The sequence below is a fragment of the Haliotis asinina genome, chromosome 2, assembly GCF_037392515.1.
Source record: "Haliotis asinina isolate JCU_RB_2024 chromosome 2, JCU_Hal_asi_v2, whole genome shotgun sequence".
NCBI lineage: Eukaryota > Metazoa > Mollusca > Gastropoda > Lepetellida > Haliotidae > Haliotis > Haliotis asinina.
Window position 1 is genome coordinate 8752501 of NC_090281.1, and position 121896 is coordinate 8874396.

General features: G+C 41.5%; 6 protein-coding genes and 1 pseudogene across 7 annotated transcripts in view; 1 reads left to right on the forward strand and 6 right to left on the reverse strand.

Annotated features, from left to right (window-relative positions):
• Positions 1-18252, reverse strand: part of LOC137273212 (E3 ubiquitin-protein ligase LRSAM1-like) — a 26363-nt gene extending 8111 nt beyond the window's left edge. The window contains exons 1-15 of one of the 2 annotated variants that reach the window (XM_067805713.1): positions 18119-18252; positions 16730-16758; positions 14967-15070; positions 14188-14241; positions 13587-13631; positions 12739-12810; positions 11978-12046; positions 10977-11061; positions 9717-9881; positions 9139-9186; positions 8712-8836; positions 8206-8235; positions 6548-6670; positions 5614-5701; positions 2718-2814 (exon numbers count right to left, since the gene is read on the reverse strand). In XM_067805713.1, coding sequence (XP_067661814.1) covers positions 2718-2814; positions 5614-5701; positions 6548-6670; positions 8206-8235; positions 8712-8836; positions 9139-9186; positions 9717-9881; positions 10977-11061; positions 11978-12046; positions 12739-12810; positions 13587-13631; positions 14188-14241; positions 14967-15047 — 1082 coding nt within the window. In that variant the 5' untranslated portion in view covers positions 15048-15070; positions 16730-16758; positions 18119-18252. The remainder of the gene's footprint in view (positions 1-2717; positions 2815-5613; positions 5702-6547; positions 6671-8205; positions 8236-8711; positions 8837-9138; positions 9187-9716; positions 9882-10976; positions 11062-11977; positions 12047-12738; positions 12811-13586; positions 13632-14187; positions 14242-14966; positions 15071-16729; positions 16759-18118) is intronic. The other variant, XM_067805714.1, reaches the window with a different exon arrangement.
• Positions 18253-23675: 5423 nt separating this feature from the next.
• Positions 23676-39482, reverse strand: LOC137273198 (sodium/mannose cotransporter SLC5A10-like). Its single transcript, XM_067805696.1, has 15 exons — positions 38567-39482; positions 36634-36705; positions 35533-35637; positions 34650-34709; positions 34245-34349; positions 33290-33395; positions 32995-33075; positions 31057-31265; positions 30560-30695; positions 30276-30383; positions 28949-29099; positions 28173-28341; positions 27140-27355; positions 26092-26221; positions 23676-24731 (listed from the first exon to the last, which is right to left on the reverse strand). Exons 1-15 carry the CDS (start codon positions 38642-38644, stop codon positions 24523-24525), a joined length of 1935 nt encoding a protein of 644 aa, XP_067661797.1. The 5' UTR covers positions 38645-39482; the 3' UTR covers positions 23676-24522.
• Positions 39483-43761: 4279 nt separating this feature from the next.
• On the reverse strand, positions 43762-48915 carry LOC137273199 (uncharacterized). Its single transcript, XM_067805697.1, has one exon. The coding sequence runs from the start codon at positions 48790-48792 to the stop codon at positions 47479-47481; it is 1314 nt and encodes a 437-aa protein (XP_067661798.1). The 5' UTR covers positions 48793-48915; the 3' UTR covers positions 43762-47478.
• A 939-nt stretch (positions 48916-49854) lies between these two features.
• Positions 49855-50403, forward strand: LOC137274798 (uncharacterized). The gene has a single exon (XM_067808131.1). The coding sequence runs from the start codon at positions 49855-49857 to the stop codon at positions 50401-50403; it is 549 nt and encodes a 182-aa protein (XP_067664232.1).
• Positions 50404-57934: 7531 nt separating this feature from the next.
• Positions 57935-86137, reverse strand: LOC137272246 (gem-associated protein 4-like). Its single transcript, XM_067804605.1, has 16 exons — positions 85973-86137; positions 85327-85674; positions 82900-83570; positions 81557-81714; positions 79801-79855; positions 79419-79548; positions 64674-64838; positions 63546-63653; positions 63192-63350; positions 62648-63014; positions 61906-62021; positions 60905-60944; positions 60349-60476; positions 59708-59840; positions 59450-59574; positions 57935-58569 (listed from the first exon to the last, which is right to left on the reverse strand). The coding sequence occupies exons 1-16, from the start codon at positions 86030-86032 to the stop codon at positions 58249-58251; spliced, it is 3084 nt and encodes a 1027-aa protein (XP_067660706.1). The 5' UTR covers positions 86033-86137; the 3' UTR covers positions 57935-58248.
• A 3021-nt stretch (positions 86138-89158) lies between these two features.
• On the reverse strand, positions 89159-121531 carry LOC137273211 (coiled-coil alpha-helical rod protein 1-like). The gene is made up of 20 exons (XM_067805712.1): positions 121450-121531; positions 120519-120666; positions 120118-120151; positions 119046-119300; positions 118446-118633; positions 117538-117673; positions 116949-117056; positions 113219-113271; positions 112888-112975; positions 112078-112188; positions 109297-109403; positions 108142-108254; positions 102901-102991; positions 102539-102663; positions 102120-102190; positions 101399-101516; positions 100646-100747; positions 92241-92392; positions 91487-91595; positions 89159-91239 (listed from the first exon to the last, which is right to left on the reverse strand). Exons 1-20 carry the CDS (start codon positions 121499-121501, stop codon positions 91142-91144), a joined length of 2259 nt encoding a protein of 752 aa, XP_067661813.1. The 5' UTR covers positions 121502-121531; the 3' UTR covers positions 89159-91141.
• LOC137273699 (uncharacterized) lies at positions 103937-105913 on the reverse strand (annotated as a pseudogene).
• Positions 121532-121896: the final 365 nt, after the last annotated feature.

Sequence of the window (121896 nt, forward strand, 5' to 3'; positions counted from 1 at the left end):
GCAATGGCTAGAACATCTGGGACTGGAGAAACAAACGTTTTTATATGATTTGTTGAACCGAGTTGCGAAAAGATCGGTAAGTGGAGATCCTGTCATCCGAGTGATGAGCTGAAACATTTCTTGGTGCAGCATCCACTCTGTTGGAGATGGTTGGCTCAAATGAGAGAGGGTGTCTGCAAGAATGTCTGCTCCTGGAATATAATATGGTTTTATGTAAATGTTCAACTCATCGACTATAGTCGAATAGTTAAAAAGTCAGTTGAAGCAGGGTTAACAATCTCGTTGATCCTTGTTTGTTTATGTAATATGCCTGCGTGTCATGTTCTTGGCTGAGGTTAGCAGTCCTAGAAGGTATTGCCAGCCTTATAGTTTCAATAGAGTGAGGGAGCAGTGCCTGCGATATTCCAGTTTGAATCTTGATCCTCCAATCATTCGGCAACAGTATACGGTTGACGGTTGTGATGAACCATATTCTTAGAAACAGCAGATCCTGTTTCAGTTCTAATGCCGACATTAGTAGACTGACTATCCTTCCTAGCTGAACTAGTAGTCTGATGGTGAAGTTGAGTTGTTGTCTGAGTTGACGGACTTCTTCTTGCACTTGAATCCCATCATCCAGACAGAAGTCACTGCGAAGCCCTCAACAATGTAGAGTTATTATAGCCATTGCTACCCTCGTAAACAACCAGGTGGCCAACAATATTCCAAATGGTAGGACCTTCCATTGAAAATAATGGCCTCTGACCAGGAATCTTGGGTACTTGCTTGAATGTAGATGTATCAGAATATGCAACTATGCATCCCGAAGGTCTATGCTGGCTATGTAATCGTGTGGATGAGCAAGGTGGCATAGTTGTTGACGGTGAATCATATGAAAATGTTCCGGTGTGAGTAGATAATCCTGATTGAATTTCCTCAAGTTGTAAATGAGTCGGAGCTCTGGAGCTCTTCTTCGGTACCTGGAAAAATGGGGAATAGAACCCTAGAATGAGATGATCCAGCTTTATTTCTTTGACTGCGTTCTTGTCTAGTTGAGACATAATGGCTTCTTCCCATTTCTGAATCTTATTTGCAGCATAGCTGAACATCAGTGGTGTGCTGGTAAGCAGCAGAATGGCCTTTAGATGTATCTTGTATCCTGCCTAAATTATCTGAGATACGAACCTGATCTTCTCTGAACTTGAATTCTTGAATCTAGATATCAATGCTTCATTAAAAGCTCTAGATCTAGCCAGACCATAACAGGTACGATAAGTAGGGATGTCTGGTTGAGCTAACTTCTTGTCATCCACTTTATAACATGCAATCCATTGATAAGCTTATAGTCTTTTAGTCTTTGTCAATCTCCAGAGACTTCAAGAAGGGTTCCATGTGGTGTAAAGGAAACCTTTTCAGGTTAGAGAGTGGTACATGTTGGCTTTGATACCTTTGTTGAAGGCTGTGTTGAGACTGTCCGGTAAAATGGAGATATGATCGATGGGAGGTGCTGTGAGTGTATCACATTCCTCATTAACCATCCTGTAAGTGAAAGCTTTGTTAGATTCCTTCAACAGAGGATCTGAATCCAATCCATTGGCTATCCACAAAGTTACTTCTGCATCAGAGAAAATAACCTCTGCTGCTTCATCCAAGAATTCATCTAAGGATTCATGACGAGTAACCCTACATGATTCCTTGCACAGTGGTGTATAATTGTAACTTATGTTGCATCGCGCAACCTTCAAGCATTAATCTTCAGAACATAATTCCTTGCGTGCATCTTCAAAATGTAAATCCATCCTTTGTTGAAGATGTCTGCATCGAAGGTAAATCATCCGATGATTTATGTTGCACAGATGTTGAAGATGAGGCCCTTGCCTTAGAGGCAGGTTGTGATCTGTTGGTGAGAGGTACCTCTGGAAGAAGTATGGGTGGTTCATCAAATATCTCCACTTTGCCCAGAGTCACAATATCTTGTGTGAAGGAACAAGCCTTTGATGTAGTAGATGATGACGTCTTTTTCTTCAATGCTGAAGATGATTTAGATCGATTACACGGATGATTACCTTGACATAGATCTCTTCTTAGTCAGAACAGCGTCCGTCAGCAAATCAGAGTTATGCACCTGAGTCACGTGCATCAAATTGCTGGATTTACAAACATAAGATGTAGTAATCTGTACAAAGGTCTTTGGCAATCATTAGCCTTACCAAACATGACTGATGGATACCGTCTTACCTTGTGACCAATACTGGCGCCAAAACATAGAGGAAACAGAGGCTACATGTGGGTGAGTGTGATTATACATCCTCTTTCAAAGAAAGGGAACACTAAGGAATTTTAGGTGTTCCACTGACTTTTGAATGGAGGAGGGAGACAAGCAATTAAGCATGAGTCAGGACCTGGAAAAATAAATATTTTCCTTCAGCTTAACATAACAACTGCTGCATTGATTAAAGACATTGCCTTTCACTTCACACACCAACAGCAGACATTCAAGAATCAGGCAGAACTTCATGCTTCATGCTAAATTAATCAAACAGATATCAGCACCCCTGTAACAAACATTCAGCTAATCAAACAAACCTAGATCTGCATTCCTGAAATATTATCAAACAGACCCTCTTTCACTCTCCTCGAAGGATTCCAGATAGTCTCATTTTCCTAAATTGTGAAAAAAGTACAAATGAATGGTTCTGAAAGGCTTTTGTATTGTAAGAGATGTTAAGAAACTGCACCTCTCCTGCTCCAGTTCATCCAGGAGTTCCTCCGTCTTCTTGGCCTTCTCAGTCATGTCCAGTAGGTGAACCAGCAGCTCATCAGCACTCTTCTCCACTACAACACAAGGAAGTGGCACAGAGTCAATATGATTTTACCTCGCTTTTACAAATATACCAGCAATATCATGGTTGATTGTGAATTTCCGGCTGTCTCATCGATAACTGTTATTATGACTAAGGTCAACCAAGTTACGAAGTAAAAAGACTATTAAATGGAAAGGTGAAAACTGTCAGGAACCCAACACAAATACAGTTAGGGAAACAAGACAACAGGAAAACAAGACAACAGTCGGGGAAACGGGACAACCGTCAGGAAAACAGGACAACAGTCAGGGAAACAAGACAACAGTCAGGGAAACAAGACAACAGTCAGGGAAACAAGACAACAGTCAGGGAACCAGGACAACAGGAAAACAAGACAACAGTCAGGGAAACAGGACAACAGGAAAACAAGACAACAGCCAGGGAAACAAGACAACAGTCAGGAAAACAGGACAATAGTCAGGGAAACAAGTTAACAGCCAGGAAAACAGGACAACAGTCAGGGAAATAAGCCAACAGCCAGGAAAACAGGACAACAGTCAGGGAAACAAGCTAACAGCCAGGAAAACAGGACAACAGTAAGGGAAATAAGCCAACAGCCAGGAAAACAGGACAACGGTCAGGGAAACGAAACAGGACAACAGTCAGGGAAACAAGCCAAAAGTCAGGGAAACAACACAAGACAACAGTCAGGGAAACAAGACAACAGCCAGGAAAACAGGACAACAGTCAGGAAAACAAGACAACAGTCAGGAAAACCGGACAACAATCAGGAAAATGGGACAAGACAACAGTCAGGGAAACAAGACAACAGTCAGGGAAACAAGACAAGACAACAGTCAGGGAAACAGGACAACAGTCAGGAGGGAAACAAGACAGCAGCCAGGAAAACAGGACAACAATCAGAACAACAGGGCAACAGTCAGGGAAACAAGACAACAGTCAGGGAAACAAGACAAGACAACAGCCAGGAAAACAGGACAACAGTCAGGAGGGAAACAAGACAGCAGCCAGGAAAACAGGACAACAATCAGAACAACAGGGCAACAGTCAGGGAAACAAGACAACAGTCAGGAAAACAGGACAGCAGTCAGGGAAACAAGACAACAACCAGGAAAACAGGACAAGACAACAGTCTGGGAAACAAGACAACAGTCAGGAAAACAGGACAACAGTCAGGGAAACAGGACAAGACTACAGTCAGGGAAACAAGACAACAGTCAGGAAAACAGGGCGACAGTCAGGGAAATAGGACAAGATAACAGTCAGGGAAACAAGACAACAGCCAGGAAAACAGGACAACAGTCAGGGAAACAGGACGACAGTCAGGGAAACAAGACAACAGTCAGGGAAACGGGACACGACAATAGTCAGTGAAACAAGAAAACAGTCAGGAAAACAAGACAACATAGTCAGGGAAACAAGACAACACTGTCAAGGGAAACAGGACAACATAGTCAGGGAAACAGGACAACAATGTCAAGGGAAACTTGACAATATAGTCAGGGAAACAGGGCAACATGGTCAGGGAAACAGAACAACATAGTCAGGGAAACAGGACAACAGTCAAGGGAAACAGGACAACACAGTCAGGGAAACAGGACAACATAGTCAGGGAAACAGGACAACAATGTCAAGGAAACAGGACATCATAGTCAGGGAAACAGGACAACAATGTCAAGGAAACAGGACAACAATGTCAAGGGAAACAGGACAACGTAGTCAGGGAAAGAGGACAACAATGTCAAGGGAAACAGGACAACAATGTCAAGGAAACAGGACAACAATGTCAAGGAAACAGGACAACATAGTCAGGGAAACAGGACATCATAGTCAGGGAAACAGGACAACACAGTCAGGGAAACAGGACAACAATGTCAAGGGAAACAGGACAACATAGTCAGGGAAACAGGACATCATAGTCAGGGAAACAGGACAACACAGTCAGGGAAACAGGACAACAATGTCAAGGGAAACAGGACAACACAGTCAGGGAAACAGGACAACAATGTCAAGGGAAACAGGACAACATAGTCATGGAAACAGGACAACATAGTCAGGGAAACAGGACAACATAGTCAGGGAAACAGGACAACATAGTCACGGAATCAGGACAACAGTCAAGCGAAACAGGACAACACAGTCAGGGAAACAGGACATCATAGTCAGGGAAACAGGACAACAATGTCAAGGGAAACAGGACAACACAGTCAGGGAAACAGGACAACAATGTCAAGGGAAACAGGACAACACAGTCAGGGAAACAGGACAACAATGTCAAGGGAAACAGGACAACATAGTCATGGAAACAGGACAACATAGTCATGGAAACAGGACAACAATGTCAAGGAAACAGGACAACATAGTCAGGGAAACAGGACATCATAGTCAGGGAAACAGGACAACAATGTCAAGGAAACAGGACAACATAGTCAGGGAAACAGGACATCATAGTCAGGGAAACAGGACAACAATGTCAAGGGAAACAGGACAACACAGTCAGGGAAACAGGACAACAATGTCAAGGGAAACAGGACAACACAGTCAGGGAAACAGGACAACAATGTCAAGGGAAACAGGACAACATAGTCATGGAAACAGGACAACATAGTCATGGAAACAGGACAACATAGTCAGGGAAACAGGACAACATAGTCACGGAATCAGGACAACAGTCAAGCGAAACAGGACAACACAGTCAGGGAAACTGGACAACAGTCAAGGGAAACCAGACAACAGTACAGGACACAATCAGGGAAACAGAGAAACGCTGTCATGGATATTGGAAATACACAAATACACAGCACTGTACCTTCCTTCAGTTCCCCAAACATCATTTCTCTTTCCATCACCTTCTTCTCACTGAGTTGAGTCAAGCCATCTAAGATTCGCTCTTGGTCCTGTCACACACAAGACATTGAAAGTAGCACAAGTGATACTGAACAAGGACAATGTGCATCACCAAGATCACCACAGTTCCATCACTGAATTCTCAGGACCAATCAGGACCAAGTCATTTTCTGTATCACCACGGTCTCATCACTAACTTACTGAACAGCTGATCACATTCACAACTTCAACCTTAACTGAGTGAGTGAGTGAGTGAGTGAGTGAGTGAGTGAGTGAGTGAGTGAGTGAGTGAGTGAGCGAGTGAGTGGCATGAACAATATTCCAGCTACATAACAAACACCGGCAACGTGTATACCAGTGGTCAATGTTATGAACAATGATTTCCAGCTACAAATGCAGAGATTAGAATATCTGGGTTCTACATATGAATACAGTGCAGGTGACCCTGTGGTCTGGACAACTTCAGCACATACTGTAATGGCATGCATCGTGAGTGAGTGAGTCAGTCAGGAGTTCTAGTCAGCCATATGGTAACTAAAACATGATCACTGAAGTCATCAGATACATAAATCCACAGAGTCCCATGGGTGAGGTGAGGTGACATGGCATTCAATATCGTATATTAGAATATTTTGCTTATAGGACGACGTGCAGAATACTATAGCACATTTTCAGCCCTGCAGTTCCACCTGACTATTATTTTTCTAGGTTTGTGAGCATAAACTCATGAGTTTGGAGCTGCAAACGTCTTAGACTTGTATCACGTGAAACTTGGCTCCCACATGAGTCATGATAGAACTGACATTGTTCAAAGAGACATAAAGCCTCACTAACTCTGTCCATGTTACAAGACATTAAACATTCTGACAGGCAAGCAGTCACCACACTACACTGACCTTGGCAATGGCATCTACAAGGTTCTGTTTCTGTGACATGACCTTGGCGGCCATTATGGCTTGAACTTCCTGTTCCTCTCGCAGCATCTTCTCCAGGTACGTCCTGTCTTCTCGCTTCTTGTCCTGCACAGTCACAGATATGTCTGAATTACATCCACCCTTGATTATAGAGTATCATATCTCAGCTGTTTCAGGATAAACTGAGGGGGACTATTGAAGGGGAGACAACTATTTCAATAGTTTTCTTGAAATCCAGATAAAGTTTAAGAGGTGACGGGGCATATAACTGTTAATATAAAAGTGAACCAATCTGGTACTTCCTGTATTTTGCACTGTGCATTTATCAATGGAGGTCAATTACTACAACTACCGATAGTCAGATTATCATATATATTATCATACATATTATCAATACATCAATAGTTTTTCATATCTACATTGACTAATTGCTCTTGGAGACTCAACAATTGCAATCCATTGTTAAAGCCTTTGGATATAGCCTCCAGACATCACAATCACATTTCGTTGTTTTTTTTGCATCATTCTAATAAAATCAATCTAACCAAATTGAAGAACTGAGTGGCAGCATTATCCATACTTTCAGTGCCAGTTTAAATATACTTGTTGACTTCCCTTCCTCATAACAGTTGTCCAGTTCATTTACCATATATTTTTTAAGGGTGCAATCTATTGACTTAAGTGGTACAAATTCTGTGCAATGTTAGTGATAAAATTGATGGATGAAATAATACCATTTCCCATATGAAGTAGTGATTACGAATGTGCCCAAAGTATATATTCTCACAGACAATACACAGATTATAGATATTAATAGCCTGGGGAATACATATGTTTACTTCCTGTATTTGTAGTATGCTATATTTGTAGCATGCTATATTTGTAGCATTAAGAGCTTGAAGAATACATTTGTTAACTTCCTGTATGTGTAGCATGCTATATTTGTAGCATGCTATACTTGTAACATGCTATATTTGTAACATGCTATATTTGTAGCATGCTATATTTGTAGCATGCTATATTTGTAACATGCTATATTCGTAGCATGCTATATTTGTAACATGCTATATTTGTAACATGCTATATTCGTAGCATGCTATATTTGTAGCATGCTATATTTGTAACATGCTATATTTGTAACATGCTATATTTGTAGCATGCTATATTTGTAACATGCTATATTCGTAGCATGCTATACTTGTAACATGCTATATTTGTAACATGCTATATTCGTAGCATGCTATATTTGTAACATGCTATATTTGTAACATGCTATATTTGTAACATGCTATATTCGTAGCATGCTATATTTGTAGCATGCTATATTTGTAACATGCTATATTTGTAACATGCTATATTTGTAGGCTGTTCCTTGGTAAAGCAAAGAGACAAAGACTCAGTAGTAACACAAATACTAAAGCACAAACTGTTGGTTAGTCTAGGGGTCAGCTGCATGCTTTTTGGGGACTGCTGTCCTAGGTGTGGGGTTTGGGCAAGTTGTGCAGGAGAAAGGGGGAAATTCGGTTGCAGTCTGTCTCCAAATTATAGTTTAAGTTTTAATTTTACCTCAAGAATCTCATTCCATTCAATGTTATCCTGCTGTGATTCAGAATGTGTGTTGACAGCAGGCAAATACTTACCACCACATCTTGATACTGTTCCAATGATTTCTGAAATATGGGTAAAAATGGCATCACAAAATGAGCTTCGTTTGTAAAGTATTTCACACAACAGTCAGACATATTCCAGCTGAATGACAATTGTGTGTAACTGTAAACAACCAGCTACTAATATTATCTCTTTCTACCAAAGAGAAATCCTGATATTCGACCCTAATAAGAAATAAGCAAATAAGAAACCCCTAAAATTCCTAACTTGAAGTAAGACTTTCCCGATACATGATAATCACAGTATAACAGCTGAACTAATATCACGGCTCTGTGGAGGTAAATTTTTTCCACTCGCAACAGGACTAAAAAAGAAGCTGTATTGCATTTGGCACAATCTGGAAATACCTTTGAACATAAGAAAATGAGGGTTTAAACAATTCCCAATTTTGCAGAAATATTCATTTGGTTATTTTTCCTGATTTGCCTGGCAAAGGCACTTAGTCTCTAAGCCAAGATAAATCTATGAAGTAGGGTACCATCATCTTGGCCTCCTCCTGATAGGCCTTGAGTGAGTTGCTGCTCCAGGACGAGGCAACTGGTTTTGGGGGCTCAAGGATGTTCAGCAGGAAGTTGGAGGGGGGCTGGTAATCAAGTCCATTCTCTGGAAGTCACACAACAGTAATAGTCAAAACAAGCTACATATCAACGAGCATGACATTAGGTCAATAAATGAGTGGTCTGAAGTGTTTGGATTATCTCCCTTGTCACAACAACAATCATGATCGTTCCCAGCATGACATCTTTGATGCCACAACGAAAGTATAATGCACACAATAAACAGGGTCATCTGACAGTCTGATTGATTTTAATTGACACCTCAACCAGCCGTGGACACTGGGGATGAATTTAACCTTCCCGACAGACAAAGCACTGAAAAAGAAAAACTGGAAGAGAACAACATACCGCTGCATAGAAACTTCATGGTGTCCTCTGTCCCCTTCTTACAGATCTCTGCGAAAAACAATAAAATCAGTCACTTCATACTCATGGTGTCTTTTCAGTCAGTCATGTATCATACTGGTAAACCAAACAATTACAAAACACACACACAATGAATGATGGTTAAACATCCTTTACAAACAGCTTCACATTTAGTAACAGTGTATAAAAATATAGCAAAAGTGTAACATACATGACTGACAAAAACTGCAAAATCAATGAAATATGTCATAAATAATCTTGTTGTTATTATCAAACTGGGCCTGGATTTTCAAAGCTCTATCAGCACTAAGATAGTCATAAATTAATGTTAATGTATGGCACCTACGACTATCTTAACGCTAAGAGAACTTTGAAAATCTAGGCCCTGGTTATCAGTGATGTTACTATGGTTATGACAACTTCATACATTCTGCAAACACAATTATTTCCTTATGATTAAAACCAGATGCAAAAATATTTGCCTGAAATATTCAATTTAGAATATTATAAAATATCCAGCGAAAGAATATGAAATGATCTATCCTCGTAAAAATCCTCACCTTTATCTGGGTATTTCATACGGGATGCATCGAGTACAAGTGTCTCTAGGGTGCGGATGTAACACAGCCTCTTAGGAAGGGAGGTAACTTCATTATCCGAGATGTCCAGCAGCCGTAAACAAGGCAGTTCACATATTGTGTCAGGCAAATGGCTGATTTTGTTCTCTGCAAGAAATATTTTGATAGATCAATAATAATTATGTTCTTGTGACTTGATATTAAGATACTGAGATATTAAGATACTAAGATACAAACGTGACAGAATCTCATCTCCCAGGAACATAATTTAAGCATGTCATTAGCAACATAAATGTATACTGAACAATAAAAACAGAAATTTCACTTTTGGAGAAATTAATTATATTGAGAAGTGGTAGCACAAGCTATACACATAACCCAATTCCAACACATGTGAAGTTTGTTCAGCATACCATAAGAGACCTTTCATAATATAGTGCTAGAGGAGGGTGATGATGATTTTTATGGAGAAGCATGTATACTACCCATCAAAGGTTCAAAATCACAAGTGTAAATGTAGCCACTTACTTCCGTCAACTGTTCTAAGTGGTTAAAGGCACGGTTTACACATGAATTGATGTATGGTAGAATCAATTCGTAGCATGGAAATGATGGAACTGGTGGTGAAGTCCTAACGAAAGCTTTCCACCCAGATGCAGATATTATGTGCGCAATATTTGCAAATGCTTTTCAGCAATTTGATGCAAATTCCTTGTGCAATTCATCTGCACAAAGTTTGCAGTTTATTTCCTCAAGTTAGCGGTGCAATTAATCTTTGCTGTAACCATTTATTTATTAAGTGAGTCTAAACTTTTGACGGGTAGTATACAATGAGTGACCCACCCTAAAATTTATGTACAAAGTAGGCGATCTCCCTGCATGTCACAAACAAAATCAAATGCCTCCATTCCCACCCCTTACTTTCTAAGCATTATTTTTTAATATTATATGTATAAAATTGATGACCCCAAGTACATGTGTACAAAACTGATCAACCAACCTACCTCCCCAGGACAAAATGGGTAACCCCTCTTAAAATCACCATCACCCCATATTCCTCTCCCCACCCTATCCCATTGCCCACCCCTCATAAATTAAGAATAGTGTCTCAGCTAAAACAAGTAATTTTGAAACCTAGAAAAGTAACTAGAAATTACTGAACTATGAACTCATACTTAATGTAAAGACTTGAATTGAATACAATAATTAATATACATGTAATTATGATTAAAATACTCATACTTTTAACGTTCAGAGTCTGAAGTGAACGGAGGTCGCCTATTGTATCTGGGATCTTCTTCAACTTGTTGCCCTCCAAATTCAATACCTGTGAAATGATAACAACATATACAGAGGATGAACATGACAGAAAGATGGTGTAACCAATCAATGGTTGTAACATGATAAAGGCAGGTCTAAAGTGGGTTGCAGCAAGGGTCTGAACTCGTAATCGAACTTTTTTGCATTATGTCACAATGTAACCGACGTCACAATGGATGTCAGTTTGTTAACGCCTCATACAGTCTCCCACAGTAAACTGCTTCGTCGCATCCCGTTTCTTGGTTTGCAGTTGCATCACACAGCTAACATCACTGGTGGAAACATTACATTTATGTTTTCAGAAGGATAAAATGTCTCATAGTTCGACTCAAAATTTTACAGAGACACAGTCATGTTTGCAATGTTTACATTCCCACAATGCAATCGTGGAATGTCGCATGACTAGTCAGCTTCAGCTGAATGTACTGATCTAAACTTTTGTTGGTAGTAGAAATGAGACAGTAATATTACGTGTATGGTTTAAGTGAATCACAGATGTAATTAAATTGATCTAGAGAAGATATTTAACCCCAACATAAACTGTCACCAAACTGTCCATCGTTTGTTTCTCTAGTAACATTTGCCTTAACGTAGGGGGCTGACACGTCACAAGAACAGAGCGTCAGTTAGCCCTGTGCGGGGATTCCTAATTTAGGTCACAGACACCGTCGTTTGTTTTCTGCCATAGATTAATCGAAATTAGGCATGGAAATTATTAAATACGGCTTTGTAGAAAAGAAATATAGTTCGTTCTATCACCATGTATTGCGTAATACAGCACACTTTTGCCCTGAACTATTATATAGACGCAAGCCTCCTCATGCTTTAACTATAATAGTTCAGGGCGAAAGTGAGCTTTATTATACTATACATGGTGGTAGAACGAACTCTATTTCTTAAATACATGTAGCAAGCTGACATACCTGTAAGTTTACAAGTGTTCCTATGTCATCAGGTATAACCTTAATCTCATTGTTGTGAACGTCCAACACCTGAAACATACAGTATTAACAAGAGTTTTATTTAATGCCATTGTGTCAAAACTGAATCATGTCTCTGTCAGATGACCAAGTATCCATAGCAAACTGCAATTCATCAAAAATGACAGATACTCCCAGCTCATAGCTATCAGTTTGCTTTATTACCAACGATCATTTTGACTCCGTTTTGAATGTGGTTGCAAAGTCAAATTCACAATAGACAACAGAGGGGTGCAAATTTTGCAAAAAGGCATCTTCACCCTGTGTTTCTATATGACCGGTGTTTGAGGGTAAAAAGCCATAAAATGTCACACCAGATTTCTTTAATCAAGGCCACAGAGTAACTAATCACTCTCCTTGGTTGTAAGTCATTGCTACCTGCACAAAAGGCAAAATGTAACTTTTAAAGTAAAACTGATATTTTATACACGTCCCGACTCATGCTTGTTATGTTTATCTCCTTCATCTATGCGAATGATAGTGGAACACGTGAATCCCTTGTCGTTCCCTTGAAGATGGGCATTGAGGGCTTCACCATCATTCGCATTGAAGAAGGAGATCAGCATAATGAGCACGAGTCAGGATAAGGAAAAACAATCAAACTTTCGATTGGATCTTTCCAAACAAAACTCAGTTCTTCAGTAGTCATTTTATGAAACAGTCAGAAGGTCAATATTGACAGACAAACTATATGGTGTATATACCCTGAGTGTGATCAGATCCGAGAATTTTCCCCCTGAGATGGAACCCAGCCAGTTGTCATGCAGCAGCAGAGCCTGTGAAGAACAGGGAAACCATTCATCTTACCAGGGCCAGTAACTGAGACGAGTCTGAACTGTCTGCACCACATGTCAGCATTCTGGCAGCATTGTGGAATAACGGTGAAATAAAACTAGAAGTGATGCAGGTGTTGTTGTTGTTTTTCACTGTTGTGAAATCCAAGCATATAGGACAATATGAGCAAAGGATCACAACGGTGATGAAGTTTGTCTACCCCTGAATGGCATATCCTGACATGGCAAAGGGAGGTTACTTATGTCTTCAGACACAGGGCCACCTGAGACACCTTGTTGTGAATTGAGACATCATAAAACAGTTTATTATTTAAGTGTTGAATACTGTACACATAGTAGAGTGAATTCAGTCCTTATTATAACATATATAAAGTCTTCACACTTAAAATACTTAAGGAAACAAGGCAGTGCAAAGTTAAAGTCCTATTCCTATAAGTGATATTCTTGCAAGCTGGTGAATCAGTTCATCTTCCAGCAGTATGTTTAAACTAAAGCTATGAATGAGTGAGTTAGTTTAGTGTTACACCGCACTCAGCAATATTCCAGCTAAATAGCCATGGTCTGTAAATAATCATGTCTGGACCAGACAATCCAGTGACCAACAACTGCTTCGATCTATGCAATTGGGACATGAGGATAGCTATGAATGAACAATAGGCAGATAAAAGTTAACAGTAGAGACTGGCGTGCTGTGTGATCTGTAACCCGTCCATGATGGTCTCATTGATGTTTACAACAAACACTGGTCTGTGACTTACTTCTTTCTGCAGAATCTTGCATCTTGCAAACACTCCTGAAGGAATCTACAATGGAACAACACAAGATTTAACTCTAAATAAAAATGACCTGCCATGATGTTCCATCATAGAGGTAATATACTACTACAACCAGCAACTTGAACTGTAATTAACACTATCTAATCCAGCATGGGTATGAGCACTCCAATCAATCAGTCCAACCCATAATAAAATACACTGACTAATCCTCTTGGCACACTAGATAATGAGGAAGTAGTGATTGCACTGTGAATCAAATGCTTGTAGGATTACTGCTTTATACACACTGGGGGATTGTAGTAACTGTTTTAAAGTGAGCGATGTGTCAGATATAAAGATAGAGGTTGATGAGTGTAAATGGCAGCCATGTCGGAAAATGATTGTCACTGTCTGGCACCCTGTCTTAACTGGCATTTTATTTCTGGGGTGCCACTGTATATTGTTATTCCTCAAAAAATTGTACGTAGTAATATTTAACAGCAACAGTGCATGTGTGCCATGCAGGAAAATGGAACAAAGTGTTGGGCGTGGTATAAAACATAATTGTAAGTAAGGGTAGGAGGAGGAGGAGGACAAAACTTACCTGACTTATCTCACATGCTGACAGATCAAACGTTGGCTCTGGATTATCCTGGGCCTAAAAGTAAACGTATGTCCTCAAACAACAGCACACTAAGCACAGTGAATCACTCTTAAAAACACTGATGTCATGCCATGGCACATATTCTGAAGTCTAAGCCAGTGGAAAAAGGGATTCCAAAGATAGATTTAAAAAATATCACAAACTTCTAGTTGTTAAATGTCGCTGACCAGTTGGGATACCATGATACAAAACGATACGATATTTAGTTTTGAATGTGTCAGTTCAAATATGTTGATGTGTCATTTAGATTCTGCAATTGTTTTTTGACGTTATTAGAGTTATAAATGATTATTTTTCATACACAAAGATGGGAAATTAAAATGTTTTGATCTCTGAGAATAAAAATGTTGATCATATCATGGACAATTACAAAATATGAAATATTAATGTTCAAAATGTAACTAAATTTATGCAATAATGCCACAAAAACAGGTATCATAATATGTCTCAAATCGTGACATGGGTATCTAGATATGTATCGATTCATAAAACTGATATATCATGACATCCCTAGTGACCCTGGTCATATGAGACACACTATCTATAAAATAAGATTAATACATGCTGTGACTAGACTTGAATTCCTACAGGTATAATCCCCAAAACATTATACATGAACATTTTCTATGTGTGATTTGCTATGATGAGTTGGATTGAATTTCTAGATCACCTAAAAATGATAAGTACAGCTTCTACAGCCATCAGGCTACTAGTCTCACCAAATACTCCTGTCTCTCCTGTCGCTTCTTCCCTTTTTCACTTTGCTTCCTGAAGAGTGGCATTTTCACCTCAATCGACATGGATACTTCAGTCCATCATTCACCTGAAGTCACAAGTCATTGTTCTCACCTTCGACACTATGACAAATATCATGGATTTAGCAGCTCTGTCTATCGAGGATACATAGTTATAAGCATTACCCTATGAATCTGAGTCTGAAATACTGTTAAGTCAATTAATTACAAGGGAAAATATCATAGCTGAATGAAATTCTGAGTATATTTTAACTTAAACCATTGAAATTATGAAAGAAACTTTATATTTTTTCCCAATGTACCTGTTTTCAGGAACATATAACAATATCTTTTGTTCGTAAAACATAGTGCGGTGTTACCATGCATTCCTAGGTAAAATGCATGACAGTTTTCCACTATAGCTTTAAAGGGGCACTGATACCGAGTCCATAAGCATGATAAATGTTCCCAGGCTGCATGCAATACAGTGATTATGTCTCCCTTGCTGTAACCCGTGTTTGGTGGTATAAGCCTACACATGTCATGTGTCATCATTCACTTGATGGTCAGTAAATGAATTTATGACAGGTATGATTAGTGGTAACACCACTCAGATTACTCAACAAAGGTTCCTTTCTACCATTATAAGGTCTGATGTGCCAAACGAAATACATGTTATGTGATATGTGCATGTAAGTGATGCAAGGTTTATCAGCTGAGTTACAAAAACAAACATCAATCAAAGGATTTACCAATAACACACTGACTGATTAATTACTTCTATCTTTGTCAAAAGGCAGTGTTTATGTGTGTAGATTTACAAATCTATACTGACTACACCATGTCGTGAAGTGCAAATGTAAAAACAACATCCTTCCTTCAAAGAATAAACTACCAGTACATGACTGATTGTTCATTATTGGCTGGAATGGTAGACATAATTAGTTTCCAGGTGTGCAAGGTCATTGGTTTCTTAGGTGACCAATGAGATTATAGACTATATACACAATAGTGAGAAACCTGAAACGATGTATCACTTTTTGCATATTAGAGTGTTGACAGACGCATGGCATACAGCAGCATTAATATTACCAGCTGCATATGAAAGGCATATTGTTCTTTTATGATGGGTACATTCCTGAAAAAGGTAACAGTCTGACATTGTTGCTATAACTTCAGAATTCATATGTTGTAGCATTCAGCTGAATCTGTATTACAGACAACATACACTAGGTCGCACATAGGGTGTGTGAAATGATTCACATGGGCAGTCTATACAATGTTTAGATGGTACAATCATGTTATAAATGAAAAATAAGTATAAGCAGAATGTGTGCTGTTTTATGAACTTTCAAAATGCACACAGATGTGATGACAAACTTGAAAAAAATATAAATTTTGACTTCATTAATTTTCCTAACAGTTTGTGACCACTGGCGGATGATTTAATTCCAAATTGTTTCATTTGTTTTCATAATAATGAAATAATGTGGCACAGCAGAGGTCTAAAACCAGTCATGCATTCTGAGACATCATATGGGTAACAAAAAGAGCAACCAGTCCACAGATATTGCTCTGCATCAGTGCCCCTTTAACTTTACATAAAATGACTTGCATAAAAAGGAGACAATTTCTGTTAAGCCACTTCTGAAGAGCCAACAGGAATGTCCAGACAAGTACATGATTATGTGATGGCTTTTTGCATATTACAGTGACCAATCACAGACCAATAACACAGTTCCACTTACCTGTATGACATTGTTGTCATGAGTACTCACTGTTCATGCAAAAACAAAGAAAATTATTATACAACAACCACAACAGATTCTACACTATATAAATAACTAAACTAAATAACTAAAAATGACTACAGTATTACATAACTGATACACCAAGCAGTAGAGTGCTGCACTGTTTCTTTTCATTCATGTTCCTATGACTGAAACTACCACAGACATGTAGGAAGAATAAGTAGACTAAATGGACCAGATATAGACCTATTAATGTTTTGTGCTTGTGCTTTTGTGGATTAGCCAATAACACAATGATTGATTAATTACTTTTATCGTTCACAACAGATGTGTCAAAAGGTAGAGTTTATGTATGCAGATATACTAACGAACACTAAATACACCCACAGTCTGTTGTAAAGTGCCTGTGTAAAAACAACTGCTCACTGCTGTCTAACTAAATAACATTTTAAGAGAATGCAAATATGGAAAACCTGATTTTGCCCTTTTTCAGTCTTAGCATTTTGTACCACTGGCAGATGAAGTTAAACTTCAAATTGTGTTCATTTCTTATCAGTCATCTTTGTTTATCAATGTAGAAATATACGAGTTATACTTATTGTAATAGCATTTGTGGGTGGCTCCACAGAGATTGCAAACCTCTCAAGAATTCTTTGATAGTTACGGGGGAAAAAGCAGTCCCCTGGAATTGTCCTGGCTCAGTATCCCTTCAGCAGTCACCTTGCAATTTTTTCTAACAGGTACATTATATCTGACAGTAAAAAGTAGATGGGCTAGCGTTTTACGGTTGGTGAAATAATCATGCTAATGACCAATTTAGCATGAGTAACAAAACCCACACTTTTTAGTGATATGTTTCTTTTGTCAGCGAATATGTCTGCTTGTGGATATGTCACATTTTTAGTAGCTGTATACAACACTTTATTCCATATTCAGGTGCACCTTTAGCATACAACACCACGACTTCTATGGACGTTAGGGCTAGGTGTACCTAACCTAACCCACCTTAATCCTAACCCTAACCTAACCCTAATCACCTACAATTATGCAAAAGAGCATCTATTTAAATTTTGCGGTTCTGTATTCTAAAGGTAGGCCCAAACTGAACAAGGAGTGAAGGAGTTTTTGAAAAACGTGTGGGTGTTTTCAACTATAACACACTGTAGTGACAGAGTATTTGGAAGATCGTATTTCTGCTTTAAATATATTTCTGAAAACATTTTTAACAATGACGTAGGTTCACTTATTCTCTTATGGTCTACTGTTAAAAATAAAACCATCGAAGTGAGTCGTTGCTTGCCAATATAATAAATCTGACATGTTTAATGATTCAAACAAATCGCAACAAGGATCCATACATAATCAAAACAAAGTAGGTTTACTCACATTTAAGGAGTCATGAACAACAATACGCACTAAATACACCCAGAAAAATACAAAACACACCGTAATGCGTTATAAACAGATGTCGCAGATTACGACATTTACAAATATTGTTACCGGAAGTAGCGCACTAAGATAGTAAGGGAGGTAATCCAAAAGCAAGCCATTTAAATCAGAGTTACCTACCCTTTACATACATAGTTAACGAGCGGGATGTTACATCCTTAGCCCTTGGGCACCCCTCTTCTAGATCCTTAACCCTTGGCCTTTGGGTACCCCCCCCCCAGTATAGTACAGTACAGTATATAGAGTTACGATAGGTTACGATAGGCTTTCACAAACTTAGCGCTACTCTGTTGTAAGTCTGTTCAAGTATGGGAGTTACGATCCCCTTAGATCGCCCACGACCGCTTTGTGAACTTGGGCCCAGGTTGACAGGTATCATCGAATTCCAGGTTCGTATAGATCGATGGTCACGTTCTCAGTCACTGGATTGTCTGGTACTGTATTTGCAGGCCGATGCCTGTACTGGAAGAGGATGAGGCGTCATACAACTATCAAATCATCCATGGATTCGGTTGGAAGATCAGCAAATGTCACAGATATAATTCCAGCTAGGAACCATTACCTGTGCTCCCCATGGTCGGAATTTGTGCCAGGATTAATTATTGTTGTCATATTTTGCCGGTTTAGGACAATGTATAAACTGAGAAACATCTTCTGCACAGTGATGTTAGTAATAACGAGGCAAACGTTCATATATTTGACGTGCCTTTATGTTCGCATTCTTTAAACAACAGGACACCCTTGAGATTGGGCCATTAAGAACGTGGCGAGCAATTTTACTTCTCTTTAATAAGCCATGTAATCGGAGAACTGAAACAGAGTACAGTGTACCATTTTGGTACAAATTATGGATTCACAGTTTAACGAAATATGTGACATCCCCTCTGTTATAAGGAAAAGAAATTAACTGTCCCTTGTTAGCACTAACTGCAAAGTCAGCACTGAATCAAAACATTAGAACTTTCTCATAAAAATGTAGAGATCTTAATGATGAAAGTATATTCACATCATCATTAATTAATCATAACGATTTGAAGATCAGACGACCCTTCAATGTGACAATGTGATTGAAGTCAGTGTTGTGGTTGTTGGATGCAATGATGTCTCCATCTTGGAGCAGCTGGACTAGTAGAGGTGCTTGTATGGGGACTAGGAGCCTCCTGTCGTGAATTCTGTTGATCAGGTATCATGTCTCTATTGTTCCGCCACACTCTGCAACTTCTGCTGTCTTCATATAGTATGATCTTGGAGTTTCAGCTTGTCCTGTGACTGTTGCCGGAATCCACTGTCTCCCTTGTCTCATCCTGATGTTATCGTTGTTCAGGAAGTCAACTCTGCTGTGTGCAGGTCGATTATAGTAACACTTCTGATTGTCCTTGGAATCTGACAGCGCTGTCAAGACTTTGTTACAGTTTTGTGCCTCAGGTATCAACAAGCTGGTTTTGCACGGAAGACTATCTCACAGTCTCCTTAATTCCATTTCTGTAATATTTCATTTGCTGTCTTTATTCCAAAGGGCAGCCTCAGAAATCTAAACGGTGTATTGAAAGTAGACAGCAGTGATGACTTATTATCCAATGGAACCTGCCAAAATGATGATTTGGCATCAAGTACAGTGAACTAATTTTGTCCAACAAGTTTATCCTTTGCTGCTGACGGTGAAGATGAAATGTGTTGTGTTCTCTGCCTCGACCATGCTGGTGGGGTGTCCCTCTTCCTCTGTGAAAGGTAGCTCTGCACATAAAAACATAGTAATTCAGTCTATTGCATTTGTGGCACACTTTCCCCATAGCAGGACATGTATCTTGGCGAGAATGATATTTCCCACAATTTTGGCACAAAGTAGCATTTATGTTTCAGTTACCGTAGGGACCATAAGTACCATGCCCACGTGGTTTGTTTGATTTTCTCAATGAATGTACATCCTTCACTTGCGCCCTACTCAATTTATAACTCCTTGCTAGTTTTCTTGCTTTAGCAAGTGTAAAGTCAGGTTCTTGTAACAAAGGTTCTTGTACACGTGTATCTTTTGTTCCACACACAATTCTATCCCTCATCATCTCTCATCATCTCATGGGCAGCCTCAGAAATCTAATTTTATAAAATTTGATGGGCAGCCTCAGAAATCTAAACGGTGTATTGAAAGTAGACAGCAGTGATGACTTATTATCCAATGGAACCTGCCAAAATGATGATTTGGCATCAAGTACAGTGAAATATTTTTGTCCAACAAGTTTATCAGTAACATCTTATAGTGTTGGTATTTTGTAATGCTCTCTCTTTACAACCTTGTTCAGGTCTGTCCGGTCCAAACAGAACCTGATCTCAGCATTTGGTTTTGGTCCCACGACCATTGAGTTTCCCCAGCTTGTAGGTCCACTTTGCACACTATTCCCATGTTTTCCATCCTCTGTAACTCTTCCTGAATCTTTGGTTCCAAAGCTACTGGACCTCTCCTAACTGGTACAGGTACCGCACCTCTTTCCAAATGTATTCTTTATTCCTCCTCTATACATTCCACGTCCTTGAATAAATCATCATATTGCTCCAAGATGTTCTTTGATGTTGTTTTTTGTGACTGACTGATATCAAGAACAACTTGAATGAGACCCATCTGTCTGCATACGTTGAGACCTGATGCTGGAGGGGAATGACAGTTATTATTGGTCTATCGCCACAAATTCAAAATATCAAATGCACAGTGTTTTGATAAACTCTTCAGTTCAGTCACATATTGATCGATGCTTTCACCAGGTAGTTGAATCCTCGAGTAGAAACGAAATCTCATCACAGTGGTATGTTGTTGTGGTACGCAATGTTGGGAAAACTTATCAAATAGTGTCTTGATTTTGCCACCTTCTTCCTCCTTTAATTTCCAAGTATTATAAATGTCTCTACCTGCCTGACCGATGTGCAAAAGGAAATATAATATGAGAACTTCTATTTCCCCTCCTTCCCTAATATGGGGCCCGACAATGATAGTTCCATAGTTTGCTGCCATCGCCGCCATGTTTCACCTACGTTCGCTGACTCGAAGTCCATTGGCGGAATTCCAATTTTATTAGCCATTCCGTTGCCTAACTTCTGTTTCGATGAAAATCTAGATGTCTTTTTCCCGTGAAAGACATCTCGACTTTTTTTCTTATACACGATGTCACTTCTGACACCATGTTTTATGTTTGCATTCTTTAAACAACAGGACACTCTTGAGATCGGGCCATTAAGAACGTGGCGAGCAATTTTACTTCTCTTTAATAAACCATGTAATCGGAGAACTGAAACAGAATACAGTGTTCCATTTTGGTACAAATTAAGGATTCACAATTAAACGAAATATGTGACAATGTAGTGAGGAAATGGGTATCGCACGGTCCCTGCTGATTCGGCGCCCTGAACGTGGGTCCCTCCTCAAAGCGAACGTAACTCTATACTTTATATTTGGTTTACGAATGACGTAGTGCTACGAACGCTTTGCACATCGGGGCCCTGATAGAGTAGCCTGATCGTTGGAGAGATCAGCATTCCTTTCGTAGCTTTATGACATTCATGAGCCTGTGATAAACTTTAAGAGGTAAGACAAACGTAACTTTACGAACGTTTTGTGGATCAGTACCCAGACTCGGATATTTTACATAGTGTAGCTTGGATGTTGATTTTTAAAATTACGAATTATCTACCACTTTCAAACGGATGCTCGATATATGAAATATTATTCAGTTGTATAAGTTAGTAAGACATCTGACTTTATTTCCCTTGAATGGACCTATGTGTGATAGCCCATTAGTCCACTATCTCTGACACTGAAGCTTTGTCTGTCAGCACTGTGAACGTGCCCGTTGGCGCCGAAAGCATCGCTGAGAGCTTGAGACTTAATGTAATATACTAACACTCCGTTCAAGGAGTGTTAAACCAAGAATGTCCTCTACAAATCCATTAGACTGCTATGTATTATGTAATTACCGACTCAATTGAAAACATGAGACCCATGAAGATCCAGGTTAAAACTGGTCTTCCCCAACCCATGCTTGTAAGAGGCGACTAACGGATCGAGTGATGAGACTCGCTGACTTAGCTGACACGTCATCGTGTCCAAACGGCGCAGATTCTCATGCTGTTGATCACTTGATTGTCTGGTCCAGACTCTATTACCCTCGTATAGCAGGGATGTTACGCTCTAAAGCAAAACGTGAAATTGATTCATTGTTTCGGTGCAGATACATGAACATCAGATAAGGTCGGAGGATTACTGTATGGAAGACGTATCTTCGAATGCACAGATGCCAACTTCTGCGATTTGAAGAAATTCATTAAAATTCGGATATATACACCAAAACATGTATATTTTCGTCGAAATTGTAACACCCTTGGGGTTCACGTGTGAAGACAGATAACACACGGAGATGATGAAGTAGAGAAAGAAAGTTTGCAATGGTGCATGCAAACCTCATGATTAATTTTGTTCTAATCGCAGTAACTTATTAACAATGTGATACAATACATGATGCCAATATCGCCAGTACTGATCAAACACTTGTCTGCCTATAGATACATTTAATGACAGGGCTCAGTCTCCAAGGAAACACTAGGTAATATCTTGCAGAAACGATACAGTGTAAATAAGTGATCATGAATTTGAAAAACCAGGAAATTTTTGCGTCGATAAAATTTTGCGATTGAACAGTCAATACCATATATGCGACGATAAAATTTTGCGAGTTGTAAGACTGATCAGTATTCTTTGATCAGACTTTGATCACTTTGCTATTATATGTTATGGAAGCAACAACACCGAAACGTCACTGCACATACTTCCTGTTGTTCTGTAATGCCACGCTAGCGATACACAAGTACTGTTAATAGTGGGCCCCACTGCTATTGTTTTGTTGTTTGTTTGTGGGCGATTATTGGAGTAGGGGCATTCATTTGTAACATGTCATTATATCCCCCAGCAGGTTTACAGTTTATACCTAGTAGTAGATAGGATGACAGGTCGGTAGAGGAGCCAGGTAAAAGTACCTGAATGAATGTCAGTTTAAATGACTTATACATTCACAGAAACTGCGGCGAAAGTGTGAGGACTTTCAGTGGGTCAAGCAAGGTTTAGTAAAGTTGCGACAGCGACATTAGCATTGCTTGTCCTCCTACCCTGACAGTATGGCTAGTATTGGGTGAGTGAGTGTGGTTGTAGGCCATTTTAGCAATATTCCAACACTATTCATCACTTACCTGTGGTTCTGACTGGATCACTTACAGAATTACAGCCGCCATCATATTGCTGAATGGGGCCAGGTACTTGCTCATACCCACAAGGCGCTTGTATCTCTTAGAAACGATATAAGATAGGCACAGGTGTATAGACCCTACCCTAGTACTATATAAAACTTCTTTATAGTACTATAAACACTATGTCTTTCTAACACTGTTTCTAAGCGATACAAGCCCCGGTGCCCATACCTAATCCTGAGAGTTGAATTATCAACACATACACCGCTGATGGGAGTATACATGTATGTACTGCATGAAGATACGACTCAAACACGACACAACACTTGCATAGTTTTCCTACCAACATGTTTCTGTGTACCAATTTTTACAATAGTATTATAGCATCATCAAGTCTGAAGAGTACATTATTATCTGAATTCACATCAAACAGTGAGATATTACTATCAACAGACTATTATCTGTTTATCGGAGAAAAAATTAATTCTAGAGAGTGTGTATGCTTTACGCTTATGCTCATTTCATACATAGATATATTTGTCACAATAAATGCGCTCGTAAATCAGCAAAACAGGAATAGCAGCAGAATACTGATACAAATTCTGATTAATGACCAAATGTAGCAGCATTGCAGGGGATACCATGTCTACTTATGACAGATAAGACCACTGATCTTACACCATAAGTCTGGATGACAGATTGTACAAGCAGCTAAACCCATAATTCGCTAAGCAGATTTATCCATAACGGTGAGACTTTTATGAACATAAATTGGGAAATACAGAACGTGGAAGTACTAAGTGGTCCGTGGGCATGTTGAGTTTCAACCAAAGTACATTCGTTTGTTTGAGATTTTGGCTGCGAAACGAATCCTAGACTAGTGTGGAGACTAAGGGGCCACTGTCACAATGCCTTTTTCAGGCGTGATGTAGACAAAACACTACAGACATTAATATAATCACTTTTGTTTTTCAAACCCGAATCCTATAAATACTACAAATAATGAGACAATGCTATAAAAACGACCAAAATGTTCTTACTAAATCGGTGCTAAATTGTTAAAAGAACCGTCGATTGTACCATTCCACGTATATCATGATCATGTGATTCAATAATTTCTAAGCGAACACGCCCAGAAGAAACACTGTTACGGCCATCACAAGAATGGCGTTGAAGTCCAGGAACTTGCTGATCCAGGGAGCCTCGCCCTCGCCTCTGTAGCGTCTGGCGTCCGCCTCCTCCATCGCCTTGGTTACTGGTTTGGGTTTGAAGCTGGAGTAGCAGCACAGAATGTTGTATACTTTCTCCTTCAGAGAAAACTTTCCATCTGGAATAGAATTAAACATCACCAATTAACATGCAGGTCATGTAGGTGCGTGTGTCGGGCGTGCCCTTTGACTTGTGCCAGGCCTGACAAACGCCTCTTTGACAAGGTTGCTTCACAACTATACTATGGCAGTGAGGCATTTGTAACTACTAGTGTCATTCCGACATCGTAGGTCATTCTATGTGGGGTAGCATAGTGGTTAAAGCGTTAGCTAGTAACGCCGAAGACCCAGGTTCGAATTCCCACAGGGGCACAGCATGTGATGCCCATATCCGGTGTCCAGCCGTCGGGATATGCCTGGAATATTGCTAAAACTTTACCAAAATACTAACATTCCAAGCTGATATATTCTTCACAAGATGCCGAATTCAAGCGGTGTAACAAGTACCCACCTAGGATACGTCCAAAGTGTCAGGGTCAGAAGTTCTATTTAAAAGACCACGTACATGACTGACTATTTGCGGACCATCGTGATGTTCTTGGACAGATATAGTGAAGTCTACCGTCGCTATGTAATCAAATTTAACAGTGTACGGCCCAGTAACGGAGAATACAAGTAAGGATGTAACACCACCTGTTCATACAGAGTTTCAGTTCAGTCTCTTTTTCCATACCGAACATATTGAAGATGTGTGGGTTGTTATCCAATCAGATCGTGTGTGTTTTGTTACTTGCGCTCTAATATAGCAATCTTAAATAAACAAACACACAAACAAAAATGCCCCAATATCAACCCTTTCGGTTGTGTGCTATGGAACTTACAAAGTTTATCCAACCCATAGATAGATCGGACTTTATTATTAACCATTTGGAACTGCCTGGCTACGTTCGTTTTCAAGACCGGGGAATTGGTTATGCTATAGACCAATTCTTGGTTCAACCCACAGTTTGGAAGCAGTTGCACTAATTATCTGACTGAATGGCCTTGCAATTGACGCTTTGTAAGATTTTAAGGACAAGGGAAATGCCTAACCTGAGGGAAAGATGTGGAAGCCAAGACAGAAACAGCAAGTCAGGAATTCGCACATTGTCAAGCATGTACACGTCACTCTTTCCCAAAGTAATGAGTCGGAGATAATGAGGCTTAAGATGAACTGGGTGTTCGCTCCCAAAAACTAAGTGTTTCACATAGATTTCAGTCCGAAATGGACTAATGGTTTCTATCACTTGTGTAGAAATATTCAATTTCGTTTTTTGCTTTGATATGCATTTTGGATATCCCATTACGTGGTCACTAACGACAAAGTAATTATTCATTGATGTATTTCTCATGAAGTAAACAATAGAGGTGAGCACACAGGTATGTGACAACATAAAGCTAAGTGACCTTCACATGCTCTCTGATCTTTCGCAAACATACCTGATTTCTCGTCGCGGTCGTTGTTAGGGTGCACGGTAGCGTTCCTGGCAGCCTCGTTGTCGTAGTCTTCTTCTTCGTCTGTGTCCTCGCGTGGCTCGGAGTAGCGAGTGCTCCACGTGCAGCGTCGCAGCTATAGGAAGATCAAATGATCGTTAAATACACCTTTTCACATCCATAATTATGATATTGTGTGTTTCAAAGTTAACCAATTAAATGACGCTAGATATGTGCATTGTGTTCAGATCATTTTCGATTACCACCATAGCTAGCCTCCCCTAAAACAAATTACTGAATTCATAGAAAATGTATGCAGTGAAAACAATACATATATATCAATAGGTAAAGAATTTATAGATGACCTGGATGCAATTCCCAACACAAGTTTAACGTGTGAAATTCTCTCTGGTGCTCCCTGTCATGCTATTGTTGAAACTATAACCTCACTCACTCAAGAGTTGAGCTAGTTGGGGTGTGGGGCAGTCTAGTAGACCAAGCGTTCGCACGTCACGCCGAAGACCCGAGTTCGAGTCCCCTGGTGTTCCCAGTCGCGTTATCTCGTTAATCCGGGTATTGTATCTACCCTTCTACGATCACTACCCTGGATGGAGGCACCTTCAAAGCCTCGTGTTGGCAGATGTATCACCAGACACATCTTTCGTATCACTTCTTGACTGTGAATCAAAATTCGTTTCATCCCACCGCTCCTAACAATAACTTTGCACAGGGTTTATCGTACTCTTGGCATGCATTCAATGACATATCCAAACATCTCCACTGGAGGCACTGACTGGCACAACTTCAAACCTGGTATATCACATTAGTATCAGTTTGGGAAGATATTGAGTATAATACGTTCGGAGGATAGTCATTATTCCCCCTTGACGTTCAGGTTGTATTTGCAATGGCAGGAAAGAACCGTGTAATTTGAAGGGGCATCTATTTTTAAGCTACTGAACAAAGAGCTGGGTTGTTTTATGCAGATGATTAACGTTAATCAACATACCTCCAAATGTCCATTATTCGCATAAGTGCGAAATGCTTAATTTACCTTAACTTCCGGTCTCTTCTCGGTCATGAGACTGACAACGATGCAGACGACAAACACTATGACAGACAGCATAAATGCGAAGTACAGAAAGTCCACTTTGTAAAGGACTTCAGGTCTCGTCTCCTTCTCGCCGCACGCAGGTTTAGGGTAGGCCAGATCCATGATCATCCGGCTCAATCCTACAGCGAGGCCAGCCATCAAGCTCCAGAACGCCCCCTGGTGACAGAACGATTGTCGAGAACACAATGAAATCCACTGATTCTGGTAATAGCACATTTTACTTCAGTCGTAATAAAAATGTCACACTTATTTCACGAAAGTCAAGTATCAGACCCGTTTTCTCAACCACATTGCATATTAACGCAAGAGCTGCACTCAGCAAAATTACAATTAGATTATGGCGGCTAGCAATAAAAGACCCTGATATAAGCAACGCCCGATTCCAATGAACAAAGTCATCTAGCCTGACCACTCAATCCTCTTAAATACATAGGTTGTTGGGCGTCAATTCTTAATCGAACACTTTGTACATAGCCACAGGGGCTTGTAACACAACTGGCAGGCACACACGCTCACACTTGTACAGATCCCACTTTATATTGTCAATGGCGGAGTGATTCCACTATGTAAAAGGTTTGATTTGGATTGGTTCTGTTTGCTTGATGTTTAACGCTGCGTTAAACACTATCCCAGCTATATGACTGCGTACTGTAAATAATTGAATCTGGACCAGACGATTCAGTAATCAACTTTACCAGGAGCGATCTACGCAACTGGGATACAATAACAACTGAGTCAGCGAGCCTGACCACCCGATCCCGTTAGTCGCCCCTTACGACAAGGATGGGTTACTGAAGACATATACCAACACGGTTCTTCACTAGTGTCTTACATACAAGGATGTTTTGATTTCATCAATGGTACTTCATTCCTTGATGCCAGAGTTCTTCGTTATAAGCCCTTGTACTTGAATATTGATACAATCGTCGTGAATCAATTAGCAATTAGTTGATAAGCCAGCTGTGAAGCTCACTTTCTCTGTAGTCCTCTTCCATGCTATACCCATGATGAACACCACGACCCAGGGCGGGGACAGGTACGCCTGCATGGCCTGCACGTATGACCAGAGTTGTCCCCCCTGGGCGACGTTCAGGATGGGGATCCACGCAATGCTGATACCTACCAGCACTAAGATGAACAACCTGGGAGGAAGAGAGCGATATAGTTCAATCTTTCAGTATTTTTGCAAATATAGGAAGAATTTAAACGAACGTTTGATTGTAAAGCGTTATCGCCATGTGAACAGGTGAGTGAGTATGGTTTTACACCACTTTAGCCACATTCTAACCATATCACCAGAAATGGGCTTCACACATTTTACCCATGTGGGGAATCAAACCCGGGTTTTCGACGTGACGAACGAACGCTTTAACCACTCGGCTAAAAACCCCATCGGTTTATCAAATTTTGTCACACGCCATGATAATGCTGGAATATTGCTAAAAGCGACGTAAAGTCAATCTCCCTTACTCCTCTCCAGTACTTTAATAACGGAGACTGCCGAAGGTAGTGGCACTTTGATATGAGAAAAGCGATATGACTCGTGCGCCCATTTCTAAGTTACGATCACCTTAGTGGTAAAGCCTCTTTGTGAAACCGGACCCTAGACATATTGTTAACGGAAGCTTAAACACATATCGTGTAAAAGTTCTAAAGTATTTACTATCACAGTTTTCCGCACTAACTGCATGTTTTAAGCTAAATAAATCGTACTTTGGTTAATATATCGGGGTCTTTTGAAAATGTTACCTTCCCACAATCATAAGCTCCCTCTCAGATGATTTTGGGCGACATCTTGTCCACAGGTCAAGTGTGAAGAGGCTACTCGCGCTGTTGAACACGGAGGTCAATGTGCTCATCAGTGCCGACAGCATGCACGCCAACATCAAGCCACGAACGCCTGTAGGTAATATTATAGTCTTACAGAAACAACAGGCAGCCATAAAGGTTAATAAACAGTTTTGAAGGGAAACTCTTGGTAAACTGACAACCTCGAAGGGGGAATTCTTGGTCAACTGACAACCTTAAAGGGGAACAATTGATTAACTGACAACATTAAAGGGGAACTCTTGGTTAACTGACAGCCTTAAAAGGGAACTCTTGGTTAAGTGACAGCCTTAAAGGGGAGCTCTTGGTTAATTGACAGCCTTAAAGGGGAGCTCGTGGTTAACTGATGACCATATAGGGGAGGTCTTGGTTAACTGAGAGCCTTATAGGGGAGCTCTTGGTTAACTGACAGTCTTAAACGGGAACTGATGTTTCACTGACAGCTCTTGGTTAACTGATGATCATATACGGGAATTCTAGTTTATCTGACAGCTCTATTAAACGTGATTCACGTCTATAAGCCTCTGAGCACGTCGAATAACAACCGCATCCTGTAAGAGGGGTACTGTGAAAATAATAGAAAGTGAGTGTGTGCGTGTGTGTGTTACCCCTGACATAAATGTCGCTTGCTTTCTCATTAGCTAAGCGTTCTTCTATTATATACACAGTTCCCCTCTTACGAGCCACTAAAATTTTCTATGTACCACGCCGGCAATGCCGAACTCATTTGGTACTTCGTGGTAGTCATATTCTTTATCTCGAATAACACCGAATCAGGCATGATGTACGGAAATTACCGATGTTTTGAGAATCTGTTTTTCTTGTATGTTAAACCTAGCGATGGCTACAAAACGTAACCGTGCTTCAAACAATTCAAAAGTAACTTTGAGGTTTTCGGTAAGGTAAATACGTTGTTCGCTGGTCTCTCGGGCCCCATGAACAACTTATAATGTATTCCTGAACAAAAACACGGAGCAACATGGTGCACATCAAAAGAGGAGATTGCATCGGTCACTTGAGGCCAACTTTTAAAATATACTACATACACATAGCGCTGGGCATATTTACCCGTCACAGCACAAATACCCACATATGAGATTAAAATACTGCTTGTATGTGGAAAACAGTGTACTTTTCTCCAACATTCAACAGTTGAATTTGTGAATATGTGAAACATTGTTTCTGGTTTTGTATAGTTTGCATTCATGGTATGGGTTGACTGTATGTCTCGATTCTCGTTGGTTTTTACCTGTTGGCAAAATGTTGACGACTAGTTTTGCATATGCGATGTTAGAGCAGCCATTGCGGTTCTCACAGACGCTCTCGCAGATGTCAGGGTCCACGCAGCCAACCTCATCTGAGGGCGATATTACAACATAAGTAAACAAAACCACCACAAACGCTTGTAAATATTTTAAAATATTATAAAAGTATGTGTTTTCAGTCTGCTGGTTCCAAGTCTATTACACGCCTGTGACGGGCATGACCAATAGGGCGATTTGAGACTGGTAGGTGTGTTCCGATTGTACCTACCCGGAAACAGAACACGTCCCATCATTCCCGGCAGGATGACGATGAAGAAACTCAGAAGTTTGAGCCAGCCGGCTAGAAGCACCCCGCCCTTGGCGTGAGAGTGGGTCTTGGCCGATAGCACTCGCTGTACCATCACCTGAGGAAGGAATAGACAAGGTGAAATAGACGATAGAGGCCTAGAGGCACCCCCGATTATCCAGTATCTTAGATGTCGGATCTTCTCCGAAAACTAGCCTGGATCCATTGGTTAAAACAACTTCGGTTGGAACAGTGTTCGAAAGTGAGATCGAAATGGAACACACGAAAGCAAACATGTTCCTATATTTTTTCAGGTTTCTTCACAAGCTCTGTATCGCAGTGTGGGTGGGTATCTGAGAATAAATAGAGGAAACTGCGATGAAGCAGTGTCGCCTTATTTGTCTCCATCAGTATATAACTGAAGTACAGTTCAAAGCGACGTAAATCTAATACTCTCGCTATAGATTGGGTTACTGCACCTGGTCCGTGCACCACGCTAGGATGGCCATAGGGGTGAGTCCAAGGATAGTCCCGGGCCACGGGATGTCTCCGTCGATGGGGTCGCGAAACATGTGAAGGGAGTCTGCACGGGGGAGGCCGCTGGTAGTATTACCGCACGTGGTGACGTTGGGGACGGAGTGCATGTACTTCTCGAACAACGAGTCCATGCCGCCCACGTTGAGGAAGCCTGGAACACATGTATACACATCAAATACACGTACAGGTAGGAGCAACGTGGCGCACTGGGGATTCAGGGATCAGAGTAGCCCCAAGGAACAGGCGATGTACTGGATCAGCTGATATGACTCAGTGGATGGTATCACTGTACCCAGACGAATACATCATTGCTCAATTGCTCATAATATCAGTCACTGGATTTTCTGGTCGACTACTTGTTCAATATTGTAATTACTATAAAGTGATACCATCTAGATGGCAATGTTGTTTGTTCTTGCACGCCTGTATTACACACAAAGAATACACAGACACGTTTGTACATGACATATCATGTTGTATAAAGATGTCTCTTTATGAAATAAAAAAAGAATTATAAAGATATAAATAAAATCCAAATGGATACTTGGATTCACTTTTTCATAATTTACGTTCAAAGGTTCTGGGAGACAGACTTTTCTTATAAACCATCTACCTCACATACTGCGCAGACACATCACGTGACATACTGTATACCTGAATTTGCTCGAGCAACAATGGCGTTAACACCGCTAATACACAAATACACTTCAAAACTCGATCGATTGAACTGTCCTCTATCTCGCGATTTTTCAGTAATTGTGTGAATGGGTGATATTGATGTGGTCTTTTTTGGTTAAGACCTGCCCATTATGTTAAAACATCCTCATATGACGGTCTGGGTTCGAACTAGCGTTCATCGGGCTATGACTGTGGTGAATGAGTGAGTTTAGTTTTGCGCCGCATTATTTCAGCTATATAGCGGCAGCCTGTAAATAATGGAGAATGGACCACACAATCCAGTGACCAACAATGTGAACATCGATCTGCTCAATTGGGGACCGATGGTACGTCAGCCAAATTAATGAGCCTCGCGATCCTGTTTGTCGCCTTTCAGCATGGGTTGCGGAAGGCCAATACTCTAACCCGGATCTCACTGGTGGCTATGATTGTAAGAGGCAACTAATGGTATCGGGTGATACAGTTCGTGACGTATTTGGTGCGTGTCACCAGAACGGTCACTAGATTGTCTTGTTCGTAGTCGATATTGTACAGACAGCTGGGTTTTTGTTTGAACGGCACAACGACACCACCAACAACGTCCCCATTCAAAATAATAAGGTGCAGGGATGTTTCTACTCAGAAGCTGCAGACGTTCATACAACAAACACACAGTTAAAAGCACGTGGCGGTTTTTTACAGGAACGTGATTTACAAGCGGTAATCAGTATACAAAATGCATAGTCTCCCTGATGGAGGGGATATTTACACAAGTTTTAGGTTGCTTCGATTTGCCGTGTCATCGTGGATAAACATTTACCTTCTCGAAAGATAACACCTCCCTTTGTAGTGCCCGGCCATATTGTGTTCGTTATGTGTCAACATATACAGTACATGTGTCCTACGTGAACACTTCGTGTCGGTACACGAGTTCTTTGTTTGGATTACCTAAATAACGTACTTTATTTGGGCCACTAAACCTTGAATCTCGTTCAGAACATTTACACGTTCACGTGACTTGCACATTGTCACTATTGACACATTTACATTTTGCTGACATAATATCGGGTATGCCGAAATGGAAACAATGCATAATCTACACCTGGTGCAAGAGGCACATTCTTGCTATGAACAGCCATACCGACAGTCTTTACTCGGACGCACCTGCTACGACCAACCTTAAAGAACCAAATACCATGATAACAGTCTTTACTGGGACGTACCTGCTACGACCAACCATAGAGAACCAAACACCATGATAACAGTCTGTAAAGCATCCGTCCATATGACCGCCGAAAGACCGCCTGTGAAGAAAAAATATTATTTTAAACAGAAATATATACATCGTGGTATTTACATGTTATTCACCCTCCTTATGGTCTATACATGCACTGTATCAAATCATTTACTTTTGCACTTCTTGGTTTCTATATAACGTGTGATTGAAAGAATCCGGTCATATATAAATTCCCGACTATTCTAATTTGTATTTACCGCCCAGCGAACTTGTGTACGTACCTATGATGGTATAGACAGCGGTTACCAAGGTAACGCTGACGATTGACGAGTACATGTCCCAGCCAACCGACTGCTGAATGAACACGGCCCCGGCATACATGGCCACCTGACAGGTAGAGCTAGCACTAGTTAATTTGTAGAATCAAATTCGAACCAAGTCTTTGGCCGAAAATCCACCAATGATGTCACACAAAATTCATCCAGATTGGATTTACAAAATTTGCCATTTTCCATTTAAACTAAGTTTATACAGCTTGGAGAACAAGCGTGTATGTCGCTTCTGACAAGACCACTCTTGTGTATATCACTCAAGTGTATAATATTTCATTCATTGTGTAATACAATGTCAAAAGACCTATGCATTCATGGTATAATGTCGAAAATCGCAATCGTGATTTAAATACTGTTTTCACCCCTAAACTGCATGTGTTGGGAACTTATTATAGAACCACTGATACTTCCTGGAGCACTAAGGAACCCTCCTCGGTGCCGTTGTAGAAAACAGTCTCAGTGCTGAAGCTGTCTGAGGTATATGTTTGGGTATGGACATTGTCATCATCATTGTGCCAAGATCCTCGTGACAAAAAGTGCCAGACAGACCATCAGCTGAGACAAGAACAACGACCGACCCATGCAGTCTGGGAACGATGACATTTAATCACTGAGTCTGACCATCCAATCCACCGAATGATCTATTACGACACCATAGGCTAACAGAATCCGAACAAGGTGTTGGTCCTGCGAAGCCACGGTTTTGGTGTGAGGACAACCTCCGCGCTAAGAATGCCGGAAGTTATGGTGTAGTAGTTACAGCCACCTTTACGCGAAAATCGCTTTGTGAGGCGGCACCCAGGTTCAATTACAGAGGTTAAAAAACGTACAGCGTTCAGCAACAAGCTCATTCTGAGGGAAAGCACGACACTCAATTTGTGGTAGAGGGATTTAAGTTTCCTACTGATATTTTTTGTACGATGAGTAGGAAGATGGCGAGGCAGGAAAGATAGATCCGTAGTCGACGTCCCCCAAACCGTTTCTTCAGGTACTGCGGCATTGTGTACGCCTGTAAAGGGGTATAACTGCAATCTAAGTATTCTGTAAGAAACATTTCTTAAATAAATATTCTCACTTTTATTTTAAGATAATCAAGATTCAAATACTTTCTAAAAGTAAAATTTAGGATTAACATTAACATCAAAGTTACCAAAACAAACTGAACACTTTTCATGGTTCTCTGACCGTTGTATGTAACGTCAACGTTTTAGGCAAACAGGATTCCTGCACATGATACATAGGAAGGATCACGGCTGAATAGGACCATCATCCTATTGCCCTGATTAAAGCTTCCTTGTTCAGGCCTTACCCCCGAGGCGACATACACCGGAACGAAGAGCCACCCCAGGAGACACAGCATGAACACAGCCTGAAGGTGGAAAAAGTAGTCATAAAACCTCGTTTAATCGGGGGTTATCACACATCTATACAGACAACATTTACCAGTTTCAGTATTACTGAGTTGTGAGTGTGGAATGATGTCCCTTAGTATATACAGGTATGCGTTGGCGATATACTTCCTGTCTTGACCGGAAATGCAATAGCATCGCCGACTATCGTTTTGACTGAAGGGATCGTCGTAGTCACGGGTACTACCGATATGTGAACTCTTGGTCGGAGTATTGTTTATCAGATACATTTGATAGCGTTATGTTAAAAATGCTATTATACACAATAACGAATGTTTTGCGATGCACAAGACCACTTGCGATCAGTGGAACGGGAGCAACTATATGCAGTTTGGGGTAGCGGAATATGGACTTGTTCCCCGTCTAGGGCACCGGGTATTTCTGTATTTTGACTTTGGCTGGGGTACATTTCGGTTCACAGACATTGCTGAGTAAGCTGAATACAGAAACGTACCTGGGGTGTCAGTGTGATACGGGGAAACCAAAATGCCGTGTTTGAGTGCTATGTGACTATTGGGGTCAACATGGGGTTTATTGGGTGGGTCGACCAGAGCAGGGGTCATTTTATTTTAAAAGTGGCACTCAAATCATTTCACACAATTTGTGGCCTAAGAATTCATGTAACTTCTTGTCCAACTTTTCGGTATTGTTACAGGATATTTGTATAGCCCACATATCGATGTAACCAGTATATATGCTCAAGGCGTTGGCTTGCTAGCTTTTCTCCCTTCGATCACTGGCACATCGTATTATTGCGTGTTGTAACGGATTTCTCATACTTACGTGCCACTCGTATATGGTAACAGCGATTCCCCCAGCGGCCGCCGATCCCGCCATTCCCACGAAGAAGTGACTACCAAAGTTGGTGGCATAGATGGAGGCGCCGACCTGAAGATCAGTTGAACAAAATTTAGAATGTGGGTTGGTGCAGGGCATATCAAAGTCTGGTAAGGTTCATCATCAGCTCAGGACCCTTGGCCCCTCTACACGCAGCCCAGACAGCGAATGGGACTTTTCCCTGGAAACGTTGCCAAGTCGAACCAACCAAGACCTTTCCGGAGAACATTTACAACCTTCAGCACTGCAGCCTTTAGCATTACCTACAGCGTCCAAATGGACGTACTCCCAGAGGAAAATCCTGATCTGCGCCATGAGATCAGGAGGTACCAAACCAAGGGCTCTGAGAACAAAGGAGAGCCAGACTACTTTGGAAGTAAGCGAGACATGTCAAGGCGAGTTCCGCACATTTAACATGCTTTTCCTGAATCTTGCCAATCTCATTGCAAAAGGGACAGAAAATTCAATAACATAGATAAATTCATTGGCTTTATGAAAAAGGACAAGATGAGGTTTGTTGGCTGGAATTCTTCTGAGGATGTGCCTGTTCCAAAGACGTTTAAAAAGCATCATTTCGCATGATACCCTGGGCATGTTTCACGGTCGTCGTATCATGGATGGACCTCAGTGTGTGTGTGTGTGTGTGTGTGTGTGTGTGTGTGTGTGTGTGTGTGTGTGTGTGTGTGTGTGTGTGTGTGTGTGTGTGTGTGTGTGTGTGTCCGATTTCCAGATAGGAAATCACAGGTGCTATATTTTTCCGTCGTCCATAGTATGTCTATTATCTCAACGGCATTTCGTATTATGCATCACATCTCCCTGTTTATCATACGACTCTTGCAACCACTTGAATTTATCAAATTATGTCATGAGTAAATCCACCCTGAACAACTATAAAACCCGTTTTTTGTGTTCTTTATCTGCAATGTCACTGTGGCATTGTGGTGTAATCAACATTATCCTTCTATCTATAAAAATACGTCTTCGACAGACAAGACACTGAGGTAGGAAATAACAACGTGTATTTCTCTACTTAAGATACAAACTTACGGGAAGCCATATCATGTCTCTTCCCGCCATGAAGTAACCTTTGACACTTCCGGTGTTGGTCGTGCATGATGACTGAAACCAAACATGTATATATCAGAATATGCAAGTATATGTATTCAGTTTGTATTGTTCGGTTTCATTTCAATTTTCAAGAAGGAAAAACGAAGTTTTAAACTTACAGTCATCTGGCTGTATTTCTTGTTAAACCTTTAACTATGCTCTTTAGGTTCTGCTAAGGATATAGGCAAGAGAATGAGTTGGATTCATCAACAGTAACCGAATCAACCCATTCACTGGCAGAGGAAGTATATATAGTCAAGTCAAGATTATCGTCCATAATACTTGGGAGCCATCATCCTCGACTTCATCCATGTTAGACCCGTGAAGATACGTGTTAGAGGTAGACAGTGACCTATGCTGTCATAGGTCATGCTGTCAAGAGACGAATATAACGGGTTGTCAGGCTTGCTGATTTGGCTGACACATGTCATAGTATTCCAACTGCTTAGGTCGATGTTCATGCTGTTGATCACTGGATTGTTAGGTCCAGACTCGAATATGGAATATTGCTGAATTCTGCGTTAAACAACAAACCAGCATGCTACCCAGACAGAATCTTCACTATGTCACACTGGGTAATGCTCTTTGAGTACTGAATATGTTGTTTCTAACCAGTGATTATATATTTTAGTGTTTAAACCAAATGAGCTATAGTGAATGTACAATTACAACTTGTATAAGGTACATTTTACTTTCTTCGCAAACACGGTACATGTATAAATTACTGATCAATAGCCTTGTCATGTTAGTTCATTGAATATCATATCATATGATAACTCGTATAACTACTCCCTCATCCATGTTATTATATCCCCAATCTACCACGAGTAATACAATGGATCAGTTCGTAGCAGAGAATATAAGCTCCGATGAAAATGGTCTTGAAAATGACGTCGTTCCCTATACGAAGCTACGATAGCGATTGGATCCAGGGTATTTATTATAATGAAATATAATGCCCTGTTTAATCGAAGATGGAGACTCATTTAACATGCGAATTCCATGTTGAGGTCGTAGGAAACTCTGATGTTGTGAATTTGACGGGGGAACGTGTTCTTCACGCGGCTGCGACCTAGCAACACCATAGACCTATCTCTCCATGGTGACTACGATGAACGTGCAATCCAGAGACGTAGCTACCCTAACGATAAAGGCCCGGACTTATACGCACTTGTTGCTAAAACGTAGTATATAAATATATAACTGTACGACCTATCGGGCTCGGACGAAAAGGGTGTCTTGCGACGAGCCATAATCATGGATAAGGTTGGTCGCCGTATTTACCTACGATTTACCTACGGTTGCTCAATCTCGGTGACTCGTTTGACTGTGTGTCATCGGTCCTCGACGATTTAAGACATTCAAAACGTCGGTGGTTCGTCTATTTTAGATTCGATAGTTTACATGCCATAGTCCAAGGGCTAGAGCGATTGAGTGAGTTTAGTTTTACGCTGCACTCAGCAATATTACAGCTATATGGCGGCGGTCTGTAAATACTCGAGTCTGGAGCAGACAATCCAGTGATCAACAACATGAGCATCGATCTGCGTAATTGGGAACCGATGACATTTGCCAACCAAGTCGGTAAGCCTGACCATCCGATCCCGTTAGTCGCCTCTTACGACAAGCATAGTCACCTTTTATGACAAGCATGGGTTGCTGAAGGCTCAAAGGGCTACAATATTTCTATATAGCGCCGTTAAACAATAAACAAAATCACGCCAAGAATAGAGAATTTGAAGATAAGTTATTACATATTCCATCAACCTTTCGTTGATATTACAGAAACCAGTGACAAATTATCATCGTGGTCAATAAGCACGTTTATACCCCAAGAGAAATAGTAATGATTTTATGGCAGTCCAGTTCTTACCCAAAATCCAACAGCCATGACCAGGATGAAATACACAATGATGACGGCCAGATCCTCCAAGTGAAGTTCCTGCGCCATGCTTGGTACTTCCAAGATTCACTTTCCACGATTTATCAAAATGTATATAACCTTTTCTATCATGCAGTGATTACAAAATGCAATCAATAAGATACAGGTTTTAAGCTCAGTGACTGCAAACAGATAGTACAGACAAGAACTTGTGAACGACGAGCAAAGGTGTCCGTTATTACAAGGGTTTCTGCAAAGAGATCCAGCTGTAGTGTCGCTTGTGGAACTGCTTTATTGTCTGGGCAATGTACCTACTGCGCCATCTCTGTATTCAGAGATACATTGATTCTCAACCACAACAGTCTTCCACCCGATGTTGTCGGACAATCACCGCGTCTGCAGCATGGCAAGGGCTGACTGGAAATGTTCAACCCAGGCGGTGGTTCACAATACTAAGGCTCCTTCACCTTGACATTTGCATTAATGGTGACACCGAGCAGACGACACAGATAACAACAGTGCAGCGCTGGAGCTCGTCAGCAAACAACCTTGTTTGAATATCTTTCGGGAAAAACTTTACATGGCAGATGACCCTTTAGGGTTTGTCAGCAATATACACAACGTAAAAACTGTCTTGCATATAGTGTCGGTTTTCAACAGCAGTTTCCTCCCCTGTGTTGTCCACGGGGTCATATTGTTCGTGTCTGGAATATAAATGGGCACTGTCGAGCTTGTCATTGTTTGTACATGCTGCATATATTACATCCTCTTGTTACCTACACACCAATGTCATTCAGGTGAAACTGTCAACAACAAAGTCTCCCAGGTGTATATATACATACATCAGGTGAAAACAGTATGACTTTTCTTCACTAGCTATCGCCATGTGAAACGGGTCCAAGCATGTACTTTCATTCACCTCTCTCTCAGGTGATATAGGAGACAGCAGCTACGCTCAGCTAATGTGTGCAAACATGCATGTGCTTCTGACGGAGAAAACTATTATCTCAAGAGCCGACCTCGGGCTTAACCTGGATCTAAAGTTTGATTATTCTCTCCAGAAATAAACAATTTGTTAAACAAACTTCTTGACATCGGCCGTGGGTCTCAGCGTACATCTTAAGCCTGTAACATGTGGATCTGACGGAAATGAAATATCCTCTCGAGGACCGACCTCGGGTTTAACTTGTCACTAAAATCTAATTATTTTTGTCAACATGCACAACACAACCCAAGGCACAATTTGTGTATTTCTTGCAGTCATCTGTGCGTCTTTCTGTGGACAGCTTGTACGTGTATTTAAAAAAATAGGGAAAATTGTATTAAGTGGTGACCTCATTCTTTAAGCCTGATCATACTTTGAAGAAGCTCCAGTTTGTGAACTGCTTGAATACCAACCGAGCAGTGACAGATAAAAGTAGTAACAATTTCGAACACGTAAGTTGAGTCAATTTTTAATTGTAAAACTACGGAATAAAAATATGTGAAAGTATGGTTCGTGATTGAGATCCAGATAGAGTCTGGATATTATGTTCAAACATGCTTCGAAAATATGTTTTGTTTATTGTTTAACGTCAAACTCCGTAACATTCTATACAGGTGTATAACGGAGATATGTCAGTAACCGTGTCTGTACCAGAAAATCTAGTGATTGACATACAGAGAGCCCAGTCACTGAGTCCGACCACACACTTGGTCGCACTTCACTTCGTCGCACCGGTAACCTACTTCATTTCCCTGAAGCCACAGGGCACTAATTTGATTTCCCGCGTTTGTACCTTGTCTACAGTCCATTTCTTGTGTCTCCTCCGTGATATTACTGGAATATTGCGAAAAGAATCGTAAATCCCAAACCACTCGCTCACTACCGAAATCCACTTGTGGGTTACGTATGGTTAATTTGACCTTGAATATACGAGCCATGTACACTTTTCACAAGATATGATGAAGTCTGACTTGAACGACACGTCATTATATCTCAATTGCGCAGATCGCTGCCAGTGGGCTTGATCAGTGAATTGTCTGGTCCAGACTCGGGTATTTACAGACAGCCGCGATGTACCTGGAATATTCCTGAGTGCAGCATAAAGCTAAACTCACTCACCCTGCAAGACTGACACAGGACACAACCTGCTGGATCAAATGACCTTAGAAACCCAATCGCATCGCGTTTGAATTAGAATCTTATGAACCTTGTGAAGGGCCATCTGCTTGAAATGCACGTTGCTAACTTCGTCTGATGCTCGTGAAGCCTTTCAAACATCGAGACATATTTACAGGGATGATAAGGTAGGCTAGTGGTTAAAATGTTCACGTCGAAGACCGATTCGAAGGTTCGATTCTACACATCAAGCTATGTATGAAACCATTGCTTGTGTCTCTCGTTGTGACATTGTTGAAATATTTCTCAGAGCAACGAAAAAACTATACTCATATATCTGAAGTGCTGAGAAACCCACGAAATCATGGTTGTCTTAAACACATAATAATGATTAGAGTATAGGTGAAGAAGCTGTTGTAATTTCATACAGCAGACTGACTGAGTATGTATACCACTAGTTAACAAACTACACGAGTAACCTTGAAGATCCGGGTTATGACTGGTCTTCATCTTCTGGTCTTCTGTCTGATCATCTTCAAGAACTAGACCTCCATGATCATTTCCAATCAGCATATCGCCAATTTCATAGTACTGAGACTGCTTTGTTGAAAGTGGTCAGTGATTTACGACTTGGAATTGACAAGAAGCAGCTTGGGATTTTAGTTCTCCGAGACTAAAGTTGTGCTTTTGACACTATAGACCACTACAAACTCCTTCACAGTCTCAAATATGACTTTCACATCGTTGGGGTCGCCTTAGATTGGTTCCAATCATACCTCTCCGCCAGACATCAGTGCGTGGTCATTGACGGTCATCGCTCCCATCAAATTGATCTTACTTGGGGTGTGCAACAAGGGTAGGTCCTAGGCCCAGTACTTTTTACTCTTTATGTAAAAGAGGTGGGAAGTGTCATTGATAGACACAATGTCTATCGCCACAATTATGCAGATGACCCACAGTTATATAATCTCTTTAATCCAACCTCCACTCTGGCCAGCTCTGCTCTAACTGAACTTCCTGTGTGCTGTGAAGAAACAATGACGTGGATGCATGACAAGCTAAAGCCCAATAGCTCAAAGACCTGTAAAGAGGCGAGCAATATGTGATAGTAACTGTCTTGAATTTGACAATGAATCCATTGCAGTCTCAGACACAGGTAAAGACATGGGCGTTATTCTGGACTCTAGTCTATCACTCTACAAGCATGTCTCACACATTGTCCGAGGCTGTTTCGGTCAACTCCACAACATCGGTCACATTCGTCCCTGCCTCACCACTGAATCAACTAAAATCCTGGTTCTAGTGTTAGTCTATTGCAACTCCTTACTTGTTGGTGCAACCCAAACCCAAATAAACAAACTTCAGCGCATTCAAAATGCAGCTGCTTGCATTGTCACGAAATCCAGAAAATACTCTTAAGTTAAGCCTCTCCTCCAATCCCTCCACTGGTTGCCGATCCACTACAGGATACAGTATAAACTTCTATGCCTAACGGTGCAATGCCTCGGTCGATCTGCTCCGTCATATCTTGCTGCTTCACTGACCGTTCATCAACCTTCTCGAACACTCCGCTCCCGGGGCAAGAATCTTCTCATGCCCCCATCAGTCAGTACAGCCACCTACGGTAAACGATCATTTGCATACGCAGCATCAACAGCCTGGAATCAAGGGCCTCAACATCTGGGGGATTGTAATGAACTCTCCAATTTCAGGTCCCGACTAAAAACCCTTCTCTTCAAAACTGCCTTTTTCCTCTAGCTTTCCTTTCCCCGTTAGTGTCTGTGCTTTGAGCATTTATAACACATGAAAAATGCGCATTATTATTCAACAACCCATGCTTGACGGGTTTGAACCTAAAATGCAGATGATGACCTTGACGGACGTCTTTATTCCAACGTCTACCAAGTCACAGGCGTGCACAAAGGACTTGGGCAATGATCCACACGAAGAATAGGCCGTAAGATGGCGTCTTCGTCCCATGACATGAGTTAAGAGGTCGCTCATGCATTCTCTTCCTACAGATGTTACTCAGGTCATATCTGTACGTGTGAAGATATGACTTGAGTAATCTCTGTGAAAAGAGAATGTCGCTCAAGTAACTGTAGGACAAATCGCACCTGACTTGACGACAGACAAATAAGCAGACGTCATCAGTACAATTTGATGATGAACTGTTCCCGTTTGCAATTACAATTCACCTTTGTGGCCATTGTGTTTAAACCTTTTGGAAATCACGTGTGAGCGTACGTATGTGGTTGTGTGTGCATGTTTGTGTCTTTGTGGGTCAACTTTCCGCAAAAGGTATTTAATGTCTCCTACTCCTATACTGAACAGCAAAAGAAACGCAACTTTCGAAAAGGTGAAATCTCGCAAAAGTAAGTGTTCATTTTTATGCCTTCAATCTAACAACTTCATAAAAAGTCAAAGATGCATTTCTTTTGCCGAACAGTACAAATGTAAGTGAGTTTATGCATTTTATTCTTTGCAAGTAAAGTTTTCTCACAACCTGGGAATCTGGTGTGGTCTAATGTTGTGTTTAGCCAATTGTTACTGACATATTGAAGGATATATTTAATTTAATTGTTTAACCTAAAAGTGAAGTCTAGAGAAAGAAGAAAGTCAGTTACTTTGGTGACCAAAAGCAGTCTTAGACCAAAACTCTTTGGATATAATTGTTGACTTATCCAAACAAAATTAACTTGGGAGGTAACGGTTAAGTAAATTATGCAATACATAGGTCTAAGGTCAACATTATCATGATAATGAGTTGAGTTTATGAATATGTCAAATTGTCTGTGAGTTTGTCATGAAAATAAGCAGATCTTGAGAGAGTGAGTGAATTAGTTTAGCTTTACGCCACTTTTAGCAATATTCCAGCAACATCCTAGCAGCATACACCAGTAATCAGCTTCATACATTGCACCCATGTGGGGAATCAAACACAGGTCTTCAGCATGATGAGCGAATTCTTCAACCACTTGGCTACCATACCGCCCCAGTGAGATCTTGATTAGAAAGAATCAGTGATTCTGTTATATCTAAATACCTGAATATTCAAAAGAAAACAACAGGAACAAAGTACAAGTAAATATGTGTATTTCACACAGTTGCGTCACCAAAACAAAGTGTGGTTTCAGTAACAGTTGCACCAAAGTGATCAAAGTCATAACATTTCACATACAATAATACACACATCATATTCAGTGTCAACTATATAAGCATGAAAAGTGCCATAGCAAGTTGTCATGACAACCATACTGTGGTCCCTTACATGTGCAATATATTCACAAAACAAATGTTATTCACAAAACAAATGATACTCTACTTGTACTGGCAGTGATAATATTAGTCATGACAAAGTAAACAACTCACCATTAGAATAACAGAACTAAATTAGACCAGACTAAGTGCCTCCTTTCACAGATTTTTATCCTAAATATACTAAAATGAGAAAGGAATAATATGTTGTTATTAAATATAAAAAACCCAGGTACAAATAAATTACATGAATAGCATTTGGAAAATTAGTCTTTTCAGTACTTTATAGTACATATCAGGCACCAGTTTTTGGGGTAAAGAAACATACATGATGCTTCTTGTTGAATTATAGTGAGTATGCTCTTATGCCATTTTTGGCATTATTCCAGCAATATCATGGCAGGAAAAACCAGAAATGGGCTTCACATATTGTACCCATGTGAGGAATCGAACCTGGGTCTTCAGGGCGACTGAACTCTTTGACCAGTAGGCTACCCTATTGTTAAGTAATAGATCAGCAGGAGAGAAAAAATTAAACAAAATGACAACTTAGACATAATTTAGGCTACTGGATATTACTAGTAGATATCTAGATACTTACATGTTTTTGTAATACGGCACCTGGAAAACATGTTTGATTTGACCATGCTATGTCAGTCGTTGACGTGACATGGTGCCCTGTAAAACCTTATGCATCAGTTATTTTAGCAAAACAAATGCCATTTAGTCTCATGGAAATGATGCCAAAGGACATGCGCACTCAATGATGACCCTCAATTATGACCATCACTCAAAGTCAATCCAAATCATTCATAGATGTAATATGTATTGTATGAATATTTTTATTATTATTGGATATTTACATAGCACACATATCCACCCACTAGTTCATGCTCAACGCCTTGGATATGCTGGACATATGGACATACTACCTGCAACTACCTGCAATAAAACTAAAAAAGTAAGAGATTTGGGGAATAATGCTGGTTTAAATATCAGCTTGACTGTCAGTTTCACTGAACATGCTAAAGAACAAAGCCGCCACCACCAGGATGTTGGGCACGGTCATGACAATGACAGGATTAACATGGCAAAGTGTCTCTTCATACATGTAAACACAACAGTTTACCGGAGTACAAGGGAAGACACTAACCATATATTAACAATCTGGATGTTCACCTAAAATGCTGTTTGCTTCTAACATATGACTGCATTTTCTAATTTGATGGCAGTAAACACAAAACATCAATAATAATGTTTATCATGTGAAACTATCTAGACATCAGTTACATACATTATTCAGAATTCTTGCATGTACTTGATTTGGACATGTACAAAATATGAAATTATTAACATCTTAACATTCCTGTTATTGAAAGTATGCTTTGGTTAACAATTGGGATAGGCATCACTGTGAAAAATATTCTGGCTATAAAATATTGTATGGAGAAAGTCAGGCGTGACGCAGGTCTCAGACCACACTGGTGAAACCAACAAGCACAAGGATGCAGACATATCCAGACATATGACTAGGTTGATGTGGATTCCAAGGGACACAACTCCTGTGCTCCAGACAGGAGACAACTTAAGACAACTGGGTTGGTTTGTTGCTTGCCACTGCACTCAGCAGCATCTCAGCTATACAGCATCAGTCTGTAAATAATCAAGTTTGAACCAGACAATCAAGTGATCAACAGCATGAGCATCAGTCTATGCAATTGGGACAAGATGACATGAGTCAACCAAGTGAGTGAGTTTGACCACTCGATCCTGTTAGTCACCTTAAACGATAAGGATGGTGAAACTCAAATTCAGTCAATAAAATCAAGAGTATAGGTTTTGTGCAGAGAAAGCTATAAGAATAATCATGCCATACCAGCACTAGAACCCACAATCATAGTGATCATGCCTAAGAGGGCAACTCTTAGCCAACTGTATTACATATTTCTGCAGCACCATTATGCAAAACAAAACCAATGGATACGATGTAATATTTGAAATATGCACTGTATAACCTACTGTTCACATGCAGTGCTAAGTCATAATACGTATGTCATTATTTACTAATTCACACTGGTCATCTATGTTAAAGTGTTATATCCAACACAAGCCAAGCACTGACAGCTGACACATCAACGTATTTTGTATACGGTAAATATCATGTTAAGAAAAACAACTGTAGGATGCATGTCCTCACATAACACATAGGTTTCATTCTTAATAATCTTATCCATACGTGACCAGTGTATGAAATAAGGTCTGTCCAACAGCCCGAGATATGATATTCAATGAAACAGTGAAACTAACATGACAAAGATACTGCTGATGTTAAGTACTGTATACATGGGTGTGTTTACAAGAACAGTAAGATGTACCTTATACCTGTTGTAACTCTACATTCACTATAGTTTCTAAACTTAATCATAGGTTAGTGAATACCCAAAGAACATTACCCAGTGTGAATTGAACATAGTGAGGAATTTGTGGTTGGTTGGCCCGTTGGTTGAATGTTTAAGTTTAACGATGCATTTGGCAATATTCAAGCCATATGACAACAATCTGTTAATGATCAAGTCTGGACCATACAATCCAGTGATCACCAGCATGAGCACTTATCTACATAACTGGGATACGATGACATGTGTCAACAGAGTCAGCGAGTCTGACCACGCTATCCCATCAGTCAGTTCTTATGACAAACATGGCTTGCTGAAGACCAATTCTAACAGCAAAATGGTATCAGGAGCCATGAAGTAGGTTACCAGCAGAAACCAATGCTATCAGTCACAATCTTGTGTTAAACATCTTAACATTCCAAGCCTTGCCTGAGAATCAGATGGTTCTGAGTAGTAGTAATAGAAACGTTAATATTGTCATATTGCTCCAGCTCATACTGGCAAGACTTCTGATGGACAACGTAATTTACATGTATACATTACAAGCATCACGATAATGATGGACAGGATGAAGCTGTTGCTGAACAATAAATATTTGTGCTTAAATACTAAATTACTACAGATATAAATGGCTGACCCGCTGCAGACAGGGGAGATGATATGAAGGGAGAAAGCCGCAGGGGTTAACAAATGTACAGGCTCCCTACCAATCCTGACTACTTTTGAATACCTCTGAAACACAAAGAAACATTCCTTGGACTGGCTGTTTTATAAATTATATTATACAATTCAAGGAGGCAAACATTGACACAACATGTGGTATTGTTGCTACACTACATGATTTCAGTTAACCCTCTTTTCACAAGTTTACCATATTTACAGGAATGCTACAAAATCGCAAAAATTAAACGTATGAAAAGAATAGAAATTATCTTCAATTCTTATCATTTGTCATCATCCTACAAAACCGACATCTAGCTACTTGTCATACTTGGAATTGTCAAACCTTCCTTATCAGATTGCTCTCAGATTTGAGGACTAATTACATATTGAATTCTAAACCTAAATCAGTATACCAAAAGTGATGAGTATGAAGATTTCAAAAGATTCATTCACAGTAGGTATGGTGAGAATGTTCAAGCTTTCTTTCACACAAACACATCCATAACCTTTTGAATTCTTTGTCTGCATAATGGGCACACACGTCTTTCTATCAATCGAGATCGGACGATTCGATTGGCACAGTCTACACACAAGCACATATGCCTACATGGCAAAATAAGAACTGATTTTGTCTGATCTTGACAAACAACACATTTCCTCTTATCCTTCTCTCGTTCAATTTCCATTTCATAGTCATGAGTGCTCATTTCCAACTTCTGTGCCCTGTTTGGTGTAGATGATCGACTACGCAAACTGTACCGCTCAGATGGAGTAGGGAGCTCCACTTCAATTTCATGGTCACTATCATCTGAGGAAAATGTTTGAGAATTCAAGGACCCTTCACTTTCATCATCATCTTCATCATCTCCATCTGAATCTACATCACTTCCATCTTCATCATCACTACCGCCAGTCAGCGTGGCATTGTCATCACTGATATATTCATTTTCTTCACTTTCATAGTCTTGTTCATCAAAATCATAGTCACTCTCAAAGTCATTATCAATATCATATAAATTGTGTGGTCTGCGTGGATGTCTTCTCACTCTTCGTCGCCACCAACTCAAGAATGAAAAACCTCTGTTCTGAAAAAACTTGAACAGCTCAGATATGATGACATACAATATACAACACAACAGAACACCCAGGTATACTTCCTTGGAGAAAGTAAATGTTTCAGAGAGGTTTGTTGTCACGTTGGCCCAAGCATTACACAATTTGTCTCTAAATTTCCACACACACTCAAGTAAGGATGCAAACCCATACCCAAGGCCACTGAAGACACCTTTCACAACAGATATTGTCAAAGTTCCAATCATTGAGAAACCTCCAAAGACAGTGTCCACAAAGTTTTTGGACATGTCAATGCCATAGTTCCAAGTAGATCCACAGGTTTCAATGACATCTGTTGCAGAATGTTTTAAGGTTGTCAGTGTCACATAGCTCCCTGTCCATATGCACACTGCAACTGTTTCAATTCCAGTCAATACAAAACAAACAACTTTGTACAGCAACAACAGTATTTTCCAAATAAGGGCACACAGAGTGCAGAAACACCCAAACAAATCTGTTGCGAAGTCAAAGATGTGATGTCCTAAGTCCATCGTTCCGCAAATGATCCTCTCTAGCGCCCAAGCAAGTGTTGTGACGATCAACGATGCGCAGTGACAAACGGTCGACATCACTTGGTAGTTCGTATACACAACATAATGAACTATTTCACAAACTGTTGCTACGGTTTGGGACATCGCTGAACAAAATGTTAAAAATCCCTGAGATACTGCTTCTACAGTGACCATCTTTACAACTCTTAGCAAGTATATTCTGCTTTTTCATGAATTCTGGTTCTGTTTATTAAACAAACGGTTGACACTTGAGCAGTAGCTGGAAGTTCGCTGACGCGACGCCATATTTTCTGGAGCACGGGCACATATTTCCGGTTTTGTGGAGAAATCCTTTTAAATGGAACTTATTATACATTCAGATTTGTTTTGCTAGATAAATGCATGATTTTACAAGTAAAAAAGAGTAAAACTTACAATACTACAATCTACCTCCTTTTATACTTCCTTTTACAGACAAAATGCATTTTTATCGTATAATATTATTTATCAACGTGTATGTTATGAGTTAGTGTAAGTAGTTGTAAGGAAAGTTTAAGAATGACTTAACCGGAAGGGAATTCCGTGTATCGAATGAAGCTTAGGGATGCATCTATTTATACATGTCATGAAGACCTTTTGCAGTAAAATGGTGCCGGCTTCATAGCATCAATTGCGCTGTCTACAGATAGGTATAAGATCTGCCGTAAACAGTGGTTTTGATGAAAAACTGACCATGGCAACAGAATATAGCACGTGCAGACTATGTTGTTTACATTGGTTGCAGGACTGTTCCTGATTTCAGTGGCTGGTTGCGTCTGTGTGACATTGAAGATATATTTCGCCATGCCTGCCAATCTCACGTCAGGTCTCCGTTATGCCTTCGACTTTATTGTAGCATTGGCTGAGTTTATCCTTAAACTAGCCTACATCATTATTTTGTTTGTGATAAACATTGTCACGTATGTATTATCGAGCTTACTGCAGTTTGTGCCATATCTGTTCAAGACATTTTCCTCCCTCCTCTCGTTTCTGTTCTGGATTTTAACACAACTCATTCGAGGAATATTTGGAATGGGGGACAAAACGACGAACACATTAAGTTGGCTGTTCTTATTGTGTTCAGTTTATTTATATTTTGATCATAAAGGCTTTTTCTTTGGGTCAAAGACTCAAGAACGAACTGCAGAAAATCAGGATAACAGGCAAAATGACAGAGGACGAAATACTAATACTCAGAGAGAAAATCGTAGGAATGAAATGGAAGATCGCAGCCGTAATAATCATGAACAGGCCAGGCAGCGTATTGGGAGAACAGTAGCAGACCAAATACATGCAAATGACAGAGCAGGTGGAAATCAAAATCAAACTGAAAGGTTGAGAGAAGTTCAGCCACCACAAGCTCAGGGAATGAGGACAGGGACTAGTCAACGTCCACAAGCACAAGCAGTCATGGCTGAAGATATTCATGATGATTCAAATGATGACACTCAACAGCTTGAAGCTGAGAATCGAGAGAATGAAAATGAAGCTAACACTAAAGAGGAAGCAGATAAAACAAGAATGCATGACGACAATGTTCGCAACACGGAACGGGAATTGTATGATGGTGCTGCCCCGCCACGGTCAGAGGAGAATATTGATATCACTCTATGTGTAATATGTTTGGACAGAGAACGGAATGCTGCTGTATTCCCATGTGGCCACACCCATCTTTGCCTGACTTGTGTCCAGCGACTGAGAGAAGAAAATGGACTGTGTCCCATGTGTCAGAGACATATCCAAGAATACAGAGAGGTCTTTGTCTAAATTTGTGGATGTCAGTATATTTATACAAGGGTCACAGTAAATCATTTTTGCTTATATTTTCAAGAAAATACTGTTTTTTATGAAACAGTGCTTCAACTGATTGGATGAACTGTGTCATTGAAATGTGTATACATAATGTAAGTGATGTTCTTGAAAATGATACCATACTTCCTTGCTCTTTTAAATGCTTTTGAACCAGACTATAACATGGTTCATGCTGTTATGTTTTACAGTTTATGGGCAATTGTTGTTAAGATGATGAATACAATATCTGAGTTATGAAGATCATGATGAACATTTTGTTTAACATTCAAAGGAATATTGCCCCTCATGCTGGTAAATACAGACAGTTTTTCATTTTTTGACATATTTATATCCATCTTCAACTGTTTGTAGGAATGAGGTAACTGAATTTTCAGTTTACAATTAAGTTAACATTTTCAAGAAAAGGCCAAGTTTGGATAAAATGTTTTTGTTCTGATCACCTGGTGTTCAAGAATGTAGTTTTTGGTTGTTTGTTGCATTTAATGATTTATTGGTCTTTCATTTTTTTGTATGATTTGAGGTGAATCTTGCCTTCATATTGTAATGCATGTCTTGTTACCAGTCAGGTCATATCAAGATATTATCATAATTAAACACCTATCATTAATGTAATTAGGTCCACCATCACTATGTGTTCATTGCAGTATTTGTATTGTTTGTGCTTCCCTGAGTGAAGCTATCATGAAGATACGGTTACGAACTGGTCTTCAGGAATCCATGCATGTTGAAAGAGGTGATAAATGAAAGTGAATGGTTCTTCTATGTTGTTGATATTTGGTGAAGGTAATAACACTCTTACCAAGCAAGTGATTATCATATGATACAGTGATGCTGTCATATAGCTCGAACATTGCTGAGTGCAAACAACAAAGACACTTGCTGTTTGTGGCAAACTTGATTTGTCATCATGGTCAGTTTTAATAGTTACACAAAGCATGGATACATTATTTAGGTGAATATATTGCTATCCATTTGAAACTTCACCATGATGTATTTGGTTACAAACAATTTGAGAGATTTCAAATTAATGACTCAAACTAAACATTTCATAACAAATATACCTGTCATATATTGAAATTTATCCTCAGCGCCAAGAATGGAAATAACTTTAAAACTGCTGGTGTACTTCGGTACAAGTAAAGTCATTTGCCCAAATAATTATTTATTATTTATTTTTTATTTGAGGGGGGATGGATTTTTTAAATAAGCAAAATAATTAACACTGAAAAGTTAACTGGACACCAATATGGCACGATAAACATATTTTCTTGCATGACAGAAACATAACATTGGACTGGGATGTGTTGCAAGTAATGCAGTGGGTTATTTCCACCCTTGAGAGATAAATCTGATGTACCAATTAATGTATTTGCTTTTGAAATGTCAACGTAAGTTTGCTGGTCAGTATGCATATGTGTTTGTGTACTGCTGAAAAAGTATAGTGACTGTCTGATTGTTGTAGAATTTGTATCAGTATGTGTTGCATATGATATTACACCATCTGTGTTGTATGTATTTCAATGGAAATACAAGTGGTGTGGTAAAATTATCAATATGATTGCCCCACCCCCCAATGGGAATTACAGGTTAGGTTTAGTCACCATCAAGGTAGATTTGTCAGATCAGATGACTTATTGAATGGCTTTTCCTGCTTGATGAGAGCATGTCAAGAGAGCTTGATTCATAGCTGAACTCATTTCTCTTCTAGGGAGTCAGTTACCTACTATGGCAGGAATGTACTGTATGGGGAGTAAGAAAGAAACAAACCAACATTGTGTATGAATTTCTACTTGAGTGCTGATGATCACATTTATTACCTGAAAGACACTTCTTGCAACTAATCAATTATGTGCAATAAAAGGTACCTCATACATCGTTTATGCCAGTTATTACCATTTTTATTTAGATTTCCAACTTGAGCTTGATAAGCTTAAGAGCATGTGTCATCTGTCTCTGCCAGTCATAGTCAGACATAGTCATTGACATCAGATGTTAATTGTCACTACTAGTATTGCCCTACCCCCACTACTAGTGTTTGGCATTGGTTGAAATCTCACCAATGAATAATGGTCAAAAAGAGGTTAGCGTTATTTTTCAGAGTTTCTTATCAATGTTGTTGTTGCAGATATGTATATCATGATGCAGCTTGGCACTTTAGAGTGATGACTAATAGATCATGAACATACACTTCCTGGAGTCTTCAAGAAAAATTTGGTTAGTGAAGTGATTTTCCTAAGAATTGAATAAGTTTTCAGGCCCTGGCAACTTTGAAGATAATTTCCCTTGTCAACTGTTTCAAAAACTGTAACAGTAGTTCCAAAATCGCATGTGTTCGATTATGAGAAAATGCGGTCGATTGCTTGACCAATTGGTCACTGCAACAAATCTTCGCCTATTAACTCCTATTAATCAGAACACCATTAACTACTGCTTATGAATTATGTTGTGGTCAGAAGCATCTCCTTTTGTTTACATTCTAGTCAACAGGAAACTAGTTAGCATTCCTATTGTTAGATATATGAAAAATAATCATCAATGTATGAATACAAAAATTGAATCTCAGAATAAATTCTTAAGTTCCATGTTTTAAGTTTAAGTCACATTTTAATGACTGCCAATCTGAATTTGATGATGAGCATTTTCAAACTTATTCACTCTTAACTGTTTTTAAATGTTGCAGTTAAAAGTTCCCAGCATTCCACTATAATCACTAAAGTATTTTAGAATACCTGTAGTCAAAGAAGGTATAGCTTTATGTGCAATATGTTTACATTTCATTGAAGTCCATTGTTCACTGTTGTATATGGTAAACATGTTAGACATACATTGTGCTGTATGCACGTACATCATGTTCTGTATTGTCCCATATTGTGACATATATCACAAAGTGCTTTAATTGTAACAGCCCTTTGCTGTGCTGCCTATGCATGGCCTGTCCGGTCTGTGTCAAATACTGATTGTTTCAAATTGGTGCAGTAACAAATGCATGAACATTCAGTATTTTATTTTTAATTCATGACTTGACTTACTGCTTGCTTCCATGTCATATACACTGTTGTTCAATCTGACAGATGTCAGTGTATAAAATCTAGGTTATCCTATGGACCCTTGAGGGGTGCTTCTATAGTATTTGAAGTCAGATACTTTAGAATTATAATATCTTAAAGGTCACATGCAACGTAAAACACAACTTTGCAGATTCTGGTACCTTTTGGTATGCAATTACCGAAACAAATCATAAAAAATGCCAATTCAATCTATAAAGTTGAAAAAAAACGCGATGAAGAAAAAGCCCGCGAAATCGGAGTTCAAACGTTTCACTAAACTTCCCCCAGCGCTGGGGGGAAAACTGGTTTCAACAGCTGCGCTGCGCTGTGTCCATAACACATGCGCAGTGAATACATTCGCGGAGCTTGAAATAGTATGCATACTGAGGTCGTGAGCAGTAGTCTAATCTTGGTTGTGTACACAAACAAGTAAATAATCTGCTCGTTACGTAAAAAAAACATGTTGATTGTGGTGAGCAGTCTCTGTCACAGAGAAAGCTCAGTGTCTGGTTTATTCACACCTATATGTCTGCCTGCCTGTCTGCTAAAGACAACATGCAATACACAGCTTCAATCATTGACCACGTGCAGTTTGAACTTAACACCTATCAGACTATACGACATAAAGAAAATAAGTCGATTTATGACTCGTGCACCCGAGTCCCGTGTCTGCCACATTATGTAAGTAGGCACGTGTGATACACATGACATGTTTTTATGTCTGTGGGTTGCAAACAAACTACATCCTTTTTTCTCGGATGACTGGATCTCACGGAAACTGGTGCAAACTCTTGTCAGTTTCAAGTCCTGCTTTGTACTTAGACGAATGACAGATTCCAGCCACGCAGTTTAGTTTACTATCTCTACAGACATGATTTTTTACTGGATCGAGCGCAAATTCAGAGAATATGTATTTTCCAAACCCAACATCTCTATATACATTCTTCATGGATAACAACTTCTTTTAGTGTATATGATTTTGTTTGACAACAGTATATGAATCCATACTGAAACGACGGATCAAGTACACTATAAGAAGTTGTTATCCATAAAGAATTTTACTTTCTGGTGACTGGCTATACTTCTAAAATGCCCATCAAACAGATCATCTTTCTGTACACACAATGAAACCTAGCATATCAGCAAATGAAACAGCCAATCGGAAGCCGTCGTTTCACTTGAGTGCATATCCACCCGCTATGGCTGGGTTCGGTCTCCCGAGGGCTTCGTTTCGGGGGAAGTAAGCCGAAGTACAAAATATTTTACTTTTGAATCGCGATTGTACGCTTATAATTGTGTTTATTTTTTGTTTTTTTAAAAGCAACCATGTATATTATATGTCATGAATAAGTGATAAATGTGTTTTAATTATGTTTGATTTTTTGGTTGCATGTGACCTTTAAGATTAACAACAGTAAACGTAACTTCTGCGTTCAGTTTTAAATAGTTGCCTTCATTACTGAGATGGAAGCATTTTTTCACAATGTTTTGTTTATGTTGGGACCTAATGTCCAGAATAATGTAACTTAAAACAGTTTGTTGACAATTTTAACATTGACTTGGATCTGACAAATGTACTGACAAATGATCTGTACTATCAATTCCATATTTCAAGAATAAACCTGATTATACACACCATATCATGAGCTGACAAGCTGTGTGGCTTTGTTTGTTTGCTTTTTGGGGTTTTTTTTGAAAGAGCAACTCCTGATGACTTGACAATCATAGAAAAAGGTAATGTGAACAAACCTGTGTTTATGATCCCTGTGTATTTCAAGTTTGTTCTGAATATAGGATTCACGAAGTAATTTATTGTATGTCAGATCTTATGTGTATTCAACATTGATTTTACCACCTCGGAAAAGTACTTGACGTATGTGTTTGTATTTGTTTTGGAAACAGATCTGTTATATTCAGTGTCTGTTAAATAGTAATATTTGTATTTCTTTACTTTAACTGTTATGTTCTGATAAATGTGCTGTAGTACAATGTGTTCTTGAACGTAGGAGTGATAAATCATTCCTTTAAGGTTCCTTCTTCCTTGATTGTATTATTAGTATCATCACTCGGCCATGTTTATTGTTTTAGGGCAACCTTTTAATCCTGCAGAGTTGTCCTGCAAATTGGTGCTTTGTTCTGTGAAGTAAATGCTGCGTTCAGTGTGAGAAGAAATTTTACAAGCTAAAGTGATTGGATTGAATCAACATAATGGCTTTCTACCATTCTTACCACTGGTATAAAAAGAATGGGCTTTCTGATATCGGTTGGATCAATGTTTCTGGAAGCAGCCTGGACGGATGGGTTTGGGCTGTGTCTGACTCAACCATTTGAAATTTTCTAGTATTTCAACTTACAGGAATCTGAATCTTACTGAGCATTACAGATCATGAATATTTATTTACATGTTATGTGTTCAGGCTTCCCTTCATAACAAAAAGACATCCCCAAAATATTCATGAATTATTTTTTTTTTCAGTGAACTTGTAATTAATAAGAGCATAAAGGAAATGTCAAGTTTATTTATGCTGTTTCCAGAACCAAGTCATGTTTTATGTCAGATGTCACTCTGCATGATATAGTGCAGTGGTAGAATTGTAGTCTTTAAAGTTCACCACAGGGCATTCCAAGAGATGCTGTGCCATTTGGAATTAAGTGTGCCAAGTTCAAATATTTGTTTACAAATGTTATTTTTAGATGTGCATTTCAAGCAGGAGTATCCTATCTTCAACATGTCACAGTGATTTACCCATAGCACTGTGGATCAGTTTACTGATGCTCAATATTCATGGACATGTTGTTATTTGTGATGGTAAATATGACAGAAAACATGGAGTGAGTATGTTGGGTTTTACACCTCTTTTAGCAATATTCCAGCAATATTATAGATACCAGAAATTTGCTGGAAATCAAAGCTGAGCTGTCAGTGTGACAAGCTAACACTATAAACACAGGGTTACCCCACCGAACCCATCCTCCATATCTCCAGGGTATACATTCCCATAAGTCTCCACTATACCCAGGATGCATACATGGCTTTTTACCTCCCTTTGCTTGCTGCGCATTCTCACAGTTACAACTGAACTTGCCAGTGTCAACAAAGATAGCTGCCGTAGCGGCACATTTTTGTTTGCAGTGTGCCTTAGATTTCGGGGAAATTGTACAGACAAATGGACAGGTCCGAAAAAAATATATGCAAGAACTCCTACCTCTTTCAGAGAACCTCTGCATGCTTTGTGTTGCCAAGTTTAATTGGTTAGACAATTTAAACAGCGACAGTGAGTTGTGATTGCTGTGCTCAACTTTCCAGCTAAGAAGCCAACCAAGGGAGTTAATAGATGCACTAAGGGAGCCATAGATGCATCGAGGGTATAGTGGTGATTCATCGGAATGTATGCCCTGGAGATATCGAGGATGCACCGATCGTAGAACATTGTGTGCATTGTAAACAATACTACTAAAGTAAAAGAACACATACTTTCATATTGCATATTGCCCTGCTTGCTGGGAAGCTTTGATGGATTCAATGCCTTCCTTACCAAACACATTCCTATTTCAAAAGTGTTCACTTGTTTATTTCTTCAGTGTATGCATATTGTCCTACAGTTTCACCAAGGCAATTTACTGGGTGTTTGTGTAGTGGCCTTAGATTTAATACTTTCATATTGCTGTCACAGTGTCTTCAGTTGCTAATAAAACAGTTTAGTTATGATGGTTCTGTTTTGTCTTTATACCTCCATCTGTGAAGGTCCGGAGTAGAACTGGGTTTCAGCAACCCATGCTTGCCATAAAAGGTGACTCTGCTTGTCGTAAGAGGCGACTAAAGTGATCGGGTGGTCAGACTCACTGACTTGGTTGACATGTCACTGGTTCCCAGTTGTGCAGATCGATGCCCATGCTGTTGATCACTGGATTGTCTGGTCCAGACTCAATTACTTACAGACCACCACCATATGGCTAGAATATTGCTGAGTGCGGCGTGAAAGTAAACTTACTCACTCTTTATACCTCCCTTGGTCAGTTGATTTTGCAGTCAAACCAACAAGCACAAGAATGGCTCTCCTGAGCCTTTAGGATCAGACATCTGGCCACACATCTCTTATCTCCAGATTTTTTGTAGGACTGTTATACATAACTCAAAACAATGAGCGGAAATGTTCTGTCCATCACGTCATCAGCACTGATGAATAGCCCTATTCCCAGACATGCAGCAAGCAAAACAGAAACTGGCCCACTTGCCTGTCGCTAGTGAAAATCCAGCCAGGACAGAAAATCTCTAGTCACGGGCCCAGCTGGCAAGTGAATTTTCATGGGAGTATTTTGTAAATATATCACTCTCTCCGTCTTGTTAATGATCTAGAGATACACTTTCAAATCATGCTAGATTATGTCCATAAGAAAATGTTCATCATATTAGCAGCTTAATTATGAAAACTGTGTCATTTTGACAATATCTTATTCTCATCTGTTTTGGTAATTTTTTGCATAGTTTCTACATTGAAATTTCTGGCTACTGAAATTTTGCATGCTAGTATCTTTCAGGCATAACTTGCCAGACTGGCTAGCAAAAAGTGTTTCGCATACTGCAGACATGACATGAAAACATTTTTCTCCCTGAAAGTTTTGTTCACATTACATCTTGGATCATACAATATCACATGACTCCGACCTGTCCTCTCCAACCGGGAAAAGCGGAAATCGAGAATAGTTGTGTAAAGTAACAGGTCAGCTTGATATGATCCACATTCAGGAGCTCTCATTTCTTTACACCTGTGTCTTGTGTTTTCTCCCTCAGTTTTTTCAACATTGTCTCTTGTCTGCTGTTGTCCTCCATCAGACACACAGCTTGCACCACAACCTGGTCCAGCTCACGGAAGTTCTGGATGGTTGAGACAGATTGTCTTCCTTTCTTAAAGTCACAATACTTGCCAAGAAGGTCCAGGAGAAACACAAACAAGGGTTCTGATTGGTCAAAGTCCATTGAGGTCATGGCAACAGTCACATGACTTAATATCTGAATGAGTACAAATGACACAGTCTTTTCATTCTGGATGTCTGTGAGAACTTTCATTTGTTCCTGGAACATAGACAGTCATGTAGTTTCCTTCAAATTCAAGTAATGGGATTAACATATTTTGTGTATTAAGTGATCGATCATTTATTACATGATGGGTTGGATCCAGGGTTTGGGAGAAGAGGGGTGCACATAAATCATGAAGTCCGAAGGTTGGGGGTAAAGCTCCTTAAGAAAAAAAATTTCGGTGTGGGCATGTGTGAGCACGCACATACATACACATGTACATACCTATGTACTTGTTTATTTTCTATAAAATATGTGTACTCTCCCCTCAGAGACAGTCAATATTCTCTCCCTTTCTGTGATAGCACTTACTACACCACTACTTACTACACTTGACAATGTCAAGTATCCAATGTATCATATACTGAACAGCAAAAGAAATGCAGCTCTGGCTTTTTATTAAGTTTTTAGGTAGAAGACATAAACATGAACACTTACTGTTATGAGATTTCATCATTTCAAAACTTCCATTTCTTTTGCTGTTCAGTATATTTCAAGTCCAATGATGATGAATATCTCAGACAAAAACTCAACCAAAACCCTGAATTGATTCCAGTTCAAAAAACATTTGAAATAATACCAAGAGGCAAGAATGTCAATTACAGGAACACTAAACAGACAATGTACAATCACAAATACAACTTTGAACCTCATGGAACTCAATTCAACAGTATTCTGTTACTGATATAGTCATCCTTTATTTCAAATATGTCAAGGGTTTGTTTAAACATGGCAGCCACATTTATGTATTTCTAACATTTGTTTTCCAGAGTGATTTTTGTTGTTTGCTGGTTTTAACCTTATCAGTGACTTAAATTCTGTGCAAGGTTCACCAAACCAAGAACACTTGAACTTGAAGGTTATCAATCAACATTACCTGCAGGACTGCCACATAGCAGGTGTTGACATGGTGGACAGCAGACGCAGGAGCAGACGTGTCACTTGATGTTGCCATGACAACATCAGACAGTATCTGAGTCAATGTCAATAAACATTTCACCTCTGAAAATATAAATGTGAGATGTTAAATGATGATGAACAAATGCTTCAGTCTACTTGGCTACCCCACCACCCAAGAGGACATGATAAATGGGCTTCAAGTCTTTGGATCCAAGAATTCTGAGTGCATACTTACCATTCCTGGTTGCCAGAATGAGTTTGTTATACAGCAGCACCCTGTAGGTAGGGATCAGGCAGTCATGGGTGATGAGAGTCCACAGACAACCACTCACCCGTTTCCACTCCACCAGCTGCAGGTTTCGCAACATCTGCAACATCACATGCAACAGCATGGGTAACACCATTTCCAAAACATGGAGTGCTGAAAGGAATAATTCCTATTTAAACATGACAGATCTGTCCTCGAAGTCCCCCGGTCTTGAATTAGTGAGTCTACGAGTTGTGGTTTACACTTATTTTAGCAATATTTCAGCAATATCACAGCAGGGGCACGAGAAATGGATTTCACACATAGTAGGAAAACCAAATTCTATGGATAGTCAACTTCTTTATTGCATAGGGTGCAATGGTTTGGTACTAACATCATTATAGAGCAACTGGGGCCGTTCAAAGAGGTACAAACATAATACCCTGGTGGGGAATCAAATCTGGGCTTTCAGTACGACGCAAGAACACTTAAACTCATCAAGGGAAATGTACACAACATATTCTTTGAAGGAGACATTTGAGCAGAATATCTGTAGCATATGACAAAAAACATAATCTCATTACACCCTCTTTCAAACAATTCCTGAGAGCTGTCATAGAGGCACCTACCTCTGTCAGGGCAGATGTGAGAACATCAGTGGAGATAACTCTATGACAGGTTGGGATGCACTGGTTGATGGCAGCTGCTGTATCCTCGGAGATGCTTGAACACCTCAACAGCGATAGACAGTTGTCAGCTGGTAGAAACAGACAGGAATTTCTCCCTTTATCACAGAGCTTTCAGAGTCATGTACCACACAGTACTAAGTTACCATACATATACATTTTACCAAAAGATTTGAGAAAAAGGTGACCAATGTTTGACTTGTACAACCAGACTGAACTTTTGTCACTTGAGTTGAACTATGAACTGTTGCTAAATTTAGAAACTGTACAAACACATTTGCACCAGAAGTATCAAGTGGAGCTCTTTAATATCAGACATCTTGACCAAAGTTATGAACATACCAGAAATATCAGCCAAACAAAACCACCTGGGCCTGGATTGAGAGTATGATCAATGATCCACAATAGCATGCCATAAACTATGGGTCCTTCAGATTGCATTTAAACAGTCATTGGGGTCACCATGGGACCTTCAGAGTATCAGAGGAAGGCAACTCACCACAGCACTGCATCACATGATGAACTACATCTTCCACAAACTACAACAGAAAAAGTGGAAACAGATTCCCAGGCTGTCAAGCAAATTTATATAACAACAAAATATATACACATTCATCAAAATGGTCATGATACTGAAAATATAAAAGAATGTAAATACTGACTTTGAAATTAACAATGTATGTAATCGTTATTTGTTTAAGGACACATCAAACAACGTTCCTGCTATATGATGGCAGACTCCCGGGAGAACTCAAGTCTGGAGTTCAAACCACTTCTGGGATACTTGATGTACTATTGCGAGGACACAAGATATTGTACCCCTGTGAGTAACTGAATGCGGCCATTCCACCACCCTAGTTGTGTCTTGAAATGAAGATCCACTGATTGATACTACTATCCATGGCAATCAGATAATTTGTCTGTGTTAAGCAAGCCTGGATCTGTGGAACCTAGTCAGTTGCTTCTTACAACTAACAGTTAGGACAGTTCCCAACATGTACTAGCAATACCAACTCACTGACATCAATGAAATGTGCACCAAGTATATGCTTTAATATTTTCTGTATATCGCTCAATTTGCATTCTAGGTGTTCACTGAATGCTGATATAAGTTATGACATCATGTCGAGGGAAATATGGGGTTTTATCAGGGGTCTGATAAAACCATGTATTTCCCAAGACATGATGTGATAATGCATTTATTGGAATGAATGTTTTACTAAATCAAATAGACTTATTTTAAATTTATTAGAGATGTCACAGTTCACGTTTCCTTGCTGCCTTGTTGACACCAGATGAGTGAATGACCTCAATGCAGTGCTTGTTACGAAAGGCTTGGATATGCATGTGGTCACCAAGGTGTGGCAGGATAATATGACTTTTGTACTCCCTGCTAGCGGATCGTGACGAATGTACATAGCTTTTTATCTGAGTCACATGAACCGATCAAAACTCAACATTCTTACATGAGGCTGGATAATGTCTTGTTACCCTACCTACCAGTTTGTGACCGTCTGCCTGTGTTGGATCCAGGAAAGAGATAGTCTTATGAAGGTGGACCAGAACTGTCCAATCAAGATCCTTTGTTCTCAGTTTCAACCAATCAGCAGCCATCTCTACAACATTGTCAGAAAATACAAACTGTTAAGGTTTGGAGTAATGTTAAACAACGATTGGCTGATCTGTAGCATAATCTTGATAACCATTAACTACTCATATGATGTCGGTAACATGTCACAAAACACATCGATGAATGACTGCATCCACACAAGCCCTTTTCATTATCATGATTCTTACAAGTATATCATAGGATGAAAGAAACTTGGTTGTTGGTGTTTCTTTCAAATATACTTCCCACAAATAGTACACTAGCTTAAATTATTTGTGGCAGCACTAGTAATTTAAACAGGTACATGCTGCTTGGAATTTGTTTGGTCAAAAATATACTGCCTTTTCAAAAGCTTCAACCTTTTTACTGTCAACACTGGGCATGCCAGGAGCAGTTCATAAATTATGGCTGGAAAGAGTGTGGGGAGAGACGAGAGAGAGAGAAAATAATATCATGTGAGGCAGATCATTGATTTTATAGATGACATGGATGGAAGGTCACTTACTTTGTACAAAAACGACTTCATTCACATTGTACATGCACCACCATAAAAATCATTGTCATCCCTCCTACCCTTAAATTATTAACAGTCTCTACTTTTGTATATCACAGTTCATAAATGCAGATGCTGACCATGTAATTTTGCGAAAATTCCAGCACCCTTGGTCTGCATCAGGTAGAGGCATCTCAGGCAGGACTGTTTGATACTGGGCTTGTTGACTGGACCATCCCACAGCTCCACACAGTCATCTAGCAGCTCAAACAGACATAGAAGAAGTGTCTGTGGTTGCAGCTCAATCAACCAATCACAGTCCTTGTCACATCCATTCTCCAATACACAGATCAACAGCCTCAAGGCAAGCTCAGTGTTGACTGGTTGTTCCTGACCTCCTGAGTTATATGAGCCAATGAAAGGCAAAATGGTTGCAGAGGCAAACTCAGCTGGGGGTACAATGGCAGCTTCTTTAAATGTGTAGCCACTGACCTCCCTGTGAAAACTCTGAAAAGGTTCATGATATTGTCAACAGGTTTTTCCTAACTATTCTTATATCAACATAATATATGGCCACAGTATCTCTTACATAGGATATTGCATGCAGAATACCTGAAAAAGTCTTAAAGGAGACAATCTCATCACACATATGTTTTAGAATTAAGTTAAAAACCAACTCCTTACCTTCAGAGCTGTGGAAATCAACTTGACTAAATTCTTCTCCTCATTGCGACAAAGCTGGTGAGCCAGTAAATACTGGTTGATCACACGACACAAGAGAGGTTTCTCAGGGTGGTGGTTGCCATAGCAACAACGACACAAGTCAGGCACTGAGTGGAAAATCTGAGAATGAATGTAAAGAAACATGTTACTTCAGAGTATTGAATTCCTTAGGAGAAAAGTGTATGGCCTGGTTTCGTACACTAAGTGGGCAATGTATATCTCAGTCAGCAATCAATAATACCACGTCTCGAGAAAGCAATCATTCTGGTAATTGACCATTCTAGATGTAGATGGTATGAGGCAGGTGACAGATACCTTCAGTATGACTGGAATCTGTCCTGGACTTTTGACTGCAACAGTGACAGCATACTCCATTACGGCTACAGCGTTGACCAGGCACAGTTTCAACACAGCCCTTAGGTCCTGGCAATATACAGATGTAAAGAGAGAGTGAGTGAGTGATGGAGCATTTTGAACTGTTGAGCTTGATATCAGAGGAAAAAAACTGAAAACATAATTTGGGGGATATCGGGATAAAACTGACAGTATCTAAACATGTTAGATAGAGAATCTCACCCAAGTGTCTATTTATATCAAATATATCTACAAGAGTTAATACAGTAACAAATATCTGAGGCTTGTTAAGGATATATTTATCTTTATCATCGAGTGTTGATATAACTGATATCCGTATCAGTGAGGGTGAGTTTTTCTATTTATCATCCAAAATCATTTTTCCTTAGTTTTCAATGAAAAATGTACATATCTGAACACAGCACTGGCATTAGATTTTGCAGTGCAATGATGTCATAGCACTCTGACATCATCAAGTTCATGACGTCATAACATTGTCAGGGCATTGTGAAAAATCTACTGTCAAAGTGATATCTCCTTGGAAATATCTGATCTCACGCAAGCGATATCTCCTGTGAAACACAGTTTTGGATGATAAATGTTTTATGTTACTCTGCCCTTGACATGTCAGATAATATCGCATTCCACCTCTCTGCATGAAAATATGAGGATACTTCCAAAGAAGACATTCTCAGGAGACTGTTGCACCATTCATATTTCAGAGTGAGTTAGTGAGTTAAATTTTATAGTCATAGTATTTCAGCCAGATAATGACTTTAAACCGTTATAAATTCATTATAATGTAGGGGCCACAAAATTTCTGAGTCCCATGCAGGTGTTCGGAACATGGACCTTCTGATGTGAAGTCGGACGCCTTGTCCACATGATCAAAGAGATTAACCCTGTCAGCAAGCTGACAAGGTAAGGATATCATCTGTGGGATGACTCCATGCCCTGCTACAATCATGTATTTCAGAGACACTGGAGCCAAATAACATTCTGAGGATATATGAGGGACATTTTTCCACAAACGGTATTTACAGACATTTGTGTATTCTCAGAAAGTCAAGGAAAACAAGCTGCAAGTACTTTTTCTGATGTTTCACTGGTGAACTGGTTGAAGGCAATGTTCATCTCCTGGTGGAAACTGCCCACAGATGAGAGAAGGTCAGGGTCATCGTGAGACAGGAAATGCTCAAGAATTATCTCCTCTTGGGTCAAGATAGGTAATCTCGAAAAGGCATTCAACAACATCTATAAGAGAACATGTGAAACATAATTGAATACAAAATATTCACTGGAAGTATTTATTTACAATTTTTCTTAATATGAAAATATAAGTTGTGGCATATTTTTGCTGTGATTGGGTTGGGGTTTGGGACAAGGCAACTTGGAGACATGTTTTCTTTAGGGACACATTTGAGAAATTGTTTTTTTCACAGCTGATGCAAAATTTCCGTACACTATTACTGGAGTACCACAAAATATGCAAAACAAAAACTGATATCTTTCTGAGGCAGAAATTTATACAAACCTGTAGAGGTTATGAATTCTTTGAAGAATGTCCTCCTTGGGGTACATATAAGCATTTTTATGTCCATTAAAAATCCCTACGACAGTTGTAACTATTTTGATAATAAAATATTTACAAAACAAAAAACTCGTTTTTGTCTTGTGGGACCACCTTTACAGGGCCCCCCAGGCCCCCTACAGCCAAGAGCAGGTAACTCTGGCCGTCTACCTCGCACCTCACTTTTCATGCTGAACGTATCAGACAGAATGAGGGGAGGCGGGTGGCCGTACCCCAAGGAGGACATTCTTCAAAGAATTCATAACCTCTACAGGTTTGTATAATTCTTTTTCAGAAGAAGTCCTCCTTGGGGTACATATAAGCATTAAACAGACTCCCGAAGAGAAGCAATTGGGAGTGGTATTCTGTCTGACAGCAACAGTCCATTCGATCGAAGTGCAAATCTACAATCACACGGAAATAGAAAAGGCACCGACCTGGTCACCTGACCGCTGATGTCAATCAAGGCGGGGGCGTGACAAAGCTGAGGACCCGCTTGTCAAAGCTCACATGCCCATTGGCTAGAATTTGGGAAATCCCAAATGAGAAACCCCGCCCACCCAAATCAAAGTTTGGAGACCTGGACGTACGGGACACTCGCCAAACTGAACCTTGTCCATACCGCACTAGCAAGCTAAGCAGGGAAATGGAAAGGAAAGTAAGGCACCCAGCCAAAGAGGGCGGGACTAAGAAACCATCACCAAATATCACCGCCGATAAAATGGGAATGGATAGTTACCCAACACCGAGTGCAAACAGATATAGTTATCAAACAAAACTTAATCAGCTTGAGCAGAACTATTCTGTCTACTGCAGGGAACTGACTGACCGAACCGAGCACACTCTCGTGAGTGTCTGTTCAGTTGGTAATGACGGTTCTGACGTGGCCTCTGCTCTCACTGAGTGAGCTGACAACCCCTTTTTGGGGAGATAAGCCTTTAGGTATATAGACCTTGCAGCCTGCGTATCAGTCGGATAGCCAGCCATTCCGCCACCACAACAGCAAAATAGCTGTTTCTCCGTACGGAGCAAGGCTATTCTCTTAAAATAACTTTAAGAGGTTTCATAACGTCTAATACACGAACCTTACGGTATGTATTATCAGACGACGCAGGCAGCATGCACCCAGTTAGATGGATAGGCGCGGTCATTCGAAGCGAATGATCGAATTTTTTTGGGCGGTATGAATCCGGTAAGCGAATGCTAACCCGATCCTTATGGAACATAGTAAGATCCGGGTCTGAAAACATGACGTGTAAGTCGCTTACACGTCTACCAGACGTAACCACCACTAAAAAGTCGTTTTCCAACTTAACAGTTGTAACGACGGGTTGGCCAAGTCATAAACGAGAGGAGTGGGTAACCATTCCAATACTCGAGACAAATTTCACGACCGGACGCAGTCTGTCCACGCCTGCAAGAAAACGCTGTACCCGGGGGTATTGTCCCAACAAGGCACCCTCAACGGGTATGTGGAAGGCTGAAATAGCCAGGGAGTAGCCTCGAATCGTAGAAGCGGCTAAGCCAGATTCTAAACGAGACGGTAAGAACTCCAATACTTCAACTACAGTCGAAGAAAAGGGATCGAGAATTATTAAAATCTAAATATTTTAGATATTTAAATACTTACCATACCATAGGTCTTATGCATATTACCTCAAGCTTCGCTAGTAGAGATCAGACAGACGTTGATTCGCCATTCCCTGAATGGCTACCTCGTATAATCTACGGATGTAGTCACGGAAGTGACGTGATCTCCCTACTCGCGGGAAAGCGAGCCATCCCAAAATTCACTTTTACTGGCAGCAGGAAAGAAAGGTCCGTTGAGTCCAAAGTGGGGAGGAGCATCCAGCGTTGGGAGGGAGTCACCGCCCTATGGTAAGGTAAGTATTTAAATATCTAAAATATACACCTGGAAATTAATCAAGCAACACCCCAATTTTTTCTATTGGAGCAACTTTGAAGTGTTCTGACAATCAAAATATGCCGGGTTGATATAGTTTGACACTTTTTTATTCAACAGACGATCTCTGACAAACAACTTAAAGGGAAAAAGTATCAAGACTTTGCTTTATTGCAACGAAATCCAAATTCTTAAAACTGTCTTAACTTCATGAAAAAATGGACACAATTTACTATTCATCCACAGACGTTGTTGTCAGGTGTATTAACACAAATGTCACATGGAAAGAAAGAACAGTCATCTGAGAGTCTGCACACCGACTTTCATCAATATCTAGTGTGTCCTCCCTGCGCACGCACCACCGATTCCAGACGCCTCCTCATTCCTTGGATGAGTCTCCGGATCTGATTCTGGGGGATCCTGTTCCACTCCTCATGCAGGGCAGCCGTCAATTCGTTGAGATTATGGACTGGTGGGTCTCTCTGCCTCACACGACGGCCAATAAAGTCCCACAAATGTTCAATGGGGTTGAGGTCAGGGCTCATGGCAGGCCATGGAATTCTGTCAATTGCATTTTGCCGCAAAAAATCATTTACAGCATGCGCCCTGTGAGGTCTAGCATTGTCGTCCATAAATATGGGTCTCGTTGCCAGAGGATGGTTCTCAAAATGAGGTACCACAGCCCTGTCAAGAACCTCCTGTTGGTAACGAACACCGTTAAGGTTGCCACGGATGGTAATGATATCCAACTTGCAGTTCATGGAAATGCACCCCCATACCATAACGGAACCTCCCCCAAAGGCCACAGTCTCCTGGATGTTCCGTGGAGCCATTGCTGTGTTCCTCTGCCTCCAGACCCGAGTACGACCGTCCACCATGTGCAGCAAGAACCGGCTCTCATCTGAGAAATGGACCTTCCTCCAAGAGGCAATGTTCCAGTGCAAACGGTCATTACACCAGGCCAGTCGGGCTGCCTTATGGGCTGGAGACAGTCTGGGTCGCTTGATTGGCCTCCTTGCCCGGTATCCTGCAGCTTTCAGACGATTCCGAACAGTCCTGTTCGAGATGGGTCTCCCTGGAAGCCACTCCTGTCTCAACCGAGAGCTCGAGTCGAAGGACCTGCGCCGTACAAGTCTCAGTAAAGCTCTGTCCTCCCGGACTGTGGTCTTCCTGGGTCTTCCTGGTCTAGGCAGGTCTTTAACTTCATTAGTGGCCCGGTATTTTTTCAAAAGTTTTGAAATTATGGAATGATGTCGTCCGATTTGAGTCCCGATTTGTCTTAGAGACATACCAGCATTCCTCATGCCGATTATTTGCCAACGAGTGGCCTCTGATAATTTCCTACGTGCCATGACATTGAAATGAATGAAAAACCGAATGCAATCGACAACCTGCGCTTGTAAACACCCCAGGGAAAAAGTGCATTTTTCGAAAGTTGAGGTTAAAGCAATGCACGTGCGCTGTGCAAGCTTCACGCGCGTCATATCAACCCATGAAAAGCTCATGCTGTATGTCAATACATCAAAATTGAATAATCAATCATCAAAATTACTTCGTTAAACTTTGTTAAGTTTTTATGTGTCTTTGAATTTGGTGTTGCTTAATTAATTTCCATATGTATATTTAGATTTTAATAAATTTTTAACTTACCTTACCATAGGTCTTATGCATATGGCTTCGACAGAGAGGACGGTGGTGTGGACTCCGGAGGACCTTCACATCTTCAGCAGACCAAGCACATGCACAGGAGACCCGGGAGACCAATGCCAACGTCACAGGGCAAACCTGGAAACAGGACAAAGGATAACCCAAGGGAACTCCAAAGAGAAACCGACGCACCCAAAGGGTGAGGTTAATCTTAAGACCAAAGGTAAGAACAACACAATTACCTAATGGGCGGAAGGCTGGGTGAGTTGCTGTGCAACCACCAACGGGCCAAAAGACTGAAGCCCCTCCATGTCCTCGACAGCCAAGTCCCTCAGGTAGTGTGAGGCAAAAACGGTGGACGACTTCCAAAAACAACCCTCCATAATCTGTGGCACCGTACAGTTCCTGTGGAGGGCCATAGTGGACGCCAGGGCTCTAATTTCATGGGGGTTGTTCGCCGTCGGATGGGGGAGTTTCTTGGCATCGTACGCCGCCAGGATAGTCGCACGAAGCCACAGAGCAATAGTGTTTCTATTAACTTCCCCCTTGCACGATGAAGAAAAAGGGATAAACAGTCTCTTTCGGGAATGTCTCTTCAAGGCAGACCTCTGGATGTAATATCTAAGGGCCCTGACTGGACACAGGAACTCCTCCTCCGTATCATGTCGTCCGAGGATGGTCGATAAAGGCGGGATGGAGAACCGTCTATCTGGTTGCCCGGGAAGCTGATTCTTGGCAATGAAGTCCCACAGCAATCCCAAGTGGACTCGACCATGCCTAGCTTGTTCAAAACGCACTTGTGTGACATCCAGGGCATGAATCTCACTAACTCTAGCTGCCGTAGCTAGGGCAAGTAAGAAGACCGTCTTCCTGGACAACAGCTCGAAGGAAGCATCCTCTAGGGGCTCATATGGGGAGCCTCTCAAGTGTTGCAAAACAACATTCAGATCCCAAGCTGGAGGGCGGAACTTGACCTTCTGGTCCTCCAACTTGAACGCCTTCAGCAGGGCAACCAGTTCTGGAACTTTAGAAATCTGACGATCCGTCTTGACCGCCAAGACGGAGTTCAACGCTGACAAGTAGGTACCCAACGTACTCCCTTTGAGATGCTTGGAATTACATAGAAACATAAAAAAATTCGCCACGAACTGTGGGGAAGCTGTCATGGGATCCTGTGATCTCTGAGCACAAAAGCTTTCAAATGAGCGCCACTTGTCATCATAGAGGGATCTGGTGGATGTCCGATGAGCTCGGGTTATGGCATTCGCCACATGCAAGGAATAGCCTTTCGCCCTTAATGCCTTCTGTAAATGGTCCAGCCGTGCAGATGGAATCTCAGCGGATCTGGATGGAGTTGTTGGCTGTGCGGATGACGAAGGAGGTGTGGCCAATCTGGAAGCTGAACCGGATCTCCGCTGACGAGGCGTCGCAGATCGGGGAACCACGGTCTGGCTGGCCACCAGGGCGCGACCAAAAGCAGTCTCAGGTTCTGTGTCTGCTTGATCTTGCCAATCACTTCTGGGAGAAGAACGGGTGGTGGAAAAGCGTACGCGTCTAGACCCTCCCACGACAGAGATAGAGCGTCGACTGCCCAAGCCTGTGGATCCGGTACGGGAGACACGTAAGTTGGTAGCTGATGGTTGAAGCTGGTGGCGAAGAGGTCCACCAGGGGTCTCCCGTGGCGAAGGCAAATCTGACGAAACACGTCTGGATGAAGCATCCATTCCGTCGGTGAAGGTCTGCCTGGGCGCGACAACGCGTCTGCCAGAATGTTCTATCAGCCGGGTATGTGTCGAACCCTGATTGTGATCCCGTTGCTGTCTAGCAGATCTGCTAACACGAACATCTGGTCTAGAAGTTGCTTGGACCTGGTCGTGCCCTGATTCCGGATAACCCAGATGACTGTGGAGTTGTCCGACGCCACCAGGAGCTTGGTGTTGGACAAAATCGGTAGCCAGCGGCGAACTGCTAGAATGACGGCTTGCAATTCCAGGTTGTTGATGTGCCACAACCTTTCGGCGTCGGACCACAGCCCTGAGGTCGTTCGGCCCGCCAGATGGGCGCCCCACCCTAGTAGAGACGCATCCACGAACAACTCGTGGTCGTGACTGGAGTCTTCCAAACAGACGCCGACGCAGACATTCGATTCTACCATCCACCACCGGAGATACTGATGTAGATGTGGAGGTAGAAGAACCCGTGACTTGAGGTCGTTCATCTGGATGAATGGTGACAGAAACCTCTGTAAGGGCCGTAGCATAAGGCGCCCTCTGAGAGTAAGATCCTGCGCCGATGTCAAAAGACCCAACAGAGACTGCCACTCTCTGAGGGTCATGGGTTGAGAGAGACCGAGAGAGATCCGCAAACGCCAGAATCTTTAGCCATCGATCTGGAGGGACCCTGACAAGATTGTCTTTTGTTAAAAATAATCCCCCGATGAAGGTCAGTTCTTGAGTTGGTTCCAGATGTGACTTGTTGGTGTTGACCATCCAACCCAGTTGATGCAGCAGGCGGGTGGAGAAGTCCAACTGTTTGCGTAGCAGTAGAGGACTGCCGTGGTTGAGAAGGCAGTCGTCTATGTATGGATCGAAGTCCACTCCCCTTAGATGAAGAAACCTGGTAACCGGAAGCGTGATGCGTGTGAAAAGCCACGGGGCCGTAGAAATGCCAAACGGAAGCACCCTCCACTGGTAATGTATTCCGTTGAAGACGAACCTCAGGTACTTCCTGTGACGCGGATGTATGGGAACATGTAGGTAAGCGTCCTGTAGGTCCAGACTGGCTAGCCAAGCCCCGGGAGACAATTTGGCTCGAATCTGCTCTAGGGACGTCATTCGGAAATGAGGAGGGTCGGCCAGATACTGTCTGTTGAAGACCGCCATGTTGTGAATCATGCGCATCTTGTCGGAATCTTTCTTTGGCACCAGGAAGATGGGTGAGTAGAACCCCGGGGAGCGGTGGGGTTCCAGCACTGTCTCTATGGCTCTCTTGGATAACAGAATGTCGATATTGGACTCTAGGAGAGCTAGTTGGTGTTGAGGATATATCCGCGACTGGGGAGTAGATGTCAGCGGTGGAGTCTCGACCAATGGTAGTTTGTAGCCGGACTTCAGAATCTTGCTTACAAACGGATCCTCTAGGAATGACCAGTTGGGCCAGAAGATCCCTAGTCTCCCACCTACTGGAGTCGGATGGACAGGTACGACTGGGGGTGGGAAGTCCCAGTCGGAGACATCCACGGCTTCAGCGACCAGAGTAGGGGCGCTTGCCTCTGCCTTGCCCTGGCGTCGAGGGGGTGTCCCGACTGCGCTCCTGGGGCTTCCGCTGAGTGTCATTATCCTTGGTGCGGCCCCGTCCCCTCCCAAAGGAGGAGCGGATGGATTCCCTCCTGGGAATATAGCGCTTCTTTCCACTTCCTCTGGCTCTGCCACGAAAGGCAGAACCAAGCGCCTCAAAGGTAGACAGCGCGACTTCAGTGTTCGTTAATTCCGCGTGCGACTTGTAAATATCTGGAATCTTGTCGGCGAACAGAAACTTGGAAGTGAGCCCGAAGTAATTGGCGCTTAAATTCCTCCTGCCAATTACATGTATCCAGGAAGCCGGAGCGGCGAACCGAAGTTGTCATAGCCAACGCTGCACGTAAGTGACCGAGTAAGTCATGAAGAACTTTGCCCTGCCACTGGAAGATCGTCGTGAGATGATCCACCCTGGAGGCGTTGTCTTCTGATAGGTCTGCTGCAGCCGCTGAAGTAGCTGAGGCTAACGCCGAAATGGGTTTAAGCATACGCTTGAGTTCCGTGTCAATAGCTGCTAATTTGGAGTCCTGCACTTTATAAGCTGAGAGTGAAGAACTTGACAAGCGCTTGAGTGAGTCGTCCTGGGCTGCACCATTATCTGTGAAGTCTAGGCTGTGGATCTTGTAATCAGACTTCCTTGACTTAGACGCCTTGATCGTAGGATTCAGAGACAGCTTGGCAAAAACCTCGTCCAGGAGAGACACTGCATCCGCCACCATAGGATGAGGTGGAATGAGTAGTTCCGGGGACAAACGGATGGACGCCGGATTATTAGGATCGACTGACGGAGAAGGACAGTCAGGTAGCCTGTCAGCAATCCACTCAAACACTGCCGATAGTGGTAGATAGGTGCCATCATCCTCGCCTACACCTGCCTCTTCTTCATAGTCAGGGCAGAAGTGTTGCTCCTCCAAATCTTCCCAAGAGACTGAAGTCGATTCCCGCCGCTGGGTGGAAGAGGTAGAAGGCGTCCGAGTAGAAGAATCCTTCAGTGAAACTCGCGAGGCCTCTGGTGAACGTGAACGCCGGGTTCTGGAAGAGCGCCGAGGAGATCTGGATCGCGAACGGAAGCGCCGTCGTCTAAGAGAGCGTGAGCATGAGCGCGAGCGCCGGTGCCGACTACGGTGAGGAGAACGGGAGCGCCGATTCCTCGGAGATCTGGACCATGATCTGCGTCTCGAGCGCTCAGCTTCTAAGCGTCGAGCGCGCTCCTCGTCTAGCTGACGTTGTAGCACCTCTTCTCTAGATAGCGTGTGAGAAATCCTGGGGATCCGGTAAGGCGCTGGCGGAGGCACAGGAGCCGGCGTCTGAACAAGCGCTGGCGTAGGTATAGGTGCTGGTATTGGAACCAGTGAAGGTGTCCCCATCAAGGCTGTAGACGCTGACGTGGGCATAGGCGCTGACGTAGGTGTCGGTGCTGGCATAGGCGTAGGCGTTGACGTTGAAATTAGTTCGGGAATCAAGGCAGGCGCTGACATGGGCGCTGGCACAGTAGCTGAGGTCGGCGCTGGCTCTCTAGTAGAAGTGCTGGGCGTCAGGAGAGACCGTAATAGCCTCTGAACTTCTGGGTGCGCTAAGGCGTCCGGACGGGATAAGTCAACAAAGGCGTCCGAGCGAAGTGGCTCCGGAGACGATCGAACCGGCGTCGTAGATGAGCGCTCCAAACCAGACGTCGGCGTTGGTGCTGTAAAGGTAGGCAGCTCCGGGTCGTCCTGTAAAGAACCTAAAGAAGAAGCTGGGGAAGACATTCTCCTCTTCCGCTGAGTAAACCTCTTTCTACGGACAGCTAAAAAGGTCTTGAAATCCGCCACTGAAAGACTAGTACAATGCTGACAGCGGCTGTCAAGGGAACAGGTCTGCGATGCACAATCCGGACACCAGGGGTGGGGATCCTTGGCTGACTTCTGCCCCTTGCAGACAGTACAAAACTGCCGAGTCATACACAGTTAACTGCAACAGATAAAAACATACCCGAAGCGTGAAATAAAACAATAACGCTAGAGGTAGAAACGAAAAACACCCCTACATAAAAAATGCAGCAAAAGCGCACCCCCAACCTAAAGTGGGTACGCCTGTAAGCTCGCGACAGCGACGGCTAGCAACCAACATGGCTACCTGTGAAACATGCCACGTGGGACAAAAAACACATGAAAAACGGCAAAAATCGGGAGGAAATACCATACAAAATAGCAGAACAGATGGAGGAAGTATTCCTGACGGAATAAAGAACCTCCAAGGCCGCCATGACACCTCACAAACGACGCAGGAAAACCCACATCGAAGTGAGAAAAAAAAAGAAACATTTACAACACGAGGTAGCAAGGTAAGTGAAGTTAAATTCAATTTAACTAACCACACACCTAGGGAAACAAGACATACCTACCTGTTGAACGACAACTTTATTCAACACAATAGAAAACTCCGAGTGAAACAAACACGTCTGATCAGACGAACGCTAGAAGTAAAAGTGAATTTTGGGATGGCTCGCTTTCCCGCGAGTAGGGAGATCACGTCACTTCCGTGACTACATCCGTAGATTATACGAGGTAGCCATTCAGGGAATGGCGAATCAACGTCTGTCTGATCTCTACTAGCGAAGCTTGAGGTAATATGCATAAGACCTATGGTAAGGTAAGTTAAAAATTCCCTCTATTTCCACACCAGCGCGCATAACAGGCTCACCTATCCTCACACTGTACATTTGTGGAATCCGTCCACGAAGCCAGAATTGTGTCTGCAACTGATGCAGGAATTCCGCTCTTTTGGAGACGATTCCGGACAGTGGCCAGGCCACCCACTGAATCCTGGGGATTGGGGTGAGGCTGGCCGTCCTGGGATAGTAGGTTCGGTCGCCGCGGTAATAGTACCGGCGGCTACACTAGCGACCTGAGTATTACCGGAAACCAGCGTTGAGACGGCCACAGAGGTGCGAGAAGCACTAGTAGCCGCGCTGGTTGGGTGGCAAGCTGAGACAGAACTTTGGAAATCAGGGGAATTGGCGTAAACGCCGACACCACCCTGTCCGTCCAGTCCCGCTGGAAGGCGTCGGCGGCAATCGCTCTCGGATCAGGAATCCGCGAACAAAAACCCCGGAATCTAGTTCGTCACTCCAGAGGCAAACAGATCCACCTAGAACGACCCAGACAACTGGGAGATAATCCCGAATATCTCCCGATCGAGCAACCACTCGTGGGGAGCCAGAACACGTCGTGAGAGCGCATCTGCACGCACGTTGTCGATCCCTGGGAGATACACAGGCATAACCCGTATGCTGAACTGATCGCACCATAGTAGAAAACTGCCACGCCTCCTGAAGGAGCGACGGAGGCACAGTGCCGCCCTGCTTCAGAATGTAGGACATCGCCGTCTGGTTGTCCATCTCTAGACAAACCACTCGGCTTCGAACCTGATCCACGAAGCGTTCGAACACCAACGTCACAGCTCTCAACTCTAACACATTGATGTGCAAGGTCGCCTCTTGGTCGGACAATAGTCCCGACATCGCGAGGTCGCCCAGGACGCATCCCCCCCAACCCTGTGAGGGAGGCATCCGTCTGAACTGTGAGCGACGGTACCGGGGTCATCAGAGGTAAACCTTTGAATAGATTCCCGGTATCTGTCCACCACCGCAAGTGACGTATCAACCACTGGGGAATAGCCAGATTCTTCTCGTAGCTCTCCGAGTGGGACCACTGTTGTGCTAACGCCTGCTGAATGGAACGCATTCTCCGACGTGCACGCCAGACTATGTCCACCGTCGCCGCCATGTTGCCTAGCAACTGAAGCCACGTCCGTGCTGAGGCAATATGGGACTGAAGGAACCTTAACACTATGCCCTGTACCTTAAAAATGCGCTCTTGGGACAGAGAAACCACCCCTCGGGTTGTCTCCAACCTCGCCCCTAAGAAAACCAGATCCTGCCTCGGCACCAATTGATTTTTAAGATAGATAACCCAACCTAGTCTGGTGAGAATATCCATCACCTGCTGTGTGGATTCTCGACTTAGGTGTTGGGAGAGCGCTCTGAGGATCCAGTCGTCCAGGTACGGGAAACAAAAGTTGCCCTGCGCCCTGGCGACCTGAACTGGTACTAGCATGAGTTTGGTGAACACCCTTGGCGCCGTGGAGATGCCGAAAGGGAGCACGCGAAACTGATAACAAACCCCGTCGAAGGAAAACCGAAGGTATTTCCTGAACTCGGGATGCATCGGTACATGGAGGTATGCGTCTTTGAGGTCGATTGACGTAAGTCAATCCCCTGCCTCTACAGACGAGATCACTAACCTCAGTGTCTCCATCTTGAAAGACGGCACCTCTATCAAGTTGTTCAAACCCTTGAGATTTAGAATGGGTCTGAACCCTCCGTTCTTTTCGGTTACCAGGAAATAAGTGGAGTAAAACCCCATAGTCTCCTGTCCTGATGGAACCATCTCTATAGTTGCCTTGTCCAGTAAAGACTGAATTTCGGCACGGAGGATTGCCACCTTTTCCGGCGACTTCGGCACCGGAGTGCAGCGAATCCCGGCAAAAGGAGTAAGCTCTCGCTTCCACTGTGGCGTGTGGCCATCCCTGAGTAATAACGGGAGGCGACCACCCACAGGAATTTCGGGTAGAAGGCAAAGTGTTCCGGCCGACGGCAGAGATTGCCGCTTGCAACGGGACAACTGAGGGCTCCGGAGGTACTCCCTTTACCCCTGCCCTTGCTCTTCCGTGCCTGTAGTGGAGCAGTCCACTTCGGCGCATCCTTAGACTGAGTCGCAGGATAGCTTGAGCTGAGGACCGAAGGCCGCGAGCGAGAGGTGGAGGGTTGTTCAAGAAAAGACTTAAGAGTCCTTGAATTGACTAACGGCCTCCGCAGCCTCACTAACTCCCGTCAAAGCCCCCGGGAACAGGGTCAAGCCCAGTCGGAAAGGCAGAGACAGCAGTGCCTGCTGTGTAGCCGGTGAATACCTGGCGACAGCCATAACCTACGAAGGCCAATCACAGCATACACCATCTGACTCGTGAACGCATTGAGTCGCGCGTCAAATGTGAATGCACCTCCGTAAGTTGCCGCTCTAACGTGGACGAGGAAAAATCCTCGTCCCGGTCCTCCTGCGACACCACCTGCCTCTGCAAGACAGAGAGGTAGGCTGAGTGCACCGCAACCTTAAGTTGCTGCACGGCGTTCCGATATTGCTCCTCAAAGGAGCGGAAACCGAGCGCAACACCTGGTTCGATGAGGTACAAAGCGGCAAGCGGCGACCCTGACAAGCCGACGCCTGGCAGTGGCCAGACGACCCCCCAAGCGCGATCGAGGCGTACACTCACTCGTCGACAACGGGAGGGTCAAATAGCGCATCGTCCCCCATCAAGTAGCCGGTCAAGCTCTGGGAGATCGAACCGCGAACGGCTACCCTACAGGAGCGGATTAATTACCTCACTGAGGAGTGAAGGTAAAATAGGCAATTGAGCCTCAGCCACCCTACACGGAGCAAACGCTTCCCCAAGAAGACGAAACTCCGCGGGATCGGGGGCGTCCGCAGGGACGACCACCTGCGGCACAGCCCCTTGATCTCGGCTACCCTGCACGGAGTAAACACTTCCCAGGAAGACGAAACTCCGTGGAATCGGGTCAGTGCTACCGCGATCCATTCGCGTACCTGCCCCGGGGACGAACGGAGCGAAAAGCTCCGAATCGGCCTCCGTCGGTTCGCCGAAAAAGGAAGGCGTCGAGACCTCGTGAGATCGACCGCCGAAGTAGGGACCCCGATGCACTGAGCGGAACCGATGCAGGCGGCAAAGCCGGTGCTCGAACCGCCAGTTTGGTTGCCGGTAACCCCGACGCACAAGGGACCCGTCAACAAGGACAACAGACCCAGAAGCGCCGAGTTGTCGGAGTCGGCCTACCTCTGGTTCACTGAAAAACCAGGGTGCCGAGACCCCGTGGTGTCGACTGCCGAAGCAGGAACACCCGATGCACTGAGCGGAACCGAGGCAGGCGGCAAAGCCGGTGCTCGAGAACCACCAGTTAGGTTGCCGGTAACCCCGACGCACAAGGGACCCGTCAACAAGGACCACAGACCCAGAAGAGCCGAGATGTCCGAGTCGGCCTACCCCTGGCTCATTGAAGAACCAGGGTGTCGAGACCCTGTGGGGTCGGCTGCCGAAGCAGGGACACCCGATGCACTGAGCGGAACCGAGGCAGGCGGCAAAGCCGGTGCTCGAGAACCACCAGTTAGGTTGCCGGTAACCCCGACGCACAAGGGACCCGTCAACAAGGACAACAGACCCAGAAGAGCCGAGATGTCCGAGTCGGCCTACCCCTGGCTCATTGAAGAACCAGGGTGTCGAGACCCTGTGGGGTCGGCTGCCGAAGCAGGGACACCCGATGCACTGAGCGGAACCGAGGCAGGCGGCAAAGCCGGTGCTCGAGAACCACCAGTTAGGTTGCCGGTGACCAACGGTACGAGACCCGATGGACCGGCGCCGGCAAGCGGAATTGCACCCGAGCCGGTGCTCGGTGCAAAACCCCTAGAGCCAGCTGGGAAAACGACACCAGAGCCGTAGCTTGGATCTGAGATTCCCACAGGGACAGCAACCGTGCCTGAGCCTAGACCCAAGACTTGGGTGCACCCCGAAACTGTAACAATCAGAACCAACTAATGGTAACTGATGTACAGAAAACATACGCAATTGAACACACAATATGCAAAATATAAACGCACGGGCGATAATAAATTGCCAAAATACATTAACCCAGCTAAACAAGAAAGTATAAGCGGATAAATGCAATAACAAGTGTGCACACACAAGTGCGTAATGCAATGAAAAAGACGAAAAGTCTTAAAAACCAACATCCCCATTTTGACTGAAACAAGAACAAATGGGTTAAGACATCTTAGCATGTAAAACATACTAATAAGAAACACGTAGGAATAAGTGAGACGCAAGCGAAACACTTCCCGCACTAAAAAGAAGCCATAAAGACCGCCATCTTGCCTGCCACATGACAGGAAGATAGGACCCGACCGGCAAAGTTACAACAATATATGAATGAAAATTTCAGCCAAGAAATTCCAACTAACGCCCGTGCGAAAGAAAAGGAACCATACATACAGTAGCTGACTCTTTCTCACTCATAATTCCGTAGGCAGATAGCACAAAAACTATCTAAATGGACCACACACGTCTCTCTAGTCGAACGACAGCATGAAAAGTGAGGTGCGAGGTAGACGGCCAGAGTTACCTGCTCTTGGCTGTAGGGGGCCTGGGGGGCCCTGTAAAGGTGGTCCCACAAGACAAAAACGAGTTTTTTGTTTTGTAAATATTTTATTATCAAAATAGTTACAACTGTCGTAGGGATTTTTAATGGACATAAAAATGCTTATATGTACCCCAAGGAGGACTTCTTCTGAAAAAGAACTCAGGATTTGTACCTGAAGGATAAGTTCCAAAGGGAGGCCATGATCTTCAACTCTGACAAATGTCCGTAGAGTCCGAAGGAGTGCTCGGATGTCCACCTCAGAAAACAACAAATCACAGTTCTCTCGCAAAATATCAGTGTATCTGAAATGACACAAAGAAAGAACTTCCTTTTAGTGAGAGCACTGATCATTTCCAAGTGAAATGGGTGGCAAAAGGGCTTCTTGCATTGCACCCATGAAGAGTATCAAAACCAGGTGTCCTGCATGATGAGAGAATGCCTTAACCACTCACCTACCAAACTGCCCCTAATGTATGAAGACATATTTTTGCATAAGACACATATATGTTCTACATTGTTAAAGTTCAACATGACTGATTCACAAGAACTCTTACCTGTCTTTCATCCAAGTGGCAGCATCGCAGCAATTTACAATTCTTGTAATGCAAGCTGAAAAAAAGAAATATTATGAATATGATTTCAGGGAATGAAAAAGGAACATTCATATCATTATTGGGTCTTCCTCAGTAATCTCCAGGGTATACATTCTGATAAATTTCCACTAGTATCCAGGATGCATCTATGGCTCGGCCTGATAGTTTTATTACCTCCCTTTGCTGTCTCTGCCTTCACAGTAGCTAATCAGATAAGTTGTTACAAATGAGCTTACAAGTTTACAAGTTTTCCACAAAAGTTTGCTCACTGTTCAACTCAGACTTCTTAGGGAAAAATCATACAGGCATACTGACAGGTCTGAAACCTTCAACAAATATATTTAAGAACTCCTGCCTCTCTCAGGTACCTCTGAAACAACTGTGTTGCCAAGTTTAATCAGTTAGACAAAAGAAGCGGGAATGAGTTATGATAGAGGCCATGCTATTGATAAGCTGAACTTCCCACCTAGTTAAATGAAACAATCAGCAAAGGGAGGAAACTTATTGGGCTGAACCACAGATGCATCTTGAGATTTAATGTATACGCTGGAGATGATTGAGGATGCAATTTTTCTTTCTTTAATTGCAATGTTTTTATTGTCGGAAAGTCCATGTATCAGGACTAAGGATCACCTCCAGGGTAATGGTGACTCTCATTTGTAAGGTATGAAATCTTACTAGTTGACAATCTGACATTTTCTGAAAAAAGAACACTATTCACACTCACATTTATGCTCATACTGTTGCGAGTTTAAAATAAGCAGCCAGCATTTACTATGTGCCTGCTTTTCAACTTATACTTAGACTCAACTAACTGAAAAGTGGATGACAGAATGCCCACTTTGTGTAAATTCTGTGTTTATTTTGGCTTCAGAAACTAATTTTCTCAATAGAATACGTCTGTTCACACACTTTCTTAAAACAATCAATGTGCGATTTTACCCCCCCGACACCGACCACAGACAAACTGTAGCAAATGGGCTGTGCAGCATAGAGAAAATGACCTCCCTCACTTTGGTTCAAAAATATTTTTCATGTCCAAATAAAACATCGCCACCATCAAAGGTACACACCCATTTCTTCAACGGGTTGTGCTCTCACATTTCCAGCCCCATGTTGAACAATTACTCACATGAAATATTTTTTATTCAACATTTTAAGCACAATTAGTGGTATATCAGATCGTTCTTCGCCTCAATTACCCCTTCCAGCTTCCGGGTCAATGGAGTGAAGGAACAGGAGGGTATTATTAAACAGCTGTATGGTATCGAAGGGGGACCATATCATAGACCCAGAATAGTCTGAACAACTGCTGGCAGCCAAGTCACTATCATTGTAATGAATTCCATCCCATTAGTACATGGACCAAAACAGTAAAATCAGTTGCAGCATTGCATCATGAACAATACAATTTGGTCAAAAGAAGACATGGAAGAGAATGTGGCCCATCCTTGTTATATGTGAGTGAATTCAGTTTCATGCTGCCTTTAAGAACATTCCAGCAATGTCCAGCAATGTCATGGCAGGGAACACCAGAAATGGGCTTTCAGCAGGACAAGCAAACCACTGGGCTAACCCACTGCCTGCTTGTCAGAAGAGTAGAAAGATTTAGAAAGACTATCCATATATATTCACAAATCTTTTATTCTCAAAAAGAATGTACTATTGTCCATTGATTGACACAAAAGATCAGACAAATGTGGATACTTAATCTTACCCCTAAAGCCATCCAATCTCTCATGTAATATTTCTTCCAGAGTTATCCTCCCCTGCATGTCTTCCTCCTCCTTCTCTTTCAGCGTCATCTGGTGACTGTGCTCGGATTCAACAGTTACCAGGAACTTATGCACTGTAGACATCCTCTCATCACCACAGCTCCAAAAACAGAATTAAGCATGCTTACATTTTGATGAATTAGTACAAGCTGCCTTGAAGTATATCCAGATTTTTACCATAGTTTGTCGGCTTGAGATGTAAGAATTGACAGAATTGATGTAAGTCTCGTGTGGTGCTGGTAAAACAGAAGCAGAATCAGGGTGATGTAACTTGTAAATGGCCTTAGATTACGAGGCCATCCATGTAACAAGACAAATTGTGTCCCTAACACACACACACACACACACACACTCCCCCCCCCCCCCCCCCACCTGTAGAGACGTTCCCTACACTAAACTACAAGAACAAAATATGAGATGCACACCTTTAGAGTCTCTATAAAAGACATACGTAAGCTAACACCCACTGTTGTACGGGCCAAACAGGATCAATAGAACCAAATTCAACTAAGTTCAAACACTTGAAGAAGTGACAAAATTAAGAAATGGGATAAACACAGTATGAGATGCACACCTTTAGAGTCCCAATTAAACATATGTAAAAACTCAATCAATTCTGTTCAGCAGCTTTCGTGGAGAAGTGGATGGATTTCACCCTGTATAACACTATATTCAGAGAGAAATTCAACAAAATGTATGTAAGTTCAAACAGCATTAAAATTGAAAAAATAAATAAAATACAAAATCAAAATATGAGATGCTCTTCTTTAGAGTCCCTGTAAAGCACATGTGTATTCTAACTGAATTCCAAAGAGTTTTTCAGAAGTCCCCTATTACATACCAAAACAAAATATGAGATGTACACCATTAGAGTCCCAAGAAAGCCAATGTATAAGTTCACTGAATTCCATGAAGTGTTTTTTTTTGTGGAGAAGTGCAGAGTACATTCCCTGTTTAGTACGACCAAACGGACGGTCAGACAGACAGATGGACGGATGTACATGGAGGGTAATCCTGTATGCTCCCTGCCATATATGATGGGGGCATAAAAATAAATGTATTCATTTATCTAGTCTATAACCATCTAAATACTATGTTGACTATGTAAATACTTCATACACTGAACCAAGACAATATAACATTAACAGATCTATTAATTGGTACTCTGACTGAACTGAATTCAAAGTCATGACTGCAAGCAGTATTGTTAAAATTATTATTCAGATGATATTCAAATTTATTATAGTTATATTTTGTATGTCTCCAATACAAACAAGATACTTACCTGTCAGTTTTCGTTGTATCAAGTAATATCTCATAAAAGGGAATCACATTGACGTCCATTATGCCAAGGTCCAGAATTGTCTCCCTTGCAATGTCCTCCATTAATGCAGCTTTTCTTCCTGACTGAATCTCTTCATCACTGTTCAAGCGTTTTAGAAATGATGCCAATATATCAAACCATACTTGTTTTGGAAATCCTTCATGAATCGTCTGTAGCAATTTTGAAAATGTATTTTCAAGATCTTGTCCAGACCTACACTTGTTCAAAAGTCCTAAAATCCTAGTTGACTCTCGATTAACAAGAGTTTCATCTTTTTCCTGCTCTGAATTCAAAAGCAAAGGTCTCAACTTAGTTTCACAGATTGCTTTACAACAAACACATCCAAGAAAGACAAGTATATGAATCACTTGAGTTAATAATCCTTTAGTTTGTAACTCTTGTAGATTAATCCTGTTCAAATGTTGATGAAACCAATCTGCAGTAAGTTTCATGGTCATGGCAACATTAAGCTGGTCATTGTTTTGATTGACAGGCTTGAACACCAGCCACATGAGGTATTTCTGACATGTAACCACAAGTTCAAGATTGTTGGGATCATCTGATGACTTGATCTCTTTAATTATTGAGGTGACAACAACTGCCGCTGGAGATCTGTCAAGGACTTGCAAACACTGCAAATGAAACAAGAGAAAAGAATGCTATCTCATGACTTCTGTGACAGTAAGTATTTAAAGGGGCACTGATGCGGAGCGAATAATGTTTCTTGCCAACGGTCTAATTACGGAACCAAACTGCAAATTGGTCAGCGCCCGCTCCTTCGACCGTGATGGACAAAGGAACTGGGCTACTGTCCATATTAGCAGAATTTCTTCACCCAAAAGAGTCTAGAGGCCGGATGCCCATCATATGCCATTATTTAAAAATATCCATGGTATTCCTTGTCTGATCGTAACAAAATATCCCAGCAGTGTAGTTTTTTTTCGGATGCTTGGATGGTATAGTTACTCAATTTGATCCTATTTCTGTGTTTTTAACCTCGATATTTAATCATGTTACATGAAAATATGATGTCTACAGGCACGTAGCAAGCCATTTGTTTCACTCCGGCAGATTGCAAAGCTTCATATTTAGGTAATTTTGAGTGTTGGTTCAGCTGTGATAGCAAATATCATACATAAATTTTGGTAGCTATGGTAGCTACAATGGTTTATTATTTATGATAATAAAAACACACTGTTGATTTATTTGAATTCGTGAACAATAAACGACGACTTTGCCTTTGGTAGAGAAATCTGACAATTTTCTTGCGTAACCCCCCACCACCACCACCCCCTTATTTCACCTATTTACCCAAGTACACAGCAAATGCCTGTATGTATTACTTATGTAACGAAATTCCGTTGGTATCCTCAAAACAGTTTCGGCCCATAAGTGTTTTCAGGCTGCATGAGACACAGAGATTACATCTTCCTTGCTGTAACTCGCGTTTGATGGTGTAAACCTACACGTGTTATTTGTCATCATTCTCTGGATGGTCAATTAATGAATTTATAACAGGTATAATTAGTAGTAACACCATTCAGGTTACTCAACAAAGGTTCCCATTTGGCATTTCTCCTGTCTGGAGTAAATACTCAACATTATAAATTAAAGTCTGTAATGGCAGTCTATACAATGTATAAATGTTGCTGTTATGTTAGAAATTTACTATGAGTATAAGCAGACCGTGTGTTCTTTTATTAATTTTCAAAATCATACAAATATGACAATAAACTAATTAGGGTTATGAGACAAATTATAGAGACGTACATTGGCTTCGGTATTTTTCCGTCCTAATAGTTTTTTACCATTTCTACTACTGGCAGATGATTAACCTTCAAAGTGTTTCATTTGTTTTCATAATACATTTGTAATGAAGTAAAAATGACTTCACCTCAGTTGATCTGTCTGTAATTAAACTATTAGTTGCGCATACGGACTGCGCAGCAGAGGTCACGAACCAGTCACGAATTCTGGGATATCATCCGGGTACTCACTGGAGAAAAACAATAACAAAAGTTTACACCAGTCCACGGAAATTGCTCCGCATCAGTGCCCCTTTAAGTAAATAATAGAGGAGATGTTTCACATATAAATTATGTGTAGACACCTGAGGATTAATAAATAATTTTCCAACATTTGAAAGTGTCAAGCATCATCTTAAATAAATTTCTCAGGTTAGAATTGGGTGATTATTAAAATCACCAATAGAGAACTTTGGCAGGGTGCAGGTTATCCTGCAAATACAGTAGTCTGACTACCAAGTGATTTCTTCATTCTCACAGTAAACATTGTGAAAAGTAATTGTGATAACATTGTCTTGCTAACCTGGTCTTGCTTTTGTGACAAATACCACAATGAGAAACACTGGCGAGTGAATCCACTTACCTCAAGCAGGTGCCCGCTCCACTTGAATCTCTTCACAAGATCAAACAAAATTGCTAAATTCAAGCAAGGGAAATGTTGGAAAATGTGATCAGTTGATCTGCTGGCCTTCTTGTCAGCAACAAATGGAGTCTCTACCTCAGCCACTCCACCAACCTGCTTGTCATTCTTGTCAAAATTCTTCAGGATATGTGTGAGCAGGAATGACAGCAGCTTCAAGCTCCACACATGTCTGTCCATGAGGCTGTGTTCATGGTCCAGGCCATCTAGGATCTCACGGACAGCAGGTGATATCAAGTCAGTGAATTTTCGCACTTTGTCTGAATCTGTCAGGCCCTCTGGTTTTGGAAACTGTAATGTGGAAGAAAAATATCGTGTCATCACTCTGAGAATAAGAACGTCACTGTCTTTAGTTCTACTGGGTGATATGTTGTGTCACAGGGTAATAAGTGAGTGTAGAAGGTCTGCAGGTAAGGTCTCAACTACTTAAAAATTAAATTATCATGCAATGTCAATATGTTTTGAGCACTTAACAGACCATGGGCTGAGTTGGATAACAATGGGAACATATTAGATCATGTGCAACTGACAAAATCATGTCACCGACACCAGCATGCATCAAAGAGACGAAATATACATTACGTCGTACCTTTAACGCGGCAAATTTTGCTGCAGACTGAAAAACAGCTAATTCTGTACAAAAATCCATGACTACATTGGCATGACAACCCTCCTGTAATGAAAACAATGTTTAGAAAACAATTTCACGTGCGTTTTCCTTGACACCGGAACCGAACACAACTTTTGTCTCCGGACCGTAAAGAGTTACATTCTTATCTCCCTTTGGTCGTCTCTGTGGCATGGGCATTTACGTTTCGAATGTGCTGTGAATGTTATTTTCAGTTAAATACTTGCATTAAACCAATTTTAAATTCGTTTTACGTCTGTTTGTACTTAGATCAGCTGATGTTTAACAGTAGTATATTTCAAACTTTGCCCATCAAGACTACATTCAGCTTATGAACAATAATTCAAAGAAGTAATGCTTCCAGCATACGTCCCAATAGTGGCAATACATTTTCACATGGGATGAGCTGGGACCAAAAAATAAATTCTCTTTCGTCTGTTCCATAAGCTCTCAGGTTGTCATGGGTTTGTTGTTGGCAATAGGTGCCTCAGTCATCTGATGCATTCTGATGCACTGAACAGAGAACTTTGCATTCCATGTGCACCTCAGAATCCACTTATACTGGGAGACATGGAACATTTCAGGCTGCAAGCCCCAGCTGATTTGGGTGCCGGTCAAATAGTCTCAAAAGTGAGAGGCGAGTTTCGTTTCCGGAGCAGAACTCAAAAGTCGTTCAATATTTTTCTGCAAAACTTGGTAGATATATCAGCCAGAAGCTGAAGTGGTGCCTTTTGCTCTCTACAGGTTTTTGTGATTTATTATTTTCTCGGTTTCTATGGAAACGTTTCAGGCTTAGTCTGAAAATGGAGGGATGGGCTTTGTTTCCGGAGCAGAACTCGAAAACCATTTCATGTCTTTCAACAGATCTTGGCAGATATATGAGACAGATCTTGAAATTGTGACTTTGCTGGTTACAGATATATGGCATTTATAATTTTAATGAATTCCATGGAAACAATTCAAACTTAGCCTAAAAAAACAATGAGTAACTCTCAGGTTATTTGTCCTCTCAAACATGGGGGGATATGTCATCTTCTGATGACTCTTGTTTTGATAAGTAGTATACCATACTTGCTGACCAAACCTATGAATTTACAGCCTCACTTTTTGACAAGAGTAATTAAAAAAACCCAGCAAATTGTTTTCATAAGTACTATACTATACTTGTTGAGAAAACCAATGCATTTATGGCCGCACTTTTTGACAAGAGTAATTAAATATACGCCACCAAATTGTTTTCATAAGCATTATACTATACTTGTTGAGAAAACCTGTGCATTTATGGCCGCACTTTTTGACAACAGCAGCTGTAGATTGTTTTGATATGTATTAAATCCCATACTTGCTCACAAAAACTGTGCATTTACGGCCAAAAGACATTTTATACAAGCCTTTCATTTAATTCTTGTAATTTACAAAAGCATAGATAACATGCAAATAATTAGTGTGACATTGTTGTCTATACATGAATATTACTTTTGCTCTTATCAATTTACTAGTTAAATATTTATCAGAAACATTACTACATAGTATCATGTGAAGGCTGTAGCATGGAAGTTTTATACAGATTGTAATTCTTTACCAAATAACTGGTATTACGGTGTTACCTAGGCAAGGGATATTACTAATAATATAACACATAATATTATGTGAAGAATATAGTATGTAAGTTGACAAAATCATGCATTTATAGCATTTATCAGACCATTTTGAATAAACTGGGGTGTTTTGACTACCTCCCTGGGGCGATTTGACCAAATATCAGGGGTGATTTGACCAAATTTGCTGGGGCGATTTGACCGGCACCCGCTGATTTATTTATAGGCTTCTGTGTCTGGCTGAATGTGTATTTAGATAGGGAAAGACTTGTTCTGTCCCACTGTGTATAATGACTCTCCCTATGACTCTCCCAACTGCATGTCATGTACAAAATCAAAGTCCACCTCAAGCCCCCTAAGTTTTATCTTCTGCAACAGGTTTTGCAGGGGCAATCAAAATGGACTACATCCATGGGTCTGTATCTGTGCACATTTGTCCAGAGCAGAACTTTACATCCATACTGTACCTCTTTACCAAATCTGACACATAGATAGATATGTTGTTGTAGTGGTTTACTGGTGCCTTTTGGCAGTTTTTGAATTCTGAATAAACATATGCAACAAGTTTGACTTCATCTGAAATTGATGTTGGTGCTATTTTCCGGAGCAGAACATCAAAACCATTAAGTGTCTCCACCAAACATATCACATGGTTAGGTCTGGTGGTGTACTGGTGCCTTTTGGTAGTTTTGGAATGCTGAGTAAAATATTTTGTTTGTTTCCATTGTAACACGTTTGATGTTGTCAAAATTTAGTGGTAGTACACTTTTCTGAAACAGAATTTTAAATCCCTTCCTTATTTCATCACCAAACTTAGCACATGAATAGGTCTGGTGGTGAACTGGTGCCTTTTGGTAGTTTTGAAATTCTGAATAATTTTTTTACATTTCCATGACACCAAGATTAACTGAATTCTATGGTAGTGCTCCTATCTGGAGCAGATCTTAGGAAAAAATTGTTCAGTCCTCTCCTCCCACTTTGCTATATACACACCCAAACATCTGACAGTCATAACTAGTAGACATGATGATGATAAATATTTTGCCATTGTAGGGGCAACCTTTTTTGTTTCATGTTTTTCCTGTACAGAAAATGACCCCCACCGCCATCAACCTCCAACCATATCGCATGAATGGTCCCTTATCATCATTTCATTGTGAACTGAGATTGTTCTGGTTATTGTTGTTGCAGAAGTCTTGGTTTTATATCATGACAACCAAATTATATTTTCTGAACACACAATATATTTGTTTGAGTCTTGTGACCACCTCAGTTTGCTGGGGACACATTCCAATCTGGGCTCCTACTCCTCTCGGGGGTAGTGGGTGTTCATTAACAACTACACGTCCTCACAGTTGACGTGGTAAATTCAGATGTTAATAAGTTTGAATCCCACATCAAAACACATGTTAAAAAAAGTAAAAAAATGGATTCTAAGTGAAACACACAAATGCCAAAATTTGTGGTGACGAAGGAGTAAGAATATACCCCAAAATGTCATGTTCCTGAAATTATGGAAGTTGACATAAAACAACATATAAACACCAGCTGCTTTTGTTGCTTTTATTTTTGTATTTACAAAATATACACAATATGATACATCTGTCTGTATGACAAATATGGAGCACTTTCTGTCCAATATTTTATACATCATGTTTCCAAGACATTCAGCCTTCTCCAACATGACAATATACTGTGAACATTCAACTCCAACACAAAACAGTGAGGGAGGAGTGCAGCCTTTTGTACATTCTCTTCCCATAGAGGTTACTTGTCATATCTTCCTATGAACCTCTGTTCTAATACGGCCATATTTTGCGATTCTCATAAAATCCCTTAGTGGCAAAAAATGGCACCAGATTTATCTCCCTTTTTTTCTGTCCAATCAGAACATGTGTTACATCGGCCTAGATTCAACTTGACAAATGCAAACAATGAGGAGAAACAAATACGACATGACTGAGTTCTGTCTAGAAGAAACATTTGAGTATCGCTCTTGGGAAGAGGTTCTAGTTTTCACGATGCATCCGGAAATTACCGAGATCTTGCGAACGATCACTTTTGAAACAAGGTCGCTGATTGCACAACTAAATCTGATTGCCTCCAATCACGAGTCTTGAACACTCGCACCATGAAAGGGTCGTATTAGAACAGAGGTTAGGTAGGAAGATATGACAAGTAACCACTGTGGGAAGAGAATGCCTTTTGTATGGAATGGATTCTGTATGTACTTGTGAAATAAATTGGCCTCAGCCCTAGGGGTCACAAACCAGTGCTAAAGCTACTTGGTTACCAAATTGCTGCTAATATACGAAAAACTCAATGATGATATTTATTCTGTTAAAATGCTGAAATGTTTTTTTTAGGCACTGTCATGTCACCTTAAATCTAATGTTCCATTCATATTACCAGTGAAAAAATGGTTTATAATTTCTGTGTCATAGTAACTATTATTCATGCATGATAACTGACAATATAGATCAGTATATTCCTCTATAGCCACCTAATATTTTATGAAAATGTTCGTAAAGGTTCCTACCAAATTCACTTCTGAGGAGAATGTTCCCTATCAACTGAAAGGAATGATAAGTATATCACAGGCAAAAACTTGAACAGAATGTCACAGGTATGTATTAAACAAACTGAAATACTTTCTCACAGAACTAATATGCAGTACAAGAAAGATCTGGATAATACTTTCTGCAGTATTCCAAATACACTTCTGTGAGGGGATGAACATATGAGATTTGTACACTGAACCCATGGTGGAATGTCTCAGCTACATACCTCTTCAGAGAGAGTGAGTGAGTGAGTTCAGTTTTATGCCAGTTTTAGCAATGTTCCAGCAATATCATGGTTCGGGGACACCAGAAATGGGCTTCAAACACTGTAGCCATGTGGAGAATTGGACCCTGGCCTTCAGCATGACAAGCAAATGCTTTAACCACTAGGCGACCTGTGAAGACCTCAGGTGGAATTGATCTTCTTCAACCCATGCTTGCCACAAAATGCGACTATGCTTATCATAAGAGGCAATTAACGGGACTGGGCGGTCAGACTCACTGACTTTGTTAACATGTCATCGGTTCCCATTTGCACAGATCGATGTTCATGCTGTTGATCACTGGACTGTATGAGTGCAGCGTAACACTAAACTCACTTGCCCACTTTAACCACTAAGCTACTCCACTGCCCCTCGTCACTCTTTAGAATGAGTTCAGTTTTACACCAGTTTTAGCAATATTCTATCAAAATCATGGTGAGGGGACATCAGAAATGTGCTTCACACACGGCATGTCTTCTGCATGACAAGTGAATACTTCAACCCCTTGCCTACCCCACCACCCCTTACTCCTTGAAACTCCAGATATCAGTTTCATGATTTGTACCCATATGGGAATAGAAACTGGTTTCAGATGTCATGATCTAATGCTACTACTGGGCTACCCAGCTGGCGCTAATCTTCACAATGGAGAAAGTGGTGAATGGTTTTCACCATGGTGACTCTTTGCTTATTCCAACAAAGTCAATGTTAGTTCTCATCATCATCGTCCTCAGATTCATCTCCCTCCTCTAGCACTGCTGCTGTCAGCGACCGTAAATCTTCAAGAACAGCTGTAATGGGCTCACCTGTAACATGGAAGTATAGGCATTACCGTCAGCATGGGTTCAAATGAGAATGAAGAATGACTAAATAACTGAAAACAGGGTTAAGTGCACAAAACTTAGATAAGACACATGGTCCTGAAACCTCTGTACTCAACAGGATCTGAAATCTGACGCTTTATGATCAATCAGAGAAATAGTTGTTAGAGAAACCATCATGCAACATTTTTCAATGTCTGCATTATTTTTGTGTAATCAGTTTGTAACCCACCTTTATTGTTAGCAGTGGGCTGAGTCTCTACCTCCTCACACTGAAGCGTGACAGGTTCCCCACGTTCACACCGCATCTTGCTCATCAGCCCCTCTTGGCGCAGTGTTGCCTGCAAACACAATGGATGGAGCTGTAGTGAAAGAGCATATAGAAACGGTATGTATAAACCAGGTGAAGGAGCAAGCACCAGGTGAAGGAGCAAGCATCAGGTGAAGGAGCAAGCATATTTTCTGGAACGATGTGTTAATCACAATAAAGAACTTGACATCCATAAATCTTGCCCTCCCTTTGCTTGTTAGAAGCTCAATAATACAGCAGTCATACATGAATAGAACTCTGCCCATTGTTTAACAGGGCACAACCGGACTGTTGATTTGTTTTACGCTGCATTCAGTAATATTTCATTTATGTGGAAGCGGCCTGTACATAATCCAGTCTGGACCAGACAATCTAATGATTAACAACATAACCATCAACATACACAATTGGGGACCGATGACGTGTCAAACAAGTCAACAAGCCTGACCACTCGATCTCATTGGTCGCCTCTCAGGACAAGCATGGGTTAGTAAAGATCAATTCTAAATCGGATCTTCACGGGTAACATGGTGTCTGTAGTAACATGAGCATTCGCATAAAGTAACATAATACAGATGACGTAACAGATGAAGTAAAGGAGACATACAGCTGATCTTACAGAGGAGTACAACTGAAGTAAGAGAGCCAGCTGAAGTAAATTAAGTACAAACATTACCATCATCATGTTCCTGTCTTTCTCCACCTGGGTGAGCTGATGATGGAGCTTGTCCACCTGACGCTTGTAGTGCTCCTCCAGTGTCTGCATCTCCTCTCTCAGTCTCTCCTTCTCTCGGCCACTCTGTCTCTCCAGCTGACGCACAGACACAACTGGAACACACAAGGCTACCTCACTTACCTCCTCTCAGTTGGGCAGGGTCTAAGACTTTGTGATTTGTTATGAAAGCAGATCCTGGATTTGGGACAAAAGCATATCTCACCCCATACCATCAGCTCTCTTACAGACATTGAGCAGATATTTGATACAACAAAATATACCTGAAGGGTACACCTCACTATATATTAAGCACATCTTCTCTTCCCAAAATAACCACAAGTTCTCTTCCCAAGTTTCTGTCTGTTCCTAGGTTTTACTTTTTGTAAGTCAGACCTATTTCCTGGTCTTACTTTTTGAAAGTTAGACCTATTTCCCGGTTTTAGTTTTTGTAAGTAAGACCTATTTCCTGGTCTTACTTTCATGCTAACCATGACCTCGAAGTTGTGCTTTATCCTACATAATATGACCAGTGCCAGTGTTTATGGGGTTTAAAAATAATACAAGTAAGTCTGACACAGACTCACACCTCAGAGTTCTATATACTTCACAAACTATAACAATTCCTGATTTTCCCCAATATATCATGACATAATGTATATCATGATACATTAACTATGGCAGTATGAAAGAAATGGGTGTTCCTAAATCCTATTATAGAAGCATAATGTAATTTTCTGAATAAAATTGATATTTTATACTTATCCTGACTCGTGCTTAATTGCTTATCTTCTCTTCCTGGCAAAGGAAAATCCCTTGAAGTTCCCTTCTAAAAGAAGCGGACGTAAAATTCACACTCACCCATGCATTATCTCCCTTGCCCTCCACATGGTCAGCTGACTGCCATGATACTTCTCTCTCTCCTTTAATCGCCCGACACGAGAATGCGAGAATTCAGCGTGTTTGATAAGGAAAAGTATAAAATAACAATTTTATTCAGAAAACTACATAGTTTTCCTTATCCTGACTCATGCTTAATTGCAACGGAAACGGCAGTGGGTCATGCCATGCTGGATTCTGTTATCTGTTCCAAATTACATCCAATAGTTTTCCCCCTAATGGGAACTTGTAACGGCCATAATTCAGTCCTGTTCTTCTCATATTCATTGTAGATCTTGGGGGGGAATTACATCCAGTCAAACTTGTCTTCCATAGAAGACGTTGTTGACTGGCACATGATGACACCAAAAGTAACTAGCATCTTGCTAGTTTCTGATGCAACTAAATGTCAAGATATAGCAGTTGAGACTGGTTGCGACCCCTCTTCATGTACAAGTATCTTCATTAAGAGTACTGGGTCATAATCACTCATGCTAGTCTGTTTAAGACGTATGCATTGACTTTCCACCAGCGCCTGGCTTCAACAAGTCATGTGATAAATCAGGTGAATTAAGTCAGCGTCGTCAGGGAACTGTTAGTTGCTGAGCAGCGACAAGTGGCCCAAACTGATGAATGCCAGTGACGTCCCCCGTGGCTATGTCTCGTAGATAATGGTTAATAAACACCATGTTTGACTTCCGAAAGCAGCCCTCCATTATAGTTGATAGCGAGCAATTCCCATGTAGCGCTAGTGTAGAGGCCAAGGCTCTGACTTCATGTGGATTGGAGGCTCAAGGAGGATCTAATCCTGCTGCTTTATATGCTCTAAGTATAACAGTTCTAGTCCACACTGAGATGGTGTTGTGAGATACTTCCGTGGGTGTCTCAGTAGATATAGGGATAAATAGGTGCTTGAACTGTTGTCTTCTAGACTTGGTACGTGCAATGTATATTTTCAATGCACTCACAGGACATAATGATAAAACTTGTGTATCGTGAGGTACTAAAACTGAAGACAAGGCCGGTCAACATTTCAATTGAAGTCCGATCAAGTGGTTCATATGCATCACTTGTAAGATGTTGGAGTACAATATTTAGGTCCAACGCTGGAGCTCTAAATCTGTGTTGTTGATCTTCTAACTTGAACAAACGTACTAAGGCAAGAAGCTCTAGAACTTTAGTCAGCTTGGTCCCTGTTCCCATGGTGACGACTGAGCTGAGAGCTGCTAAGTATGCAGATAATGTAGAACCTTTCAGACCCTTAGAATGACATAAATAGCATAAATAATCTGCTATTTGAGGATGAGTTGTCTTGTTTGCTGAAAATCCTTTTTTTCTGGCGTATGTCTCAAGACGTTTCCACTTATCGTCACAAAGTGTGCGAGTGGATTTCAGTAAGGCTAAGGTGACTGCTTTCTCTGCTCTCACCAAATATCCTCTGCATTTCAAACAAGTCTTAATACAGTCCATATGTGAAGACGGAATACCGATGGTTGGCCGTGCATTTACTTTGTGTGGGAATGAATGAGAAGATTCTTCCACTCTGGTAATTGTAGTGTTGGTTGTCCTAGCTCTTCTATAAGTGTTGGAAACCAATCTGTCATTGGCCAGTAGGGTGTGACCAAAATCAGTTGTAACCTCTTTCTTTGTCTGATTTTCTCGATGACTTTTGGTAACAGTACTGGAGGGGGAAACACGTATGCGTTTAGTCCTTCCCATGGAATACTGAGAGAGTCCGTTGCCCAGGCTAAGGGATCTGGTACTAGCAACACAAAAGTTGTTGTCTGTTTGTTGAATCTTGCTGCAAATAGGTCTATTTGCGGTGATCCGAAAGCTTGACTGATTAGTTGAAACGCTTCCCGATGCAGCATCTATTCTGTTGGAGATGGACGAAGAGGATGAGATAGGGCATCTGCCATGACGTTGTAGGCTCCTGGTATGTGACATGCTTTTACTTGAAGATTTAGACTGTCGACTAAGTTGAACAGTTGAAATGTTAGGTGTAGCAGACATAGTGATCTCGTTGACCCTTGTTTGTTTATGTAAAAGGCTACTGTTGAGTTGTCCATGTGGATCATTAATAACTTGTCTCTCAATGCTGTCGACCAGTGGTGGATGGCATGAATGACTGCTTTCATTTCCAGCTGGTTGATGTGAAAAGCCTGTTCCTCTTCGTTCTAGATTTCTGCTGCTACCTCGTTTCCTATACACCTGGAAATTAATCAAGCAACACCCCAATTTTTTCTATTGGAGCAACTTTGAAGTGTTCTGACAATCAAAATATGCCGGGTTGATATAGTTTGACACTTTTTTATTCAACAGACGATCTCTGACAAACAACTTAAAGGGAAAAAGTATCAAGACTTTGCTTTATTGCAACGAAATCCAAATTCTTAAAACTGTCTTAAATTCATGAAAAAATGGACACAATTTACTATTCATCCACAGACGTTGTTGTCAGGTGTATTAACACAAATGTCACATGGAAAGAAAGAACAGTCATCTGAGAGTCTGCACACCGACTTTCATCAATATCTAGTGTGTCCTCCCTGCGCACGCACCACCGATTCCAGACGCCTCCTCATTCCTTGGATGAGTCTCCGGATCTGATTCTGGGGGATCCTGTTCCACTCCTCATGCAGGGCAGCCGTCAATTCGTTGAGATTATGGACTGGTGGGTCTCTCTGCCTCACACGACGGCCAATAAAGTCCCACAAATGTTCAATGGGGTTGAGGTCAGGGCTCATGGCAGGCCATGGAATTCTGTCAATTGCATTTTGCCGCAAAAAATCATTTACAGCATGCGCCCTGTGAGGTCTAGCATTGTCGTCCATAAATATGGGTCTCGTTGCCAGAGGATGGTTCTCAAAATGAGGTACCACAGCCCTGTCAAGAACCTCCTGTTGGTAACGAACACCGTTAAGGTTGCCACGGATGGTAATGATATCCAACTTGCAGTTCATGGAAATGCACCCCCATACCATAACGGAACCTCCCCCAAAGGCCACAGTCTCCTGGATGTTCCGTGGAGCCATTGCTGTGTTCCTCTGCCTCCAGACCCGAGTACGACCGTCCACCATGTGCAGCAAGAACCGGCTCTCATCTGAGAAATGGACCTTCCTCCAAGAGGCAATGTTCCAGTGCAAACGGTCATTACACCAGGCCAGTCGGGCTGCCTTATGGGCTGGAGACAGTCTGGGTCGCTTGATTGGCCTCCTTGCCCGGTATCCTGCAGCTTTCAGACGATTCCGAACAGTCCTGTTCGAGATGGGTCTCCCTGGAAGCCACTCCTGTCTCAACCGAGAGCTCGAGTCGAAGGACCTGCGCCGTACAAGTCTCAGTAAAGCTCTGTCCTCCCGGACTGTGGTCTTCCTGGGTCTTCCTGGTCTAGGCAGGTCTTTAACTTCATTAGTGGCCCGGTATTTTTTCAAAAGTTTTGAAATTATGGAATGATGTCGTCCGATTTGAGTCCCGATTTGTCTTAGAGACATACCAGCATTCCTCATGCCGATTATTTGCCAACGAGTGGCCTCTGATAATTTCCTACGTGCCATGACATTGAAATGAATGAAAAACCGAATGCAATCGACAACCTGCGCTTGTAAACACCCCAGGGAAAAAGTGCATTTTTCGAAAGTTGAGGTTAAAGCAATGCACGTGCGCTGTGCAAGCTTCACGCGCGTCATATCAACCCATGAAAAGCTCATGCTGTATGTCAATACATCAAAATTGAATAATCAATCATCAAAATTACTTCGTTAAACTTTGTTAAGTTTTTATGTGTCTTTGAATTTGGTGTTGCTTAATTAATTTCCATATGTATAGATGAGCTCCCCTTCCTTGCAGAGATGCTTCTATATACAGGCGATTGTTGAATACCTGCTCTAACATATAGGTTCCTGCACAGACATTCGATCGGCGAGTCCACCACATCAGAAAAGCCTTCAGGCTGTCTGGGAGCACAATCTGTCCTCTGGTGTTGAGATGAAGATTCAAGAATCGTTGTAAGGGATGCAACCGCAGTCTTCCTCTTGTGGTCATATATTGCGCTGATGAGAGGAGACCTAGTAGACACTGCCATTGTCAAAGTGTGAACGGAGAGAGTAGAGCTTGCATTATCATATCTTGAATCCTTACCCACTAGTCCTCTGGTACTACAATCTGATTCAAAGTAGTGATGAAATGAATCCAAGGAATTTGATAATTTGTTGAGGTTCCACTTCCGACTTTAGGTGATTTACTAACCACCCGAGTTGTGTTCGTAGCCTGATTGTGAAGTCTAATTGTAGTCTGAGTTAACTCCGTTGATGCACTTGTATGCCATTGTCCAGATAAAAAACACTGTGTTGCCCCCTGAGGTGTAGATAATTGATGATGGGTTTGCTTATCTGTGTAAATAGCCATGGGGCCGAAGATATTCCACACGGTAGGACTGTCCATTGGTAATGCTGGCCATTAAAAAGGATTAGATTCTCAAGTCAATCAAGCCGAGTTAGTAGCCTGATAGTGAAGTCCAACTGTAGCTCCCATGATGAGCTTGTATGCCGTGAAGATGCATTATTCTTCGTCTTCAGATCATCAACGCTGAACATGTTGACATTCCAAGGAAGTCTATTTGTAGCTGGCTGGCTGTCCGTTCAAAAACTGCCCTTCATTGCTGTAATCCTCCTAATAGGCAACGTTGAGTCTGCTGTAGATCTTTATGCCGTCTAAACAATCAAATGACGCAGTAGACTGCTAAACTAGCGTGTAAACAACATCTTTCCCTCGTTGAAAGACTGTAGGTCAAATGTAGACGACTTCCTACAACTGGAAAAATAACATCACATTCTGCACAGGGCCTTGTCTCTCAAGGACCAATCAAATTGTAGATGTAACGTCACTGGCTTTCTTTACAGGGCGTTGTCTCTCAGGGACCAATCAGATTGTAGACATGACATCACCGGCGTAGCAGACAACTGATCATCATGAAATCTTGTTCAAATGGTGATACCCTTGCTAGCATTTAGGCTTGTCTGTAACCATGCTGTTTGGCGAACACGTGTCTAGATGAGTAAAGCGTGCGAAAAAAACTTCCGCTGCTTGAAGCTTATGTAGACAAATTGTCTGCCAGGTAGATGTGTCGGAATTTTTCCACTGAGGATAATACCGTCATCTCTTGTGATCGGAGGTGTAGTTGGCAGTGGAATGTTGCAGTCATCTAGAAGAATCTTCGTGACGTTTTCATTGTTGACTTTATTGTTTTATTTCATTTTACATCAAGTTATCAAGTATTGTTTTCTGTTGTTTGGTGGTCCTGAAAAGGACCATTGAGAGCGAGTGTTGGTTTAGCCTGCATCCGTCTGCTTAAGCACCGTTGTCAAGGTGTCGATGGACTTGATCATCATGACTTCTTTAACGTCTTGGGCAATCATCCTTGTTAAATCTTCAATCTTGTCGAGGGAGTAGATTCAGTCCCAAAGTAGCTGAGACGAGATGTTCTGACATAAACTGTTGATCCTTCTTATGAGTGACGACAGTTGACAGGAACCTTCATTCTTCCTTGTTCGCCAGATTGCTGAACTTGAGATGCGAGTCTAAATTAAGCCCGTCCAAATGTCATCTATCTTGAAAGATCGTTGTGGGGACTGCTGATGATCTTGTTGTTTTGTCGAAACTTGAATGCCGACTTCTCAGAAATCATAGATATCGGAGCTATCATCAGAAATGTTAACACATCTTCCTTCTTCGTCTTATAAACGTTGGGTTAGTTGGAATCCTTGGATAATGAGACTAAGTCCAGACCATTCATGATCCACAATGTGACTTCAGAGTCCAAAAATAGGGCTTCCTCCGGTGACAGATCATGATGTTCTCTAACTTCGTTCTTCCCAGAGTAAGACGAATTCATAGATCTCCGACGATCCCGATTGTCTAAGTCTGAAGGGGAGGGTGACTGCATACGACATCTTCTATGAATAGGGGAGACTGAAGGAGACCTTCTTCATTGATGAGTCCATCCAAGAGTGCACTCACGCAAGTGTGTGACGTCAGTCCCCCAAGTATGCGAGTGCACTCACTCGGCGTGGGTATATCCTTCTCTGTGCTGTGACCCGATGACCGGGACCTGAATCTTCTGGAGTGCGTGCGTGCAGACACCTCTTCTTCATCCTCAGACATGAGTGCAGGTCTAGATGAATGCTCTTGCTGAATCGATGTCGACATCGTTGACGAGGGCAGTCATCTTTCCTCTTCCAATCATTGCTCCCTACAATTCTCATCTGCGTTGTGAATTGTTGCATGAAAGAGCCTGCATCGAATGCATGCAGCACGTGCATTGACGACTGTGTTGAAGAGATGTATACGATGCCCGAGGTTGCAGTCGACATGCGACTAATGTCTTCACTCTGTATCATCAATGGAGACTCATAAAAAAATTGACGTTCTTCCAAGGGGACGATCTCCTCCCCGAATGATTTCTTCATCAAAGAGGGATGACTCTGTGATGACGTTACAGATGAAGACTTCGACTTCGGTGACTTAGTTTTTTTGGTCTGTGACAGCCCTGCCTCAACAGATGGTTTCTTCTGAGTGTCAGAAGGGGACTCGCCCAACCCTGGACACCTCGGAGATATGGCTGACATCTCGCTGGAATGAATCTCAGCATCAATAATTAAACGGTTACCCGATTTTATTTCACTAGACTAGACATGGCTAATGTGAGTCGATGTTACTTATCTCTAAGAACAGACCGTAAATATAATAAGAATTCTGCTTCTGACAATTAAGGCAAAATTTAAAAATTTAAAAGTCTCAGTTGATGAAATACCTGTTAGAAAAAGGCACAATAATCACAAATTTATATAATAGTAATAAACACATACAAGCCAAAAACCGAATACAACACAAATTTAGTTAGAAAAACCAAATGAATGAAAAACTTATTGCCCAGGTGCCTCCAGTCACCCTCGTCGGGGGATAGGGAGAAAGTGAAGTATCATGGCGGTCAGCTGATCATGTGCGTGGCAAGGGAAGTAATACATGGGTGAGTGTGAATTTTACATCCGCTTCTTTTAGAAGGGAACTTCAAGGGATTTCAGGCGTTCCACTACCTTCACCAGGAAGAGGACATAAGCAGTTAAGCATGAGTCAGGATAAGGAAAAATTAAAGTTTACCTAGGTTATCTAACAGGAAGTGATGTTATTGTCACTTTGCAAACAGTTGTGAAATAACTATCTGGCATATTTCTGGACTGGGACAAATCCCTGACACACACAATATGAAGTGACATTTTTTTACATGAATATTTCCGCATATTTTACGATTACAGACAATACAGTGATTGATATTGTGAGCAGTGCTCCTCTTGGTATGATGACACACAATCAACAGTCACTGAGCCTGACCAGCCATCAACAAAACTGCCTCTTATCTTTACCACAAGATACCAAGGACTTATTCTGTAAATTTCGAAACAAGTCTTGTCAAGAGCAGTTGTAGTTCCACTTACCAGCTTTGGTGTGTTCTCTGCGAGCTTCATTCAGTTTTCGATCCATCTCGGCCAGTTGTTCAGCATATTCATTGCGATCTTGTTTCTTTTGTTCTTCCAGAGCTGCAACATCCAAAAGAACAAAGATGATCCACCAGTCCATGCCTTCAAGGTTCTATTTTCTGAGGAGAGAGCTCCTTTCGGCCTACTGGTGGTGTTAAGCATTATTAACTGATATTTTTGGGAATCTTGGAAAAGTTTTAATGAGTGATTGAGTGTGTTATTTTTTTCACCACTTTTAAGCAACATTCCAGCAACATCACAGCAGGTGGCACCGGAAATGTGCTTTCACATTGTACCCATGAGGGGAATTGAACACGGGTCTTTGGTGTGTTGAGTGAAATCCACAAGGATGAGCATGGTGCCGGCTAGTGTTGGGAATTGGAAATGAAATCAATTATCGGAGGACTTGTGGTGAATGATTATCATTTATAATTGAAATGCATAAAGTTTACTGTAATCACCAATGATAAGGGATCTTCCCCCAGGGTTTTTCTAATTGGAAATTATTTTTAATTCTTTTAATCGATTTTCAATATTTTCCATCACTGGAATACCAATAGCGTTGACAAACCTAAACAATAACTGCAGTTCAAACGTACAATCATCACCTGCTACTATAACCATCTCATATCCATCACAGCTGATGCTGATCTGGAGACATATCTTGCATGGAAATACACCAGATGTCAATGAGAACTAACTGGGATGTACCTGTCTGTGCGGCAAATTCGTGCTTTGCGAGTTCTGATCTCAAAATATCTGCCTGTCCCTTGACCTCATCTAGCTCAGTCTGCGTCTGCTCCAGCTTGTCGCTCAGACTGGAACATGTCTGCAGACGCAACAAGAAAATACATGTACTGTGTTTGTAGACAGAGGACAAATGAGTTCAATGTGTGTCATTCACATTCAGGATGTTCAATTAATTGATGATCATTTTGATGAAAGTATATCACCCAAAGAGTTCTTGAATGTGTACTTGTGGCACACATGCATGCCACAAAAAATTGATATTTACCCACACAGAAAAACGATATGGAAAAACCCATACCCATGATTCCAAACAGAAGTAACTGACTTGTACTATGAGTACAGGGAACTGAAAAGGTGTCCATCAACAATTCAATTTCCTGATATGTTGTTAGGTATGCTTTGTGCAACAGATAATGAGCAACTTGCATTGACAGTGATTTCTGCTAAAGGCAGGTAATTACAGTACAGCTTCACAACTGTCAGATTCTTAAAGGCAATGAAGAAACCCTCATGGCCATACTGTCTTTGAACAGATTGATGAAGACATTTTGACTATTTGTAACTGAATGAATGGCCCCAATTATACATTCAAAAAGAAAGTGAAAACACACACACAAGTTTAAAATATTTATGATGCAGGTCTTGGATAGTGGATGAAGGAAAAGAGCTGAAATAGCCTTACTTGTGATTTGTGGAGAACAGTAACATCAAGTTCTTCCACTGTTTTCTTCAAGTTCGTGATTTCCCCTTCGTCTGAAACAGAACATGATCGATTGATTGTGGATTTTGATGCAGGACAATAACTTTAAAAATCTGAACCAAACACAGAAGTGGATGTCACTTACTTGGAAGCTTTCTGTCCCAGAATCAATAAAGTTTCAAGTTAGAGTGATTTCAGTTTCACACTTACACTGTTAGCAATATTTAAGCAATATCACAGCAGAGGACACAAGAAATGGGTTTCACACTTTGTACCCATATGGTAAGTTGAACCCGGGTCTTCAGCATCACAAGCAAACACTTTAACCACTAGGCTACCCCACTACCCTAGCTATTGGGGTTAAAGAACGACACAGACAGTGAGAGAGAAAACAGACTTACATTCAGCTCTGGCCATGTCCAGTTTGTGGGAGAGCAGTTCCGCATCCTGCTGGATCTGATTGGCAAGCAAGTTCCTCTCACCAATCACCCTCTCCAGCTCCTGACTCAGATGACTAGTGTCAGCCCTGAGAAGATGCATGGACAGTCAGAAGTTAACTACAGCTACAATCTCTAAAACACATTTAATATGATATGATACCATTCTGCAAACAGATCTTCCAACTCCTTCATAGCAGGATTCCTGAACACAGACAATCAAGTTTTGAATGGAAAAATAAGAAATGAAAAAAACCCATTGTGTGTGTTGTGGACATTATTTATACAATGTGTGTTTCTGAGTTTTATTTGTTTAGTCTACATACCGTGGACTTGTTCGAGTCTCCGCCTCTTCTTGGCCCACATCCAGGCTCCTGGTCTGTAACCGTAGCAATGCTTCCTTCCTTGCAAACTGACCTTGAAAATGTCAGACAACATACTGACACTTAGATGAGACATAATTTGCATCAAGTACTGTACCATGGAAACACAAATGACCAAAGATACCTACTCTTTATATCATTCTACAAATTTCATCTATTAATAAAATTAAAACAAATATGTAATTTTCTGAATAAAATTGATATTTTATACTTATCCTGACTCATACTTAATTGCTTATGTCCTCTTCCTGGCGAAGGTAGTGGAACATCTGAAATCCCTTGAAGTTTCCTTCTAAAAGAAGTGGACATAAAATTCACACTCACCCATGTATTACCTCCCTTGATCTCCACATGGTCAGCTGATCAGCCATGATACTTCATGCTCTCCTATAATCGCCCGACATGAGAACACGAGAATTCAGAATGTCTTTGAGGGGCGGCTGGGAGGGCTTTTGCCATGAGCCAGGATAAGGATAAAAAAAAAATATCAATTTTATTCAGAAAATTACATAGTTTTCCTTATCCTGACTCATGCTTAATTGCTTACAGAATCCGACGGAAACAGTGATGGGTCAGACCATGCTGGATTCTGCTGTCTGCTCCAAATTATGTCTAATAATTCTTCCCCTAACAGGAACATGTAATGGCAATAATTCAGTCCTATTCTTCTCATATTCATTGTAGATTTGGTGTGGGGGGGAATCAAATCCAGTCAAACTTGTCTTCCATAGAAGGCTTTGTTGACTGGCACATGATGACACCAAAAGTAGCTAGTGTCCTGCTAGTTTCTGATGCAACTTAATGTCAAGATATAGTAATCGAGACTAGTTGCGACCTTTCTGCATGATCAAATATCTTCATAATGAAAACAATGTCCTAATCACTCATGCTAGTCTGTTTAAGACGTGCGCATAGACTTTCCACCAGCGTCTGGCTTCCACAAGTCACGTGATAAATCGGGTGAGTTAAGTCAGCATCGTCAGGGAACTGTTAGATGCTGAGCAACGACAAGTGGCCCAAACTGATGAATGCTAGAGACGTCCTCCGTGGCTATGTCTCGCAGGTAATGGTTGGCAAACACTGTGTTTGACTTAAAAAAAAACAGCCTTCCATAATAGAAGATAGCAAGCAATTTCCATGTAGCGCTAGCGCTAGGGCTCTGACTTTATGTGGGTAAGAAGCTCGCGGCAGGTCTAATCCTGCTGCTTTATATGGTCTGAGTATAACAGTTCTAGTCCACACTGAGATGGTGTTGTGGGATACTTCCGTGGGTGTCTCAGTGGATATAGGGATAAATAGGTGCTTGAACCGTTGTCTTCTAGACTTGGTACGTGCAATGTATATTTTCAATGCTCTGACTGGACATAATGATAAATCTTGTGTATCGTGAGGTACTAAGATTGAAGACAAGGCTGGCATACCAAACTGTCTATCCGGTTGACCTGGTAGTTGATTCTTTGCTCTGAAATCCCATCTTAGACCCAAATGAGCTGTTTCTTGGTGACTTGTATCAAACTTCGTTCGATTAAAGTCTAGAGCATGAATTTCTGACATTCAGCTACTTGCAGCTGTAGCAAGTGCAAGTAAAAATAGTTTCTTTTAAGTCAACATTTCAATTGAAGTCCGATCAAGTGGTTCATATGCATCACTTGTAAGATGTTGGAGTACAATATTTAGGTCCCACGCTGGAGCTCTAAATCTGTGTTGTTGATCTTCTAACTTGAACGAACGTAGTAAGGCAAGAAGCTCTAGAACTTTAGTCAGCTTGGTCCCTGTTCCCATGGTGATGACTGAGCTGAGAGCTGCTAAGTATGCAGATAATGTAGAACCTTTCAGACCCTTAGAATGACATAAATAGCATAAATAATCTGCTATTTGAGGATGAGTTGTCTTGTTTGCTGAAAATCCTTTTTTTCTGGCGTATGTCTCAAAACGTTTCCACTTATCGTCACAAAGTGTGCGAGTGGATTTCAGTAAGGCTAAGGTGACTGCCTTTGCTGCTCTTGCCGAATATCCTCTGTGTTTCAAACAAGTAGCAAGTGAAGACGAATTACTGATGGTTGGCCGTGCATTTGCTTTGTGTGGGGGTGGATGAGAAGATTCTTCCACTCTGGTAATTGTAGTGTTGGTTGTCCTAGCTCTTCTATAAGTGTTGGAAACCAATCTGTCATTGGCCAGTAGGGCACGACCAAAATCAGTTGTAACCTCTTTCTTTGTCTGATTTTCTCGATGACTTTTGGTAACAGTACTGGAGGGGGAAACATGTATGCGTTTAGTCCTTCCCATGGAATACTGAGAGCGTCCATTGCCCAGGCTAGCGTCCGTTGCAAATAGGTGATCTGAAAGCTTGACTGATTACTTGAAACGCTTCCCAATGCAGCATCCATTCTGTTGGAGATAGGGCATCTGCCATGACGTTGTAGGCTCCTGGTATGTGACACGCTTTTACTTGAAGATTTAGACTGTCGACTAAGTTGAACAGTTGAAACGTTAGGTGTAGCAGACATAGTGATCTCGTTGACCCTTGTTTGTTTATGTAAAGAGCTACTGTTGAGTTGTCTGTGTGGATAATTAATAACTTGTCTCTCAATGCTAACAACCAGTGGTGGATGGCATTAACGACTGCTTCCATTTCCAGCTGGTTAATGTGAAGAGCCTGTTCCTCTTCGTTCAAGATATCTGCTGCTACCTTGTTTCCTAGATGAGCTCCCCTTCCTTGTAGAGATGCGCCTACATACACGTGATTGTTGTATACCGGCTCTAACATATAGGTTTCTGCACAGACATTCAATCGGCGAGTATACCACATCAGAAAAGCCTTCAGGCTGTCTGGGAGCAGAATCTGTCCTCTGTTGAAAGATGAAGATTCAAAAATTGTTGTAAGGGACGCAACTGCAGTCTTCCTCTTCTGGTCATATCTTGCGCTGATGAGAGGAGGCCAAGTAGACACTGCCATTGTCAAAGTGTTAATGGAGAGAGTAGAGCTTGCATTATCATACCTTGAATCCTTACCCACCCGTCCTCTGGAACTACAATCTGATTCAATGTAGTGATGAAACGAATCCTGATGAATTTGATAACTTGTTGAGGTTCCACTTCTGACTTTAGGTGATTTACTAACCAACCGAGTTGTGTTAGTAGCCTGATTGCGAAGTCTAATTGTAGTCTGAGTTAACTCCGTTGATGAACTTGTATGCCATTGTCCAGATAAAAAACACTGTGTAGCCCCTGAGGTGTAGATAATTGACGATGGATTTGGTTATCTGTGTAAATAGCCATGGGGCAGAAGATATTCCACATGGTAGGACTGTCCATTGGTAATGCTGGCTGATGAAAAGGAAGCACAGATATTTCCTGGATTCTCAATGAATTGGGATATGCAGGTATGCATGTTGTACATCAATGCTGGCTAGATAGTCTGCCGGTCGGATGAGGAATCTTAGCTGAGGAAGAAGTAACATCTTGAAATGTTCTGGCTTCCGTAGAAACTTTTCGTGGAATTCCTTCATGTTGTAAATGAGTCGATATTTCTCTCTGGAATTCTTCTTCGGTACTAAGAAGATTGGGGAGTAAAAGCCGGGCGTTAGATTCTGTGGCTGTATTTCTTCTACTGCTCCCTTCTGCAACAGTGTTGATATAGCATTGGTCAACTTGTTTAGCTGGTTGTCTGCATAGATGATGGGAGTTGGTAGTTTTGTGAGTGGTGGTGTATCTTCCAGTGGAATCTTGTAGCCATCTCATAGAATATTCATGACATAGTTGTCGTTGAGGATTCCCCAATTTTGCCAGTAGAGTTGAAGACATCCACCCACTTGAGACGGTTGTATGGGAACAGCTAGGGTGGCAGACTCCAGTAGTTCCAAACCTAATCTTCAGAATTTATTATTGTTGATGGCTCTAGATCAAGCTAATCCAAAGAAAGTTCACCTCGTAGCTCCATAAGATTCATCATCTGTGTTGTGCAATGTTGCATGAAGGCGCCTGCGTCAAATGCATCCAGTATGTGCATTGACGACTGTGTCGAAGAGTTGTCTACGATGCCCGAGGTTGCAGTCGACATCTGCAATGTATGTTGTAGATGAAGAGGGTTCTGAGGCGCTGATTCGATCTAACTGCCGATGTCCTTTGACTGATGTCTTCACTTCGTATCATCAACAGAGACTTGTAAATAAATTGACGTTCTTCAAAGGGGATGATCTCCTCCCTGAACAATTTCTTCATCAAAGAGTGATGTTTCTGCGATGATGTTACAGATGTAGACTTCGATGACTTAAGATTTCCTGGGCTGTGACGGCCCTGCCTCAACAGATGGTCTCTTCTGAGTCTTGGGAGGAGACTTGCCCAACCCTGGACACAACTTCGGAGATACGGCTGGCATATCGCTGGAATGAATCTCAGCATCAATCATTAAACGGTTAACGGATTTTATTTCACCAGATTTAGACATGGCTAATGTGAGCCAACGTTGCATATCTCTAGCTTGTCTGTGAACAGACCGTAAATACAATAAGAATTCTGCTACACAAAACTTAATACAAAATTTAAAACGAGTATGAGCAGAACATAAAGGTTCACACGCCAGCCAAAGCACATGCAGGTCAACTGCCGACAGACGTAACCTGCACTGAAAACACGATTTAAGGTACAAATAGAAATAGAAAAAGGGACAATAATCACAAATTTATATAATAATAATATATATACATACAAGCCAAAAACCGAATACAACACAAATTTAGTTAGAAAAACCAAAAGAATGAAAGACTTATCATCGTATATGGGACCCCAGGTGCCTCCAGCCTCCCTCGTCAGGCGATAGGGAGAGAGTGAAGTATCATGGACGATCAGCTGACCATGTGCATAGGAAGGGAGGTAATACATGGGTGAGTGTGAATTTTACGTCAGCTTCTTTTAGAAGGGAACTTCATGGGATTTCAGGTGTTCCACTACCTTCGCCAGGAAGAGGAGATAAGCAATTAAGCATGAGTCAGGATAAAGAAAAATCATGTTTACAGACTGTGGACAATCCTTTATTCCTAACTCAATCAGCAGATCTTCATACACATGAAAGAGAAAATGCTGCACATTTAAATGCATCCTACTGAAGCTCAGTGGATTATACGGCCCAACACACGATTTCATATTTCAAGAGAAGTCACATGACACATTGGTCTCCATGGTTACCTTGCAGCATCTGGACCCTGTGTCCAGCAAAGCTGATCCTCTGTCCGTGTGTCTGGAGTGTCCCCAACATGTCTTGCAGCACCTTCAGCTTCTCCTCAAACTGATCACTAACACTTGAAACAGAAGAACGGGGACAACTCATACATGGCAAAAGTGCACTGATTTGGGACTGAAGTTTGAGTCATCAAAAACTGGAATATGACACATCAGTTTCAATTTTCAAAAACCAGTATCCCTGTTTTGATTCAATATTTCAGTATCTATTTAAATTATCTTCACCTATCAAGAACGTAATTTTGACTCTAACTTAAGCAGTGTCGAACATTGAAACTTGAATCGAATAGAGGTCTGGGTGAATCATTGCAGCCCAAGATACATCTCCAGGATATACATTCTGAAAAATCTTCACTACAGATTGGATGCATCTAAAGGTGAGCCCAATAATTTTACATCCCTTGGTTGGCTTTTTATCCAATCAGATGTCTATGCTAAGGAGCTGAGTGTACTAATCACAAACACATTTTCGCTTTTAAAATTATTTAACTGATTACACTTGGCAACAAACATGATGCAGAGGTACTCTGAAAGAGGGAAAAGGAGTTCTTGCATATTTTGTATAAGTTTTGGACCTCTCAATTTGTCTGTATGATTTCCCCAAATCTGAGTTGCAATGCAAACAAACTTAAGCCAGCCCAGTTGTAATGGCAGCTTAGCTGACTGGCTACAGTGAGAATGGTGAGCCTGCAAAGGGAGGTAATAAAACTATTGGGCCGAGCTGTAGATGTATCAAGGGTATAGTGGAGAATTATCAAAGCGTATATCATGAAGATATCGAGGATGCCCTTCATAGGACACTACCAAATAGGCAGGCAATCATTATGACACTTCATGAAATCTTAGCCACAGTTCATTCTGAATGTTCATGAAAAACATCTACTCTTCAAACTAGCAGAATATCTGCTACAATCTTTGATAAATATAATTCTAAGTTGGTGTTAATAAAAGTTTCAGTCTTCAAATCATCTCTGTTGATGCTATTTTTGCACACATATCTAAAACAAGTATTTCAGCTTACAGCCTCAAGAGTTCTAGAAAGCTGATCACTGAGTGGAAACAATGCAGCAGACACACAACAATGCAGGAAGTGGCTGGTACCTTTGTGCCAACTGTTGCAGACTCTCTGCACTGGTTCTGTTCTGTGACAGGTGGTCATCGAGACACAGCGCCACCTGCTGGGCTTGAGTTATTTCCTCTTGGTATCTCTATTAGCAAAAAGCGGATTAAATAAGGGAATAAGTATGCTAATTAAGATTAGTGGCGATACAATGCAACACAAAGTGGCATTATTAAACTTTGTAGGATTCAGAAGTGTACATGGCAAACAACATGATGGAACCAGGAAAAAGATGATACCATGTCCTGTACATTTGCAGACAATATGAGTCATTTTAATCTGTGTCTGTGTCTTCAGTGAACTGATGCATCATATTTTTGTTACATCGTTGCCACCATCAATTGTGGATGAAAGTCTCACCCTGTTCATGACAGACTGGTAAATGAACAAATGTATTTCTCTCATCTACAGAGAACAAAATGTGCAATCACCAAGAGACGAACAACAGAGGATATATTTTCCCTGCAATATTTCAGCAATAATTGCTAGTGATGCTGCATGTACCCATGCTGTGAATCGGATAATCAAAACTCTACAACAAAACTACACAATGACATACATGATGGTATTTGTTTAATTGGGATGGTCAGAGTGATACAATCAGTTTGTGAACCTGGACCCAGGACATTACATGTACTGCAAGATTAAGGCTGGTTGGTTGTTTAACACCTCACTCTGCAATATTCCAGCTATACTGCCGAGGTCTGTTAATACCGAGTCTGGATCCAGTGATCAAAACAATGAGCAACGATCTCTACAGCCGAAATGTGTATATCAAGTCAGCGATTCTGACCTTCCGATCCCATTTGTTGCCTCTTACAAGTATGGGTTGCTGTTGGCCAGTTGTAACCCGGATCTTCATGGGTTCAAGATTAGGGGCCCTCTATGTCAGTTTGTTTGTTATTGATGTCACTATCTATGACAGCTGTCCAAAAATAATCAAGGTTCAGACTATCCAGTCTGAACCAAAGAAACTATACTGAGTCAAAAAAGAAATTTGACAAAATGTAATTTTTAAAAATAATGAATAATTTTTCTATGATGATACATCTATGTATCCGAAATGGCATCTTGATCTTTTGAATCTAGAAAAACGTTAGCAAAACCCACTCAAACCCATCCATTCATCATGCAAATGACACTAGTGCCACATCAGGTTTTGCACGTGCAGTCGAACTTTTCTTCATTTGCACGTGATTGCATTGGCCTCAAGAATTGAAAAAACACTTTTAAACCACAGCTCTAACGGTACTTGCCATGACTGTCAAATGTGCAACGTGAACAAGCAGTTTGCATGTTGCAAGTGGGAAGATCAGTTATTGATGTCGCAAGAGCAATGGGATGCAGGCATTGTACAGTGTATGACTTGCAAAGTCATCTCAACTCCCTGGGGAGTATACAACTCTTGCTGCCACTAGGCGCACCAAGTTTATTGTGGCTCTCTCATCCTAACAAGGTACCCATTTGACAGCTAGGTGGACTGGGACACATAGTCACAGCACTTTGTCCAAGTTTACTGCATGTTGCTGTACCCGCAACTAGGTGTATGCATGTGTTCATGTGGCCACCATCTGGTCATATACCAACGGATTCGTGGGTTCTTTTAAGTGCACAGGATTGTGTACTGTACACTAGGGGTTGTGACAACACTGAAAGAGTCTGCACACAAAGTTGACTCCAAGGTTTTTACACCCGGTCACAGGTGGGCTCGATCCCGAAACCTCAACCTCGCTGGATCACTAGCCTGGTGCCTTAGCCAGCTCGCCCACCATGCTCCACTTATGTGACAGAATGTTTGTGCTGGCTACACGAACCAGGGCTGAGATGTTTGGAGGTCAACTGTCCTCACAGACCATTCAAAACCGGTTGCGGGCTGCCAATCTCCATTGTCGACATCCATATCATGGGTCAATACTGATGACGTTTCGTCAACGTCAACTTCAGCTGTGGGCTCAATGTCACCTCTGATGGACCCAGGGAGACTGGAATTGAGTTGTCTTTAGTGATGAATCCAGCTTTACCCTCGGATTCACAGACGGCAGGCATAGAGTCTGGAGACGATGTCGTGCCCAGTGTTGTGTACAGGAAGCTGCTGTGTACCATGACCAGGTGCTCACCCCTGAACTTGTTCCTTTCATGGCGGCAGGTGGCCCAGGTTTGCAGTTCCAGCATGATAATGCTCGGCTGCATACCGTGGTGTTGACATGAAATTTACTTCAAAACGCTGGAAACAATGTCATGGACTGGCTATCGAGGTCCCCTGACCTTAATCCAATAGAGCATGTTTGGGATGCACTTGGGGGAAGGCCTGGTGGCTTAGGAACCAACCTCAGAATTTGCAGGAACTTGGCACTGCCTGGCAAGAGCAATTGTGCATCAGGTAGTCGATGAAGAGACGGTGTTTGGCAGTGGTGAATGCATGGGCGGCCATACTTAATATTGAACTGCGAAATGTCGAATATTTATTCTCGTGACTTGACATTCTGTATACCCATGTTTTGGAACGGCGGTGTAGCCTAATGGAACTGATTGTGGCACTGTCAGTGTATCAAGTACATCAAACAGATCTCAGCAATGATAACAATTTTACCATCTTACCATCTCTTGTTCTTTTATAGTGCCCTGAAGAAAGAATGTGAAGTTTCTTTTTTGACTCAGTATAGTTTGAATTACATTTGAAGTGCATGTCTCGATGTCATACCACTTCAGCTGCCACAAGTGGCCATGATGCTTCAGAATTCAAGGAGGAGATGTTCCACTACCTGACAGTTGTTCTGTTCTATCTGCAATTGGGCGTTCTTCTCCAAGAGAGAGTGACTGAGCACCTGGATCCGACTCCCGCATGATGAAAGCTCCTCCTCCAAGTCCTTAACCTGGATAGTGAGTGTGTCAAGATCAGCATTACATGGAACAACATTTCACAACATATTGGACTAAGAAAGGGGAAGCAAATCCGGAGAAATGAGAATGTTGTGTCATGACAAAAAATCACTACCTGTTTCCAGAGAGAAACACAACATTTATTGTGAGTACCACAGTCTTGAAGCCATCTGATAAAAATAGAGTTCACGCACTCAGTATTTCCAGTTGCAGTCCATGTTACAAGCCTTCAATAAGAACATTTTCCCTCCAGACTTTACTGTATGTATATGCACTAAATGAAGCAAGTTTAGATTTTTCCACAGGTTCAGAATCTCCAATGTCACCGGGACTCATTTTCAATTTAAAAGCAGTTGTTTATTTCCATTAAAATCCTCCATTTCCTCAGTACTACAAACACTACAACACTGAAAGAGTGTCACACATAGAGAATACAGACCTGTGAAGTGTAGACATCATGTGCTATACGGAATAACAAAATGTCCAGATTATGCATAAAAAATGCTGGTTAGTCTTGACAACTTTATACGATGACATGACCATTCAGCTGTTCAAACACCAAACCCTAACAATATATTACATTGTTCTTTACCTTCACTGATTGTTTGGCCATACTCCTACCTCGCTGGTATTAACCACACTGAAATTGGTACAAAATTCCATACAATCCACACTCTATACAAATATCTCACCTTTTCCCTCCAGTTCTGTTCATTCTTCTTAGCTACGATATCTGCAGATTTCTGTTGAACCAAAAGTTCAAACACTTTTTCCCTCCATCTAGAAATACCCATCAAAACAATACAATACAAGGAACACTGATTTGGGGGAAAGGAAGGGCAACAGTAGCAAAAATATGTGACATCAACTTTACAACTTCTTTAGTTGACCCTTCACTAAATGTTTACTTGATTTCTGATTTTCTGCATCCATTGTGTTCACTTATGAACACAGGATGAAACTTTCAAATAAAAGTCAAATCAAATCCAGTAAATTGCAAAGACAGAATCATCATACTCCTACCTTGTAAGGAGCAAACCCTCCTGCTTACTGCTGGAAATACTGTCACTCTTGGCCTGTAGAACAAACATCAGAACATAACACTTGACACTAGTGTTACCTACACTAACTGTAATTGCTGGGCTTCCTTGGATGAACAAATTTTAACACAATCTGGCAGATGTTCTCGGCAGATAGCTGGCTATGCAAGTAGGTGTCTACACAGAATGAATCTCAGTTAGCCATATAAACCTAATCACACAACCAATTTTAACAATAAGCTCAGGTTGACCAATTCTAACCCTGAAACCCCATTGAAGACCAGCACTATCCAAGAATCCCTAAAGGAGACCAGTTCTAACTTCTATTCCAAAACCAGATTTCAGACCAGTTATATCCAAGAATCCCAACTGAAGACAAGTTCTATTCCAAAATCTTCGAGGAAGACCAGACCTATCTGAGAATCACCACTGAAGACCAGTTCTATCCCAGAATCCAGATTGACGACCAGTTCTGTCCCAGAATTCACACTGAAAAAGTTCTATCACTGAATCCCCACTGAAGTCCAGTTCAGTCTCAGAATTCCCACAGAAGGCAAGGTCTATCACAGAATGCCCACTGAAGACCAGTTCTATCCCAGAATTCCCACAGAAGACCAGTTCTATCCCAGAATCCCCAATGAAGACCTGTTCCATCACAGAATTCCCACTGAAGACCAGTTCTATCACAGAATCTCCACAGAAGACAAGTTCTATCACAGAATCCCCACTGAAAATCAGTTCTATCCCACAATCTCCACTGAAGACAAGTTCCATCAGAGAATCCCCACTGAAGACCAGTTCTATCACAGAATCCCCACAGAAGGCAAGGTCTATCACAGAATGCCCACTGAAGACCAGTTCTATCCCAGAATTCCCACAGAAGACAAGTTCCATCACAGAATCCCCACTGAAGACCAGTTCTATCACAGAATCCCCACAGAAGGCAAGGTCTATCACAGAATCCCCACAGAAGGCAAGGTCTATCACAGAATGCCCACTGAAGACCAGTTCTATCCCAGAATCCCCACAGAAGGCAAGGTCTATCACAGAATGCCCACTGAAGACCAGTTCTATCCCACAACCTCCACTGAAGACAAGTTCCATCAGAGAATCCCCACTGAAGACCAGTTCTATCACAGAATCCCCACAGAAGGCAAGGTCTATCACAGAATCCCCACTGAAGACCAGTTCTATCACAGAATCCCCACAGAAGGCAAGGTCTATCACAGAATGCCCACTGAAGACCAGTTCTATCCCACAATCTCCACTGAAGACAAGTTCCATCAGAGAATCCCCACTGAAGACCAGTTCTATCACAGAATCCCCACAGAAGGCAAGGTCTATCACAGAATCCCCACTGAAGACCAGTTCTATCACAGAATCCCCACAGAAGGCAAGGTCTATCACAGAATCCCCACTGAAGACCAGTTCTATCACAGAATCCCCACAGAAGGCAAGGTCTATCACAGAATCCCCACAGAAGGCAAGGTCTATCACAGAATCCCCACTGAAGACCAGTTCTATCACAGAATCCCCACAGAAGGCAAGGTCTATCACAGAATGCCCACTGAAGACCAGTTCTATCACAGAATCCCCACAGAAGGCAAGGTCTATCACAGAATGCCCACTGAAGACCAGTTCTATCACAGAATTCCCACTGAAGACCAGTTCTATCCCAGAATCCCCACAGAAGGCAAGGTCTATCACAGAATGCCCACTGAAGACCAGTTCTATCCCAGAATTCCCACAGAAGACCAGTTCTATCCCAGAATCCCCAATGAAGACCAGTTCTATCCCAGAATTCCCACTGAAGACCAGTTCTATCCCAGAATCTCCACAGAAGACAAGTTCTATCACAGAAGCCCCAATGAAGACCTGTTCCATCACACAATCTCCATTGAAGACTGGGTTTATCTTCTGATACTATCTGTGACAGAACTGGTCTTCAGTGGGTAATTTGTGGTAGAATTTGTCTTCAATGGGGATTCTGGGATAGAAATGGGAAGTCTTGGATACAACTGGTGTTCAGATGGGATTCTGAGATCCCAAATTCCCCACTGAAGACCAATTGTATCCCAGAATATCATAGGCATCAATACAAAATTATTTGTCAGAAAGCATGAATATAATACAAAAGGGCAACAAAACCATGGTGTTTACTGCTCTTATGATACACAGACACATACTTCACTACTTACATTTATATACTACTGACAAGAAATAAGGGAACTAATGAAATAATAGCGAATTTGAAATTGCTTTATCCATTAAATCAATTTCAAGTTCAATATCTGGTGTGTCCATCATGTTGGACAACACATTCACGGCACCTTGATGGCATGCTGTTAATCAATTTCCGGATGGTTGCCCGTGGTATTGCCCGCCATTCCTCTTGGAGAGCTGCACCAAGCTGGGCCAGGTTGGCGGGTCCTGGGTCCCTGGCGTACACCCTTCGACCAAGAACGTCCCAGAGATGTTCAATTGGGGACAGGTCTGGGGACTTAGAGGGCCAGTCCAATGTCTGGATACCTTCTTATCGGAGATAAGCGGAGACAATTCGGGCCCGATGTGGTCTGGCATTATCATCTTGGAATACAAAATTTCGGCCGATAACTCTAGCCAATGGAGCCACAACAGGACGCAATATTTGGTCAATGTATCGCTGACCAGTCATGGCTCCGTTACTGATGACCAACTCTGATCGTTTGTCATGTGTTGATCGTTTGTCATGTGTAATCCCACCCCACACCATGACACTACCACCTCCATATCGATCATGGTCAAGAATTGCTGCTCTGGCATATCGCTCCCTGCTCCGACGCCAACAACGTTTTCTGCCATCTGTGAATCGTAGGCAAAACCTTGACTCATCAGAGAACATGGTGTAACGCCAGTGGCGCATAGCCCGTCCCCGATGCTGCCTAGCCCATGCCAATCTTTGGCGCTTATGGTGAGCTGAAAGAGTGACACCTTTAAAAGGCCGTCTTGCTTTCAGACGAGCTTGATAGAGTTGGTTTTTAACGGTTGAGGTTGAAATGCGTCTTCCAGTGAGTGTGCGGAATTCTCTATTGATGGCAGGGGCCGATTTAAACCTATCGCGTAGAGCAATTAACGTAATTAGACGATCCTGTCGTGGTGTCGTTGATTTTGGTCTACCACGCCCAGGTCTCGTTGCAACCCCACCCGTTTGACAGTACTTATCCCACAGGCGTGAAATTACACTTTTTGATTTACCCATCTGCCGGGCAACTTCACATAATGATGTCCCCCCCTCTATCATCCCCACAATTCTCCATTTTGTTGCTTCACCGAGATACTGCCTCGGAGGCATTTCTGTCAGTAAGTGTCAATCTCTATTGCATTAGTGATTGCGACTTCTCCAGTGCATTTACAGGAGTTAACTTCTGTATGCACGTGTAGCACGTGCTGGGCATGCATTATGCAAAATTCCATTGTCATTGGATGTTGCGTTTGGGGGAGTTAACTTCTGTATGCACGTGTAGCACGTGCTGGGCATGCATTATGTGAAATTCCATTGTCAGTGGATGTTGCGTTTGGGAGATACGGCACGATAACGGACCCTGTAACAGTCAAAGTCATCTACATTCAATTTCTTGGTTCCCTTATTTTCTGTCGGCAGTATAGTTCAAATTCATATAAATTACTTTGAATAATGACTTTGAAGTTGTTGAGCTGCGATCAAGTTGACAAACCTTAGACAGTTCCATTTCCTGTACATTTAGGATCTCTGACATTGACTTGAGTCGGATGTTGACCAGTTCCATGTTGGATTCCAGATTTTCCTTCTCAGCAGCGTAAATCTGAAACATCACAAAAGATATCATGATGGTGACAACATGGGAACAATGGACCACACATGGAAGATATAGGAAGTTACCGTGACAACGTGACAAATGGACATGAGATGATAACCTTGGCCTGACCTGACAATGGAAAAATGGAAACACTGACCAAGATGTGACACTCAGAATATGGAAAGTAAAAGAATACAATTTGGGCTCATGTGAGATTTTGAAATGCAGCTCATCCTATCAAAGAAAAGATTTGTAACTATGAACAGTTAATTGCAGGTTGGATCACAAGGTTACAGGTGTTCTCTGCAGGTGGGTGGAGGTTAATTATATTGTGGCCAAAATACTTAGATCAAATGTGTGCTTAATAATGATAATAAGCTGAAATAAGAAATAAAAAGTTAAGTAGATGCTGAGGTATATGATGTTTGGCAATAGTCCACCACAACTGAAACAAGCAATGTGTCAGACATGGCTTGATGAGACTGACCTTGATTCTGTTATTGAGAGTTTCTCGCTCTCTTCTCCACACCTCAGCTGGCTGGTACGTCTTCTCCGTCTCACCAATGTAGGTTTTCAGCTGTGAGATTTGCTGACTCTGATTGTCAGCAAGCATGGTCTTTGACCTGAATAATACCATCACCACCATCATCATCATCAACTGTTAGAAGACTCCCTAACCTGACTTCTGCTTCCAGCTGTACACTACTCTACCATTTGTCAGCTGTTAGAAGACTCACTAACCTGACTTCTGCTTCCAGCTGTATACTGCTCTACCACTTGTCAACTGTTAGAAGACTCACTAACCTGACTTCTGCTTCCAGCTGTATACTTCTCTACCATTTGTCAGCTGTTAGAAGACTCACTAACCTGACTTCTGCTTCCAGCTGTATACTGCTCTACCATTTGTCAACTGTTAGAAGACTCACTAACCTGACTCCTGCTTCCAGCTGTTCACTACTCTACCACTTGTCAACTGTTAGTGTTAGAAGACTCACTAACCTGACTCCTGCTTCCAGCTGTACACTACTCTACCACTTGTCAACTGTTAGTGTTAGAAGACTCACTAACCTGACTTCTGCTTCCAGCTGTACACTACTCTTCCACTTGTCAACTGTCAGAAGACTCACTAACCCGACTTCTGCTTCCAGCTGTACACTGCTCTACCACTTGTCAAATGTCAGAAGACTCACTAACCTGACTTCTGCTTCCAGTTGTACACTACTCTACCACTTGTCAACTGTTAGAAGACTCACTAACCTGACTCCTGCTTCCAGCTGTTCACTACTCTACCACTTGTCAACTGTTAGTGTTAGAAGACTCACTAACCTGACTTCTGCTTCCAGCTGTACATTACTCTACAACTTGTCAACTGTTAGTGTTAGAAGACTCACTAACCTGACTTCTGCCTCCAGTTGAGCTATGGTGGCAGCAGACTCTGATCTGAGAGATTCAATCTCAGTCTCCAGACCACGCAGTCGAGCCACATACTGTGACTTAGTTTCAGACAGTTCCCTGGTAGTGTTGTCCAGTGCCGAGTTGATGTCATCCACCTCCTTCTGATGCTGATGGCCCAGTCGATCCACCTGGAGGGCAGGAAGTTACAGTCTTGGTTGGTGGCAAGATCAAAGGCAGCTCATTAAACAAGTCTACTGGTGGTTTAATTGTCAAAGATGTAATGTGTGCAAGATGAGTGCATTTCACTGTACTAAGTGAAATGCCTGACCCTAATAAATTTGAACAATGTGACATGGCCACTAAGGTGCTACATAAAAATAGCAGAGGAATTATTGTCATTCATAAACAAAAAGGTTTCACAGTCATGGATTTGCTTTCTTGATGACTCAATATGGAACCTGCTGTCTGCAAACAGTTATGGTAATGTGTTAGTTGTACCTTACGTTACCAACTAAAATCTAGTTTAAAGTGCAAAATACAATTCTAATGACAACTGTTAGTTTGTTTTAAGGCCTCGGTAAGAAATAAGTATGAAGGCACCTGTTGCTCATATCTCTCCTCACTCTCACGCATGGCAATCTCCAGCCCTGACACACGGTGATTGGCCTCTCGCTCTTGTAGTGCCATCTGCCTTTCCATCTCTGACATGTTCTCCTTGTGTTCATGTTGCAGAGATCGTATCTCACTCTTCAGGTTCTCAATCTCCCGGGACTGACGACTGATTAGTTCATCGGCATATTTAGTTTCTTCTTTAGCTGATGGCTGATGTAATATGTGCACCTTAGGTGCTTGTGTCTGAAATAATTAAAACAATCATATCAACAGTTGTAAGTTGTAGTCGTAGACGATTAGTAGTAAGTGAGTGAGATTAGTTTTATGTTTCACTCAGCAGTATTGAGCACTACTACTACTACTAATGTACTACTACTACTACTACTAGTAGTAGTAGCAGCAGCAGCAGTAATAGTACATTATATTTTCAAAGTGTATACAACTACATTCACATACACAGCACATATAAAAGTGATGTTTCATTAATGCACATGTGCATATTTGTTGTCATTGCTTTGCTTGTTTCTCTCTAAATTAGTCTAAACATTGTGAAATAGGAGCTAACAGCAGAGAAGTGGAACAATACATACAAGTCAAATAGATAATTTCACTGAAATAACTTTTGCTACCAGATACCTCAATATGACTTGATAAAAATTAAAAATTAGAGCTTTGGTCCTTCCAAGCGCTGAACCTGACAACATTTGGTGTTTCCAATAGCAATTGCCTTCCTAAATATTCCTCAATTTGGCCAGAGGTGAATGAGGATGAGATGAAATGAGATGGTAATATTGTATCTTGTTCCTTTGGGTAGGTCAGTTTGGGTTGTGTACTTCCCAGGGAGTTGAGAATGACATTTGACAGTGCACTGATACATAATTTCAAAACATAGTGTTTAGCATGCTATGGGGCATAGATTTGGTGCACAAATATATTACCATTGGTGTTAAATCTAAAAATAGATTATCTTCTTAAAAAATGTCCCCTTACCACCTTCCTGCAGGAACTGCTGGAAAATGAAACAGCATTTTTATGATTTTATAGGAAATAACATGCTTACCTCTGGCACTGTAGCAAACCTCTGCCTTTCAATTCTGAAAAAATAAATAGGCCAGAAAAATAAGCTTTCACAATCAGTTTCAAGTTCAAAGCTGAACTTTTATGGTTACCTTCTGCAAAGAAACTCTTCTGCAAAGGTTACTCCTTAATAAAAGTAAGGGAGTTTGTTTAAAAGGGATGTCTGAATCTGATGCCACCACAGGTCAGCACAATGGAGAGGTCAGGTGACTGTGGACAGATAGAGTCTCTGAGATGAGTATGATGATGATGGTGGTATTCTTCAGGTCAAAGACCAGTTGGGATGGGTTACTGTATGTTAACATGATGTGGAGAGAAAGCTTGAAATGGTGCAGGTCTTAGATGTTTTTTTTAAAACAAACACAAGATATTCATGGTACATACCTCAAGTTTTCAATTTCTTGTTTGAGTTTGATGATCTCCTCTTTGGCACAAGCCACATCTTTCCATGCGTCATCCTGGGTCTTAGCACTCCTTTTCTGGCTGCTGCTCTCAAACACACTTGGGGGCATCAACTCCATAGGGTTTGTATCTGCAGGCCCAGCACAATCAAAATATCATGGTACAAGTTTGCTGTCTCACTCTTTTAACAGATTTAACTTGATTTGATTTGACAAGCAGGTACTTGCAAGATTGGTGAAGTTTTGTGAATAACATGCCTCTTAACCTGAGAACAGGTCAAAAGGACCAAAGGCAGAAAGGGACAAAACTGAAAAATTCAAAAGAGACACAGAAAAGTGAAAAGGGCTCAAAAGAGTCATTGGATAACAATAAGTAATTGGAATCATGGTGTGGTGTCAACTTACTGGATAACTCACAATCCCAGCTTACCGGGCAACATGAGCTTGGTCCAGTGTGTGACATTAACTGCAATCCCAAAACTGCACCGGAGAAATGCAATATTACCAATTCAAGTACTAATCTACTATATTTGAATAAAATGACTCAAGAACTGCCTCGAGAGACTCGAACTGAATCTAGCCTCCAAGGAACATCATACATCTACCAAATAACCAGTATACGTCGTGAAATGGAGCAATGTTTCCTTGAATTTGACATTACAATGAACACAGATGACATAGTGCTCGTTCAACCTGCCACGTGAAATCTTTGGAATGTCATGAAAATAAAAACGATAAATGTTGTTATCACGAACTTATAAGCACGTGCACATGAGCACAAGCCTCGACATGTCAGTTCTGCTAACATGTGGAAACTGTACACATTGAGACATAAACGTCATGTAAAGCAAACCAGTAATGAGAATGGATAGACATATTATTATTGTCGACGTTCGGATCGACCGAAAACATACTTGGTGCATTTGGTTTGAAGAAATCACTCGGCTTGTTCAAAAAAGCCGCCATTGTTGTTTACATTCTTAAAGGGAGACAACTCGTTTACAACTAAGTCAAAACTCCTTGCAAGGAATCTTCATTAACATGACACGGTTGGGAGTGCATTCTCAAATATGTTACACAAAATTTCGTAAAAGTATTTGTCAGATGTAGCTATATTCCTCGCGAATCACTGCATTACAACAAAAAAGGAAACGCTTACAACTCTTGTGCAATACAAATCGTACGAGTATTTGTCGGTCTATATGTTTGGTCTACCAACCTGTCTCCTTGACTATTAAGTGTGATTGTATCTGTGAAGTGAATTGACAGGGATATAAATGAAATTATCAAACGTATAACTAGTGAATGAAAAAATTGACGTTGCATCAACATTACACCAATCCTAACGCATGTCATATTTT

What these genes read in the sequence shown, in the direction of transcription:
- LOC137272246 (XM_067804605.1), bottom strand. Translation starts at nt 86,032, where the DNA reads ATGGATTTTTGTACAGAATTAGCTGTTTTTCAGTCTGCAGCAAAATTT. An exon ending in GATACAACGAAAACTGACAG is followed by an intron (nt 81,715 to 82,899) that starts GTAAGTATCTTG and finishes CTGTTTTTGGAG; the next exon opens with CTGTGGTGATGAGAGGATGT. An exon ending in CCAGTGAAACATCAGAAAAA is followed by an intron (nt 63,654 to 64,673) that starts GTACTTGCAGCT and finishes GTATATTGCCAG; the next exon opens with GACCTAAGGGCTGTGTTGAA.
- LOC137273198 (XM_067805696.1), bottom strand. Translation starts at nt 38,644, where the DNA reads ATGGCGCAGGAACTTCACTTGGAGGATCTGGCCGTCATCATTGTGTAT. An exon ending in CGGTGTATGTCGCCTCGGGG is followed by an intron (nt 34,350 to 34,649) that starts GTAAGGCCTGAA and finishes ACCCCTTTACAG; the next exon opens with GCGTACACAATGCCGCAGTA. An exon ending in CGACCGCGACGAGAAATCAG is followed by an intron (nt 24,732 to 26,091) that starts GTATGTTTGCGA and finishes ATTCTATTCCAG; the next exon opens with ATGGAAAGTTTTCTCTGAAG.
- LOC137273199 (XM_067805697.1), bottom strand. Translation starts at nt 48,792, where the DNA reads ATGGTCACTGTAGAAGCAGTATCTCAGGGATTTTTAACATTTTGTTCA.
- LOC137273211 (XM_067805712.1), bottom strand. Translation starts at nt 121,501, where the DNA reads ATGGCGGCTTTTTTGAACAAGCCGAGTGATTTCTTCAAACCAAATGCA. An exon ending in CTGTTCTCCACAAATCACAA is followed by an intron (nt 101,517 to 102,119) that starts GTAAGGCTATTT and finishes TTGCGTCTGCAG; the next exon opens with ACATGTTCCAGTCTGAGCGA. An exon ending in AAGACAGGAACATGATGATG is followed by an intron (nt 91,596 to 92,240) that starts GTAATGTTTGTA and finishes TTGTGTTTGCAG; the next exon opens with GCAACACTGCGCCAAGAGGG.
- LOC137274798 (XM_067808131.1), top strand. Translation starts at nt 49,855, where the DNA reads ATGGAAGATCGCAGCCGTAATAATCATGAACAGGCCAGGCAGCGTATT.